General features: G+C 40.3%; 4 protein-coding genes across 11 annotated transcripts; 2 read left to right on the top strand and 2 right to left on the bottom strand.

Moving 5' to 3' along the window:
- The first annotated feature begins 1,392 nt into the window (after window positions 1–1,392).
- nyap2b (neuronal tyrosine-phosphorylated phosphoinositide-3-kinase adaptor 2b) lies at window positions 1,393–23,232 on the top strand. 2 transcript variants are annotated; one of them, XM_026150238.1, is made up of 8 exons: window positions 1,393–2,332; window positions 4,554–4,755; window positions 8,295–8,611; window positions 11,452–12,525; window positions 18,582–19,871; window positions 19,968–20,071; window positions 20,901–21,170; window positions 21,263–23,232. In XM_026150238.1, exons 2-8 carry the CDS (start codon window positions 4,577–4,579, stop codon window positions 21,296–21,298), a joined length of 3,270 nt encoding a protein of 1,089 aa, XP_026006023.1. In that variant the 5' UTR covers window positions 1,393–2,332; window positions 4,554–4,576; the 3' UTR covers window positions 21,299–23,232. The 2 variants fall into 2 exon arrangements, with proteins under 2 accessions (XP_026006023.1, XP_026006024.1); XM_026150239.1 differs by having other exon boundaries at window positions 4,545–4,755.
- A 137-nt stretch (window positions 23,233–23,369) lies between these two features.
- On the bottom strand, window positions 23,370–51,898 carry LOC113010003 (collagen alpha-4(IV) chain-like). 3 transcript variants are annotated; one of them, XM_026148757.1, is made up of 48 exons: window positions 51,737–51,898; window positions 51,460–51,546; window positions 50,892–50,934; window positions 46,249–46,320; window positions 45,740–45,874; window positions 45,487–45,531; window positions 41,793–41,909; window positions 41,363–41,428; window positions 41,206–41,241; window positions 40,977–41,039; window positions 40,847–40,882; window positions 40,700–40,741; window positions 38,183–38,266; window positions 37,926–37,970; window positions 37,771–37,842; window positions 37,634–37,678; window positions 37,501–37,554; window positions 37,117–37,180; window positions 36,002–36,100; window positions 35,591–35,743; window positions 35,398–35,406; window positions 35,206–35,295; window positions 34,844–34,995; window positions 34,685–34,757; window positions 34,407–34,513; window positions 34,083–34,266; window positions 33,922–33,993; window positions 33,587–33,694; window positions 33,215–33,433; window positions 32,894–33,058; window positions 32,001–32,168; window positions 31,653–31,796; window positions 30,619–30,729; window positions 30,305–30,483; window positions 29,024–29,087; window positions 28,721–28,795; window positions 28,454–28,561; window positions 27,895–28,002; window positions 27,551–27,622; window positions 27,202–27,330; window positions 26,893–27,000; window positions 26,461–26,616; window positions 26,260–26,367; window positions 25,995–26,132; window positions 24,792–24,908; window positions 24,419–24,607; window positions 23,985–24,268; window positions 23,370–23,895 (listed from the first exon to the last, which is right to left on the bottom strand). In XM_026148757.1, the coding sequence occupies exons 2-48, from the start codon at window positions 51,498–51,500 to the stop codon at window positions 23,635–23,637; spliced, it is 5,010 nt and encodes a 1,669-aa protein (XP_026004542.1). In that variant the 5' UTR covers window positions 51,501–51,546; window positions 51,737–51,898; the 3' UTR covers window positions 23,370–23,634. The 3 variants fall into 3 exon arrangements, with proteins under 3 accessions (XP_026004542.1, XP_026004543.1, XP_026004544.1); XM_026148758.1 differs by lacking the exon at window positions 51,737–51,898 and adding an exon at window positions 51,086–51,170 and having other exon boundaries at window positions 51,460–51,513; XM_026148759.1 differs by lacking the exons at window positions 51,460–51,546; window positions 51,737–51,898 and adding exons at window positions 51,086–51,170; window positions 51,281–51,298.
- A 78-nt stretch (window positions 51,899–51,976) lies between these two features.
- Window positions 51,977–76,591, top strand: LOC113010005 (collagen alpha-5(IV) chain-like). The gene is made up of 52 exons (XM_026148760.1): window positions 51,977–52,250; window positions 54,138–54,191; window positions 54,839–54,928; window positions 55,620–55,664; window positions 55,755–55,799; window positions 55,895–55,957; window positions 56,119–56,172; window positions 56,319–56,345; window positions 56,980–57,048; window positions 57,165–57,227; window positions 57,314–57,349; window positions 57,553–57,597; window positions 57,712–57,789; window positions 58,444–58,497; window positions 58,591–58,656; window positions 59,971–60,015; window positions 60,217–60,270; window positions 60,443–60,484; window positions 60,640–60,718; window positions 60,885–60,920; window positions 61,027–61,197; window positions 61,624–61,713; window positions 61,918–62,001; window positions 62,130–62,200; window positions 62,290–62,478; window positions 62,643–62,814; window positions 62,899–62,988; window positions 63,110–63,217; window positions 63,371–63,465; window positions 63,838–63,988; window positions 64,115–64,225; window positions 64,667–64,831; window positions 65,012–65,101; window positions 65,278–65,412; window positions 65,600–65,698; window positions 65,794–65,892; window positions 67,588–67,727; window positions 67,860–67,986; window positions 68,070–68,150; window positions 68,323–68,421; window positions 68,620–68,667; window positions 69,051–69,233; window positions 69,389–69,519; window positions 69,761–69,833; window positions 69,963–70,037; window positions 70,117–70,242; window positions 70,345–70,440; window positions 71,425–71,634; window positions 71,754–71,931; window positions 72,037–72,151; window positions 72,250–72,422; window positions 72,639–76,591. The coding sequence occupies exons 1-52, from the start codon at window positions 52,179–52,181 to the stop codon at window positions 72,739–72,741; spliced, it is 4,995 nt and encodes a 1,664-aa protein (XP_026004545.1). The 5' UTR covers window positions 51,977–52,178; the 3' UTR covers window positions 72,742–76,591.
- Window positions 76,592–85,789: 9,198 nt separating this feature from the next.
- Window positions 85,790–117,392, bottom strand: fgf12a (fibroblast growth factor 12a). Of its 5 annotated transcripts, none has more exons than XM_026148776.1 (6): window positions 109,867–110,589; window positions 101,671–101,718; window positions 98,690–98,800; window positions 94,407–94,510; window positions 87,093–87,291; window positions 85,790–86,136 (listed from the first exon to the last, which is right to left on the bottom strand). In XM_026148776.1, the coding sequence occupies exons 1-6, from the start codon at window positions 109,955–109,957 to the stop codon at window positions 86,021–86,023; spliced, it is 669 nt and encodes a 222-aa protein (XP_026004561.1). In that variant the 5' UTR covers window positions 109,958–110,589; the 3' UTR covers window positions 85,790–86,020. The 5 variants fall into 5 exon arrangements, with proteins under 5 accessions (XP_026004561.1, XP_026004559.1, XP_026004563.1 ...); XM_026148774.1 differs by lacking the exon at window positions 109,867–110,589 and adding an exon at window positions 103,149–104,323; XM_026148778.1 differs by lacking the exons at window positions 101,671–101,718; window positions 109,867–110,589 and adding an exon at window positions 117,121–117,392.
- Between the last annotated feature and the right edge of the window lie 4,504 nt (window positions 117,393–121,896).

Raw genomic sequence — 121,896 nt, 5'->3', positions numbered from 1 at the left:
ATAGGATCTAAATACTTCTTTTGAGAAGTACACAAAAACCATGCACTAAGGTCAGAGTGACCTTTTTGTATATGTGCATGTTTATGTGTGCGTATGCTGGATAGAGCGACTTGCTTTGTGCATGATCAGTCGACCACATCCCTCTCAATAGTCAGGAAAAAGGGGTGTCTACCTTTCGACAGCTGATTTTTATCTAAGCGAGGGCATAGCAGTTGTCTATTTGGGACATGCAGCATGATTTATCTAAAAGTGTGTTTTAAGTGAGTGCTTTTTGCCCTGATTTTCTTTTCCTGTATTAACTTAAAAACAAATGCCTAATTTGATAATCAAATGCAGGTCAGCACAGCACAGCGTGGTGGACTCACTAGTTCCATTGCTGGCCTTTTTTTAAGCCTTCCCTTCCTCCCTAACCTGACCATCACATGTTTGTGAAAAAATCATTTTGTTGCCTCCAACCCCCCTTTTTTTATACCCCCAACAAAATATAAAACACAACCTGGCCAAGCTTGTGGTGGTGGTGGGGTTAAGAGAAATGGAGGGAAGGTTTGACGAAAACAACAGATCTCTGCTCGCTAATCCTTTTGTGTCGATGGTGTTAATCCATCCAAGCAAACCCAGCCCCCCCCCCCCCCCCCCCCCCCCCACCATCAACCTACCCACCAACTCGAACAGCTCACCCTCCCTTAACCCCTGATTCATGCACCATAGACCAGGCTTTCTCACCACTGAAACAACTGACAGCGCTACTGAAACCAATACTTATCCCCCAGACAGTCAAGCGGGGGTGCACAACAGTCACAGTAGCAGCACCCCCCACCTCCACCCACCAACAAACATGCAACTCGGGCTCAACTCTGTCCTTGTTTTCATCCCGTTCATCTTTTGTGGCCACTGGGAACAAGTCTCTGCACTGCATTGCTTGTTTTGTTCTTCTATGCAAAACATATTTTAAATTTGCATCAGCAGGTCAATGTGTGTGCGCATTAGAAAGGGAAAAGTATTGTTGTTTTCTCTCTTTTTTTTTGTTTCTTGCCTGCGTGCATTTATTACTCTTTGTTTTGACTACTGTACATGTAATGAATGAACTTGAAAGCAACACAGCAACACCGCAAGTGGTTTTTTTTTTATGTGTGTGTGTGTATGTCCTGGTGTTGTTTACGAGCTGTGAGAGAGAGAGGGAGGGAGGAAGGGGGTAGCAGGGAGGGGAATCGCATCGGTTGCCAGGGGGAGAGGAGGTTGTGTCTAATGAGGTCACACCCTGGCAACCTGGTGACTCCTCCCACTCAGGCCCCCCCTCCATCCCTCCTCCCTTCTTTCCACTTGGCCCCCTTTGAATGTGCCCACCCACTCAACCCTCCACCCCCCGCCTTCGCCCCCTGACAGAGAGAGCTCTCCGTGGTGCTGAAAGCAGAAAAACACGATTCAGTTACAGCCCAGTTGCTAAGGGAAGGCAGGCGAGGCACACAGGACGAGAGCATAAAAATGACTAACTGCAAAAAGAGGCTGGGGTATGAGTGCTTTTGAAGATGAGTTGAAAAGCACACAAGAGAAAAAAAAGAAGAGGGACAGAGGATGACGCTCTAGTGGAAGGTGGCTACAGTAGGCAGTGGGCGTGTTCTTCTTGTTGTGATCTATAGTTGGGAAGCCCAGTGTCATCTGCTTAAGCACAGTGTGAGCGTGCAGACCTATCTGTCTAAGCGGGACGGAGGGAGCTGGCAGGGAATGCCTTACCTGGAAATGCACATCACTTTGCTCTACCTCGGTCTGAACCTTGAGGGCACTGTGGATAAGGATTCCTTTTACCCGGGCAGCACTTTGACATGTTAAAGCAGAAGGAAAGACATTCTGGAAATTAGAAAGACTTTGAGTGCCTGGTCTGTAACTGCAAGTGGGAGCTTCATGTCAGAGCGTGTGAGTGTGTTAGTGTGCATTTGCGAGATGTATGCGGGTGCGGTCAGCTGCTATGCTGCATCTTCCTTCCATCTTTAGCATGTGCAGATGTTTGAAGAAGTGAAGCTGACATCTGGCTTGAACTGTGGAAATATCTGGATTGGAGCGGACGCGTCTCCCTTTTTTGCCCAGGGAAGGGAGCACTGGGCCGGGTACCCAATGGCCCGGCTCCCTTCTGGCACCAGCCTTATCCTGGGTCACAGGCAGTCTTTCTAGCTGGCCAGTCAGTTGGACCATACAATGGATGGAAGTCTATGTGGCTTTAAGTGGAATAGTGCACTGGTGCTGCAGCATAGCTCAGAGTTCATTAGTGTACAGTGGACTTGTCAGGGGAAGACAGACCTCACATTGGTCCACAAACCAGTAAGGACACAACCCTATTGTAAGTATGCATCAGAACTTTTTTTTTATTCACAGCACTGACCTACAAACCCACAAAGCACTGACAAAAAATGCCTGCTTGTCTAATGCTACTGTGCACCCTTCTCAAGTGCCTATAAAAATAAATCAAGTGTAAAGACATGCCAAGTGTTGCATCAAGTAAACATTAGCTTTAACTTGGTCCTAGAATGATTGTGTGTGTCTGTGTGTGTGCGTGTGTGTATATGCATACGCAAGTACCCATGCATGTTGTCACCAGATTCTTGCCCTTGCAATCTTTCTTGACAGTGTGTCTCTAGAATATCCATGCTGGCCTTCTCCTGTGACATGGTTGCTTAGAAACAGAAATGGTGTGCCACTATCATTTAAAGCAAAGTGCACCTCTGTGTTCCAACTGTTGCACCCAATGTCAACTAGGGCAAATGGAGGTATAAGGGGCAAGACAGAAAAGAGAGAGAATGCATCATGTCACTGAGCAAGGCACTGAGCAAAACAAGCTTTGCTTAAAAAAAAGAGAATGAAAATGTTCACTGAACTGACAGGTTTTATGGAGATGAAAAATTAATAATAGCTTTTTGTATCATTGAGTTGAGGGAGGACAATCCAGTGAGAAAGGTTTGGTTGGTAAAAACACTGTGATAAACAAGTTGATTCCAGTGCAGAGTGCTGCTGCAGGCTTACAGGGATTAGGCAGGCAGGCTTAATTCAGCTCAAACACTGTTTGAACTGTGCCTTCCCATTGCCGTACCTCTAACTGGTGTGCTTCGTTTTCCCTCAGAAACTGTGATTTGAAAAAAAATTGGTATTTGTGCAGCTGTAGGTGTTACACTGTGCCTGTGCATTAGTGATAAAACCTGATTATCAGGAGAAAACATCTCTGCACCACTTGACACCAGGCATCCTTGCCCTAGTTTGAACTTTGCTCTTGAGATCCTGTGTTTTGGCTCTTATCAGTCCTCTCATCTTGCCTGTAAAAGCCTATGCAAAACAGTTTTGAGATGCATCATGGATGCTGAGGGATGGCCAGACAATGGCTAGCCTCTGAGTTGGCCATGCAATCTCCATTTGGCTGCCCTCCAAGACCCCCCTTGCTCCCCTTGCCTCTCTACACACACACACATGCACATGCAAACATATATCGAGATATCACAAGCTCCCTCCCCCTCCCCACGCGAGCTCACACTCAGTGCTTGTCTCACACGTAAACAAGCATGAGTCTTAGGTTGATCTGAAAACACTGACCTACATAAAAGCATGCTCTGTCTTCTCCTCTTCCACCACTGCCCTCTCGAAATTCACATTTGGCCGTTGCACATTGTATGTACTGCGTTACATGCGGTTGCACTTGTTTTCAGCCAAGTGAACATACATGCAGACTGAATCGCATCATTATCTGCTTCGTTCTGTGCCTCGACTTTAAGTGGCTGCAAACGATTGCTTTTATAAACTAATTACCGTCTAGGAGTGAATCACTGAGTAACTGCACAAGTGTCGACATTTCACAGAGAAGGCTTCTTCTCACTTTTTTCATTAAGAACATTAATGTTATCACCGACTCAAGAGGCAGGACTCGAGAAGAGAGTATTTGAGGATTTAAGAGACAAGATTGATGATATTTATAAATGTAACAGCATGCTTCATAGTTTTGTTTCATTTGTGCTGATCTGATTGCTTCCAGGAGTTTTATGCTTTCCGAGTCCAGGCTATATTATGACTGCAGAAGATGAAAGCCCTTTTTCAGTCTCATTCACACACTCGCTTGGTTAAAGCCAGTAATTTCAGCCAGAAAATGTGCAAACACAACTGAGAAAATTAGCAGCCGCTACTGTTCCACACTGAAGCAGAAGGTTATGAGTAATTGTTGCTAAATAGTGAGTCTTAGCTCTTTCCATGTGCACATGAGCTTTTGTATATGTTTGCATGTGCGTGTGTTTTTTTGTGTGTGCGTGTGTGCATCTGTGTGCAGAGTGAACGGTAGAAAAGGATGTTGCAAACCTCCAGGGAAAATACTCTTCTGGATCCAGACATGATGCAAGGCCCACCACCTACTCTACAGCAACATTCAGACATATTCAAAATCAACAGCAATGTCACATATACTCAACATGTGGCACTAACGTGTGGCCTGTGAAATCCAGCTTTTCTCATGACTGGCCCACTCTTGTATTTTGTGACCCTTCTCGAAGAATAATTATGACTGATATGTCTTATATGCCCCCCAGAATGCAGTGGAAATACTTGAAGAATGATGAGCTCCAAAGAGGAGGAAACTCTCAGCTTTTTCCAATATGTTGAAGAGAATGGCCTGAGAGCCTACAACGGCCTGGTAGCTCAGAACTTGGACCACGCCAGGAATGAGAGAAACAAGATATTCCTGAAGGAAAAAAACGAGAAGAAGAGAAAACAGGAGGAAGCCATAAGGAGGTAGGATGAAAAAAAGTGCTTGCAAATATGAAAACCTCAATAGTATGTTTTGAATACATTTAAAGCAGGGAATATGGGAAAAGAGAGGGGGGGGGGGGGGGTGACATGCAACAAATGGTCCAGCCAGCTGGATATTGAAACAGGGGACTTGATGCTCAAGGGCATTTGGACCCGTGTGGTATGAGCCCAAACCACTTTGCCTTTGGGTATCCCGTGCTTAAGGATGAGGAAATTGGGACAAGTAGCCAGAGGGTTTGTTAATTTGCTATGTTATGGAGTTTACAAGTGTGGATCAGTGCACTCTGTGATCTATGGAGGATAATTAATTTTTCACTTTTAGACTTATTTGGGACTTGTCCTTGTATGGAGGTCATCACTGCTCTATTTTTGAGATGGCAAGCTTTTACAATTAAGAAGGAATGAGGTGGGCCAGGACAGTAAAACACCCAGGAAGTTAGGAAGTGAGGGTGGGAATTAGGCTGATGATGTAAGTGTTTCGAAACACCTTTATTTAAAAACCATCTGGAAACATGGAAATGTGTGTGTCTGGGTGTGTGTGAGAGGAGGGTTCTAACCAGCTTTATGAACACTCGCATGTCTGACTGCACTGTTTTTTAGAGCAGTGCCACTGAGCATGGTGAAACTGTAACTTCACTAAATAAAAGGCACACGCTGTAAACATGTGCCTAGCGCGTGGAAAAATCCTGCTTGCTGGGTGTTAGAGAACCACTGGGTGTTAGATTATCAGGAGATGATACCAGGGTATTTGGAGGGATTTTGAAAGTTGTTGGTGACAACATGGACATTTGCAATCCACAAAAACAGAGAGCAGATCTTTACAATCATGGCATAAAAAGAAACTATATCCATCAGGCATCATACTGAGTAATATGATTTTTTATTAGGTCTTAGAATGATGTCTAATCTATTAATTTAATCTAAAGTTTGTCGTAATATAGGACGGAAAGAAGCATGAGTGTACACTGGGTACTTGTAATTTATGCTTTCCAGTGTTCTCAAACATTCTAAAAATAATTTTACTTGCTTTAAGTCTTTCTGGCTCAAAGTATTTTAGCAGCTGATGGCAATTTTAGCAGCTCATCAAATAATTAAGGTGCTTTTGGGGAGTTGAGCATTTATATCTGACCAGATGTGGCTTTTTAACCTATTTATCCAGGAACACTTTGATCCCTGTCATGCTTCTCTCAATGGTCCATGCATCTCCAAAGAGCTCTGTCTCTTTTTTTGGCTCCCAGTATGACTGGATATGCAAATGGCACGTCACTTGCATGATCAAAGCTCAACTTTACACTGCTGGCATTAGAAAAACAAAGTGGCATTTTTAGAGAAAATTCAGAAATCTTTCTTTGCCTCTATTTTTAACTTACCAGCAAGATCTCAATGTCCTCATTGTTATGCAGTCCTGTACTGTAACTTTGGTGAATGGGACAGGGTGACACCTGAGGAAAGTGTCATCTGCTGTTCACTTTCTTTTAGGTGTTGCCAAACCTAAAACATTAATTCACAGTCACTGGAGAAAGAGACAAAAAATAGTTGGATTTTTTATGAGACCTATAAGTAGGTCAATGAGACGACCCATTTTTTTACAGTAAGTGAAAGACTATGAGAGTGTAAGAATTTGTGTGTGCATCCTGCGTACTATGTGCGTGCATGGGCATGAACAACTGGAAAAGGGAATATATTATTATTTATATTATTATTATTTACGAGAAAGGGTTGGAAAGAGCAAACTGACAGTGTGATCGTGTAAAGGAAAAAAGAGCTTGTTAGAACAAGTGTGTTTTAGAGTTGGGGGGAAAATGGGGGGAAAAATGTTAAAGAGAGATTAAGTGTGAGCTCAGTTGCAGGAGTTGGGTTCTGCCTGGTAACAGCTGGAGCAGCCATAGGCCAATCAAATCAGCACGTTTGGTTTGAGTGAGGCGGGCCTTCCTGCCTAGCACACTCTCACTCTGGTTTTCTTTTATTGTATTTCATCAGAGGGAAAAAAGTTATCCACACAGTCACAGACATACAAATCCATTTAAATCTCTAAGAGTCTTCAAAACGACCCTTATCCAACGTTCATGCACACACACGCACACACACACAGATGCACACGCATTTACTTATGTTTGCATATGCATGCAAATTCCCAATGACTGCCCTGCCCTTTGTGCACACGTGCATGCAGACACAAACAGAAGTTTTTCCTTCCTTATTTCTCAGTATGTCATTTAGTAAGTGTTTGTTTTTTTGTTTTTGTTTTTGTTTGTTTTTTTGGGGGGGGGGGTTGTTTGTTTGTTTGTTTGTTTGTTTGGGGGGGTGCCTTGTTTTGCCATCCCATGGTGTCACAGTGAGACAACCAGAGCTGCTCAAAAACAAATCAACCCCAACTGCGCCTGCTGCACCTGTGGTCTGTCCTCTAGCCAATCACTGGGCAAATATCCTATAAATAACCCAGGCACCAGTACTCCAGTCACACCCAGCCACCCCCACACTACCAACCAATGTATATAAAAGTGCACGTCACAGCAGATGCATGCCCAAAACACCTGTGGCTGAATCTTGTTGATAAAGAATTTATAATTTCTTCACTGATGTTTTTTTTTCCATATATATATATATATTATAGTTATTTACATAAACTTGTGATTTTTAACTTCTGGGTTTGTTCATTCTGTGCCTCTACATGTTTCTGCAGGTCCCTTTTTTAAACTTATATCAGCAGTATACTATTAAAACAAACCCTGCTGCGGTTATCATGTGCTTATGGTGTGCACGTGTGCTTTATTATTGTTGTGCAGTGGCAGCTGGTTTTGTGTCTGGTTTCTATGGGTACCCTGTTGCTAGGCAAAGTTAAGCCCCTGACCAATGAACCCAACCCACTGAGCACCTTCTGTTCAGCAGCTGGCCAGAGAGGGAGTCATAGTCAGTAAAGTAACAGGCTGAGAGGTCACCCCCACATACATCCATACCAACATGCATGGTTGACAATGTCACAGATGCAAATGTGAGATTTTTCAAATAGATGAATCTCTGAAATGAAGTTTAGTTCTGCTGTCTCTTTAATATGATGCTAAAACACAGTCAGAGCTTGAACTCATTTACTCACCCATTTACACTCAAGCACACACTTCCCTTCACGCCATTATTGCACAACACTCAGACATCATTAACACTCCATTCAGCCCAATCATCCGTTTAAAGGGATTGATTGTGTGTGCTTGTGTGAGGGTTATCAGTCATATCCAGGGTTAAACTCAAATCAATGCTTTGCCCTGAAAGAAGCCATCCTGTCAATGGCACTAACACATCTGTTATTGTTAACTTAGTGCTCTTGTCATTTTGACCACCTGCACACAATGAAATGCACATACCTACGTGCGCATACGATCAAATGAAAGACGTTTTATTGTAATGTGTTGGATTGTGGAATGTCTGTATTTCTGTGTCTTTATCTTTTTTATTCTTTGCATTCCACATTTATTCATTCTGATCTCTTAACCCTTCTCTTTGTCCTTCCTCTTTCGCTGTTTCAGATCAGGTGAGGAGATAGCAACTGAGGGCAAGCACTTGCGTATGGGCTTAAATACCATGCCAGACCCCCAGGAACGCATGCCCGTGCCCCACCTGCACCCTATCGCCTGTGGGCAGGGCTTCTCAGTACGCTCCCAGTCCCTTCACTCGGTCGGTGGTGGGAACACTGGGGGTGGAGGAGAGGAGGAAGTGGGAAGTCCAACTTCTAGGAAGCAGCCCCCGCCTAAGCCCAGGAGAGACCCAGCCACCAAGCTGAGCATGTCGTCTGAGGCAGTGGACCATAGTCCCATGTCCACCTGCCGCGGGGAGCGATGTGACGGTGAGTGGTGGTGGCACTTCACACAAGACTGATGCACTATATATAGCTGAACTGCAGGGACCTCTTCAACATTGCTTCTCTCACAATGACATGAAATTTAACTATTCAGTGTATGCTTTTCACTGACCTACCATAGGTGTAAACTGATATAAGATGAAGGGTGTAAATACAATATGGGATTGAACTGTGATTAAAGTATTATATATCATATATATCCATATTTTGGCTATGCTAAACAACATTGCAAACATGACAGCCTGAAGCACATGTATAATAATAAATGAATATTTAAAGACATCTGTGCTGCAATATGTTCTGATGGTCATGGTTTTCCATTTCGTGAGGGCTGACCTACTCTAGCATGCATTTAATAACATACCGCAAAATGAACAGGCCATATAAACTGAGAATACCATTATAATACCAAAGAAAAATTAAGAAGTTTGGGATAGGTTGTAGCTTTGTTTGAGTTTTCATTCTCACAGTCCTTTTTTTCTCTTGTTATCAAATTAGCAAATGGTAGTTTGCATATTTCTGCTTCCCAACAGATAAATCAGGTTGCATGTGGTTACTACCATGTAGAGACAGAGATGGAAGTAGTCACTTATAATGCATGTGATTGTGTGTGTGTATGATAAGATCTTTGGAGCACGTTGAGATTATTTATCCTTGTGCATGTAATCATCAGGTGTTGCTCTATATACAAACTCCATCTCTTGCTCAGCATAGTAGGTTTCAGCTCAGCAGAGTAATAATAGTGCTGCTTATAGAAGGTTATTGCCACATTGTTAGTAATTTAAGCTGTTTCCGTGCATCAACTGCTTTGACAGTTCTAACCTTGCTTAAAACTCCTCTTCAAATATGCCTTGTGTCAATGTAAGACCAGTTTAGAGTAATTTAACTGAACATTATTATCCCAAGACAATTTTTCTTGCAACAAATGCAAGCTGCACAGTACTGTCTCAGGGGGGGGAAAAAATCACAATACATGCATTTTGCAAAGTTAAACTGATAGAGTTTTCAGGTTGCATTAATAACAAAAAGATTTAGAGTTTGCAGGGAGCATTGACTCCATTCCAGTTTGGAAGCTTTGCTGCCAACGTGATGTTTAGGGAGTCACCCTGCCTGGCTCAGATTGGTGGGGATCACTATGTGCGCACAGATCTTCCTGGGCACCACGGCAACCATCTCACAGAAACAAGACCCCCTGCAGCCCAGCCAATCCCAGCATTACTGAGCAGCTTGGGCCAATGAGGTTCCAGAGATGCTGAAAACTAAGGCTTCTGAGCCAATCAAATTGAGAGTGTGGGGGTGTCCCTGGCTGAGGGGAGGGTTGCGTGCTCTGTAGCTGGCGCTTTAGTGGTAAGGGGAGGAGCTTGTCAGAGTAGAATTCATTCAGGAGGAGCGATTGACCTAGATTCGTTTTCCCCAGGAGGAGCGGGAGGGGGGAGGGTGCTGCGGGTAAACACATCCGCTGCAAGGGGGAGGTGGGGTAGAGGGAGCAGTGGAGAGAGGAGAAGAGAAAGGAGAGCGATGTTTTGAAGGGGTGGATTCATCATCCATGCTGAAACAGATCTCAGCATTAACCATGGAAACCTGCTAGTGTAGTAATGTAATTTGCTGCTGTGGAAACGAGGAAGAGGAGCACCATTATGTGCCCATTACTGCCCGCACATATATACACATGCATGCCCACACAAAGACAGGAGAGGAGCATATGCAGGAATCTCAGTATCATAGTCCAAAGAAGCACATGCCAAAACACATTTGGGCTTAACCAAATCTTGTATTAGCACATTATTAGCAAGTGTTAATTAGGAGAGAACACCAGCCCAAAAGACCCAAGCATCCTCTGTTCAAATTAGTTTATATATATGATCGTGACTAAATGTATAGCATGCAAAAAGCAGAACAAAATTGGATGTTTTGTTTTAATTTGTAGTCTTTACTTTTGGTTCTCGCACTGGATAATAAACCTAACATTGAATTCATTTTTTTCTCAAATAATATTATAAACAAGAGACATTTTTATAAACGTGCAATACACTGTATCCAATTTTTTGCAAAAAAAAAAGGTAAAAAAAAAAATAGAAAAACAAAACAAAAACAACCTAAACTATGAACTGTACATATCAGTCCTAATTCCTCTCTCTTAAGGTGTCGGCATCTTTAGTGTGTGTTTGTGCGCCTGTATGCATGGAGTAAGGGTGGTGAGTCATACAGTTACTGGAACTAGGAGTGTGTCTCGGCCATCTGCCACATGAATTATTTAAGGTATAAAATTTGCAGTTTTAAAAATTTTAGACATACTCCAGCTCTTAACCACATTCATCTCCCACTACCTGCCAGTGTGAGGGACACATCTATCCAAACATCTCAGTATTTGACCTAGAAATAGACTCAGAGCAAGTTGGGAGCATAGAGCTATGGCTACTCTCTGTAAGCTACTGTAGTGGTACCGCAGTGTATTTTACAGTACTAGCTGTATAAATGCCTCTCCGCACCACATCTAAAGAGATTCGCATTGCAAAGCTACGTCACCACTATCAGAAAGAAGCTCAACAGTGTGTGTGACCCAGATAGTATACTCGCATGCTGCCATATATGTGACCTAGAAACATGTATATGCCTCAACTATTCCCACATATCTGACTCAAGATATTGCGCTGAGTAGCACATATAGACCTACAACTGACCCACATTAATAGTTAATGACAAATAGATTATAAAAACTTGAATTTCACCCAATTCAGTAATCTATTATATATGACTCAATAATTATTTGACTCATACCTCAACAAATTAGATCTTAGACTTTTTTTCTCTCTCCTTTTGAGCAGTTCAGGGATGCAGTGAGGACTGCAGGAGGGTGCCACCACCCAAACCCAAGAGGAACCCCAACACACAACTGAGTGTTTCCTTTGATGAGTCCTACATTAAGAGCCATGGAGGCAGTGGGGTTTGCCCCTCCAAACCCCTCCACCATGTCACTTCCCCTAACGAATGCAACCCATCACCTCCTCAAAGTGATGACAGCCCTACTGATGACTGTGAAGACGAACCTGTCTATATAGAGATGGGTGGGATTGATGTTGGAATGCGAGAACCCTTGAAGAGTGAGGATGAGGAGCCAGATGAGTCTGTGTACGAGGAGATGAAGTACCCAGCTCTGGATGACATGGAGTACCGCACCGACCCTGTAGGATGTCGTTCTGCGTGCCCTACCCCGGCACCCTATGAACCTGAGCCTCTCAGCCGCTGCTCCACACCTCGAAACATTCCACTGTGTGACATTCCTGCACCCTTCCCCAATTTACTCACTCATCGACCTCCACTGTTGGTGTTCCCACCAGCGCCTGCCCAGTGCTCGCCTAACTCAGATGAGTCTCCCCTCACCCCTTTAGATGTAGCCAAATTGCCCATGCTGGAGAACCAGTCATACAGCAAATCTCCCACCTCTTCCACCGAGCCACCCTCCTCCGCACACATCCGTAGGGAGCTCACAGCCACCCCAACTCTCACTGTCTCTGGACGCTCCTCTGCGCCTCCTCTGCCCTGTACCCTTTATAAATCCTCATCATCATCTTCCTATCAGCGTAGCCACTCTGCTTGTCCGTCGCCAGTCAGCATGGGTCGCTGTCTCACCCCTCTCAGCCTCATGCGTACACCTCCCTTTGATGCTCCGATGCCATTCCCTGGGGGTCTGCCCCGAAGTGCTTCTGCTACACCGCATGGAAAAGGCTCGCCACCTCAAGATGGTGTCGGACGACTTCATGGGTCTATGCAAAATGTATCAACAGGCCGCTCAAGGACACCCACCAGCCCTCTGGATGAACTAACCAACCTGTTTACGACAGGCAGGAATATGCTAAAGAAAAATTCCAGTGGAAGAAAATCCAAGGAGCCAGGAGAAAGTAAGTCTTGTGATTATGAAATGTAGTTACAAAAAGATACTAATTCAAAGTATTGCAAACTTTCTGGTTTCCATATGAGTGTAGATAGTTTGCAAACCAAGGGCGTAGATTTGGATTTGGCATTGGTGGGGACGGATGATTCAACCACCGAACTCTGCCCTGTTTCTTTTTTTTCCTTTTCGTCTTTGCTTCTTGATTAAAAAAAAGGAGAAATATACTTGCCTACATATGTTATTCTACATGCTTTTAAACCATTTAAAATTACAATTCATAGTTTTATATGTGAATTGTATAATGTTAAATTACTATTAAGCAAATGACTAAAGTATTTTAGGCTTTAGTTTACTTCAGCCATATTCCATATAAATCAGGTATCATACAAAAATAAAAATAGCTTCAAATACAGTCATGACAATAAAAGAATATGACTTTAAGGACTTAACAACATTACTTCAGTTATAGTACACCAACATCTCTTATACATTAGCACTAAGGGAACACTGAATGACCTGGTGGGTTTTGTCCATAAAACTACTCATTTCAGATTACCACAAAGTAAAAGATCTCTCAGCAAAATGATGCAACATTTTAGGCACTATTGCCCCGATCAAATCAGTGAGCTGGGATGTTTTATTCTAAACATGAACTACTGTTACAGCAACACACATGCACTACTGGTGCCCCACACAACAACTCAATGTACACTATGTGAAGCAGCCAAACACAGGCCTTCTGCTCTCGTTAATCTATAGCACCACATCATCAGTCAGTCACCTGTGACCTCGCCTCTTCACCTCTGTCCGAGCGACAACATGGCAGAGCTGCCTCTGTCACCTGATAAATAAAAGTGAGACATTCCAAATACATGCAGTCACACATGTGCTTCAAATACAGTAATGAACCATCAAGTCATGATCCAATTTCACCTTTGATCTTGTATCACCATTGCTCTGTGAGCTTTGTGTTGGTTCTTCTGTCACCTGACAAATAGGACATACATGACAATAAGAATAAAATGTGCAGCTGCTTCAGTGCTTCTGTCAATTTGTGCAGATCTTGACTCATCAGTGATGGTTGTAGGGTGAGTGCATTTTTAAAACAATTTGTGCAAACTGCACTACAAGGTGGAATATTTGCAAAATCATGACTATTCATGATATTTTGTCTCAAAAATTAACCCTATGAATATGTCAGTGCCATTAGGATGAAATTATTGTGTCACCAACATTTTAACGTTAGACATATAATTTTAACAGCCTCTGTAAACTAATATCCTGGCTTGCTCGAGGCTGCCGTTTTCTCTGACAGTTTCAATCAAAATTAGAAATGCTGCTCTGAGACTGAGAGAATGTGCTGCCTGTTGTGTAGTTAGTTTTGAAAACTCCCTGAAAAGCACAGCCAATCACATTGGCCATATTTGTCACATGAGGTAGGACTCCAGTAGAGAACGTAATTTAACTCTTTCTGCACCGCTGGGTGAATGAGACGTTGACAGATCGTTTTTTTTTCTTACTATCGGGTTTGTTTTTCTTTACTCAAAGAGATCAAATTATTGGTGGGGACAATTCAATAATCGCTGGATATTGGTGGGGACACGTCCCTTCCGTCCATGCCAAATCTACATCCTTGTTGCAAACACATGCCCATTAAACAGCTTTTCCGCCCTGTCTACTGTACACACATTTGTTTCATGAGAATGACAGATTTAGTTAGAAAGCAGCACTAGAAAGTAGGATAACAAACTGAAGAGCAGAGGTAACACAGAAGTGTGTCACTGGGCAGTGTGCACTGTGTTAGTGTAAAGAGATTTAGCGACAGTAAACCTGGCAGCAAACATAAATAAACACTTTTTAATTCCTTAATCAGTCCACATTTAGGGTTAACAAGTTTGATCCTGCAAAATCACGAGTTTGTGCATTTAATGCATCGCTTTCACAGCATGATGTTTGCAGGGCACTTTGCAGTTTGCGTTTGTTTAATCTAGACCTGCCAAGCCAAGTCTGATACAGATCGTATGATTTAATCTGAGAGGATTAAAGACTAAAGCGGGCCGTAGGTCTCTCAAACCAACCCATGGCATTAGGCCATCAGGCAGCATTACTTTTAAATATGTAAACATCAACATTTAAATACAGATATTATGGCACACTCAGGAAGACGGTGCCAAAATATGTGCGGTCGGGTAGGAAAACAAACCCCTTGCTGCACAAATTGATTTACGAAAGAAGAAAGATATAAAAGCAGGATCTATTTCTGAGTCTGGTGCCAACAGCATTATCAGTCAGTCACAAATTGGCCTTCTCATTCTCAAGCATATTGCAACCTTTATTTTTCTGCTTAGATTCATTTTGTAGAGGCGTGTCATACTTTACTGGAGTCAGTAACAAAGTCAGATGGAGTATGTAATCATATACAGTGAAGATGACATGCTGTTTAACCCTCAACTTCACATAACTCTCCTCATACCTGAGTTTCACAATCTGAAAGAATTTAACAACAATTTAACAGCTTAACAGTTTTCTTTAATGTAAATACCACTAAACACAGCATTTATGCGTACATCATAAATCATGAAAAAAAACAAAAAACTACAAAGAATCCACACATCCATCCTTACTCAGTGCTCTTAGCAACTACAACATAGCAACAGTGGAAGGAGGAGAAATCCCTGTTTCTTATTTGCAGATTCCCTCCCCGTGGGTAATGCAGCCAATCACAGCTCAGGGCACGTCAGACTACAATGCATGCGCCTGATAGAGATGTTATGCCTCTGAACTCTATTCTACACCTGATCACAGGATTTCAGATTCCCTTTTCTGTCCAATCATCACACACATATGTAAGCCAATCGGGCAGCAGGAGCAGCTGTGCAGATGGGGACGGTGGACGCTGAGAGAATTTATGATTTCTTGCCATTTTGACTGTAATGAGATATACATGTTCATGCATGTACCAAACTGGTATACATTTTTTGCTTTTTCCAGAGATTGTCATTATTAGCTGCTGAATAATGTGCTTTTAGTTAGAGACTGCATTTAGGTGCGAGGATTACTCTTTGATTTCTCATCAGTGAGATTTTTGGTTTAGTTGGTGCAAATGTCACATATGTTGTGTGTTGTGAACATGAAGGTTATGAAGGAATGGAGGATCATTTTGTTCTTTCCCTTTCTAAGGCAACAGGGGCAGCAACAGCTACCCTGACCCACTTACCAACTGGTTAATCACCACACTTGCTCTCTTTTACTCCCCCCCCCCCCCAATACACACATCAGCATAAAACTACACATATGACGCATGCAGGCATGACAGGGGATGCTTCCACAATGTATTGTAGGTTACAGCTTGTACGGAAACCATCCAGAGACAGGCTCAGGCCAGTGATGCATATGTATATCTATCTATCTATCTATCTATCTATCTATATATATATCTATATATATATAGATATATATATAGATATATATCTATATATAGATATATATATATAGATATATATATATATATATATATATCTATATCTATATATATATATATATATATATATATATATATAAAAAAACACCCAGCACGCCCCTGCGGGCGGTTTATCCTTCAAGCTCGGGTCCTCTACCAGAGGCCTGGGAGCTTGAGGGTCCTGCGCAGTATCTTAGCTGTTCCCAGGACTGCGCTCTTCTGGACAGAGATCTCCGATGTTATTCCCGGGATCTGCTGGAGCCACTCGCCTAGCTTGGGAGTCACCGCACCTAGTGCTCCGATTACCACGGGGACCACCGTTACCTTCACCCTCCACATCCTCTCGAGCTCTTCTCTGAGCCCTTGGTATTTCTCCAGCTTCTCGTGTTCCTTCTTCCTGATATTGCTGTCATTTGGAACCGCTACATCCATCACTACGGCCGTCTTCTTCTGTTTGTCTACCACCACTATGTCCGGTTGGTTAGCCACCACCATTTTGTCCGTCTGTATCTGGAAGTCCCACAGGATCTTAGCTCAGTCATTCTCCACCACCCTTGGGGGCATCTCCCATTTTGACCTCGGGACTTCCAGGTTATACTCGGCACAGATGTTCCTGTACACTATGCCGGCCACTTGGTTATGGCGTTCCATGTATGCCTTGCCTGCTAGCATCTTGCACCCTGCTGTTATGTGCTGGATTGTCTCTGGGGCATCTTTACACAGCCTGCACCTGGGGTCTTGCCTGGTGTGATAGACCCCAGCCTCTATGGATCTTGTGCTCAGAGCTTGTTCTTGTGCTGCCATGATTAGTGCCTCTGTGCTGTCTTTCAGTCCAGCTTTGTCCAGCCACTGGTAGGATTTCTGGATATCAGCCACCTCCTCTATCTGCCGGTGGTACATACCGTGCAGGGGCCTGTCCTTCTTATATATATATATATATATATATATATATATATATATATATAGATAGATAGATAGATAGATAGATAGATAGATAGATAGATAGATAGATAGATCAGAATCAGAATGGGGTTTATTGCCAAATGTTGAGCAGGTTTACAACATTAGGAAATTGCTGCGGTGCTTCAGTGCAAACATAGTGTCATAAATAGCACTTAAATAGACATGGAAAAAAATAAAAGTAGGGATAAGAATTAAAAGTGCTACGTGGGAAGATATGTGCATGAGATATACATGAGAATAAGAATTAAGAGTGCTACGTTCAGATAGATAGATAGATAGATAGATAGATAGATAGATAGATATCTCCATACGGTGGTGGGATAAAGTTTTTTAAATGTTTAAGATCATCAAAAAAAAAGATAAAATGAAGTTTCTAAATGAAGTTATTTATTTTTAAGAGGTCAAAAACCTACATGGCCCTGCTTGAAAAAGTGATTTTCCCCTAAACCTACAATCAAGTATTTGTGATAACTGGCAATGAGTCTTTTAAAGCGCTGCAGAGGAATTTTAGCCCACTCATTTTTCCAGAATTGTTATAATTCAGCCACACTGGAGGGTTTGGGAGCATGAACCACCTTTTTAGGGTCATGCCATAGCATCTCAATTGGATTCAGGTTTCAGGACTTTGACTAGGCCACTCCAAAGTTTTCATTTTGTTTTTCTTAAGCCATTCATAAGTGGACAGGCTATCTGCCAGATGTAATAAGATATACACCTTGCAAAAAGTTCAACTTTTGTTTTGTGGATCCACAGAGTATTTTCCCAAAAGACTTGGGGTTCATTAAGATGTTTTCTGGCAAAACTGAGAGCAGCCTTTATGTTCCTTTTGCTCAGCAGTTGCTTTTGTCATAGAACTCTGCCATGCAGGGCATTTTTACCCAGTCTCTTTCTTATGGTGGATTCATGAACACTGACCCTAAGTCAGTTACATTGTCTTTTATTTGTTCCTGAATTTCCTTGGACCGCAGCATGATGTCTGACTTTTGAGGATGTTTTGGTCTACTCCACTTTGTCAGGCAGGTTTTATGCAAGCGATTTCTTGATTGAGAACAGGCACAGTAGTAATCAGGCCTAGAGAAACTGGCTAGAGAAATTGAGCTCATCTTTCCAAAGATGTGATACACAACAGTTAATTTATCTTATAACAGGGAGGGGCAATCTTTTTTTTATCAAGCAGGGGCATGTAGGTTTGGATTTTTCTCCCCTAAATAATAAACATCTTCATTTAAAAACTTTGCTTGTGTTATCTTTGTCTAATATTTAAATTTGTTTGGTGATCTGAAACGTTTAAGTGTGACAAATGTTAAAATAATAGGAAATCAGGAAGGTGGCAAACAATTTTCACACCACTGTATATGTATATGGCATTCAATCATTTTGTTTCAACTCCAGAGGTTTACAACTCCTACCACAGCTTCTTAAATGGGTAGTAAGGGACACCTAGTGGATAATTGTTTGCATTGCAGTAACAAGTCGGATTCTGATGATAATCACAGTTTGTCCCACTGTTTAATTATTTATTTATTTATTTTGTGTGTTTTTTTTTATCCAGTTTATTTTGATAGGTACATCAAAAACTGAATGTCTATTGATTTGCCTAATTATGTGTTTTTTATTTTTACCCCCCCTTTCTTTGGCAGCTGAGTCCAAAAGTAAGTCTCACAGTGAGTCAAAGCGAGAAGGCAAGGAACGTCACAGTCACAGCAAGGAGTCCAAGCGTGAATCCAAGGAGCGTCACAGTAAAGAGTCTTCACATAGAAAAGACAGAGACAAAGACAGAGAAAAAGACAAAGAGAGAGGAAGCAGCAATGCAGAGCCTCTGCCCCACAGACGAAATAGTAAAGACCGTACTTGTAGCAATGTAGATGCACAGCTGGTTCGCAGGGATAGCAGGGACCAGGCCTGCAGCAATGCAGAGCCCATCCCTGTGAGGCGGGACTCCAAAGATAGGGGCAGCAGCTCCATAGAAACAATCCCTTTGATAAGAAAAGACTCCAAGGACAGAGGGATTAGCAATGGTGACCTATTACCAAGGAGAGACAGTAAAGATCGAAGTGGGGGACATGGAATGGAGTCTTTGCTGAGACAGGAGAGCAAAGACAGAGACAGACTGCTTGATCAGCCACCTGAGCTGTTGCCAAGGCAAGACAGCAAGGAAAGGGCAAGACATCCTGTAGACTACAGACATGAAAGCAGAGAGAGACTGGATCAGCCACCTGAACTCTTACCCCGACAGGATAGCAAAGAGCGAGCCAGAAATGGTGTGGACTCAAAGCACGAAAGCAGAGATAGGCCCCCTGAGCTTCTTTCCCGACAAGAGAGCAAAGACAGGGTTAGAACCGGACCAGAATACAGGCATGATAGCAAAGACCATCGTCCCGATTTGTTACCCCAACAGGAGAGCAAAGAGAGAGAAAGGAATGACACGGAGCACAAATATGAAGGTAGAATAGATCAGCCACCAGAGATCCTTCCCCGACAAGAAGCATCCAGAAGCAGCAACAGCAGGGACAGAGTTGGTTCCAACTCCGAATCCAGGTATGAGGGGAGAGATCGAAGCTGCCACAATAGTGGAGATCTTCCTCCTCCTCCTTTATCCAGGCAGGACAGCAAAGATCTGAGCAGAACTGGCCTTGAAGTGAGGCGGGACAGCAAAGACAGAAGTTTGAATGGCTCAGAGCATCATCATTTTGACATCAAGAGCACCAAGAGCCCTTCATCAATGGAATACAGGTGTGATAATAAGGAGCGAGGATACAGATCAGATGGCACCCCCCGACGAGATAACAGAGCAAATTACAACACAGACCAGTCAAAAGCACAAGAGAGGAATGGCAGCACAATATCAGGACAGCATTCATCAACAACAACACCCACTCATCACGGAAGGTCATCAGGTAGCCCTCCGATGACCATGGGAACAGGAAATGGTGAGTGTTAGGACCTAAATTTTAAGGCGGCATTAGACAATGCATATAACTATTCAAATGGCATACTACTAAATGTGATTTTTTATTCCTTTGTAGATCTGAAAGCAGCATCTAAGTATGCCCGCTCACCGTCTAAACCTGCTAATCCTTCCCCAGTGGGAACTCCACAAAGGAGGGCAACAGAGACACATCAAAGTCAGGTATGCATATCTGGTTTGTTCTTTCTTTTGTTTTGTTTTGTCTTGTCTGTCTCTTTACCTGAAGTGTCAGTTTCTTATAGGTCCTGAAAACTTATTTCTTAGTCTGGTATGGAACAGTTTGGACTGTTTAAAGATATTTTGTTCTAGTTGGTCAAACTGGTGTGGGGATTCGAAATCTAACTCTTTTATCTCAACAATTTAAATTAACTGACTATTCAATTGATTGACTAGTTAACTATTTAACAAAACACTAATTAATAACACTGATTAATTAGGCATTTTTCATTAGTAATGTGAAAAATCTTCAGTTTATTAAAACATAGTGGTTACAACTGAAGATTTATTTAAAAAAAAAAAAAAAAGTAAATTGTTTGCAAAGACAGTGAAGAGAAATCCACAGCAGGTTTCAGAACTTTCAGAGAGATCTACATTGTGTTTAACTCTTCATCTTCTGCCAGATATATCAATTGTATTTTTTTTAAACTGATTTATTAAGTCATAGTGTAGGGTGAAGTTCATGAGTAAGGGTGCTCCTAGCACAGCAATTTGGTGAACATGATTTTTGTCAAAATCATTTTTCTATTTTTTTTCTTTTATTACCTAAAGCCGGGAACACATAAATGGGTTTACCATTCTCTCCATTAAAAATGATCAGTACTGGTGAGACGCTGGGTTACACCAAATCAAATCAAAAACCACACCCATCCGCCCCTGAATTCATTTTTTGTGTTATATGATCACTTAGTCAATTGTGAATGACATCAAAAAGAAATTCTAGAAAGAGTTAATTTGTATTTATTTCACGTGGTATGTTAAATGTGTTGCTCAGATGCCCCAGATGCCATGGATATGTGGAGACACCACTATGCTAGAGCAAATCGAGAGGAAACGCACCCTATGCATGGAAATCCGTTCCAGACAGCATCCGCACTTGCAGAGATCTCTGGAGAGGCCTCCTCCTCCTCTGCCAGACAGGAATGAGGACAGGCACCAGGAACGAAGTCAGTGCAAGCAGGAAAATACATCTGTCCTTCCAAGCTGGGGAAAAAACGGCGGGACCAAGAAGATCCGTCCTCCTCCATACCCCACCCAGACAACGGTATTCTGGGATACCGCCATCTGACATTTACAAGGCATTTCGAACACATAACCCACAGTTAACCACTCCCTCTCCTCCCTAAAACATCACAGGCTTCAGGGCGGCCGCTGAGAGGACAAGAGGGATGATGCTCACTGATGTCAAAGGACAATGGTGGTTACCACAGCAATATTTCTGCTTGTTCAGGTTGTCATGTTTCTTATCATCACTGGTGATATTTGATATTTTTCTATTTCCTGTGACTGGACTCCTGTATTAGTAGAGTAGATATTTGATGATGAATAGATATTTTCTAAATGAGATGATGGGGATCAAAAGGAAACTTAAATTATGTATAGTAGATGTAGATGCAATCTAATATTTGTTTTTATGTTATTTTTGTTCAGGTTATTTTACATTTCAAAACATAATCTATCGATACTTGTACTGTAGTTGCATAATTTTCTTATGCCAAGCGCTTTTTTTTGTTTGTGCTTAAAAGCACTAAAATGAATGGACTATTTAATTCTGTCTATATATACTTTACATTTTCACTGTTGTATTGTAAGTTGAGGAGTTTACGTCGCCGTGCTTTAGATTCCAGGTCTGTCCATGCCTGGTCCAGGATGTTCTAGAATGTACAACAGCTGGTCCTAGAACAGAAACAGGATACTACTTGTGCTTCAGTTTGTATTTAACAGTGAGAAACTGTGTGGTCACTACGTCAAAGCCTTTTAAAGCTGTTTCGCAGGAAAGCCTGTTGGCATTTGTAGAGGACAGAGATAGTGTGTAATGTTTTTTGCTGTATTCTAAAATACACTATGAGGGTGGGGTGGGGAGGTAGCAAATTAGAACATACATTATAAACAGGATCATTTTCCAAGACCAGCCAAAGCCTGTAAAAGCGAGATATGGGTGTGGTTGCACTTTGGATGCTTGGTTATTTAAAATGGGATTAGTGGCAATAGCTGGCGAGTACCAGCATCTTTACATTGCCATGCACACTGCAAAGCACCGTGACAGTGTAAATACTTGACGCCAACGACCAGCCCGTACAATCAACACCTGAGCTTTTAGATTTCTTAATTTCACTGCAGATTATAATAGCCATATGCACTTGCTTAAGAAGTAACTTTCAAGTTTATGCTTATATATATTTTTTGAAATTGTAAGGAATAGTGAGTTGTGCCATGTAAGTTTTCATTTATTGGCTGAAAGGTAAAGCCTCAGGAGAATGGCTGGGTGTGTGACATACACTCATCTATATTTGGGTGTCTCTGACAATGTTTCCAATCCAATTCAATGGCTGGCAACCATTTTAGAGATCAAATTATTGAAGGACCTATCACATGACAACAGCTTTAAGCTGTCAAAAATGACGGGGAGGGGTTGCACAAGGGCCTGCAATTCTGTCAGGCTACAAAAAAATAAGTGAACTGCACTAACTCTCATCTTCCTTCACATTAAATCAGGCTGGTTGCATACACATTCATCTCCCCCTGCTCTCTCCCTCTACCTCAACCTCTTATTTGCATGAATTCAGTTGGTTCTCTTTTGCACATTAAAAGGCAATGTCAACATTGCCAAAATAGTATGGGTTTAACAACAGCCCCTAAAGTGCAAGTGCAGTAGCCCCTCTCTATGAGAATCAACGAATCAGAAACCTTTGTTGGTACCAGTATGCGTGTGAGGGAGAGAGCTGTGCGCGTGTGTGTGCGTGTGTGTGTGTGAGTGTGTGTACCTGGCTACACTGTATGCAAGTTGCTAGTTTAAAAAAATGATTGTCTTAAGACATTCACTTTGCCCTCATGATGTTGGTGGGTGAAGGTTGGAAATGTAACAATGATGATGATGTACAATCTTTTTGTGTGTATAAACGTGCACTGTGAAAAGGTAGAGAGAGCACCGCACCGTCAGTCCTCTGTCTTATTGCACTGAGTGTTCTCTTGTTTTGCGTAATAAATAAAAAAAAAAAAAAGGAATAAACATGTTTGAGGAATAAAGTACTGTATTCTGATTGTCACTTGGGTTCTGTTGAGAGAAATAAATAAATATGGACTTGAAACCTGCTATGGAAAATGTGCATCCTGTCAAAATGCTTCTTTTTCTTAAAATTGTATTTATTTATTTAGTTTTTTACATGACGTGTCAAATTAAAGTCTTATTTTAAAATGACAAAATGAAAAACAACTTAAACACAATAAAATAATAATAAACACAAGAAAAGGTCATTTCAGAGAGGATTACAGTGCTAGTCTGACAGATTATAGCACAATTATAGAACATAAGGAGCTTTTTTAGAACTATAAATGGTACCTAAGTGAAAATAATGTTAAATGTTGAGGTGTGCAAAACATTTATTTTAATACATTTTTATTATCAACGAACATAATCAAATTCATCTTTAACCCTGAGTGGTATGAGTAAGGTTTGGGTAATTGGGTAAAAAAAAAAAATCATAATCTTAGGTAAAATGCCACAATGCTTATCCTTCTCTGTGGCAGACATTACACTGGCTGGTCCTGTGTCGCTGTTGGTCGCTTGCTTTGATGGTGCCAGGACTTGCGGTTATGAACTGCTCTGCTGGGCTTACAGTAGTCAGCCAATAACTATAGAGATTGGCAAAGTAGTGACAGGAACCCCGTGCCCCTTGGCACTCAATGAAGGGATGAGTTCGGAAATCCTTAAGGCAGCTACCAGTAGAAGCCAGTGACTGGCCACCACCATTATTTCCTGATCCTGTGTGCTAAAGACAGCAAGCCAGCAGGTACACAGTGAGGGGAGTTAACAGAAGTTTTCCTTTGAAACACTTTAACATTTTTTTAATGTACTTACCAAGAGGAAAGAGTATCCCACCCACAAACTCCTCCATCCAGGTGGGCATGAAGGGAATGTATGATTCTGGCTGTGAAAAGTCACCACAGGTGAAATGGTCTCACACACCACACAACGGCTGATATGGGACACAATACCCTGGCCAAATAGCGGCATCATGGGTATGGGAGCAGTTGTGGAGAGCCAATAGGATTTGTCATTGCGACTAGAATAAGAACAGGCAGCTTGGTTACAATAGGAGAACGGCATGGTGGAGAAAACAGGGAGGCAGGAGCCAGGCTGGCCTGCAAGGAAAACAGATTGAAAAAAACAAAAATAGATGTTATAAAATATAGACAAGGAAGGGTTTTTAAATTTTTCTTCAAATTTCTATATACCAGGGATGAATACATTTCAAGAAATCAGCAAAATGACCATTTTATGCGGATGCTTACCCAGATCTTGTGTTTGAGCCTTTTCTTGTGCCTCCAGGTAAATGAGACTGTGTCCCACCCAAAGCTGAGTGGTATCTGCTGGGCACTGTGGGACCTCAACTGATTGACTATGTATAACTAACAGAAATCCAGCATTCAATATCCTCCTGTAGCTTGGCTGACCCTGGTCACCAGGAGGACCTGGGATACCTTGAAGTTGTTGTGGTTGAACAAAGAGCGCGTGTATTAGGTGAAGAAAGCATCAAAGTGAGGATCAAAAAAAAGCATATCAGAGCTATATTATTCATATTAGTACACCAGAGTGAATTTCCAAATTTTATCAGGAAATTTCCACACTAATTTAGTGAGCCATCTAGAAAATATGAATATTTACCTTGAGGTCCAGGAAATCCAGGCAAACCAACATCTCCTGGATCTCCAGCTGGACCATTACGACCAGGAGGACCTGTTATACCAGGAAGGCCCACAGACCCCACCGGACCCTTCTCCCCTGAAACATGCAGATAAAAGCAAATGAGTAAATACAGCCATGTATACAGGAGTATGGATTTTTTTTGTTTGGCTGTTAAGCCGCTTTACACTGACCTATAAAACATTAAAGCATAAAAATGCTTCAAACACATAGCAGACTTGTCAACACATAGCAGACAACTTAGAACCAAAGACCCAAATTTCAATTGTAATTTTAAAACACTATGTTACTAGCAACCTGTTACAAAATCATGCTATTTGTTACAATTTCATTATCTGAATCTATGAGAAATGCCAAAGATAACACAATTTAACTGGGGATATATTTTAACACCAACAAGCTGATTCCCAACGAACTTGTAGCCAAAAACTGTCATATCTCAACATGATGTGCAGTATGCCTTAAAAAAATTTGAGGTAAGTAGAAAAGTAGAGGACAAAGGAGGAACTGGCAGGGCTAAAAACACTACATCAGATGAAGAGTATTTGAAAGTAATGGTAAATGGACTGGTTCTTATACAGCGCTTTTCTAATCTATCCGAGCACTCAAAGCACTTTATACAACTCATATCCTTAAGAAATTAAAAAAATACAGTAAAGACCTGACAGAGGCCCTGAAACAGGCTCTCTCGTGGTTTGGGGCTGCATAAACGGAACTATGAACACAGAGAAGCACCATCAGAGTTTTACAATACCCTCTGAAAAGCATCTGTTGTATAGGCATACCTGCTTATAAAAACACATAATTGAACACTATCAGTCATGGACTGGACTCCTCAGAGCCTGGACCTCAATATAATCTTGACAGAGAACAAAAAAAAAGAACAAAATAAGACCTTTGACTGTCCTTTAAGAAGCCTGGAAAACTATTCCTGAAGATTTCAAGGAATTAGAAATTAGAAATCTAATTTGAAGAAATAAGAAGTTTACCTAAGACAAATCAAACTATGGTTTTTCCTCTTGGACTGTACTTTCACACCTATTTCATATTTCCTTGTAAAATATAAAGAAATAAAGAGTGGATGAAGACATGTACAATACTCAAGTTGGACAGACAGAAACGAAATATACACTTATAACTGTCCAAAGACTACATTAGGTTTACCTTTACGACCTGGAATACCAGGGGAACCCATGACACCTTGGAATCCTACACATCCCGGGCTACCAGGAGGACCTGGAGGTCCAGGGGGAGCAGTAGCTGTTAATATACTGACAGAGTCACCAAGAGCACCTTTGACACCTAGAAAAAAAAATTGATTAGTACATCTACTATAGGAACAATTACAACTTTAAAAAAAAATCAATTTATTTTGCTTTGAACTGTGAAGTCTTGTATATTTTAGTTTCTTGTCTACAGTACAACTTACCCTTATTTCCAGGGTGGCCAATTTCTCCGCTGGGGCCCTGGGGCCCAGGGGCACCTAGCTGACCTTTGGGTCCAGGTAGGCCCATTAGACCAACAGGACCTTGCTCACCTGTCAAAGTGTGGTAACATTTGGAGTATAATCAGTTGGATAGCTGCACTGTAAGTTACTGATGATGTCTATTGACCATTGTTTTGTTTGTACCTTTAGGTCCTCTAGGGCCTTGGTGGATAGAAAGTCCAGGTGGTCCTGGTAGGCCCCTTCTTCCTCGAACACCTGGTAAGCCGTGGGGGCCAGTTGGTCCTGGGTCTCCTTTGAACAAAAGGCTGGAGCCTGGTATCCCAGGTTCTCCAGGAGGACCTAAAAAAATTAAAAATTTGAAATATGTATAAATATATTTAGTGGCAAACATACACACAGTTACATAGGCACAAAGCACCATCCAATTCAAAAGGGTCATTTGTTGACAGTTACATTTACTTATTTCTCCTTTTGTGATAGTGATGATGTGTATTGAATAACCCTCTGCTTTGTTTGTTCATTGTATATTTTCCCTTTTACCCCAGGAGGGGGTTTAATAAGAATGAAATAAAGTAGAGAAAAGTAAATTAAATATGACCCAGCATACACACATACCTGGGGGTCCTGTAGGTCCTTCAAATCCTTGACCTCCAGCAGGTCCCTGCAAAGGTGTTTGGCAGATTATACCAGGGTAACCAGGTTCACCTGGGAGTCCTGGGAGGCCTAAAAGAAAAAACAATCTACCCTTAGCAACATAAAAAGTTACTTTCAGTTGCTCCCTTATTCAATAGGGGTCACCATAGTAGCATAGTCGCTCTGCATGTTTGATTTGACTGTTTTTGTGCCAGATGCTCTTCCTGGCACAACCTGACACAAAATTGTATCTAGTGCAGACAGAACTGTTACAAATAAAAGTCATGATACCTGGATTCCCTGGTGGGCCCCTTTGGCCTTTAGTCCCAGGAATAGTAGTTCCTGGAGGTCCTTGGTAGCCCCTGGCCCCTTTGACTCCTGGAAAACCATCTGGTCCTCGAGGGCCAGGGATATCTATGCCTGTATTATAAGTGAGTACATATAAAACATAGCATCACATTGTAATGTGCTCACATTTGATTGTGTATCAAGAAAAACAATTTAAAAATTAGCAACTACACATATTATTACTAATTGTAACAATAAATAATGTGCTATACGACTGGCACCCAACGGCGACAAAATTCCTACAGTCCTAAAAGACATAGAAAAGAAATAATATTATATAATGCTCTCTTACCACTTGCCCCCTTCATCCCTTTTGGACCTGTAAGCCCATACAGTCCATCTAGACCTGGTGGTCCAGGGGGCCCTAACATAACAAGCACAGTGTGATGATGTGTAAACTGTCTTGTTTGGTCCTATGATTGCAAAATCATGCTTCTTGTTTCAGTTTTTTTTCCATCTTGTATTCTATTATTACATATAATTAATTATTATATGATATATTATGCTATATGATCAAACAAATAAATGAAGAAAGCAAATCTGTTCATAATGTTCATAACCCTTTTAATGTTTTACTTCATTATTAAACAATATGAACACATCTAAACTCTTGGATTGAGACAATTATGTTTGTACCTGGGGGCCCATATCGGCCAGGGGGGCCTGGTAGTCCCACACTTCCTTCATCACCGGGAAAACCTGGAAGACCTGGATGGCCTTGTGGACCACGGGGTCCAGGGGAACCTGTACGTATACATAGGTATACACAAAAGAGCTCAAACAAGCATTCATATATAGGAAACAAATCAATGTTAATTGAGGGAATAAAATCAAGTGTTAAATTGCAGAAACTGATTATTATTGTAGATTAAATTAATGTTAAAGGAGCTAAATTTAAATCCAGATTAAATTATTTTAAATTAAATACACTCAAAGATTTTATACAACTGAATCCAGTTTCTGGCTGACACATTACATATTTACAATATTTTATGTGAGAACAAAATTGAAATGGTTACTTGCACAGAATTATTTCTTCCCTTTAATGATGGAGAAAAAAAAGCTAACGACAAGGGGAAATTTATTTTTCTCCTGAATCAAACTATGAATAAGGTAAACATTGGAAACATCAGTTTATTAATTGTGCTGCTGAAGTACATCCAGAAAGTTCTAAAATCAAACCTATAGGGATCACCTGGTCTTCCTTGTATTCCTCGTTCTCCTGGAATGCCTGATGGTCCTGGTCGTCCTGGGTTTCCTCTGGGTCCCAGATCACCTGGGTCTCCTGGTATCCCTCGAGGTGCTAAAGAAATTATCAGCTTTTTCTGGTTTTGTATGCAAACTTTATTTAGCCAATGAAACTACCATATATCTTGTAGGATAAGTTTTTTGTTTTGTTTTTTTAAGATTTGGTATAAATTGTTTTTTTGGCGGGGGGGCTTGAAAAATAACTTTAATTTACCACTGAAGCCATTCTCTCCTGGGATGCCTCTGGGTCCAGGTGGACCTGGTTGTCCATAAGATGGTCCTGGATCACCTGGAAGAGATTTGGATAACTGAATAAATACATAACAAAATGAGACTGTACTGAGAGACTGGGCTACATTCTTGACCATATTTGCAGTGACAATGTACTTAAATCTTTTTTTTTATTTTATTGCACTGATTCTGCGTTTTTTACCGAGGTTTCTACATAAAATTCCCACTGTTTGTAGCTAAATTAAATCAGCTATTTAGTATGTTTTAATAAAAAATGCATAATTACCCTTGGCACCAGGAAAGCCTTGTCTCCCTGGAATACCTGAATATCCCACAAGCCCTGGATCTCCCTATAACATACATCAATACAATCCAATAATTTAACACCAGCATTTGTAAGTCTGAATAATTCCACTTAAAAACGCACAATATTTAAATCCTTCAAGCTCGGGTCCTCTACCAGAGGCCTGGGAGCTTGAGGGTCCTTCGCAGTATCTTAGCCGTTCCTAGGACTGCGCTCTTCTGGACAGAGATCTCCGATGTTGTTCCTGAGATCTGCTGGAGCCACTCGCCATACTAAGCACAGATGTTTCTGTACACTATGCCGGCCACTTGATAATGGCGTTCCATGTATGCCCTGCCAGCTAGCATCTCGCACCTTGCTGTTATGTGCTGGATTGTCTCAGGGGCATCTTTACAAAGACTGCAACTGGGGTCTTGCCTGGTGTGATAGACCCCAGCCTCTTTGGATCTTGTGCTCAGAGCTTGTTCCTGTGCTGCCATGATTAGTGCCTCTATGCTGTCTTTCAGTCCAGCTTTGTCCAGCCAATGGTACAGGAGGTGGCTGACAGCTGCTCCATTCCGTAGTCAGTATGCGTAGCCAGTCATCTCACTGAGGGGGTCCAGGCCTATGCAGAACAGCAGTGGGGACAGAGCATCTCCTTGGTAGATCCCGCACTTGACGGTGACTTCTGCTATTGGCTTTGGCCTCTAGTGTTGTCCGCCACATCCCCATCGAGTTCCTGATGAAGGCTCTCTCTCTCTCACTATACATCAGTGCTATAATACTAGAATATAGTATTATATTATAATAATATACATTAGTGTAAGTATACACTAATATATTATATATTAGCGTATACTTACCTATTAGTAATTTTTTAAAGTTGTATTTCACAGGAGAGAGCCTGTGTTAAAAGATTGAAGAAAACTATTCAAATTCTCTTTAAATTTAAGCATACATTCTTTGTGTTTATTCTGCATTTACTTCATTATATTCATTATATTGCATAAATGTCTGTTACAAACTTGTAATTGCAACCAGGCTATTGATCAAGTAATTGCAATTAATCGCAATTAATTACAGAAAATTGTGAGATTGAGTTAATTTTTTGAATCTATTGGCAGCACTAATACATACATATATATATTTACACTGCTGTGATCAAAATATGCAGACAATAACTTCACAGTATTGGTGCAGGGTCTCTACCTTACTGTACAAAATGCCTAGAGGTCACTGCTATGATTTGACGCTACATAAATTAAATTGAATTGACTTGAGTACCCGATCTCCATCATTCCCAGGATATCCTCTGGGACCAATGAAACCTTTATTCCCAGGGTCTCCATGAGGTCCTGCTCTTCCTGACCTGCCTGGAACTCCAGGGATACCCTTAATTCCTGGTGGACCAGGCCATCCATCAGGTCCAGAGTCACCTGGCATTCCCCATGTGCCCTTTGGACCTATAAATTACATCACAAATTGCTAATTGTTTAGTTTTGCACCGTCTATCACTGTCCATCTATACAGTCTTTCTACCAAAGAAGAATAAAGCTGTTTTCTAAAGACTTATGCAGGTTAAATTAAAACTCCATTACCTTGAAGTCCAGGCGCGCCAGGTAGCCCCATCCTTCCTGGATGACCCAGTGGACCTTTCCTTATATTCACTGGACTTGTCACTCCTGGATCTCCAGGGTCTCCCCGTAAACCTGAATAGACAACAGAAATGAAATGCTTGCCATTTTCTTCCATAAAGTACACAAGAAGTGAGAGAAAATAACTTAAAGAAAAAGACTACATTTGGTACTTCCAAGTGTCTTTACCTTACAATAAAAAGGACCTTGAGGCAACTACTGTTGTGATTTGGCACTATATAGATAAAAGTGAATTAAATTATTTGATCATTGTTGTGAACAGGAGCCACAAGCACATCAGAGTAGATTAAACATACAAAAATAGGTATTTTGATATTAGCCATAACTCTCAACTCACAAACCTCTGACCATCACATTTGAATCTCAGAAAACAAAAAAACAGAAGAGAAATCAAGCTTCTCCAGACTAATAAAACAACAATAATAGTAAGTAAAAAAAGTTGAGCATAATTATTTGAACCCAACAGAGAAGACAGCTTCCCATTATTACACTCCACTCCATCTTAAAAGTTTGCCTAGTGCCTGATTTCTGTGTTTTCCTTTACATACAGTCAGATATTTCCACCATTTGTCAGAAATGGTACAATACAACCTGGTCAAGGCTCCAACAGGAAACTGTGCTATATTTAATATTTATTTCTAATGGCTGCATTTTTAAATTTACTAAACAGAAAAATTTCCTGCAAACCAAATTCCTTTAGAGGATCTTCACTCGTAAGAATACGTGTGTTTTGCTTGTCGTAGACTTGTCTAGAGTTTGAATAGTACAGGTACATAGTTCAATATATTTGATTGTTTCAACTAATAATAATAATAATAATAATATTCAGCTTTTTGATCAAATATTTAATAATAATAATAATAATAATAATAATAATAATAATAATAAATATTATTATAAATAAAGAACAAAAGGCTAAGATACCCACAAGTTTAGGTTGGGAAAATAAGAGAGACACGACACATTTACAGACTTACCTTTATTACCATCTGGTCCTGGATACCCTGGGGAACCTGGGCGGCCATTAAGGCCCCTTTCACCCTGTTTACCTCTCGGTCCAGGAGGTCCAGGGCGACCTGGAAAAACTCTGGCTCCAGCCCTGCCAGGATACCCCCTTTCACCTGTAGAAATTGAACAGAAAACCTTGCTTTAATCAGCACACTGAGGTTCACAGATTTAATTAAGCATGCTGCTTACCAGCTAGCTGTTGAATGTATAAGTGATGGGCTATTAAGTTAAACAAACTGGATTTTGGAAACTGAATGGAATTACTTGTTGAATTTTATAAAATGCTTATAAGGTTTTAAATAATACCATCAGCTGACCTTTCTGTCCTGGCCACCCATCGGTTCCAGGATCTCCTGGGAGGCCAGTGGAGCCTGTTGGTCCAGCTGGTCCTGGTAAACCAGGAGGACCCTGAACACCTTTTGATCCTTTCCATCCATGTCCAGGTGGACCAATATCGCCTCTCAGACCTATCTGCCCAGTGTTTCCTATTCAACGTCATAAAATTCAGTGACAAAATATATGGTTAGATGACATGGATAAATGAGCATGAATATACTCATATATTGACACAGAAGTTGATTGACTGTTCCTCCTTATGTATGGACATACTGGCCACCAGAGGTCAGTGTTGTTAGATTAGCAACTTATGAACATCTGAAAATTAAAAGATGAAACAAGTATTAAAATTAGTGTTACTCCATGTTTCTTTATATATTACAGTCCACAAACTGCAGCTATTTGTCTTTGACGTGTCGATATAAAATATATGATCAGTTTTATATCACACAGAGAATATATTTTGTATTTATATTTTTTGTTGTTATTGAAATTTATATCAATAAGGAAACTAGATAAATAATCATTATTAACATATGGAGCAGAAATGGGATTTGTACTTCATCCAACTTCTTTTCTGGTGAAACTAAACAGATGCGAAGCAATTTTGCATTGTCCTGTATTTTGCTTTACGTTTCTACTTTTACTAAATAAGTTTTTGCAAACTGTTTATATGCTAAAAACAAAACAAATATACTATTTATCGTGACAATAGTGTGGGATATTCATGTTGATATGAAAATTGAAGTACTCAGTGTAAACAAATGTAAAGTTTTAAATTGTACTTGTATTTGTAAAGCTGTGGAAGATAAGGTAGATATGAATAAAAAGACGTGACTATCCATGATTTGGGGTATAGCTGCAGTTTGCTCACCTGGTATTCCCCTCACTCCAGGATTTCCTGGAGGTCCTGAGGGTCCGGGTAGGCCGATGAGTTCGCACTGTGAGCACGGTGGGCCTATTGGTCCAGGGACTCCGGGGTCACCATCGACCCCTGGCTCTCCTTTATAGCCTGGTTGTCCAGGTTGGCCTTGTGGGCCTGTAATTGCAAAAGACCAACAGTCAACTAATCTAAATGTACAGAACTAATGCAAAGCACATTGTTTTTGTTCTGTTCTTTTGAATATTATTGTAATACAGGCCATGAATCCCATTTGTTAGAGATTTGTTTGAGTTCAGATTAAGTTAATCTTACCTGGTATTCCTGGGTTTCCAGGAATTCCACGGAGTCCTTTATAGCCTATACTCCCAGGAGGGCCAGGTATGCCAGTTGCACCTGGCCTGGTTGGGAGGACATCTCCTGGAGGCCCTTTCCTACCTGGTGGTCCAGGAAAACCAGGAAGGCCAGGAAGGCCTTCTAGACTAATTCCCCTGGAACCTGGTTCACCTGGTTCACCAATTAAACCTGGAGGTCCTTTTATAATTAAGAAAGATTTATAAGCATAAAAAAAAACTATTTTTTTTTATTATTTTTTTTAGAATTAATAGATTTAAGGAATAGTCCCTACTATATGAATAACTGATGGTCCACAAGCTTCAACAAATGCTCTGTTTTTACAGCCATTACCTGGTGGTCCAGTCCCCTGAACTCCACCATCATCTCCCTTCATGCCCTTAGTGCCTGGGTATCCTGGCTGTCCGGGAGGACCATTGCTCCCTGGCTGACCTGGAATCCCTATAAGAGGCCAAAAAAAATAAAACAAAACAAATCACTTGTAGTAGTAACTGTAGGGTCCATTCTGTGTAACTTTGAAAATAATGAAGTAACAAGCTTTATAAATAGAAAGCACTAAACAATTTATTAATGACATTTTTTTAAATCTAGATTTCTGATTAAATTTAGTGTTCCAGATGAAACATGTGAACATTTTTAAATAAATAATTAGCACCTGCAAGACTTACCTGGTGAACCTGGCTCACCCTTTGGACCAGGGGGACCAATCTCACCTTCAGGACAGCATCTCTGTGTTTCTCCTGTATTCAAATACAGCTTTTTGTGGTTTGTTTGTTTGTTTTTAAATCCCATGACACTTTTCTTAATGACAAATCGTGAGAAACCTGACCTGGAGGTCCTGGTCGTCCAGGAATTCCTGGTATGCCAGTAAGTCCCTGATTTCCTTTAGGTCCTTGTTCTCCCTTGGGGCCTTGTAAACCATCACCCGGGGGACCTGCTTGTCCAGGAAATCCTTTAGGTCCAGGAAGACCTGGGTAACCTTTAGGACCAGGTAATCCTGTATAACCATCGCCCTGAAAAAACACAACATGATCAAAAGTGTAGAAAAGAGTATCAAAGTGGATCATTTTTACATATGCAGTGTCTTTGAGCAGAGACCTTTAAAAGATTTGTCACATGATGCACAATACTGGACTTTAATATATAGACTCACTGGTGGCCCGGGTTCTCCCACAATGCCATCTCGTCCATCCTGTCCTGGCCCACCTGTTCCTCCATGAGGACCACCATATCCTGGGTCACCTATGTCACCCTTGGCACCTTCAAGTAACAAAAGCAACCAATAGAGATTTGGCTTTAAACACTCCAGAAAAACAAATACAGTCTGTATCTAATTTAAAGGTATAGTACTATTAAACAGTCTTTACCTAATCCAATGTGCAGTGGTTGCCATCGTAACTGAACCAATTTAAATTTTTGAGAGGCGCTCACCTTTTACACCTACTGCAAAAGCATCACCCTTTTCTCCTTTTTGTCCCTTTAAACCAGAAAATCCTTGAAAGCCCTGCAAGCACACATAATTGTGGGAATAACAAAAATAACACAAAAGACATTTATTTGCACATGCAGTTTTAGTCCCACTGTTCTTACTTGTGGTCCTTGAGAACCCTCATTTCCTTTCAGACCTGGGTCCCCTCTTGGTCCTTGATGTCCAGGTAATCCTGGCGGGCCTGGATAACCAGGTGGACCATGAGACCCTGGGCTCCCCCTGCCAGAGATACATTCACAAATCCCTGGACAACCTATAGAAGACAAAAATAACAACATTTGGTTGAATTTAAATTTAGTCCCCAGACCTGCTTATACAGACTCACACAGATGTTTATATTGAGAAATGAATCACTGACGCTCGTCTTCCACCACATGTTGCTTGTGAATTCAACATCAGTATTCACAAAGAAGAACAGAGTCTTGGCTTATATGATTAATGCAAACAAACAGCCACAGTTCACCTTTAATTCCCTTGAGCCCTTTGTTTCCAGTAGATCCACTGGGTCCAGGATCACCAGGGTCCCCAGGGTCACCGCGCTCACAGTAGTAGTCTTTGAGATTAGTTGAAAATAAGTTATTCATAAATTAAAAATTATATTAAATTTAAAAAATGTTTTAATATTTTAGATAAAATATAATTTAAAAAAAATTACCTCCACAGCCTAATCCAATCCAATAAGGCACGTACAGAGACATACAAACCAGAAGTTAAGTCATCATTAAAGTGATCACATATAAAAAGTGATGACAATCCAAGTAATAAAATAAATACATCAGTGAGATTAACTTCTGCACATATGAAAGTCTTGTCCTGTGTATTATATACGAAGAGCAGAGAGAGCATACCTGGGGGGCCTGGAGGGCCTGTGGCCCCTTTAGGTCCCGGGAGTCCTTTAGCTCCCTTGGGTACGGCAATGGAATAGTAATCATACTTTCCCGGCTCTCCTTTGTAGCCTTTAGGACCAGGGGGCCCTCGTGGACCAGGCAAACCCTGGCCCTCTATAAGGGTGTGAGATGAAAATGTAAAATTTAAAATGATGTAGGATCAGTTTTCTAACTGTGAAAACACAGACCATCAGTAGCAGAGAGAATCTTTGATTACTGACATAGTAATTTCCACAGCAACAGAGTATTTTAACAACTGTCAGGTTGCAAGAATTATCATAATTATTACGAGTGATATATACGGCACAAGTACTAAATCAAAATACACAAGGCTTCGCCATCAAAGAAAGGAAGCAAAGTCTGAAGTCTGACCTGATAACCCTGGTGGGCCAGAGGGCCCAGGAATGCCCATGGACCCAGTGTCCCCCTGGAGTCCAGGTTGTCCTGGAAATCCACGGTCACCTTTAGCACCTGAAACATAAAGTCATAAAGTAATTATTGTTTTACTATACATTAAGGTGAATCGGACTACAAACTAAGTTGCAATTTTGTACATCACCATGTTGGATTTTAAGTCCAGATGTGAGGAAAATGCAGATTTGCATTTAGACATGTTCAGGGGCTCAGAAGTAATTGGAGACATGCAGTTTCATGGCCAGGTGAGGCCTGTTTACTGATTACTTTGTGATCAAGGACGCAGAAAACAGACTTTGAGTTCATTCCAAGTCATTTCCTTTTCAGAAAGGCTCAAGTATTTAAAATATCATTAACTTGTCCAATTACCTTTGAGCATCTGAAGATGGAGAACTATATATATGAAAATGGTTAATGCTAATTTATTTGTCAAATCCCTTGAATAAAAGTACGAACTTTAATTCCATCTTAACCATCTGTTTTAAAGTCAGTGCCTCCGGTGTTGGATTTATGGACCTATTTGTATTTGAACCATAAATCTACAAGCAAAACAGTGACTTAAAGGTGTTTATTTAAAGTGATACTCTACATATATTGCTGTGTTATTTTATTATTTTAGTAAATATATAGTCACAGTGTAGTGTAGTTGTGACTGACATAATTCAAGCTGAAAACAAGCTGAAAGAAGCCCTTTCACAACCACCAGTATTCCCCCAGTGTGTAAGTGTAAATATCACACTGTACAGCTCCAGTGAACCACTTTATTTAAATCTGTATTTTGACAGTGATAAATAAAAGAATAGCAGAATAGCAGCTGTTGCAAACTATCAAAATATTGGTAACTGCCTGTGCTACCCCTCACCCTCCTAGCAGATGCACCTATGCTATCAACTAAAAAATTCCTACATCACTTTGTTGTTGAGTTATCACATTCGCAAAACTTGAGTGCTCCACCCAGCAGAGTGACAGAATTTTTTTTATTTATGAAACTAATATATTGTTACATTTTACATGTAAACAAAAACGGGAAAAAAAATGTAGTAATAAGAGTACAGATGGAGCTGTGGTCTCACCTCTCACATGACTTCCATTAAGAAGGACTGTATCACCAGGGAGACCTGGATCTCCTGGGTAACCCTGTGTAAGATGGAAAGAATGGTTAGGAAAAGAAATGGCACCGATGCGCATTTTTTCTACAGGTGAGAAGACGGACCAAGGAATTTCATTGGAGTTTTACAGTTAGCAACCCTTTCCACTAAGTAACCACCAGATGTCAGTAATTCATTTACAGTCCTTCTCTAAATGTATAGCAAATATGCTAACCACGTGTCTCCTGAAGAACCAACAACAGTGTCTATATCTATATCAAACCAAGCCTTTTAACTTTTTCTCCCAGTGGCATTCTGTTTTTCTTAAAATTGTAATACTGATTTCACTGATGTATAAACAAAAGTCACCTTTAGTCCAGTTCTTCCACTGATGCCTGGAAGTCCCCTCTGTCCTCGAGAACCCTGAAAATGTATTAATGTATTTAATATGAAAGAATGCCAAAGTATAGTAAGACATAATAACATCATATGTAAGCTGCACCTCAGGTCCTGCTAGTCCCTCCCTGCCAGGTAATCCTGGAGGACCCTACAGATGGAAAGAAGGAGCTGAAAACGTTTTTATGTATATTCACTTGTCTTTGTCTAAGTGTATTGTCCAGTGTCATTTAAATCATTTACCCGAAATCCGACAAATCCGAGGACTCCTTGCTCTCCCTTCAATTCATGAGGGTAGTAGTCACCACTACCACCCTGGATAGGAAAAAACAATAATTGAGTTATTTGTTTTTCCTCTGACACATGACTTCTAGGTACACAGGCATATCAAAACCCACCTTTAAGCCCTTTAGTCCACATGGGCCAGGAAAACCTTTGTCACCCTGGGAGAAAGACCAAAAAAAAAGATGAAATTATAAAACAAAAATCCAGATGGAAGAGTAGAGTTTGAACTGCAACTTGTAAATTAAAATAAAAAGCTGTATGGATGGGTAGACACGAAAGGATCAAAAACATGGATTAATATTGTTGCATCTGCATAAAAAATATGAAGAAGTTAAAAATCAAATGCTTTAAGAAAAAAAAAAGGCTTCACCTTGCCTCCTTTTGGTGAAAGAAATTGTGGAGGATATTCTACAACTTCTTCTGGTCCTGGTGGGCCAGGCGGGCCCTGTTCGCCCTGTAACATGACATTTTTGAGGCATTTGACTGTCCATATACATCAAAATATACAGCATCATGAAAAAGCATTTTCCCTTTTCCTGATTTCTTAGTTTTTCGCATCATTTATAAAAGGAGAATATATATTGCCAAATACTTGACCGTGCCAGCCTTGGCAGGAAGAAATACAACCAAGTGTTCACAATAACTGGTAATGAGTCTTTCACATCAATGTGGAGAAATTTTGGCCCATTCTCATTTGCCAAATTGATTTGATTCAGCAACATTGGAGGGTTTTTGAGCATGAATGGATTGTTCAAAGTCATACCAAAAGCCCTACATGTTGTGTTTTTTTATTGAACCATTCATAGTGGTGTTTTGCTGTATTTAATTGTCCTGTTGCATAACCTGACCATGCTTGACCTTTAGGGCACAAACTATGGCTGGACATTCTCCTTCAGGATTATCTGGTAGAATTCGTGGTTACATCAGTTACGGGAAGTAAACAAAGGTTCATAAGCAGCAAAGAAGACCCACACCATCACACCATCACCACCATTTTTGGCCATGTCTCAGCAAGTGAAGCCTGCAGGTCTTTAGATGCTGTTCTGCAGTTGTTTGTGATCTCCTGGATGAGTCATTGATTCACTCATGGAGTAATTGTGGTACCCTGTCCACTCCTGGGAAGGTTCACCACTGTACAGGTTAATCTCTGGCTCTCTTCCACAGCATGTCTTTTATCCTGCCTTCCTTCTCTCACCCCAACGGGTTGCAGCAGATGGTCGCCCCTCCCTGAGCCTGGTTTTGCCGGAGGTTTCTTCCCGTTAAAAGGGAGTTTGTACTTCCCACTGTTGCCAAAGTGCTTGCTCATAGAGGGTCATATGATTGCTGGGTTTGACTTTGTTTCTTAGTTGTTCTTGAATTTCTTGGGGGTTTTTTTTTTAGACCTTTTAGCCTACTTCACTTCATCAGGCAGGTTTAAGTAATTTCTTTATTCAGCAGGTCTGGCAGCAATCATGTCTGGGTGTGGCTAGCAGAGATGGGCAGTAACCCGTTAATCCGATTACTTTTTTCGAGTAAAGTAAGGGATTGCTATTGCAAAAAAGGCAATTAGATTACTGTTACTTTCCCATAAGCACACTGCATTACTAAAACCTTGATTTTTTTGGGGGGAGTGTCTCATGACAATGACGTAAGCGAGTGAGACATTCTGGCAACAGCTGTGTGCAGATCAACAATGGATAATGTAACGAGTGCAGCGGTTAAAGCCTGGAAGTACTGACCTTACTTTGAGTTTGATTCCGTAAAAAGTGACAAAAACATTAGCATTCGCTGTTCACTGCATGGGAAGAAAACTTCTTTTTACATCGAAAAAAAACCCTAAACATCTGAGCAAGCACCAAATATGCTGCCGCTGGAATGTGAAATTCACAGAGAAACTGCCGTATCCTTCCACTGACCGCTGCGGCACACCTGCACCAGGGCAAACCTCCGCCTGCCCCACTCCTGCTATACAGGTGAAAAGAGAGCAACCGGACCGCTGAGTCTTTGATTTTATTTATTTTCTGCTGTGTTTTACATGAAAGAGTGAGCGTAAACACAGAAAACTGTTTTATTTTATATGCTGGAATATGCAGAAAATAGGTTTAAATGTTAAACAAATTTCTTCCAGTCAGAGAATGTGGCATATAATTTAATGTTTGCTTGATGCATAAAGTTAAAAGATTAAAACTAATAAAACAAGTTTTAAAAAGAGACTTTTTCATTTGATTACATTTTATATGATGGATTATGCAGAAAAAGTAGAATTGGGCTGAAAGAGCTATTGCTTTATTACCTATTTAGGAGATAAATCATGTTTTTAAAAGTAACTAAGTTACTAATTACTTTTCAAAATAAGTAATCAGTAAAGGTGGTTAGCACTGTTGCCACACAGCAAGAAGGTCCTGAGTTCAATTCCACCAGCAGGCCAGGGTCTTTCTATGTGGAGTTTGCATGTTCTCCCATGTTTGCGTGGGTTCTCCCCGGGTACTCCGGCTTCCTCTCACAGTCCAAAAATATGCAGTTAGGGGGGATAGGTTAATTGGTCAATCTAAATTGCCCATAGGTGTGAATCTGTGAGTGAATGTGAGTGCGAATGGTTGTCTGTGTCTCTATGTGTTAGCCCTGCGACAGACTGGCGACCTGCCCAGGGTGTACCCCGCCTCTCGCCCTGTGACAGCTGGGATAGGCTCCAGCGCCCCCCGTGACCCTGGAAAGGATAAGCGGAAGCGAATGGATGGATAATCAGTAAAGTAATGGGATTACATTTTTCGGGAAATAATCAGTAATTAGTTACCGATTACTTTTTCCAAGTAACTTGACCAACACTGGTGGCTAGTGAAACCAAATTCACATTCCAAAAAACGTGGCTAATGATAGATAATTCATGATTACCAAAAAGGTTTCTTACCTCATCACCTGCGTCACCTGTCAGTGATCTTCCAGCATCACCCTGCCCAATAACCAAAAGTGTAGTAAGTGTTGGCTTTGCATATGTGTATCTCCGTATAATAGTTTTCAACAAGCACTGTCAAATACTGTGAAGCTTATGACTCACTGTTTGTCCTCTCACGCCTGCAGCTCCCTCTAAACCCTAAATGCACACAGATGCACAAGTGACACTCAGTGATATATGATACTGAAATAAAAGATGCATAAATATTTATCTATTTTTATGCATTTATTACCTGAGGGCCAGGAGGGCCAGGGGGACCACTGTAACCTTTAGGACCAATAAATCCGTGTCTTCCCTGTTTTAGGAAACCATGCAGTCATGTTAAAAATGCAGTGTTCGGGTAGCAGTTGGTATGAAGAGCACAATACGGAGAGAAAGTTTTAAGATATTTATTGCCTGCTTTAATTTTTGAAAGTGTTTCGCAGAGAATTGTTCAATTGTTCAAATTTAAAAAAACATACAGGAGGGCCAGGCTGTCCATCTCGCCCACGCTCACCCTGCAAATTAAAATAGAAAAGACAGAAAAAGAGGATAGCATTTTTACAGACAGGGTACATATATATTACAAATGATTCTGGAATGCACACAAAGAGGGGTGTTAACTGTAGGAGAACTTACAGGAACTCCCGGAAGTGCATCTAAATATGAAGCTTCTCCTTTATCTCCTTTAGGCCCAGGTAATCCCTGACAAAAACACAGTTAAAGCTCATGATATATTTAATATTGTTACAATGGTCACCATTTTTACAAAGGAAACTGCCACAAAGGGTCTTTTAGGCAGTTTAAAAAGAAGCAAGAAGAAAAGAAGAAGAAGCAGCAACAAGATTCTGCATATGTGTCATTGATAGATATTGTTCTGTTTAAGTATCATCCTACCACTTGTATTGTACTGAAAGGTAGTTGAGTGTAGAGATACCTAAAACATGTCCACTATGAGTAATGTAACTCTTTTTTTAAACCACTAATGAAATGTCTTCAAAGAGGATGGTGGAACATCTGAAGGTCTCACCATTGAATGAATAATTTAAAACATGAGTATTCTACTTACCGGTGAGCCATGGAGGCCATCCAAACCAGGCAAACCGGGGATTCCCGGCCTACCTTGTGTCCCGTTACAACCATCTAATCCTGGCAACCCAGGCTCACCACCTGCTCCGGGGTGACCCTGAGAAAAATAGCACAGTTGTGGTCACGTACAAACACAGAGTGTTGGAAATGACAGTTGTTGTCTTCCTTGTTAATTTAAAATGATATGTACATATCCTTTACAGCAGTGATATCTAAAGGCCACTATAACTATAATTATATAGTGGTGGATGACTAAGTAAACCAGCATACTGAAGATACAGCTTCAAGTTGTAGTGAAGAGAACCACACTGGCACCAGCAGTGTGTATTATATTTGTCCACTAGAGGGCATAACACATGAGCCTCCAATATTTTAACTGCAAGAATTGGGCAGTTACACAACTGCGGACACCATATTTTCACTGACAGACTGCCTGATATTGATTACTTCTTTGACACTGTAGAAAAATAAATGATCAGCACATAAGAGAAGTCCATCTATCCATTTTGTCAGCTGCCAATTCAATTCAGTGTCGAGGAGAGCTGGAGCCTATTCCAGCTGTTATCGGGAGAGAGGCCAGCTACATCAATCAATCAATCAATCAATCAATCAATCTTTATTTATAAAGCACTTTTCATACAGAAAAAATGTAGCACAAAGTGCTTTACATAGTTAAAAGCAGCCCACCCCACCCTCCAACTCACTCCCCACACTCTCAATACACATATATCCCCCCACCCCCACCCACACACACATACACACACGCGCACACTTAAAGAGTAAAAATTGGGCTGGGCTCGCATGAGCCAAGTGAGGAAACATTATAACAGAGAGCCGTCTGCACCGGGAGCCGGTCACAGACCGCAGCCTCCGGGCTGGGCACACAGCAGGAGGGAGGCCAAGGAGCCCCCCAACCAGGCTGAGAGGACCCCAGAGACCCAGCAGCCACGGTCAATAACAGCCCCGGTGCAGAGAGCGCCCTCCGAGGAAACACTGGAGATATGACGCAATACGATATATACAGGGTAAAATGATAAAATAAATAAGAACAGGATACAATATAAATATAAATATAAATAGAGTAAGAAGATTAAAAAATGAATAAGAATAAAATCAAAAAATATTCGGTAAATCCTAAATTAATAATAGAGTAACAGGATAGAATAAATAAGCATAAAAAATAAATAAACGCTAAGTAAAAGCTAAATTAAAAAGGTGGGTCTTGAGCCTGTTCTTAAAAACATGTACGTTCTCTGCGGCCCTGAGCTCCTCCAGCAGGCTGTTCCACAGACGAGGACCATACCACTGAAAAGCTGCCTCTCCGTGAGTATGTGTCCTGACTTTAGGGACAATTAAAAGGCCAGTACCAGAGGACCTCAGGGTCCGCGAGGGTTCATATGGTAAAAGCAGATCTGAGAGATAAGAAGGCCCAAGACCATTAAGACATTTAAAAACCAATAAAAGAACTTTAAAATCGATCCTGAAACACACGGGGAGCCAGTGCAGCGATTCTAAAACCGGTGTAATGTGGGCCCGCCCTCTGGTCTTCGTCAGCACACGAGCTGCCGAGTTTTGCAAGAGTTGTAAAGTTGAAATATTCTTCTTAGGAAGACCAGAGAGCAGGGCATTACAGTAATCAATGCGACTGGTAATAAAAGCATGCATCAGCATCTCCGTGTTGGCCCGAGAGAGAATAGGGCGGACTCTGGCTATATTTTTTAGATGATAAAATCCAATTTTGGTTACATGTTTAACATGTGGGATAAAACCAAGCTCAGAGTCAAAAATAACACCCAGGTTTTTCACTTGTAGCGAAGGACATAGTGAAAATGCCTCTAATTTAGACAAGAGTTTCTCTCTCTGAGCCTCAGGACCGACAATTAAAACTTCAGTCTTGTCCTGGTTAAGCTGTAAAAAGTTTTCTGCCATCCAAGATCTTATATCCAAGATACAGTTAAAAAGGGCATCCATTGGTCTGGTGTCATCAGGAGACACGGAGATGTACAGCTGCGTGTCATCAGCGTAACTGTGGAAGTTCACTCCATGCCTCCTGATGACACTGCCGAGAGGCAACATATACAAATTAAAAAGTACAGGGCCTAGAACCGACCCTTGAGGCACACCACATGTCATTTTATGGATCTTAGAGGAGCATGTATCCATACTCACCATAAAAGTTCTGTCAGAGAGATAGGAAGTGAACCAGTTGTGTACAGCACCAGAGAGGCCCACCATGTGTTTTAGTCTGTTTAAAAGAATAGCGTGGTCTACTGTATCAAAGGCTGCGCTTAGATCCAGTAGCACCAGGACTGAGAGCTTTTGGGCGTCCCAGTTACGTCTAAGATCATTTAAAACCTTTAGGAGAGCCGTCTCTGTGCTGTGGTTCACCCTAAATCCAGACTGGAATATCTCCAGGATCTGTCTATCATTGAGAAAATCAGTAATCTGAGTAAAAACAAGTTTTTCTAAGACTTTACTTAAAAATGGTAAGTTGGATACAGGTCTGTAGTTATTAAAATCATTACAATTCAAATTGCTCTTCTTCAGAAGGGGCCTCACCACCGCCGTTTTAAAGGCAGCAGGGAAGACACCCAACTGAAGAGAGCAATTCATCATGTATAAAAGCTCAGCCTCAAAAAATCCATAAAGTGTTTTAAAGAGTGAAGAAGGAATTGGATCTAAAAGACATGTGGTGGGTCTCACTGTGGAGAAAACCTTCTGAAAGTTCTCAGCATTAACCAGGACAAAGCTGTCCAGTGTCTCCTCAGGTACAATCGAGCCCTCAGATGTGTTTACAATCATATCGCGATTAGATAAAATATCAGATCTGATGGCGCTGATCTTTCCCCTGAAGTGGTCTGCAAACTGCTCACAGAGCGAGTCTGTGGGGGTTCTTTTGGAGCTTTTAAAATCAGGGTTAAATAAATGATCTATGGTGGAAAAGAGGACCTTGGGATTATTTTTGTTAATACTGATTATTTTGGCGAAGTATGAATTTCTTGACTTCCTTAATGTATTATTGTACATTTTAAGTTGTTCGGAAAATATTTGATGGTTGATATTATTTTTATTTTTCCTCCATCTCCTTTCTGCTGCCCTGCAATTTCTTTTGAGTTTTTTGACTTCTTCGTTTCTCCAGGGTGATGCATGTTTTACGTTAATCTTTTTGGTGGTGAGTGGAGCAACGGAGTCAAGGCTTTTCTTCAGTTTGCTGTTAAAATAACTAAAAATCAAATCGCAGGGTGCAGGTAAAATCACAGGGGGGCATTTGACTAAAACCCTGGTAAAATTTGCAGCCACTTCAGAGGTTAGATAGCGCCTCCTCACAGTTCGCACTGAGGTCTTCCGCTGAATAAAACCGGTGATGTTAAAAAACACACAGTAGTGGTCAGAGACAGCCAAGTCAACAACAGAGGACACGCTGGTGGACAGCCCATGGGTGATGACCAGGTCCAGAGTGTGTCCTCTGTATAGCTCACATTCACCCTTACAGCCAATTTAGAATCACAAGTTAACCTAACAAGCATTTCTTCTGTACCAAAAGAGGAAGCCAGGGTACCCTGAGGGTAAAAAGACACTTGCCTACTCACATGAAATTAGTTATTGCTGTCAGTATGAGATGTTTATTTTTTGACATTTGGAATTAAATCTATAAAAAACAGTAGTTTACTTACTGGTAAACCACTTCTACCAGGAAAACCAGGAGCACCAGTCTTTCCCTGTAATATAAAGACATTTATTGCAATAGCTATTCATTCATCCTTAGTCTCAAAAAATAAAGAGGAAATTCATCATTTAACATTTTTGGCATTATTTTGAACCCATATATATATATATATATATATATATATATATATATATATATATATATATATATATATATATATATATATATATATTCACACCAACATGGAAATGAACACTAACTTGACTTCCTTTAGGCCCCTCTGGGCCATGTGATCCAGCTGCTCCCTTCCTGCCTTTCTCTCCAGGAAGCCCTTCACGTCCCTGCAGTCCCATTAGTCCCCGTGGACCTTCCTGGCCTAGTCTACCAGGAGCGCCCTACAAAGCAAAAACACTGTTAAAATAACACTTTTTCCAGTGAAGATATTCATGGCTTGTATTTAGAATAACAACAATGCAGATCTCTGTGTGACTTAATTAAGTTTCACTCAACTGTTTTCTTTTTTGCCTGTTCTAGAGATATAATCATCATCATCATCATCATCATCATCATCATCATCATCATCATCATCATCATTATTATTATTATTATTATTATTAGAGAAACTAATGATTTGCTAAATCCACCCCAACAGTAAAGCATCCTGCATAACAGTCCTGACAGACTAATGAAGACAAAAACCCTTTCAGTTTAAAAACCAAGTTAAGTTTCTGTTCCATTTCATAACGTTGTGAAGAGAAACAGTCCATACCCGTGCACCTTTGGCAGGAAGACACCGACATACAGAGCAGTCTCTACCTTGACACGGGCCTTCAGTGTTTCCCTGAAAAAAGAAAAGTAAAACAAACAAAACACAGGTGCTCGTAAGCATTAGAAGAGAACAGGAGGCTGATTATATTTGCTGATTCTCAGTCTTGAGAAAAAATATAGTTTCCTATAGAGACTGAACAGTGCAGATTAGAAAGCTTTGCACATATCAGTGTTCTCACACTGATGGCTAAATAGACATGACCTTGATAAGAATTATTTTGTCTTGACATTCTACTGAAAACCTGTACTGAGTTCAAACATCAGTGTGTGTGTGTCTTCTGGGAGTGTTGCACCGCAGAAATATCTGTGTTGAAAACATTAGTAATGTTTTCTCTAAGGCCACTAAATATTTACACTGGTGAAAATTAGTGAGACCCTTCTGCACATCTGTTGATAAACCTGTCTGCTTTAGATCTAAACTTCATGGGATGCGCCCCAACTTTCAGAAAATGAAGTGCAACGGTCAGTTATACTTTTAATAGGACAGTGGGGTTCAGTGTAATAACCAAATGCACTTTGTGGGAATAGAAAACGCTGGAATTTTTCTATTGCTACAGAAAATATTTAAACAAGTAGTATAATAATAATAATAATAATAATAATAATAATACATTTTATTTGAGGGCGCCTTTCAGAAACCCAAGGTCACCTTACAAAAAACACAATTAATAAAAGGAACAATAGTCATAAAATACATAAAATAAGTCAAAATTACAAAACAGAGCGTGACAACAGATAAAATCAGCATTAAAGCGAATAAGCCAGTTTAAACAGATGTGTTTTGAGCTGTGTCTTAAATAAATATTACATGCATAATATTTAATGTATTTTGGATTTTGTCTAACTAACACAGGGTCAGAATTATATAGAGAGAGTCAATTACAGGGAGTGCAGAATTATTAGGCAAATGAGTATTTTGTCCACATCATCCTCTTCATGCATGTTGTCTTACTCCAAGCTGTAGGCTCGAAAGCCTACTACCAATTAAGCATATTAGGTGATGTGCATCTCTGTAATGAGAAGGGGTGTGGTCTAATGACATCAACACCCTATATCAGGTGTGCATAATTATTAGGCAACTTTCTTTCCTTTGGCAAAATGGGTCAAAAGAAGGACTTGACAGGCTCAGAAAAGTCAAAAACAGTGAGATATCTTGCAGAGGGATGCAGCAGTCTCAAAATTGCAAAGCTTCTGAAGCGTGATCATCGAACAATCAAGCGTTTCATTCAAAATAGTCAACAGGGTCGCAAGAAGCGTGTGGAAAAACCAAGGTGCAAAATAACTGCCCATGAACTGAGAGAAGTCAAGCGTGCAGCTGCCAAGATGCCTCTTGCCACCAGTTTGGCCATATTTCAGAGCTGCAACATCACTGGAGTGCCCAAAAGCACAAGGGGTGCAATACTCAGAGACATGGCCAAGGTAAGAAAGGCTGAAAGACGACCACCACTGAACAAGACACACAAGCTGAAACGTCAAGACTGGGCCAAGAAATATCTCAAGACTGGTTTTTCTAAGGTTTTATGGACTGATGAAATGAGAGTGAGTCTTGATGGGCCAGATGGATGGGCCCGTGGCTGGATTGGTAAAGGGCAGAGAGCTCCACTCCGACTCAGACGCCAGCAAGGTGGAGGTGGAGTACTGGTTTGGGCTGGTATCATCAAAGATGAGCTTGTGGGGCCTTTTCGGGTTGAGGATGGAGTCAAGCTCAACTCCCAGTCCTACTGCCAGTTTCTGGAAGACACCTTCTTCAAGCAGTGGTACAGGAAGAAATCTGCATCCTTCAAGAAAAACATGATTTTCATGCAGGACAATGCTCCATCACACGCGTCCAAGTACTCCACAGCGTGGCTGGCAAGAAAGGGTATAAAAGAAGAAAAACTAATGACATGGCCTCCTTGTTCACCTGATCTGATCCCCATTGAGAACCTGTGGTCCATCATCAAATGTGAGATTTACAAGGAGGGAAAACAGTACACCTCTCTGAACAGTGTCTGGGAGGCTGTGGTTGCTGCTGCACGCAGTGTTGATGGTGAACAGATCAAAACACTGACAGAATCCATGGATGGCAGGCTTTTGAGTGTCCTTGCAAAGAAAGGTGGCTATATTGGTCGCTGATTTGTTTTTGTTTTGTTTTTGAATGTCAGAAATGTATATTTGTGAATGTGGAGATGTTATATTGGTTTCACTGGTAAAAATAAATAATTGAAATGGGTATATATTTGTTTTCTTTGTTAAGTTGCCTAATAATTATGCACAGTAATAGTCACCTGCACACACAGATATCCCCCTAAAATAGCTAAAACTAAAAACAAACTAAAAACTACTTCCAAAAACATTCAGCTTTGATATTAATGACTTTTTTGGGTTCATTGAGAACATGGTTGTTGTTCAATAATAAAATTATTCCTCAAAAATACAACTTGCCTAATAATTCTGCACTCCCTGTATATACACATACCCCATTTAATATTTGGTATAAATGTCCTTTGGTGAGTTATACCTTGACATGACACTTTTCATAGCCATCAACAAGTTTCTACCATAATTCTGTCCAAATATTTCACCACGCTTCATGGAAGAATTGGTGGAGTCCATTTAAAATGGCTGGTTTCCTGGCACAGACTGAGCATTAAGGCTCCATCCAGCCTCTGAAGTGGAGGTGGTAACTGTCATTCTCACCGCGTTACACTTAGGTGTAAACTGCTCTAGTGCAAAAGGGACCCTCAGGTTCCCGTTGAGTGGATTCGAACCCCCGACCTTCTAATCATGGGGCAACCATGCTACCTACTGAGCTATCCCTGCCCCTGCCACCTCTAGCCAACAAACACCACCAAAGTTAAAGTTTTCCATCACCTGTCTACTCTTAGAATTTCTGTCCAGTAAAATTATGAACAGAATCGGTGACAAAGGGCAGCTTTGGCAGAGTCCAACACCCACCAGAAATAAGTCTAACATTGTCAGCAATCTGAACCATGCTCCTGTTGCAGTTGTACAGGGATTGAACGGTCTATAGCAACAAGCCAGACAGCTAATACTCCCGCAGCACCCCCCACAGTGGGCGCTACTCAAGGAGCATTGTCGAATACCTTCTCCAAGTCTTCAAAACACATGTAGACATGTGTAGAGTGGTTTGGCAAACACCTACGCACACTCGAATATCATCAAGAGGATAAAGAGCTGGTTCTAGAAGCTTTTTGTTAGCCTTTCGATATGTCTAGGATCATTTTCTTGTTGGACGACCTATTTGTGTTCAAATTCATTTCAAGTAGTAGTCCTCTTGTTTCATTGTTCCATCCACTTTGCGCAATGTGAAAGAAATCATTAAAATGACATCCATGTATGTCCATGATGAGTATATGTAAACTTCTGACCACAGCTATAACTGTTTGCTTGCCAATGGTGTCATATGTGAATAATGCTAAGTATTAAAACTCTGTGAATATTAAAGTTAAATTCTTTGTGCAAGAAAACACAAAGTGAGACATTTGAGAATATCAAATGTGAAAGTTATTATTAGTAATTTTTTAGTATTAAACACAAACTATTGGATAACAACATGGTCTTTTTACCACTCGCACACTTTTTTGGCAACAAAACCACCTGCCCTGTTCTGCTTGCTACAATAGTTGAGCCATGATTATTAATTAAAATAAAAGGCTTTGACTTTGGTCAGTGAGTTAAAAGTATAGGAAAGCCCAATGCTCAGCTTGGCTGCCTGGTTCAGAAAAATATTGTGATACTTGGAAGTTGATCAGTTTATTTGTTTATTTTAAATTTGTTTAAATATATATATATATATATATATATATATATATTTATCATTTGCATTTTCTCTATTTTATTATGATGTATTCTCTAAGTAGCTACTATAAACATACTGTGTATAGACAAAAAATAGGCAAAACAGGAACTCAACCAATACATTTGTCACGTCCAGTTTAGCATTTTGAAGTATTTGTGTGCAAAAGCCCATAGTATGCGGCTTAACATAAAGTACCAGGGATAAACAACATCAACAGATAAGGAGCTGAACAGTCTTCCAGGTGCAGTGAGATTCCCCTGGGAAATACTTAGCAAATCCTAACTTAAGAGTCTATCTGTTTGGTATGTTTGTTTGCATAGCGACATACAGATTGTGATAAGCAATAACATGTTGAGTTCACTGAACAGCAGAGTCGGGGCTATGCTTATGTTACACTGATAAACGGAACATAAAACTACAGTCCTGGCTGCTCTAACAGTAGCAGTAGCACCGGCTGCATTAAGGAAAATGTAATTCAAGTGTGTTTAGCAAATTACATGAAAGAATTCATTCAAACCTGAGCCACTGTAGTTGGACTAAGCTCTGCAATGGATGGGGATAGCTATCTAAAGCTAATGCTAATATATTTAAAGTAAAATTAACATGTTTAAAAATGTGGCAACAAAAATTAATGAAATGTGATTTTCTTAAATTAAAATTCATTACTATTCATTACTCAATGTATAATTTATTCGCAATATAGTACTAGAACTCGGAGTAGATATGCTATGTATAATAGTTATGTTAAGTATGAATATAAATGTCTATAAAATAATTCTTACTGCCTTGAGCTGCTGCACAAAGAAGATGAGGGAAAGCATCCACCTGTGAAAACAAGAGTGTTAAAAGGTTAGCGCTTTTCTTTTTGAGCACCTACTGGATGCTATTACACAACTGTAAATGACCAAGAGAGAGACCCTTGTATGGAGTTTGATCTATTAGTCTGATATGTTCTGAGCAAATCTTTCCCACTCACTGTTATCATTTTGGTGTCCACTTAGTATTTGAAAGTGAAAGTATGTGCCTCTGTGCCTGCCTCAGAGCAGATCTTCTTTTTACTTCTAGTATACAAGCATACAGATGTTTGCATATTTGAATAAACAGGCCAGAAGAATGCCTGTCTTCAGGTAAACACACTTACAGAGTTATTAATGTGAGTGTCATAGCTTACGTTCAGTCAAAGAGGTCTGAGTGGAATCTAAAGATAGCAAGGGTTAAGGACTATTTTTTTGATTCAGTCATAAAAATTTGCATTATTATCTGAATACTCTTACCAAAAAGCTAACATGTGCCTCATATTGAGTTCTGCAAAAATATTGTAGTTATTAAAAATATTGGAGTGAGACGTACCAAAGAGCAAACAAAGTCGCAGGAGTAACCGAGGATTTCATCTCTCAAGTCCACTTCACAGCTGCTTGCTGGCCTCAGTGCTGCCACCTGTGGATTAAAACAAAAGAATGAAACAGCAAAAACACCTGTTAGGCAAAGGGCACTTTGTATGAAAGTGAGAGATAAGGTAGAAGATACAGAACATGCAGTTATGACATTTAAAAAGTGGGAGCATGCAACTGATTAAGGATTTTTAAAAGACTAGTTCCACTATGCACAACAAGTATTTGCTACTCACCCAAATTCAGAGCCCAAAATGATTTTCATGAAGTTCATTTAGCTCTAGCCAAGTAGCTTAATCCCTAACTTGAGATTCCATCTTATCTCCTGTCCTCATGCCAGTAAAAAACCAAAGTGAGAAACGTCCGCTGCAGGGACCAGTGAGAGTGAGATGAGAAGAAGCGTTTTGACTGGGAATAAACACAACAGAAAATTCAGACCGCCTCTCTATTCAAGGTCAAGTTAAACAACTTCTCCGGGCTGTACTGTCTAAAGTCATAAAGTCAGATGGGGAAACCTTGATTGAGGACTGCCGTCACGTAACATCACCCAAAGCACTGCGGTAGATGAGTGAAATTTGAAAGCTGGTTACAGAGGAGAGCACTCAAGGAGACACCTATCCCCCCTGGAGTGCCTGTGGTTATTCCCAAACTACTGATGTAAATGCAGAAAGAAAAGCCATGGGAACTCCAACATTCATAACTCCAATAATCTTGTTGGCTGCAATGCTGGTGATGACTGATGGAAAAAAGGTAAGATCCTTCTTATTTCTCCTTATTAGTTTTATTGACTGTTTTAAATTAAGCTTTGCATGCACTGATAATCCATCACTGCACTGACTGTCTTTTTTTAAATATAAACACATGGGACATGGTCTCTTTTGTGGCTGACTCTGGATTAAAAAAAATTGTGTTGCTTTCCTTCATGTCACCCTGCATGGACTGGGCTTGTTGTTGAGCTGTACTGACTTATTAATCGACATTGCTCGAGAGAAAACCACATAACAACTCAATTCTGTATCTAAATACAGTGTTTTTCTTTTCCTCTAAAAAAATATAGGTTCAAGAATGACATTGAATATTTTTCTCAAAGCTGTAGATCAGTAACTTCTTAAATAGTAATGCCGTATAGGACTCTCTTTTTCTCTTTTTGGTAACTCTGTGAGGACCTTAATGACTGTTTACTGGAAAAAAGCATCCTGAAACCATTTTTTAAACATCTTCCAAAGAAATGTGATGCTTTTTTTTTCAGCTTGTTTGCTGATGCACTCCATTAGGTAATGTGTACAGCACTCTTCAGTGTGCTATGTTGGTGGGCCTTTTTATGGTAGGTCATGGAAAAGTTTGATGTTGTTTCATGTGCAAAAGAAAAAAAAAGCTGAAAAACTGAATTAATTATAGCTTAATGACCAATGTAATAAATTTCCAGTAATTAGGTATAACGGTTTTATCATTGTAGCTGTTCTTGCTAAGCTGCTTTTGTCTCAAGGGTGGCCTAATATTTAGACTACAAACAACACTGTGCAGATTACTCTTTTTCTATACTTTATTACCCCACTTTTTAAAGTCTGTTAGCTTCACTAAACCTTTTTCACTGCTGACAAGCAAATATGTGTGCAGCTTTCTAATTAAAGGCCACCGTGTTCAATAGAGACTCAGGAGGGTATTAACACAGCAGAGTGTCAAGTTTATATAGTGGATTGTCATTTATGCTTAGAAATATCTACTCATATCTGCTTAGAGTTTTATAATCAATGTCATGTTGGTAGAGGTTTGATCTTTAGTAGTCTGTGGAGACTCTGTGTGCCTCCCAGAGTGTTCTGGCATTCACACGGTCGTACCTTCTCTTATTGTTTTGTGGTAGGATAAACGTATCTATGTCTGTTTTAGTCTACGTGCCTTTTGTTTAGATGAACTGCTGGACTTCCAGACCAGCAGGTTTAGGGAAGTCACGCACACACACACATACTTACACAACGCACAGGCAAGGTACTCTTTGTGTGTATGTAGACGTCATATGTTAATGAACCTATGTAACCTCAATAAAAGAGCAGTGTTACGGGGGAGCGGACAAGAGCAACTGGGGTCAAGCGAAGGAACGGCGTTTGTCCACTTCTCTCCCCTGCGAGAAACATCAAGAACTTTGCCTACTCGTGTCTTGCTTTGCTGTGTAGTTAAATTGTCTTGAACGTTCCAGCGAATAGGTTTAAGCTACAAACCCATCACAGAGATGTTATTAAGGCAAATTGCTTTAAAAGTGGTAATCCTCCACAAATTTGCCCCAAGTACAAGGAATATCCCTCACTATACTAGCAAAAAAAAAGTATGATTAAAAACTGCCTTGAGGACCTGTAGCCTGCAAAATCAAAACAAAAATCAACAAAAAAGGAAAAAGATTTTACACCAAAGCTACGGTGAAAAAACTGAGAAATCACCTATTTATGCTTTTTTTTTTTAAATGCAGTATATGCAGGATTATGCAAAATGAAAATACTTTACAGTCAGTAGGACAACTGACTTTGAGGAAGCAGCATTACATTACAAATATTTGACAATTTGTCAAAAACACAATTGTTTTTATTCTATTTTGCTTTTTTTATTTTGTGCATTAGAAATTAAAAAATGTAAACTTTCTTCTAGTGTGTGTGCAACGGAAGATCAAGGTGCCGCTGTGATGGAGTGAAAGGCAGCAGGGTAAGTGTCTAATTCACTGTCTGTGTCAAAGACTCAGTTCATCCTCCTGCAGTTTACAGCTACTTATTTCTTCTTTTCACAAAACTTTCATTCTTTTTTTTTTCTCAAAGCAAGATTTGTACTTCCCGTGACTACGGTGTACACCCCACTAATTAAATAATTTTTCAAAGTAACAAATAATTTAATTATGAAACACATCTTAGAATATATGCAAATAGACACATTCGTCATAGAAATATAAAATTCTCTAGTCATTCATTACCCCCTAAATGTAATGATAAAGTAAATTGTTTTCATTTTTACTGTTATGTAGACTGTACAGTTTTATCAATAAACAAAAGAAAATGGATGTATGGCTAAATATATCCTTTACGAAGGATATGGATAAATATTTCAGTGTGTTTACACACTAGGTTTGTTGCAGTTATAAATATAGCAATTTCTCTCATTTTAACCACATACAGCTGATAAATGTACCAATACCAGTTATAGTTGGCAATATTTTCATAAGCATTCACAAAACAGCATCTATGTATTTACTTATAAAGTGACAATACCAATGAAGCTGCTGTTTGTTTACTGGTTGCCACCTTATGTCCTTTCTTTCTGTGTCCTATTACTTTTCATTCATACATTTACACACACAGGGAGACAAAGGATTTCCAGCAAATCCAGGTTCCCCTGGGCCACCAGGACGTCCTGGACCAGATGGTCCCACTGGCCTGATGGGACTAAAGGTAAAACTTAAACTCTCATTAAGTTTTCTCATATTAACACAGTTTGTAGTGTCAATCTAAATTAGATCTTATATTATTATATGTGATATATAATTCAAAATTTCTTATATGCCTACACATTTTTAATTGAACTTGTTAAATGAAAGGAAAAATCAACATGAAATGGTGTAGTATAACCTCGGGTAGGTTCCTCCGGGAAATTCAGTAAATAAATAACGAAGTAACCAAGGACACCACATGATTTAACAGCCTGAAGAAAGAAGAAATCATTTTCAGTGTGACTTCATCAGTTGCTCACATTGCTTTGAAGGAATTTTGGCCCACTCACCAACTAACATGTTGCTTTAGCTCACTGAGGTTTGCACATAGAAATGTTCTCTGAGCACTGTGCAGTGGGATTCGGGGGTAAATTCAGTTGGAGCACTGTGTTAATATGCACTTAAATGCTCCAGACCAGCAAACTGCAGAATCGCTGCTTTTTAGAGGTGCTTTTTGTTAATTTAATTTTTAAGTTTTAATTTAAGTTAATTTGATTTAGCAGCACTTGTGTACTTACCCTGATAAATACTATGGAGTCAGTAAGGGTGTGCTTGTACTTCATAGTCGAATGAAACTTTTCTTTTTTTACATGACTGTATGTGTTGCTATACCATGCCATAGGGATTAATTAAAAGTTTGCCTACTATGACAGGGAAACACTGGGCATGATGGACCAGCAGGACCAAAAGGCGATCCGGTAAAAAAAAAAAATGTCTGTTTGTCTTTCAGTCAGTAACACCTACATGTATGTTAAAAATGAAAGCTATTTTTGCTTCTGTCATTACAGGGACTCGAAGGCAAAGAGGGGTTTGCTGGGAGTCATGGCTTACCAGTGAGTTGTCTTGTTGTGTATACAAGTCTAATGTATGAATCACAGACATGCATATTCCTGCAGATCCTCATACATGGCTGTTGTGTTTTATATAGGGTGTCCCAGGCTTACAGGGGCCTCCGGGCCCACCGGGAGCCCCAGGCTGCAATGGAACAGATGTATGAAAATATTGCATATTAGCTGTGGACCTATAATGCTTTGAACTTTTTTCAGGGTTAGGATTGGGGCTTCTAATTTGAAAGAGCACATTTTTAAATGTATTATAGGTTAAAGAGTTTGTAATTTCACTGCATGTTCTCAACGCATTACTTTCCAAAAGGGGGAAGACGGACCTCCCAGTATACATGGGACCTCTGGTCTTGATGGACTGCCAGTAAGAACAAAACAAAACTTTTTTTTTATTCTGTGTTGCTACACTTCTCAGTGACTCTGGTATCATATTTCATTGCATCATCATTTAAAATTACCCAAATGAACAATTGATAAATAAATGTTTGAATATTTGTTTTTCATCCACAGGGTCCACCGGGTCAGCCTGGACCTAAGGTAATGATAAGCTGCTTCATGGCCTTGTGCTAAATTCTTTTTGTACCAGTGAAAGATGTGTCTGCAGAATTGCTCAGCAATGGCTGTCATTCAAGAAGCTTAGCTAGTTAAAGTTATCCTTACCAATGTAAATATTACAATTAGAAAGCTAATTGTTTGGGCAAGAACTACTGGGAACTGTTCATGTTTATTTGAATGCACAAGAATGCTAGAAAATGTGATTCTAGTGTTTAAAAGAACTGACCCTCTAAAAGCTTCAGAAAATACAATGTATGTATATGTGTACCCCTATATGTGTTCCTGTGTTGTGATATTCAACATTTACCAGTCTTCAAATCACATTTCCTTTGATGGTGGCTGAGCAAAAAGCATGCATCCATGCCATCAGGGGAAAAAGGGGGATTCTCAAAGCTCTGACACAAATTCTGAGTTGAGGGATTTCAGAGGAAGCACTGACTTTTAACCAGTTCGAAATATGTGCGGTTATGTCTGGGTTAGGGTACACAACACATTACCAAGGTTGATAAAAACCTTTTAAAAGTGACAGTCAAAGTCTACAGATGCCAGTTACTAACAAGATTTATTAACTGCAACTATAAAGTATTATTACATTTTTGAAGCGTCATTTTCATAGGGTGAATCTTGGATACAAGGCAGTTCACAACCAGGGCCCCGTGGACCACCTGGGAGGGATGGACAGCCGGTAACATTTTAGACTGCTCTCTTAATAAATAAATCCTGTCAGTCAGACACACATATATTTATTTTTGAACAGTTATGTTTATTTTATATTGAAAGCAAAGTTTCCTTGAATTTTAGGGAGATCCAGGTTTACCTGGATACAAAGGACAACCTGGTGAACCTGGACCAAGGGGATCTGTTGTAAGCAAAGCTTTTTCTGAGATTTTTGTGGATGACATGTTTTTGTGTGATGTTTAACCTTAAGTGTGTAAGTTCTTTATGAACAGGGCTTTCCTGGACGTCGAGGGCCTCCAGGACCAAAGGTAATGCTGTTAGAATTAAATTTGCGTATGTGTGTACAGGTTTGAAAGCTTGTATTGTGATAATGAGTCTGTCAAAAAAGTAAAACCACAGCTGCTGTGAGTCTTGAGTTATTCACACCCTAAAACTATTCACGTGAACTGCCTGATAAAAGCAAATATGAATAAAATTTTCTGGTTTATGAAAAACAAAACTTTTATTTTAGGGTCAGGAAGGTATTAGTGGTGCCCCAGGACCTCAAGGACCTAAGGTAGTTTCTTTTTCACTATTATTGTGGCAGCATTGTATCATAATTCATGCCGACAGTTGTGTATATTATGTCTTGTTTTTTTCAGTGAGGGTAATTTTAATTTTTATGTTGTAGGGGAGACAAGGCCCACCAGGTCCACCTGGACCAAAAGGTCGGATCACGGAGCTTGTCTCAGGGGGTCTCGTGTTAGAGGTACAGGAACAATTTCATGTAATACTCTTCGACAAAATCATCATTGCCTTTCTAGTTTTGGAACATGACCCAAGGATTTCTCACGTCACACTGTTCACTCTTCGGTGACTGGGCTGCATATTTTCCTACTTTTGCAGTGGCTGATTGAACAGTAACCTGCACTAACCTGCTAATTTCAATCGACAGAACAAAAAAAACAACATTTGTTTACTAATGGGAAGAGATGAAAGAAGGCAAAGAAAAAAAATTACTTAAAAATAATCTTGAAGGGCATATGTTTCCAATGTGTGAATAGTGACACTATGAGAAAAAATCACAGGCGCATTACCAGAACTGTTTTGCCCAAAGCATTTCAAAGCAACTGGGTAAGTAGTCAAAACATGCTGCCGTGTTTGGGACCAAAGAGATGAGATTTCCAATTCCTTTCTAAAATGATTAACTAGCAAACTTACAAAAAGGATGAGGCAAAATTAAAAGCAAATGAAGCATAGTAAATACAGATATAATATTTATAAATACAATTTAAAAATACAATTCTAAACATTTGGTCCCTGAACTGCTCTTTCCACATCCTGCCACTCTAATACAGAAATATTGTCATTGAAATTATCAGAACATAACTTCAGTTGTTTTTATTTTTTCATTCTTATTTAGGGGTTAAAAGGAAACAAGGGAGATATAGGAGAAAAGGGCTGCAAAGGTTCAACGGTAAGTACAGAATTAAAATTCAAGACGACTGAATACATTCACTAATTTTAAAGAAACTTTCTGATTCTTGTCCTTATTTTAATCTGTTTCCAGGGAGAACCTGGTTATGGACAATATAGTAAAGGCGCAAAAGGAGGCAGAGGATTACCAGGTCCAGAGGTAAGACACAGCATCCCATTACCACTCAGTTTTTCCATTTGACTGTGTACAAACATATGGCATTTGGTTAATCAATTTATTGTGCCTGATATTCCACAATTCTCACACATCCCCCTATTTTTTCATTCCTTCCCTTTGCACCAAAGGGTTACCCGCACCAGTATGAATAGCACGAAAAAGAGGATGAGCAGCAGAGGGCAGTGATGCAACATCAAACTCAATGCGATTTGCCATTTAAGACGAGAGAAAAGACTGTCATTGGTTATCTACATTATAGTAATCACTTCATCAAAATTATTTTTGCTAAGACAGCAGCAACCAACAACAAACATAATTATGTTGCATAGTTTTATTATTAGCCCATTGAAGCTCTCTGTTTAGGCCATCCCAGTTCAGGGACAACAGCAGCGTCTCTAAATCAAAGAAACTGATCATTCTACATATTTTTAGTGTGTCTTCAGACTGAGGGGGGCACAGCATTGCTTAAAAGGGTCCTCAAAAAGCTCCAACCCTGATATGGTCACATTCTCATTTCATATATATTAGAAGTCACTGCTTCAAAGACCAGATATGTGTCTTTGAATAAGAATTTTTAATTTGAATTCAATTTCTGTTTGAAATTTTTTTATTTTTATATATTTATTTGAAGGCCTATTTTACCTATTTTTATTTTAGAATAGACTAGCTCTTTATTATCATTGTACAATGAAATTATGGGTGCTCCACGGCAACTGTGCAGGGTGAAAAATATATAAATAGTAAAGACTTCAGGAATAAATAGCAAACAAAAGACAGTCGAGAGGAATATATACAAAACAAGAGAAAGGCACACATTGGAGGGCAAAGTGCTTGGAAGCAGTGCAAAAGGATTTGTTCTGAGTATAGAGTCCATATGTGAGTGGCCTGAGTGATGCGGGTTACTCAGGCCATGATTGGTGAGGTGGGTAGGAAGGGATGGGGTGTGGGGGGATAGTGTTTGTTAAAAGTCTGAAAGCCCTACAGAAAGAAGCTGTTAGTGAGTCTGGAGGTGTGGGACCTGATTAACCTGAGGCGCCAATCACAGGTCAGCAGGTCAAACAAGTTGTGGGCGGGGTGCAAGGGGTCGCCCTCCAGAGGTGGCAGAGGGCAAACGATTTTTTGAGGAACATGAAGATTTACATGAAGATCACAAACATTTGGCATTTTACAGTCTAAAAACTGTATTTTTGAGACCTAAGTAAAAAATCTATGAGAAGATAAATAAAAACATGTACTTCATCCTGAAAAACTCAACCTTATATGAATCTTCATGCTTATCCTTATTTGTCCTTACAGGGTAAGCCAGGCAAGGATGGTGATCCTGGACCACATGGATTTGTGGTACTGTTTTGTTATGCTTAAAAACAGTACGATCGATAGATAGATAGATAGATAGATAGATAGATAGATAGATAGATAGATAGATAGATAGATAGATAGATAGATAGATAGATAGATAGATAGATAGATAGATAGATAGATATTGAATATATATATTGAATACAACAATACAACTGTTGAATACAACATATTTCTGTTTAGGGAAGACCTGGCCCCAGAGGGGATCCAGGATATCCAGGAGTGCCAGGAGTGCCGGTCAGTTGTCCTTTCTTCTTACTAATTATTCAGATTCTTTAAATTCTTTAAAATGTGCATTTATACATTAAAGTACTAAATCAAATCAGTAAAGGTGGTATAGTACCAAAGAAAAATCTCTTGAAGGGCTAATAATATTTTGCATGACACTTTGTTTGTATCCTCTAAATAGGGTGAAAAGGGAAATAGGGGTCTGCCTGGCCCAAGTGGAGATGTGAGTTTATGACAGTTTTCTACTTTACAGTCCTTATATGGTCAGAAAAATGCTACATTAGTCTTTGTTATGGATACAGAATGAATTTCTGTGGATTTTATTTGAATCCATCACTTCCTGTTGTTCTAAAACGTCCAATACAATTTTGTTTACAGACATATGTGACTGAGCCAATCAAAGGATACAAGGGAGATCCTGGTCATCAGGGCCCACCTGGACTTCCTGGGCCTCGGGGTGCATAATACTCTATAGTATACAAACTAATGAAGAAGATATACAACAGAATAGCAAATCCTAAAGTCAAAGCCTGCACCAGTCATGAGCCGATGAAAAAAAACCTTGCTTTATTGTAGCTGACTTGCCCATACAATAATAACACATGTGGCTATTCTTTTCTCAGGTATTGTGGGCTTTCCTGGACCACGAGGACCTCCAGGTGTGAAGAAAGAATTTGAAAGAGAATAACATCCTTTGTACCTTCATCCACATGTTAAGCTTATTTTGTAAAGCTTGCTCATGGCCTCTCACTTTACCCTGCACAGGATTAGGTATTGATGTGCCTGGCCTACGTGGTCCCAATGGCCTTCCAGGCCTAAAAGGTGATTCTGGGGAGCCTGGGGCTGATTATATCGGACCTCCGGGTCCAGATGGAGAGCCTGGTGACCAAGGACCTCCTGGAGATCAGGGCCCACCTGGAATCCCTGAAGACAGAAGTATGCAAAAATGTTCTCCCCTAAATCCTCCAAATACTATAACTTCAAATGCTAACAATAAACCTACTGCAAGATGTCATGTCACAATCGGTTGGGGGTGAGTGGATGAAGACAGGACAAAGACATGCTGTGGAAGAGACAAAACAACAACTAATTAAATGTTCAATATCTATCATGCTTAACAAAACAAATAAATAAACAAATAACTTTGAAAGTTTAGCTTTTTATTTATAGAATTGTAGCATGTATGTTGTGGACCACTGATAGTCATTGAACAGAGTGGATATGGATTTTTAAACTCTTAGATATAGGCTAAATGACTATAGTGAAGGATATTAATGACATACTACTGCAATAATTATACAGATATTTAGAGGAAATGTTTTGAAAGTGTAATTAGGACACTAAGTTTGTTGTCGTTTGTAGCTAACAGAGTTACCAAGGGTCTGCCAGGAATTAAAGGAGTGAATGGATTGCCTGGACTCATGGGATACGATGGGGTGTTTGGAATGAAAGGTTGGATTGTTTTTAAAGCCTTCTTTTTTAATTTTTTAAACCATTGTAGTTAGTATTTATTATTTATTTCAAACTTGTTATGACTTATTTTTACTAGCAGACTACTGTGTTGTGTGCAGTTGTCATCAAGGCCTTTGAATCTCATATATAAAATAATATTGTGCAATAATTGAGATTTTAAAAAATGTTTGTTTCTTTGTACAGGACAAAAGGGGGATCCCTGTTATGAGTGTACTGGATCAGGATTCCCAGGACCTCCAGGTCCCCAGGGTGAAACTGGCCCGCCTGGTAACAAGCACTGCATAACAGATGAATTTTATTCTATCTGAGTTGGTGCATTCAAATGCACTTTTACTGGTAGTGATGGAAAGCAAATAAGATTTAAAACTAGAATGTGCACTATTTCTGCCGCTCAGGCTTCAATCAGCCTCGAGGTGATAAAGGTGATCCTGGTTTCCCAGGACCTAAAGGCTTACCAGGAAGACCTGTAAGAAAACATGTCTTGAAATTTTTGCTTTGTTGTAAGTTTGTTTTTCTTTACCTATGTAAACACTTAATATTAATTCTTTTCCAAAGGGTCCAATTGGTGAAGCAGGTTTTCCAGGTCGAAAAGGAGAGAAGGGAGAGTCGTATTCCTTTGGTGCTCCTGGGCCAAAGGGAGAAAAAGGGGACCAGGGACAGCTTGGGAGGCCTGGGGATCCGGGTTTACCTGGACTTCCAGGATTGCCAGGTCGCAAAGGCAATCCAGGGCTTCCAGGGGATCCGGTGAGAAATTGCTGACAAATCTGAGTTTTACATGACATTTTTTGCCTTCTGCAATTCCACATCTCAGGTGTCACATTTGATGCTTCAGAGGTTTTAACATGTACAGGAGCAAAACAAATTTTTTTTTTAGTCATAGCTAGAACAAGTATTCTGCCACTCTATAGTATTTCTTCTCTGGTGAAACGGGAGACCGTGGAGTCCAAGGCCCACCAGGCCCTTTAGGCAGACCAGGACCAGACGGCTACTCTGGGCCAGTGGGTTATGGACCTGCTGGGCCTCCAGGAATGAAAGGAGATAATGGGGTATCTGGCTTTCCAGGGCAGCCAGGAATTCCAGGTTATATTATATACTGATTAATGTAAAATTTAATAAAAACTTAAATATAGTAAAATACTAACATACATCTCTCCTTTATTGCAGGAGAAAAGGGGGAACCTGGAGTCATATACAGTAAAGGACTTCCTGGCCCACCTGGATTGAAGGGTTGGCCAGGTTCACCTGGAAGCCCAGGTAAGTACTGCATGTGGATATGCTGTATGGATGCATAACTCAATAGGTGGATGAATAATTGGATGGATGGAAAACAATGGCAGAAGAGAAACATATTTTATATCACCAAAACAAATGTCAGGTCATCCAGGGGCTCCAGGTCATCTAGGACCACCAGGTATACCAGGCCAGAAAGGAGAACGTGGCCCGTTGTCATTTCTTGGAATGCCAGGGAAACAAGGACAGAAAGGTAGGTTCTGTGAATTTATGCAGAAAACATTTGCATATTTGCAAACACATAAAATATTTCCTAGATATGAGATTACTTTGATTGTCTCAAAAGGAAATGAGGACTAGTCACATAGATGATTTATGTGTTTACTGATAAGTATGTATTTTTCAGGTGACAAGGGCCAACCAGGTGTCCCAGGCCCTCCAGGTAGAGGTTCCCCAGGTCAGCCAGGCCAAGAAGGCCCTCCTGGTCCTCCAGGACCAAAGGTTAGAAACAAAGTTGATACAACATACATCTTCATATAGCAAACACTCTATTGCACTTTACTGGTCTTTACAGGAAGGCATAAAAGCAAAAAATAAATAAATAAAAATTATTTTTTACATTATTGTCTAGGTATTTGATTTTAAAAACTGGCCAATCAAATGATTGCTTCCTTCATGTTATGTCAGTTCTTTGTGAAGGGAGATCAGGGAATGACAAAGAAATGAGAAAATGCAGCATTCTTTTTTTCATAATCAAAGGCTTGGAACATTACCAAACACTACCAAACATTATACCTTGCAATATAATTCTGGAAGCAGATTAAGTAGTGAATGCTAACATATACATTATGTCCTCTATTTTTCTAATAACAGGGTGATAGCAACCTTGGACACTCTGGGCCTCCAGGCTTCCCAGGGCTTCCAGGTGAAGATGGAGATCCCGGGCCTGCAGGTGATCCTGGGAATCCTGGCTTACCTGGATATCCAGGGCTAACTGGCAGTCCTGGTTTTCCAGGAGAAAAGGGTACTGATGACTAAACTGACTATTGACTAAAATCAAAACTGTACTCTTCATAAGCACATAATAAAGCACAAACTTGCAACAATATTGATCTGTTTGCTACATTGATTGTGTTATTGATTTGTGCAGGAGTAAAGGGTTCTGAAGGGCTTCCAGGGCTACCTGGTAGCAAAGAATCATGTAAAGGCTTGCCTGGGCCAAGTGGAGAACCAGGACCAAGTGGTTCTGAAGGACCTCAAGGTTAGTCTATGCTAGACTTGTGTGGTGTATTTGGTGTTAGCCCTGAAAGAACATTACAGACAGATAAAAAAACAGGTAAAAGCTTAGTAATACCAATCTGGATATAAAATTAGTGCAGTTATGGCGTTAACGTCATTTTAACGAGATTAACGCTGACAGCACTAATATTTTTATATATTAAATTTCCTTTGCTCCTCACCTTTATACACACACACACACACACACACACACACGCACACACACACACATATATAAAACAAAAAAAAAAAACACCCAGCACGCCCTGCGGGCGGTTTATCCTTCAAGCTCGGGTCCTCTACCAGAGGCCTGGGAGCTTGAGGGTCCTGCGCAGTATCTTAGCTGTATGTGTGTGTATATATATATATATATATATATATATATATATATATATATAATTTTTTTTTTCTTTTTTCTTTTTAGGACTTAATGGCTTTCCTGGTGAGAAGGGAAATCAAGGTTTGCCTGGGTTTGGTCTTCCTGGCCCTGCTGGTGAACCTGGGTTCCCTGGGCCATCAAGACCAGGTTCACAAGGACATCATGGACAAAAAGGAATCAAAGGACAAAATGGCCTACCTGGTCAACCAGGTACAGTATTCCTTATCTGATAGACCATTCATATTTAAATTCATCAATATGGAATAGTTAAAAAATCTGGGTTTTTCATGTATGTGAGTACTTAATGTGATGTTGAAAATACCAAAATTACTTTATGAGTTTTTACAATGTATTGATTTTTATCAAAATATTCAACTTCACTTTTGTTAGGACCCAGAGGAGACCCTGGACCAGATGGATTGCCATCAGGATATGGACCAGATGGGTTGCCTGGAATTGTAGGTCCACCTGGTCAAAGAGGTAAACACAAATGCAACACAAACACACGTGCGCGTGCACACAAACACAATGCATATAATATACACAAACATGTCAGATCTGAAACAGTATAATAGTTTTTGCCTCTGTGACAGTAATTTATGAAAAACTGATTTATATAAAACTGATGAAGTTAGAGCTACCTTGGCTATTTGCAGGTGACTCTGGCCCAGATGGGCCTAGAGGTCCTCCAGGCCCCCCAGGTATGAATGGAGACCAAGGTCCCAAAGGTGCCCCAGGAGCTCCATCACCACAAAATTATACTGCGAACTCAGGGGACCCTGGTCCACCAGGTACACTTTCCAGTAAAGTCTTGTTCAAAAAATGTCCTTTTACAGTCTTTAATGTTTCTGAGATTTTTTATTTATTAATTTATTTATTTTTTATTTATTTATTTTTACAAATGATCCACATTATATTAGGACAGGGCATTGAGTAGGACATGGTAATAATATTTTAACACTAACTGTATTGCACAAGGTAACCCTGGTCTGGCTGGTCCAAGTGGAGATCCTGGCAGGAATGGATCAAAAGGGTGGAGAGGAAAAGTGGGAGCACCAGGGGATCCTGGACCAAGAGGTCTGAAATAAGCTAAACATTCACAGTGACTAGTTATTATTTCCGTTTGTAAATCTGCCAAACTGTATTTATGCTGTGTGCCTGTATGTCCCCAGGCTCACCAGGTGATCCAGGGTTGGATGGATTATTAACATCACCAGGGTTTAAAGGACATCCCGGAGCTCCAGGAGATGCAGGGCTGAGGGGGCCTCCAGGTAAGTACTGCATTTTACTTCAAGCTGAAGTTAAATAAAGAAAAATTAAGAATATTTTGGTTATCATGCTCATGAATGCTCAGTGATCACTGTGCAGAATAATTTATTGTATTGTGTTTTCAGAACTCCATTGTATTGTTATTGTACGATTTCTACTACTGAAAAAAATAAAACCTTAAACTTAAAAATTTAACATGTACAAAACTTCATGTTTTAAAATCCTTTTAATAAAAAAAGATTAATAAATGACCTTTTCAGTGTGCAGTTTTTATGTAGTGAGAAAACTACAAGCATCTTCCAAGTTGCATGCCCGTTACAATAATAATAATAATGATAATAATATTGTTACATCTTTTTTGCACACACTCTTTTCTACTCTGTAATATCCTTGTCAATGTTCTTGATATTTATTTATAATCACCTCTTTTAACTCTTGATATTTATAATTGAGTGATTTGTATATACTAGTGCTATTTCTTAAATTTGTAAAATCTGTAACATATTTTATTGTTTAATTAGTCTGTTACTGTTACTGTCTTGGAGCAGCTGTAACCCACATAATTTCCGGCGAGAACAGCGGACTCCCGGCACATTGTTTTTTAAACCCCCCGCTACTCAGGTTAAACATGATATATAAGTCACTTAGGTAACTTAAAAAATTGTATTGTTTGGCTGTTTCAGTGTTTTATTTGTTCCTGAGTAAATCGGTTTGGCTGAGATTAAAGACATTAGATTAGATTAGATTAGATAAAACTTTTCCTCTGGGGTTTTCACCCAGCTGAATAAACGTCAAACAGAAAACTGATTAAACACAAGTGTGAGATGGTCGAGAATTTACTCCAGTGTACTGTTATATTTTAGATAGCAAGGAGCAGACGGCTGCGTTTATCAAACTCCACCGAGACAGCGGTGACGCAAATCTGAAGGCTAGACCGTCCCATTTCACAGCTGCTCACTTCCAGCCTTCTCAGTTTTCGAAGGACCCGGCCCACGTAGATCGCAAAGGCCAGGTCCTCCGAAAAATGCAGCCTAGGTTTTGAGATACAGCTTTTGAATTGGTACTTGTTCTCTGACTGATGACTTATCACGAGTCCACAAGAACCCGGGTATGCACAAGTACTCGTATTGAGACAGGCAACTGTTAGCATCTGGTCACAGCAGACATCACTTAGCAAATAAATTAACAATTATTTCTCAATAAAAACATGTAAGCTTAAAAAAAAAAACTTTTTTAATATTTTAACAAATTAAAAATGTTTTAACATATTTTAATAAAAAAACAAAACAAAAAATGTATAAGCTTTAATATGTACTAATAGTACATTAATAGTAATAGTAATTAATAGTAATTAAGAAGTACGGAAACACATCTGCGGATAATGAATACAGAAAATCCGTTCACATCTATACAGAACAATGCATTGTATTTTTACTGATTTTTTTTTTTTTTTTTTACAGTTTAGGGCCCCCTTCAGATTGTGAATCGAATGTTGACACTAACAATAAGAACTGAATCATTGTGCTTTAGAATATTACTGCATGCACCTTAAACTATTGTGAATTAGAACCTTGAGCTCTAAGAGACATCTCAATAATAGTATAACATTTGATTTGAATTATTTGTTAACGTCATTATTATAAATATGATGGTAGTATAGTTATTAGAAAGTGTTACTAGTGATTTAATTCTGCCAGGGCCAAAGGGAATAAAAGGAGATCGAGGAATACTGGGAAAACCAGGGCGAGATGGTGATCAGGGTAAAACTGGTTTCAAAGGAGCTACTGGGGAACCAAAGTACAATGGATATGGGCCACCTGGACCAGCAGGCCAAAAGGTAGAATTTAAATGTCACTGATGCAGTAGAGAAGATTCCAGTAAATAAATACAAATGTGTATATTATTTGAAACAAATGTGTTCATCAATAGGTTCTTTATCCCTCTTTCATTATTTCCTTCGTGTCCTCAGGGTGAACCGGGATTGACTAATACTAATTTGATGAAGGGTCAAAAAGGACAACCTGGAATTGCAGGAACAGAGGGTTTACCAGGAATTTTTGGACTCAAGGGAGACCCAGGACCTACTGGACTAAATGGTTTGTACAACTGATAAAATATTAGACAGCTTTAACACTCTACCTCTCTACCCAACTCTCTCTGTTCACTCCTTCTGTCTCAGGTCCCTCAGGGTCTCAAGGGCCAGAAGGGTCAGATGGCCCTCCAGGTAGCAAAGGGCAACGCGGACCTAATGGACCACAAGGCAAAGTCCTTTTAATTGCAACTATATGAAGAAACTTTTTTCACCACATATTTTTGAAGTGCAACCCATTGTCTCATTCCAGGATCAATTCGAAATGATCAAATAGTACTTTCGCTTTTTATTTATACTTTAAGTTTAATCGAGTGTACTTTTTAAAACGTGTTTGCCTCAGGTAATGTGGGTCTAACAGGAAATAGAGGACTTCCAGGTCCGAAAGGCAGCCAGGGCTTGGATGGGATTCCTGGCCCACCCGGGCAGAAAGGAGAGACTAGTAAGCCAAATACTGCATAAAAAATGTTTGTATGGTTCTTTGAGGTCATGTATAATCCTATGTAATTATGTATTTATGTATGTTTTTTTCTTTTGTCTAAAATTAAAAAGGCCTGTAGAATAGCTATCTCTTTCATAGCTAATGGTACCCCTGAATGGCACAGGCAAATTCATCTGTTCTTATATCGCTCTTCTGCAGTCTTGATAGAAGGGAGTCCTGGGAAGCGTGGTGACCCTGGTCAGCCAGGTGAGTCACATACCAGTCACATTACCCTCTAAAGGAGCTGGGGAGTGGGGGTTATGCAGGAGGGCGAGGGTCCAGTGTTTCGTTTTGGGATTTGTTTGGTTTTTTTCTTTTCTTTTCTTTCTTATTTTAGATAATCTTGGAAAAACACTGAATACATTCAACCACACCCAGAGACCTGATGTACTTACAGTATAATCCGCATGCTGGAAGTTAAATAATGAGCGATACATATAGCAACAAACAAAGCACTCATCAGTTGATGTATTTATATGTAATATCAAACAATAAAATATACTAAAGGCCTGTTCCATTACATTAAATTATGCATCACTACTAAAATAATTCCTTACTGATTTAGACTAATTGTTCTTTCCACTCTGTAGGTCCTCCTGGAAATCCTGGCCTCCCTGGGTTGTCTGTTACAGGGATTCATGGACTAACAGGAGACAAAGGAATTCCAGGTCCACAAGGCATCCTTGGCCCAAGAGGGTCACCTGGAAGAGAAGGCGCATGTCTTCCTGGGTATAGAGGAGACCCTGGCGAACCTGGATATCCTGGGAGGAAAGGTTAGAATCTACTCGATAAGTTGTAGGTCCAGATGATGATTTCAGTTTGTGTAATTTGGTCACTGTATGGAAGTTCTTGCATGCCTATTTCACTAGGCCACTCATCCTCAATTACTTTTATCTCCATAATCAGTGCCTTTCTAATCTCAATGTAGGCTACCCTGGCCCACCTGGTCCTCCAGGTACAGCAGTGCCTGGGTTAAAAGGAGACAGAGGGGACCCAGGTCTTCCAGGAAGCCAGGGTAATCTAGGGGAACCAGGAGATCCAGGCCCACAAGGACCACCTGTACGTTTTTACAGTAATTTACCTCTGACAAATGCCTAGAGAAAGTAGACATGAGTTTTTGATTAAAATGGAGAGTTCATAGCAAAAGATGTATTTTACAGTTGAGGTAATCTTTCATCAAGCCTTTCTGTAGCATTCTTCACACCGTACTAAAACTAATGTTTTGTATAGAATGGCAGGTCTTCAAACTCTAACTGCAATAATTAGAGTCTGATCTTTCTATTTCCATTTGCCCCCTCAGGGTGCAATAGGCAGACCTGGAGGCCCAGGGGTAAGAGGTGACCCAGGTCTTCCAGGATTCCCAGGACCTGCTGGTAATCTATGTTGAAGAGTAACAAAGTCTTCAGCAAGTTTCTCACAATACATTTGAAACGCACATCATCATCATGCTGGAATCCATGCAGCAATACAAAGAGATAATCCCATTAATTTTTTTTCTTTAGGTAAAATTGGAGAGCCTGGGTACATCCCTGGCCCTCCTGGTCAGCCAGGGGTCCAAGGTATTCCTGGACCACCAGGTGAGTCAATACTTGATAAGCTAAGCATTACATATATCTGGGGAATAGCTTTCTAATTGCTCCTTCTGTGTACCTAAAGGGCGTAAAGGTGAGGCAACATTTAGAAAAGTAATACATGAACCAGGAGCTCAAGGCTCTCCTGGTGCCCGTGGCACATGCGGACCTCCAGGAAGAACTGGTCCACCAGGACCTCCAGGCCCACCAGGTTAATACTTTTAGAGTTAATCCTTGTTGCATGTATTACCTTTCCCTGTGTAATATGTGATATTCGAATTATAAATTTTGCTATTGAACACTTCTTTTCCAGGCCAGCATGGTATCAAAGGAATGCAGGGTTTCAGCCCACCTGGTCTGCCTGGATTTACAGGCTACAAAGGAGATAAAGGAAGAGCAGGGCTGCCAGGTGTGTTTAAGACTACGTCCACACGTATACGGGTATTTCTGAAAACACAGCTTTTTCTATGCGTTTTGACCTTTCATCCACACATAAACAGTGTTTTGGATCACTATGGTGGAGATTTTTGAAAACTCCAGTTTTTGCGTATACATGTGGACAAGGAAAATTGAGATTTAGTCGTGCAACATCAAAGGTGTGCGCCTTTTTTGACGTCACGCTGTGCGCCATGTTATTGTTTACATGAGATGAATCTCTACAATGGCAGATATAGACAAAATACTGTTGCTGTTAATCTTACTATCTGCAGTTATTATCCGACCATTTAGAAAGACTGCTTTTATGCGCCATTCATCTTTATTTACTCTTTTCCTCCCAGGCTTCTAGACTTCTGATTGGCCAAGACTTCTATGCAGTTAGGATTATATTGCCACCTGTTGCTCTGGCACGTGCTTGACAGCATTTGACTTTGTTTTTTGCGTTTACATATGGATAGGATTTTTTTTTTAAACAAAAATGGAAAATCTCCATTTACAAAAATACGTGTGTACATGTGGCAAAATGTTTGGGTTAAAATGTGTTTTTGTGTATATTCCAATTACACATTAGAATATAAAAAAACACTTGAAAACGTCATTTTCCAAGTATTTCAGTAGAATGTGAAGTGTTAAATGTGTTCAAATGATTGGAATTGCCTTTCAAATAGCTGGACACATCACACCTGAAAAACAATAAAAGTTCAGGTATTGGCAGCGCTCCTGCTTCACAGTTGTGCATTACATTGTGTGAATAAGAAAAAAGAAAAAATAAGGAAAAAATAATAATGCCCTCTGAATGAAGTTATCTGCCAGTGCACATTAAAACAGGTCCTCAGTGCATTAGTGGCAGGTAGTAGTGACTATAGAACATCCCCCAACAGTTTCCAAAAATATCCTTGAACAAAACTGCCCACGTGATATTATTTCATTGCATATTATGTTCTTCAATCTGCAGGTCCCAATGGCAGACCTGGAACTCCAGGTCATAAGGGTCCTGCAGGTTTGCCCGGCAGAACCGGTCCAAGTTATGCTGACAGTTTCCTGATAGTCAGGCACAGTCAGAGCATCCACCCCCCTGAATGTCCTCATGGCACTAGCTTCATCTACAGTGGTTACTCTTTCCTCTTTATCAATGGATATAAAAGAGCTCATGGGCAGGACCTTGGTAAGAGCATGGAAAACACCACACCCAGAAGTTGTATGTGCATATATAAGATGCATCTTTGCATCATTAAAAAATAAATAAAATCTGCATATTTACCAGTGTTTTAAACTGTCTCTCAGGCACCACGGGGAGCTGTCTGCCTCGTTTCTCTACAATGCCTTTTCTGTTCTGTGACACTGAAAATGCCTGCCGCTATGCTTCTCGTAATGACTATTCATACTGGTTGTCCACTGAAACTCCCATGCCTATGAACATGGTTTCCATATCAGGAGAAATGCTGAAATCCTACATTAGCAGGTGGGATAAGATTGTGTATTTAGTGTGATTACCATTAACTAAAATTGCCACCTATATCTACCCTCTAACCTTGTGTGGAATAAAATAATATGGATACCTGTTTAGGTGCTCAGTGTGTGAAACCACCTCCAATGTCATAGCCATCCACAGTCAGAGGACTCTCATACCAGAATGTCCTAGAGGTTGGGAATCACTGTGGACTGGGTACTCTTTCATCATGGTAAAGAAATCAGTGTTTTGTTCATTTTTACTATTTTTAAAATTTGAATTCAGAGATCTTGTTTCTCTAAGTGATTCTGTTCTTACTGTCTGTTACAGCAAACAGGTGCTGGAGCAGAGGGATCCTCGCAGCCCCTGATTTCTCCTGGCTCATGTCTGGAAAATTTCCGCCAAGTGCCCTTTATAGAGTGTCATGGCAGGGGGACGTGTAACTACTATCCTGATTCCTATAGCTACTGGCTGGCCTCCCTCGACCCCAACAACATGTTCGGGTGAACTGTTCACTTCTCTGTTTAAGGAGACATAGTTCTGTAGTTTTCAGTTAAATATTCAAGGAATCGTTCATCTTTCATTACTCTTTTGTCCAATGCTGTTTAGAGGCTTCCCAACTCAGAACAGTGCTGTCTTGTGATTTGGCAACTTGTATCAAATTTAATTTGTTAAGTTATCTGTAATTATTATTGTCTCTGTATGTTGTTCTCCTACAGTAAACCCATACCTCAGACAGTGAAGGGACCTTTCCTAGAAAGCATCATCAGCCGCTGCCGAGTCTGCAGAAAACCAGGGCATCAAGGTGAAGGGTCAAGGTGAAGAGATAAATAGTCTGTTTCTCACTTCATTATGTTCATATTGGGCTTATAAGCAGAGGCTAAACTAAGATTTGTCTGGTGGAGGGCCCTATGATTTGTCAAAGAATTACTTTGCAGTAAGTTGTATAATCATTTGTATTTTTAATGCTCATAGTCTGTGATCACCCAAGCCTGAAATCTGAGGTTTACTGAGCTGTCATTGTTGTTTCCCAACCTGTAGATAATATAAATCTGGTATAATAGGTGAAGCATCCTCAGCTTCAATTAAATATACCCTTGATATAACTTATAAGTGACCCTGGACACCACAGCCTGCTGTGCACCAGCCTAACATAGTCCTTTAATGTCAACCGTACCACGGTACTGCAGATTAACCAGTTTAGTCTGCAGTACACTACAATAAACTGCCTAGGACTGTCATAGAACACACACATGTAAAAGAGTACATGACATGTTTAAATTAAATTGGTTTTTGCTACGTCCATTTCTGTGTGAAGTTATTACGTTAAGGCTTTTTTTGTCCTGGAAAATACACCAACTTTACATTCAGCTAGCAAACAGATTCAGATTTACACTGCAAAGAAACGGTTTGTTTGTTTTCCTGCTATTTGTTGAGCTGTTTGAAAAATTGACTCTGATTGGCTGTAATCTCCTGATTTAAAAAAAACACGTGACAAAGTGCCCAAACCAAAACTTAGCCGGCGGGACAAGGAAAAAACAATATGTTCAGGATGTTGTGGCTTGTTGAAAATGTGGTATTACTTACAGTTGTAAAAACATAGTAAAACCTGCTCAAGTCATTTGAATATGCAGTATTTTTAATGACAACAGATATTTTTTTCCCATAGAGATATACAAATGTTATATCTCTATATCACTTTCTTGTGTGCGTGTGTGTGTGTGAAATATTTCAGATCATTTCTGAAGATCCTGTCAGTAAATAAATAACTGCAAACAAACAAAGTCACAATAACCAGCTGTAGTATGTATGCTGTAAATCTGGAGTTTTCAATTTGTTTATTCATACACACAAATATGGAGTTATTTGAACAGTAACTCCTCAAAGCAATTCTTTGAATACCAACACGTTGAATGGTGCATGGAGAGATTAAGCATTATGACTCACATCCATTTATAAATATACTGTTGGGAGGCAGAAGAGAAATCAAACTGGTGTCTTCAGAAAAAGATATAAGTGAAATCAGACATTTAGATCTTGAACTGAAGTATCGAAGTATTGTCAAATATTTTTTGCTATTCTCAATATTTAAAATTGCAACTTGAATGAGCTAATATTAGGATAAAATACAAATGAAATAAGAAGTAGTTGACAGTTATAAGAGAGGCCTCGTGCAAAATCGTACTAAATGTGTTAATAACATCTTTCTTCTCTGAGCTATTCACTGAAAATTATCACTACAGCGATGTCCCCAAAGGAGCAGTCATTCAAGCTCACTCACGCATATCTATCACCATAATTAAAAGTTCCAAAATCTGGATACGAAACAGATCAGCGATTCCCCTAAATGCTACTGTATTCAAAATCCTGTGGTTTTTCTGGCACACATATATTCCAAGATATTGATTGCTGAGAGTCATAAATAAATATGGTGGTTGCATAAGAAACCCAGCCAGCACAAGTAAGAGACAAAGAAGAGCTGTGACCTTTTATGTAAAGCAAATATTTGATTAAAACAAAACAAAACAAATATGTTACATATTTGTGGATATTTTGGAACCAAATCTGAGCTTAAAGGTTTCAAAACATCTGAAACTCCTAATATATTATGCAGAACTCCTTGAATGCCACCTTGAATTATACAAATCTTCTGGTACAGACAGTTGTCAGTGAGGATAGAAACGCTTGTGCTGCTCTGTAGCCTTCTTAACAGGATTATTCTGCTTCTGACAGTGCACTTTCTAATTGTTTAGCCAGCTATATCAAGCTTTTACACCTCTATAATTGGGTTAGGATTGCGACTTGTTGAAAGGTTGATGCACTTCAAGGTTATCGCCCATTTTAGAAGGACACATCCTTGCACTTTTCTCTGCGCAACTCACATAGGCTAAAAAGACATCTGCCCATATTTTAAAAGGTTAGATCTTGATGGGAGAATAGTTACGCAAACGTATAACAGATTTAGGTTGCAAAGAGTATTCCAGTTTGGACTGTATACTTGCAAAGAAGATAGATGGGATAATCCTGTGAGTGATGACTTTACTTAGAAGACATCCTTACATTTTCTATCCACACAATACAGCTGTAAATTTGAATCATGTGCCAGTGCAAAATCATTATAACCCATGACAAACACATCTTCAGATGCAATACAGTTAAATAGAGCAGAAATCTCATTAAAGACAGCTTGAGCTTATAAGTGTCCAACAGTTGTTTTCTTCTGGTATGTTAAAAGTGCTAGTTTTTACCTCCATGAAATTAGATTGGATTAAAGATCATAGTTTTGTTTAAATTTAGATTTAATATTTTCTCTCCCTTAACCTAGGTGATCAACAATAGTTTGGACCATTTCAAAATGTTTCGTTCCACAGAAATCAAGTAAGAAACAGGCTATAACAGGCTTGATTTGTGAGTTTTCTTCTGGAAATCCTGGGTGTCCTGCTAATTACCATCTCAGTCAAGTGCAAGACATATTAAAACAGATGAATCAGGGCATGCTTAATGAGGCTAAGATCAGTTGTAATATTGTGTAACACTACTGTGGTATTTCATTATATATTTGCAGTCTATATACAGCTGAATGAATCTAGCACTGGCTTGTTAGTACCCTGCAAACATCAGTGACTTTTAAGTGAGACTATATGGGTGGCTACGTTTATTACTTCAGGCATTTCATGCAACAGTTTTACTTAAGTCATTCTGTCAAACAGCTAAATAAACCCTTTGAAATGGTATTGCTGTGACAAGCATTACTGAGTCACATTGCTGACATTTTGACTCTTCTCCTTCAAGCTGAAGTTATACTTATCACATAAATTTCAACTGTGGCCACAGTGGCTGGTGTACGAGAGTTACACAGTCTTCCTTGTGGTAGAATTAATTTCATTATTCGAGGTAACCTGTGCACACTGTAATGCAGTAAATGCCTCGGCTATTTTTGAGATGTGGACACTTCAGCCTCTCATTCGTGCTTTAGAAATGATTGACCTTGATCCTTTATACCTGTACTGTTTAATGTACCACAGACAGTCTGGCACTGAATATTTAATGATCAGTAAATGAGCAGTCGAGGTGTGAGTGCTGCTCCAAAGCCCTGTTTGTTCTGACTGTGGAAAGAGGCATCTAAATGAGCTCTGAAGACAACTGGAAAACTGGGCAAGCTTCCTCAATGATGCTGCACCACCGACCTGTAGACTTGTAGTGTTTTGATTGATTATGCATGTGCTATATGTCCTCTTTTCTGCAACATTGTTTCCACTCAAGCAGAAGAGGCTGTTCTTCTCATTGTTAGAGTCATTAAAATTCAGAATGTAATAAAGGTCAGCACCACATTTGATGTTTCCCAGTGATATTCATGGTAGTCCAGCAAAGCAATAAACCAGACACCCATTCATCTTCTATTTCCTACCACTTTAACACCATTGTCACCATTGACGTATACCAGTACTTTTCTCTTAAGTAGTGCATAATTTGAATGTGAAATTGCAACGACTTTGAATATCTCATCATTTACAGTGCATAATACCATCAAAATCTTCAGAGAATTTGGATAAATCACTGTGCATAAGGGACTAGAGTGAAAACAGTTTACTGTGTTATCCACAAATGCTGGTTAAAGCTCTCTGTGAACAAAACTCATTTAAAATGGACTGAGGCTCAATGAAAAACTGTTCTGTGGTCAAAAAAATTTACATTTCAAATTATTTTCTGAAAATATGAACACCGTGTCCCCCTGACTAAAGAGGAGAGGGTTCATCCAGCTTGTTTTCAGCTCTCAGTTTAAAAGCCTGCATCTGTGATGGGACAGAGGTGCACCAGTGACTAAGAAATTGGCAGCTTGCACATCTGGAATGGCACCATCAGTGCTGAAAGCTATATACAGGTTTATAGGAACATATGCTCCCACCCAGATAAGGTTGTTTTTTAGGGAATGCTTTGCATGTTTCACCAAGACAAGTTGAAACCGCATACTGCATCCATTACAACAGCATGGCTTCATAATAGAAGATTCGAGATGCGCATTGTCCTTCCTACAGTCCAGACATTTCACTAACTGAAAACATTTGGCACATGGTGAAATGAAATGTGTGACAAAGTATGTGACTGTTATGCAGCTATACAGCAGGGCAAACATGACCATGTCCCCACTTGTTAGCAAAATTTTACCAAAATTCAAAATCACCTAGTATATTTGCATGAAATGGTACATTTTTTCATGTTTTTTGATCTTCTACTGTCAATAAAAATGAAGATTAGTGAGGGATTCAGTTCTTATTTACGGTTTTACGCTTTTATAGAATTAGGGTTGTAAAGTGGAGCCTACTTGATGAGAATTACCTGAACTCATAAATCACAAACAGGTAAATACTGCATAGGGAACACAAAGAGAAAAGAGATAAAGAGAATCGATGCAGCGTTCTGAGAAGGAAGGCCTGATTGAGGAAACTTATCAAACAGGATAGAGGGGTAGACAGGGAATAGAGCTTAAGAAAGTGAGAAAGCAGAGGAAAAGAGGAAGCTAGAGTGCAAAGTGGATGAGCATAGGGATGAGAGAGAAAATTATTAAAATAACAGCGTTGAAGCATAACTGCAGTCAAAGCTTGGCTTGGTATCCTTTCTGTCCCCGGGCAATTGGGATTCAGCAGAACAGCTCTCCTCTGTAACAGGATCCACTGTCAGCACATTAACATGCTCATGCGGCAGAGCTCCTTCAGTAAAGTTTTTTTTTAAAGTAGTCAAGTAAGAGTATGCGAGAGAGCAAAAAAAAAAAAAAGATACGTGGGCAGCTGTGGGTGGGCAGCTGGGTGAGTGAATTTATAATGCGTGTAGGAGTATGTGTACAATGTGCATGAACTTTTATGTGTATTCTGCCTTTTATGAGCATGCCTGCCTGTGGTAATCCCTCTGGTCTTCATCCAGCATACTGAGAAGCCAAAAGCAGAGCATCCCAGAAACAGTGAGACGTGGAAAAGTAAAGTTAAAGTGACTTTAAATCTCTTTTTAATCATCTTGTTAAAGTGGACTGCCTAACAAGGTGCAGAAGTAGAGACCTGAAGAGTTGAATTCAGTCTTTTTAACCATCAGGGCTCCTTTCATTCAAATGTTCATATCAGACAATTGGATAAAACATACTGAGCTGGCTGGATCAAAGGAGCATCACTGAGCTTTAATTGAACACAGAGTAATTATTTTTAATGAGCAGAGCTGAACATCCCACTTCTGACTAGGAGTTTCCTGTCCCAGAGGCATAGGCACATATCAAAACAACAGGACAAAAGCAGGTACACACAGATGAAACAGCAATGCTTTCAGTTTGCAAAAGAAAAACAGTACAAAACTAGCCGAGTTCCTTATTTGATGCTTAGTTTTACGGCAATGTACAAAGTCCAAACAACAGTTGTGAGCAGAACCTAATTACACATCAAATGTAAATTGTGGAATTTTGAATAGTTTGAAATGTTGTGAAAACGTCTGAAGCTCCACCAATAAAACGATTTGTCTGCTATGATGCTGAAGATCATCTCGCTGTAACTGGTTGTCATTACATGTATGTCTACACGGTGGATCTCCGTTTTCTCATCGCCGTGATGACAGTGCAACCTGTGTTAAAAATCTGTCAAGTAAGGCTTTAAAGTGAGTGGAAAATGGTTAAGAGTTAGGGTAAGTGTGAGGGTAAGTCTTCTACTTCAGATCGCATTACAGTAGAGGTCCTCACCAGTGTTGGGGTCATTTTTCAAGAAAATGTATGTATTACACATTACTTATTACTTTTTTTTTTTTTAAGTAGTGCATTAATTAATTTGTTACACTACTTGATACACTACTTGCTACATTATTTTCACCTTACTCTATGAAATACTTATACAATCTTTCTTTTACTTTTTACTTATGAACACAAAAGCGAAGGTAAAATAAAAAAAGAAAAGACACTTTCAAATCAAATCAAATCAAATCACTTTTATTGTCACATCACATGTGCAGGCACACTGGCACAGCACATGCGAGTGAAATTCTTGTGTGCGAGCCCCACAAGCAACAGAGATGTGCAAACACAACAACACAAACGAGCAAAATACAAGAATGGCCAACCTGAAACTAATAAATATATGTACAATATATAATAGTGTATGCATTTCTGGATGTGTATACTAAATATTTTCCTACGTGTGTGTGTGTGTGTGTGTGTGTATACACATTTTTACAAATTAAATAGTAAAAAAAAAAAAAATAAATAATAATAATAATAATAATAATAATAAAATATATAAAATATACAGAGTTGAATATGTGCAAAACAAGTGGCATTTATATACAGTGTGGAGTGCATAATGTTGAAATGTCTATACTTTTGTTGCTTATTGAGTCTGGCTGCTGGGGTGGGGTCAGCATGCACTCAGCTTTAACCTCACTCTGGGTTTTGGCTAGTTTTGTGTTAGCATGCTCTCTGTGCAGATGCTTGCAAAGAGTCTTAGTTATCTTAGCAGTATAAAGCTGTTGCTTCTGTCCTGGATGCAGTTTCTACTTTATCATCTCACTCTTGTCCTTCTGTGAAATAAAAATAAAAGTAATGTCAAGTTTGCCACTTATCAAAAAAGCAGTATCACTGTTCCGCAGGGTAATGCCTTACTTTGTAAGGCTTTAATGCCTGTAACACTTTGTAATGCACTGACAGTTAGACCATAGTGTACAAATTTATGATTCACGACCACACGAATGTCAAAAAACATAATGACCAAGCTTCTGCTGCATTTGACCAAATAGAGTATATTTTTACAAACTAGAGAACCAGCTCTTGTCATCAGCTCTTGACAGCGCTATGTGTATGATTTTTTGTTTGTTTGTTTATTCTCAAATCTTTGTTAATTTTCTAAAAAACATTCTAGGCATCTTATTTGTCCTTTTTTTTAAAAATCCAGATATATGCAAGACTTTGAGTTTTTTTAGTTTTCTTTGAGTTTTTATTTTGTTATTGAAATGTGTTCATAATCTATAGATACCTTTAGGCACACCCTAGTCCTCATACATTATCCAGGTATCGTGTGTTCGTGCTTTTGTTTAGTTTTGGGGGTTTTTTTTCTTGTTTTGAGTTTGCTTTTGTTATTCATTTATCCTTTTAGTGTGTAGCAGCCATCCAATCTAGATAAATAGCCAAAACAAGCCGGAGTGCTGTTTTATCCTGCCCCGAAGCAACCATCTTGGATGCTTTCCAGAAGAAAGAGTGAGTCCTGCTAATGTCATCCCTTATTGCTACCCAAGTAAAAATAGATTTTTAGCATGAATCGGTAGCCCAGTTCTAATAACGTCTTATCAGCTGTCACCATTTCACAAAACTCCAGCCTGCTTGGTTGTCCTTTGGCTTTAGTTCTAGCAAACATGAGCGTGCTAATCTGACAAACACAATATATCAGCTAACTAGCATATTAGCATTGTTACTGCGCAAATGTTAGCATGCTAACATCAAGCGCTTTTTCACAGCTGTGTATAAAAGTTTCAACATTGCCCTGCACTGGTGTTTCACAGAGCTTTAGACAATTTTATGATCTTTTTTTATATCATTTATTTCACTGTGGAATGAGAGTGTTGGCTCTCCACTGCAGGTAATGTCTGTGCTTTTCTTCCACGGTTCTCCTTTCTTGTTGTTCCTCACTTGTCTGCTGTGGTATTACTTTTAGAGGTATTACTCCTGCTATTATGCCAGTATTTACTAACACATTCTTTTTTTTTTTATTTGATTTTATTGATTAGCATTCAAATTCAAATCTCAGTGAAAACAGTGAAAAAAAAACAACAAAAAAAAAAACAGTGAAAACAGAACAAAAATCTACCATAAAGAAAGAAAGCATGAGACAAGGCTAATCAAAAGGTATTGGCTGAAGCATTTGCTTATTACGCCAACCCTTTTCACAAAATATCTTTTTGTATGCAGCTCCTGTACACAGGGCTTGAAGAAAATAATAAAACAAAGCAAAAACCAAACAAACAAACAAACAAACAAACAAAAAAAACAAAGAAAAAAAAAACTTTCCACCTCAATGAATCTAGTAAGAAAAGCTCCCAAGTGAAACTTAACCTCACAGTTTTCTTTTACCCCTTTGGGCAGACACTAAAATATTGTGGCTAAAATGCTCCATGGCTATGTAATGTGCCTTTGAAAGCAAGGTTATATTGATTTAGGCATATTTCATGTGAGAAAATCACAATGTGAGGCTTAACCTCCAAAATAATATTTGGGGGTCGCTAGATTTATTTTTAAAAAGGGTCAAAACTGATATTAATACAATACTGAGTCACTTGTAATTTTTGTTTTGAAGCTGCAAAGTTCCTAGTCTGTTCTGTAGGATATGTGTGAAGGTGGCCTCGCCCACACAAGAAAGGAGATAGGGTGGGAGAACACATGGCAGAGGTCAGTTTTAACAGAGATGGGTAGAATGGCCTTCGAGCTGTTTACAGCTCTTGGCTGTCCTATGTGTATCCAAACAGATGACTCTGTTTAGACTGCTAACACCCACAGATGTCTAAGTAGCTGACCTTGACTTGTTTCTACTCTTTGTGAACATTGATTACAAAGGTACAGTATGTACTGCTATGAGGATGTCGTATCTCTTGCCATGAAATGTGTGACTATTGACGTTTCTCTCTATTATTGTAGGGTCTTTACGTTACAATATAAAGCTTATTTTTGGGGGAGGGGATAGCCAGGTCATTAGCAATAAAATTATATTTTGTTCCAAAACACTTATGACAACAAATTTGTTTCTCACACTATATGATTGTGAGAATGTCAGCCATTTATTCTGACTACGCCCTCCACCAGCTGGCTTTTTCTGTTGTTTTTGTTGTCAAACTTCAAACTTTGAAGATCCCCAGACTTTTTCTCTAGTGCCCCCATGAGGTATGGTCTTAACATGTAATTCTGTTTAGAGATCTACTCCCCATTTAGTCAAAATTATAACTTTAAAGTTGCATTTTTGGTACATTAATTGGTTGGTACTATTTAACACATACTAGCAGGAAAAAGGCAGCACGGTGGCACAGTGGTTAGCACTGGACCTGAGTTTGATTCCACCAGCAGTGTCTTTCTGTGTGGAATTTGCATGTTCTCCCTGTGTTTGCGTGGGTTCTCCCCAGGTACTCCGGCTTCCTCCCACAGTCCAAAGACATGCACTTTGTGGGGATAGGTTAATTGAAAACATTTAAAATCGAAATTGCCCATATGTGAATGTGAGTGCGAATGGTTGTCTGTCCCTGTGTGTTAGACTGGTGACCTGTCCAGGGTGTGCCCCGCCTCTTGCCCTATGACAGCTGGGATAGCTGCGATCCTGAAAAGGATAAGCGGAAGCAAATGGATGGATAGCAGGAAAAAGCCCTAAGCATCAGTACGTTGCCATTAGGAACCTAATATTTGCATCAGCATTAACTTTATGTACTACTGTACCTAAGCACAGCCTCACAGAGACTTTTTAAATTACTGCATTGGCTTTCTTTGAAATTAAGAAAACTCTGAAGTAAAGCTGCAACAGTGGTGCATTAAAAAATTACAACTAGAAGTCTATGAGATTTCATATTTGCAAAAGTGGATTTCTTAAATGCAAAAAACAGAATAATGCAGCATGTCTTTCCCTCAACTCCCTTCTCTCTTTTTGTTGCTTCTCATCTTTTTCCATGTCATTTTTGGTACATATTGTCCCTGAGGTTGCATGCCTGCACTCTTCTCAGCTGTGTACTGTAAGTGAAGGAAAAACCAAAATAGAAGAGAACAAAATACCCCCCCATACCCTGTAGTCTTGTGCTGCAGCCATCATGCAGGAGAGAATACAAGCCACGTCCTGAAAGTCAGGGGAGCCTTCATCCTCCTCCTCCTCATTCTCCTTGCAGACATGGAAGGTCTGTTTCCATGACAACGTGAGAATTAAGGGCGAAAGAGCGCCATCCCAAAATGACATATCGGATTTAGAGGCTAGGTAGAGCATAAATCACTTCTGTGAACGATAGAGGAAACTGATTTGAATTGAATGTGAATCCCATTAAATAAAAAATGACACATTGATCGATTCAGTTTTGTCTGCTTATTATCCTAATTATGTTCCTGTTACAAAGAGTGACATAAGTTTAAAAAAAAGATAATTCAGTCATGATCAACAACACATTCAATGAATCAGTCACTGTATAGCTGAGAGTTTTTGATAACGTAGTCTTTATTCTTAAACAATCACTAACTTCATTCTGTTTTTTATATAATCAATGCATATTTTTTGTCATCTCAGAATTCATAATGCATATATGAGCATGTTCCAATGCAGTGAATCATCTGCAAACATAAAAATATTAAAATAATAGTTATTATCTCATACAATCAAAGCCTTTATTAACCCCTTTCACACATCAAGAAACCCACAAAAAAGTGCTTTGCTTTACTGCTTTCTCACATTAGCTTTTTTTGACTCCATGTATTCATTCCTGTCTCAGATCCTTTCATTCATCTGTCAAGAGTTGACCTTCAGTACACTTAACTTCATGCATTGCTTTAAGTCCACACATGTGTCATATGCACCAGTATAAACCTCTGTATAAAGATACTTGTATGCTGGTCTTGCCTGCTGACTTTCAGTGTCATGTCTAATATACTGTATGTATCACTGTTATTCAGTAGGTACTGTGGAAGTTGAACTAATCTACTGTTAGCTCTTACAGGTAACTTGCATCAGCTGCGGACCCGGGTCCAAGATGGAAGACTTTCCTAGATCCATAATGATGCCTATGCCACTGTAGTTTGCTGCGTGCAGCTGAATGTGTGCTATTTACTGTACATATCACCAAATTAGCAACCGGTTTCTAACCAGATGTAGGAGAGATGTATGAGCTCTCGCTAAAATACTGATCAAACTATTGCATAAAACATTTTGGACATATGCTCCCAAAAATCTAAAGACATTCCTCTTGGATCCCGCCTCAAACTTAAACCAAACTTACATCAACTTCTACAGTCATGCGATGGTCATGCTTGATCTTAACCGTTTCCCCTTTTCAGCTTTCCTAACTTGGCTAGGCTTAGCTGTACGTCATCTTTAATAATAGTAAAAAAGAAATAACACTATTAACCCCAATCCAAACACCACATTGGTGCCAGTCTTTGTGCAACTAGTGCTGGACAGTGGACATCCAGCCTCTACGTCTGGCCCATTCACTGCACAACTGTAGGACTTCCTGAGTTAGACAAACTAATTGGGGTTTAGAAATAAGCTCAGCAGCGTACACAGCGTATGTGGTGTCCCAGTCAACTCAACTCGTTTATACAGCCCTGTCAATCTGTTGATTTATGAAAGAGAGAGACTTTCCTCCACAATGCAGCAAGTGGCTCATTTCATTGGTCACAAAACCAGTGGGAATAGAGATGGCGTGCGTTACCATTTCAGAAAATCCCACTGAGACAGTAAGACATCCTCCTCGAATCTGGCCAAATCCATATGAACTGGTTCCTCAATGAAACATTTAGCTTCCATTGTGATGGCAAAGTTTGAATGATTGTGACCTTACAATTTTTGAACAAATTTTCAACATGTTAGGTCAGTGATTTATTAAACAGTCAGGCACCCTGTCCACCAGTGTTGAAAAAGTCTCTGGTCATTTCACAAGAGAATAATAGAAATAGTAGAACTTTCTGGAAATTAGTCAACACAACCCTTCACGGCCGGGCTTGCCAAAAAAATTGCCACTTCTTTTCTTTCTGCGTAGAAAAACTGCAGAAGTCTTTAATCAAAGGTTATTTCATGTTTAGTCCATATAGTTCAAAAGCACGACTACTGTTACATAGTTATATTTTGAGTTGTTGTTATAGCTAACAGCAGAAAAAGGGGTCTGTGGTTCTCGAGGTGCAAATGCGAAGTGACCGTTTTTGGCCATGGCTCGTAGTGCTGATGTTGGTCATTGCCATCCTCTCAGCTTTTGGAGAGAATATTATTCTTTGTCATTTTTGACAAGTTTGGACATCTCTTTGTTTATAACCTAATGCTCATTTTTAAGTGATGAGATAATACAGAAACTGTATCAAAACAGGTTTTCACTCATTTCCAACTTTTAATGCCTCATACAACTTTCTTTGTCTTTTCTACTGACAAACACACCAACCGTGGAGATGTGTTGTCAGTGTTTTATTGTTTTTGTTTTTTTATTTAGAGACATACTAGACTGCACTCTGTTATATTGCTTGTATCGGTCCCGTCCTGCCACAGCAGGGCAACATATGGAAGTTTGTGTCCTATAGTCACATTAGTCTAACTTACAATACACACCTGAGTAAATTACATCCCACCCTAAGCACTCTGTTTCCATTGAAGTCCAGCAAAGAGAACTATCAATATATTTAGTCTTACCCTCACACCAGTGCAAGTGGTGTGACAGTGCATTCAAGATCAAACTGTGAGAGAAAAAAAACACATAAGGGTAATAAAAAAAAGTATTTTGTCTCAAAAACAAAAAGCTAGTAAATAAGATGATCGAGCAACAGATTAGTAATGACGATTATAATGAAGATGGTATAGTTATTATTGACAACAACACAATAAAGCATATGAGAATGCAATAGCATGTAGAAAAAAAATCAATGTATGAAAAGTGAACATGTATTAAAGCTTGTTTTTCACAGCATAAATCGAAAATGACAGATACTTGTATTTACGTGAAGGGAGACCACCATTTCTTTGTTTATCACAGCTTTTTTATACTTTTTTGCATAAAATGGTTGGTCAAGTCCTGATTGAAAATGACTTCTCCATATATATATATATATATATATATATATATATATATATATATATATATATATATATATATATATATATATATATATATATATATATATATATAAATATATAGTCTTTTTCATATTAATTCATCTAAAAGGTTTTCACAGGCAAGACATCAGTTTTTGTTTTCGTTGTCTTGGGTGTACAGTAATAGCTCCTCATTGTCATCATAAACCCCTCTGTTTGTCACGGGCCATGGTGGTGCATACATTGGGAGGGACGGGTGAAGTTTCCTTTGGCCCCTTCCCTTCATTCAGGATGAGGCCTCTCCCCCCTGCTGGAAGCCCCTCCCTCAGATGCTATGTGGAGTCCTGATTGACAGCTTTCCCTCCATTCATGGTGGGAGTCCCTGAGCTCTTCCTGGAGCGGTGCTTGTCCTCTATCTCATGCAGTGATGGCTCCCTGTACATACAAACTGTGGAAAAGATGGAAAGCCAAGGAAAGGGATGGAAACAAGAGGAGCGGAGAGGAGCGGAGAGGAGAGGAGAATGGGGACAGTAGAGAGTAGATTGAAGAGATGGATGTGCAGACAGAGACAAGGTCAGGTGTGAGGCTGGGACAATTATACCAGGCTGAGAGGGAGAAGACAGGGGAATTAGGCCATGTCTGCACTTTTTTATCACATTGCTTGACAAGTTATTACAACAATATCTATGTGATATTTTAACAAAGCTCCCACAAAAGATATGTAAACTACTGGGGCACTGAAAGTGAATCACTTGCCAAGTCCAAAGTCCTGCTTCACACTTGTGAGAAACTGTGCCTGAATGTGCAACAAAATTTTAAGGATTCCCCCTTTGCCCGTACACTGCTCTACTAAGCTTCATCGAAAATGAGATAGTTAATCTTGCTGACAAATAACAAAGCAAGAGCAAAATAAATGCTCAAAATGATAAATCCCTTTAGAAGCCAGGTTTGGAGAATGGGAATGCAATGCAAATGATTTCATTTTGCTCCCTCATAAAGCTTGAAGAATACCAAGGATTGTTTGAGCTAAAACAGCGGATGTCAATATATTTTACCTTTAGGTGTGTCAAAAGGATTTGCTAAGTTTAAAAAAAGAACATTGATTTTTTCATTTCCCATGATGCACCTATACTATGTTTCATCAGTTTCTCCCTCCTCCTTAATGCCAACGTATTAACAAACCGAACAGTTCCAGCTGGTAATGAAGGTCCTCCAAAGCCAGATAAGACATTATCTGGTTTCAAAGGCTAATTAGAGCTGGTGGATCGCTGCTTTAACCACCAGTGTTGCACGATAATACTAGTGTACGTGATGGGAAGTGCATGCATTACAAAAAAAAATGAAATCAAAAAGAAATAACATTAAAGCTGTACCAAAAATGTGCTTCTACAAGTTTTATGATACCTTCAATTGGCCTGGGAACAAAGTGCGATGAGGGCTTAGTCTTCTTGACCCGGTTGCCCTTCATTACTTGTCCCTCCTTGGTGAGACCAAGGAACCAGGCCCGACCTGACTCCTGCTGTCGGTACACAGTGGACGAGTAGATCACATAGTAGTTCTCAAAAACTGACTCCTTGAACTTACACTCTGGGGTGAACACCTCCTGCAAAAAGATTGAGTGCAGGAAGGTAAAAATGTTATAGATATTTGTCAATGCAAACAGAAAATACATTTTCACCCACATGAAAGCTGAAAGCAGCAAAATAAAAAAAGAACTCATGACCAGTATGTGAAAGTTGCCAAGGTCGGTAAACATCCAGTAACACACACACACACACACACACACACACACACACACACACACACACACACACACACACACACACACACACACACACACACACACACACACAGGAGGCTAATGAGAACGATAGTCTTATTAGAATAATGTGACAATGGAAGATTTCTATCTCTTGGTTTCATTATCAAAGTAAGTCAAGGAGAGAGGCAAGGGGACTCACAGTAATGACTGGAAAACTGGAAAGAACCAGATACTGGATACACTGCCATGCCTGCGTGCGATGCCAGATTATTGCCATGACAGTGCAAGACAGGAAACAATGCTCTTGACTCTGTAACCCATTCCAGATGTACAGTAAAGATGCACAGTCATTTGTCACCTTTGGCAATCGTGTTAGAAAGGCTGGAAAATGCACAAATTTGCTTTTTCTGCACAAAATCTTTACTTATCACCACACATGTGCTGATTAATGTGTGCTGACAAGGAGGCTGCCAACCCCTCAGTCCTTGTCCCTGTTCACAACAATGTCCTCTTCGAGACTAAATTAAAATCTAATGCCAGTCAATTTGAAGGGCAGGGAAGTCGTGTGTGTGCCAAAAAAAAAAAAATGCAGGCAGAACAGCTGGTTTGGTAGATGTTGGGCCATCTCAGATCTCAGCTAAGCCAGACTTTGTACTATGGGTGTGTTTTTGTGTCACTGCTATATTTCATTTATTAATGTCTCCTGCAAGGTTCTGTGCCCTTTTAAGGTTGTCTGTTTGAGTGACAGCCCAATTCTGCTCCCTGCTGGAGGTGACAGTGTGTGTGTAGTCCAGGTATTACTCATGTAGAGGGGACCTAAATCTGTTTATACCATCACGTTATAGGGACGTGTCTTCCTTGTGGGGACAAAAAGAAAGTCCCCATAACATAAATCAATGCATTTTATGGTTAGTGACATGCTTTAAGGTTAGGATAAGGGTAAGGCTTTGACAAACAGCAGTTATACTTATACTCTACGTCTTCGGGAGATTAATGCATGTGTAAATGTCCTTTATGAAGTAATTGATACAAATCAGGAATAATTTAAAGCTGTTTCTGACCACATGTTTAATGTAAGTTTTATAGCTGCTTTACTTTTTAGTTCTGTTTTGCTTTACCAGCTCCCGAGGAAAGCATCTGGCATCTTTACTGTGCAGTCCAAACTGTGTTTATCAGCTAGTTGTTAACGTCATCTGGGTATCTTTTCAGCAGGTGGTATGGATTTAAAGAGTGCTAAAAATCTGTGTAGAGCTTTGTTGGTTAGTCATTTTAAGCAGCACCTGTATATTACACACAGTCATTTGGCTGATTCTTCATGCAAAAAATAAATAAATAAATAAATAAAATCTGTAGCTTTAAATTAGTTTATGTCATATTCAGTACAGTTTAAAGAGTGTGTGTGTGTGTGGTCTCTTTTTGGATGGCACGCCGCAGTTGAGAGTAATGAGTCCCAGTGTGTATGACCTCAGTGCATTGCAGGCTGAGTAAGGGACTGAGGGAAAGTGGAGGTCACATGGTCGACAGTGTGGAAACGTCTCACTGGTCAGCAGGAGAGAGGACAAGCTCTGGCGGCAGAGTGTATCTGAATGCCTGCTGAAACGCTGTCAAACGGCAAAGATCTGGCTCGCTGTCAGGGCACTGGGGTCACGTTGTGCCTGTCTGGCTCTGTGTGTGTTTATGTGTGAATGTATGTGTTTGAGTGGGTGGGGGGCAGACAGTGATACATTACACAGCAGAAGGCTTCATCGCTACTTCATCTGTTTGGTGCTCAAATTAGGCCAAGAGCACACACACACACCCACATACATACGCACCCAAGTACTAACCTACCATTCACCATTAGCCACTTGCTTTGCTGACACATTATAAAATTCCCTCCACATTCTCCACGGCAACAATGCCCTGTGCTGTCCATGAAAAGCTGGAGCGGTTTAGAAAGCACCCTGGATGCAGTTTGGGAATGACTGGGGTGAAATGTAAGTGACTTTGAAGTCTCTAACAGAGAACCTTGTTCACGGATGACTGAGTAGAAATGCGAGGTGAAGAGATGGGGTCAGACTCTATTGTGATTAATGAGATTTTATTAATGGACATAAACCACAGAACCGCAGGGACAAAGAAAAAGCACAAAAATACACATCAACACACATTCTCAATGCCCCAAATATATGGACAACAAGTTTGCCCTGTCACTTCCTCTGCCAGGAGCTCATAATTAATTGAAGTTGTTACTGCACTGAAACAAGTTTTTTAAAAAGAGCTAACAGGCTCTGCAAGCTGATATTAAAGTAATTGAAAGGATGCTTATTTATATTCCATAGCAATCTCATGGACAAAACCAGAAGACTTGTTAGCAAAACTGGACATGTGCTTACATTGCACCTTTAGTTGGACCTCAGTTTGGACCTACGGATTGATAAAAAAAAAAAAAGCTTCACCTGAGACGCTGTGAATAAACACAGCAAAACTGCTAACTGAATGCAAATATTTTGGCTGTTTCTGCATTTTTTCACAACATTTTTTTTCTTTTTTTAATATAAAAGCTTATCATCTGTTTTGACAGAAACAAACATCAAACTGATTTTTGAAAGGACAATAACGCACCAATACCCTTTTGAGTTTGCAATTCCTGCTTTGCACAAGGTATAAATGTAGCACTACAGCATTGAATTACCACTCATTTCGCTATATTTTGCTTCCAAGGAGCCAGACTTCCTAGCAACTTTTTTAAAGCAGTCTTGAACAATGAATGTCATGTCCTTAAAAAATTGGGGGGAAATCCATGAAAGACCTGACACAGGAATTGAGATGCATCTGGCCTGTCAGTTGATCCATCTACTGTTTGTCAAAGTCTCATCAGAGGTGGTCTCGATGGAAAGGTGGCTGTCAAGAAGCTTCTCACAAAAAACAGTAACAAAAGGCTAAGGTATACCAAATCGGCATCAATATGCATGGAGAAGGTCAAAACACCAGTGATTGTCTACAGCCAATCTGTGATCTGTGGTTTTGGGTGGTGCTTGTTAAAATTGGTGGAATTATAAACACAGAAAAGAACTGTCAAATTTTGACCGACAATGCAACACCATCTGAAAAGAATCTGATTGGAAACTGCTTTAGTTTTAAACAATGATTCCAAACACACTGCCAATACAGTAAAAATGAATAGAAGGAGGCCCGGAAGCTGGACTTCAACATTCCTGAAGCAATGTGGGATCACCTTGACAGAGAATTGAGCAAAAGACAGCCAACAACCTTTGAAAAGTTTTTAAATGTGCGCTTGTGTGTTACCTCAAAATAACTAAATTGTGACCTTCTTATAGAAAATCATAGAAAAATAAAGAAATAAAAACCCCTCTATCGCTGAAGTCTTCAAAAACTCCACAGAGAACTTTAAAGACCAATGCTGCTATTTTCACATCATCCTTGATTTTTTAGACATGATAGTGTTACTCACATCATGTTTATCTAGATTTCGGGTTATCTTAACTTTAATACCAGCTGCAAAACCAGCAAAACAACCTCATACCCATCACCACCTCTGGTGGTTCTGCACCTCTGTCCAGATAAGTGTGAGGTAACGTGTGTGTTTGGGGCTTATGAAAGGTGTGAGTGCCAATGTATGGAATGTAAAATGAAACTCGAAGAATGAGAACAAGATGTAATGGATTGCCAAACTGGGTTGCCAAAAGAACTGAGCTGAATGCATCCTGAATCTAAATCAGCTGCTGGCTCCATCACAGGAGGGAGGCAACTCTCTGGCTCTGCTTTGAGGAGCAGCTGCCGACAGACATCTTTTGAATTTGGATAAAGATGTGGAGGATACGGCGAGGACCTCAATTTAAACATGGGCTTGAGACACTGGTGTATCTGAGAGATCTGGGCCCTGTGACAATCCCAGCGCTGCCATGGAACTCCCGGGGAGCTTATTATTATTCTTGGAGAGATTTAGGTCTGGGATCGTCTAGACGTTACTTAAACTGAAAACTCTCTTTCTCACTTTTTTCTAATTTTCCCTCCCTCCATGCTTATCTTTTTTCCCTCTGTCTGACTCTGGAGTCAGTCACTTTGAAGCAAGGTGTTATTTTTTGTCTTTTCTCAATTTTCTCCACAGATGATGTGTTTGATTGTCTGCAATTAAATCGCACCTACTTTTTTTTACCTTTGGGGGGAAGGGGGGGGAGGTGGCTGTACATGGCATTAGCATAGATTCAACACCATGAGCAGCTACATTGTTTGCACACACAGAAGCACCAGTTTAGCTCATAAAGTAATCAAGTAGAATGACAAACTACCAAACCTTCGTCAATTTTCTATTGAGCCATTTATCTAAAAACAAAACAGTGTGCGATTTACAATTTTTTTGCAACATAAATTAACATATTTAGATAGATAGATAGATAGATAGATACTGTAGACGGTAGCAGTGGTTACTGTTGTGCAGCAAAGTAGGTCATATTGAGTGTTATAAATAATGGAAGGGAACTCTTCATTGTAGATGTTCAGTCCCCACGCACTTTATCACTAAACACTCCACATAAGCACCATCACCCAGCTCACCCTCAGCTACATCAGCTTCCAATCCTCATCAGCAAGCTCTGCAAGCAAGAAAAACCAGGCAGCATATATGTAACGACTTAACTGATCAGCAGTGATAGTACTAAAAAAAATGATACCTGACACCCAGATAAAAGACTGACAGAAAAGGTCCTCAAGGGTGCAGTGCAATTTCTCAGAAGCATCTCAAACAACAACAGAAGAAAGGGTTGTCGCGTTCTCTCACTAACAAGACAGCGCAAAGAAGCAGGAAGGAAAAAAGTAAAAGGGAGGCAGTGTTAGAGAAGTAGGAGGATATCCCTCAGTAATTATCTCCCAAGGGGGGGGGGGGGCACGGGAGAGAGCTATGTATCTCTGCTCTCAGATGTAAGGAAGGCAAAACAAGACGACAAAACAAGCAGTGACAAACTTTATAGTTGGTGGAGTCAAAATAGTAAAATGGAAGGCTCATCTTAGAGAGGACAGGAGGACGGGAGCAAGAGTGAATAAGCGAGGATGGCTCGGAAAAACAATGAAGACCCAGACAAATAATAATAAAAGTAAATGTGACTAAGAATGAGGAATGAATGAAGGACTTACTTTATGGCCGTGGTTGCACCAAGAAAGCTCTCATAAATGCATGAATAAAGAACAGAAATGCTCCCCATAATGCCATTCCTGCAACGCTTTATTATTTATCCGCATACATAACCTGTACTGGTAAACAACAGAGGCTATATTTGCTTTTACGTAGTTTGCATGTTAATTTAATCTTTTTATGAGCCCCTCCAAGGCTTATAGGCTTATAGGCATTGGTAAGGAAATAACCAATGCTAATCGTCCATGCTTCACATCTGAGGAACCGGACCCCTTCCACATGGCTAGAAAATTCATTTAGTTTGTGGCTTTGATTAAAACGGTCCTTCGACTGCTACAGCAGAAACATCCTAACCTCTAATTAAAAATTACTCTAGCTGTTTTAGAAGGCTCAAAGAGTTGATTCTGCATCCGAAAAAAATGTGGATAAAATGATGATAAGTAAAGACAAATGTTTGTTACACCAAAAGCTGCCTCTTGACACTGAAGTACTAAATGGTTTGTAATTAATAATAATAAAGTACTCTGACACAAATGATGATTTTATAAAGAGCGGGTTTGTGTGGGGGTCATTCAGCATCCCCAACTTGAGTCAATTTGATAAATTAAAAGATTGCTGTCTGGGCAGGATTAAACTTTAATTAGACATAGATAGGTGGGAGGAGAATTATTATAAGCTTCACAGTAGGACTGAGAGATGTGCACTTGTTTATGAGCCTTTGGTTATGAATGAATCTGTCTACTGGGTGAGTCATAAAACCATGCGCATTTACTGTATGTCCTTCTCTGAACTTGTGAGTGCCTCATACATCTGTCTAGGCACTGAGTTGTGTTCAAGTTGTACTGAGTAAAAACTGCTTGTCATTCTGAAATAACGATGGTAAATTGAGCTAATTTTTCAGTTATTCAAGAGCACATTTAAAAAAAACAAACAACCAAAAAAAAGACATCGCGTCCACCATTCATCTTCTCAACTCAAACTTTTCCCCTTGTCACCCTAACAGTAAAGCGGCGCCCTTATCAATAAATGTAAGCTGCAAGTTAGCAGACACAGGCTTCACTGTGTCCTTCAAGTATTTTATGAGTATTTTAAGAGAGAAAAAGTTTGATGGGCAGTCTGTGAATTCCAGCTCTCGCCAGTCATTTATCATGGCTGTCTGGCAATCACACAGCAATCACCAAGTCCCTCAGCAGAGGTTTGGGAGTGATGCAGCCCTCCCATCAGCTTCTTTCTTCAGTAGCACTATCCTCTGCTAAGACTAGAGGTTATATAACCATCCCAACTGGGATATGTATTGCAGTTCTTTCTCGCTGTCTTACAAACACGCTCCCTCTGCAGCTCATTTTCCTAAGACATGCATGTCTTGATCTTCAATGCAGCAGCCACATCTTTTGGCTGGAGACCCCCCAACTCCCGGTGCATATATTCTACACATTTACGTTTGTAACGTTTACCCCAGAGTCTTTCTGTTAATATGTTAAGATTACGCTACACTTTTTTTCTCATACAAAACAAACTGAGAGCACTTCACTGAGCACTGAACTTAATATCAAATTAAATGCAAAGCATGTGAGGTGCAACAAAGGATGGGGAGGGGTTGGGAGAGATAAGTGCTGCACAGCAACACAAAGGCACATCTGAAGAGCTCTTAAATTTAGCAGAGATGAAAGGGATTGGCAGGGCTGAGTCTTTGCAGCAATGGGATATTAAAACAGACAACAAACAGAACAAAACACAACACGTGTTAATGAAGAAATACGCATGCTGGCACCGCTCAAACATGCGCGACATGGCGGCGTGACTGGAGCGAGGAGTCGCGTCTTACCGAGCTGTAGAGCATGCCCTCGCCATTCATGGCAATGTAAAAGCCACTCTTCACCCCCTGGATGGCCACCACTCTCAGACCCACGGGAATAAGATTAAACAGGGCTGCAGAGCAGACAGAGTGGAGGAGAAACAGTTACAAAGAGGCAGAGACGAAAGAGAGACATCAGACACAAAGGACAGAATAGGACAATTGAGTTTTCACTTAACTCTTGTAGACACAACACCCTCTGATCTCTGTTCTTTGGCTGTCTGTCAGCGGTAAAGTGAACAGTGCAGGACATAGACAAAGGGAACTCTGATGCACAGTGACGCATAACAGCAGGAATCCAAAACTTTTTTAATGACATCTAGCTGAGGTAACTGCACAAAGAATCACAAAGCATCCTGTGATTCTTTGTACATCTAGTTGAATTCAAGTCTCCTGGATGGCTTAGATTTTGCAAAATGAAAGCAACTATGTACTATTTATGCACACATATGTGACTCTGTTTGCAGCAGCTCCAATATGAGAAATTGTAACTGGCACTGCCAGTCAGAAAGGAATTGATAAGCTGCCATACCGGTAGAAATGAGGCTTACTATGAGTGCAGCTAGTATGTCCAGGCACAAATGTTCAGGTTTTAAGTCATCAGCGTTCATTTTGATCATATTCCACTGCAATCTGAAAACCTGCTTCTGACTCAGTGATTACTGAACGCTGATCCATACCTGAAAGTATGCAGCATAATCTTTAAAGCAGTGAGACGAGCGTCAATAAAACAGCGTAGACATAGATCTGTGATAGCAAACAACCGAAATTGTGTTTTGATTTAAGACCCCATCAATCACTAAACTGCTGCAGGCAAATGCTACTGAATCTCCTGAGCGGACTGAACCATCAAGGGCGTTGGTTTGGTGAGGGCGTGCTTTGCGTACTGTGAACTCCCCGTGATGTTGGAGTGATTGTTCTGCAAGTGTCAATGGGGACTACCAGAAAAGGCTGGCAGGGGGGAAAAAAGGCATCGGGCCAACACAGGTCTGTCCTCTGAACAGATTCTATTTCACTCAATAAATATCGACGTGCTGCCAATGGTTTAAACCTGACCTCGGGGCCAGTGGTGCGCGTGATACCTGCCGGCCGCTATGCAGGGACATATACCCTTGAGGCCAGACAGAATGGGTACTTCAGCCCCTTCCGTTTGATTTTCTAAGACTTCTCAGCTATTTTTCCATCTGTTCCCTGCTTCTTATTCCGTCATTTCTTTACCTCCTCTGTATGCTCCCTCACTCCTCTTTCCATTAGCCGCTGCTGCGTTTGTCTCGTCGATGTCTGGCAGTGTCTGTCAGAGGCACCATCAACAGTTCGGCCTTGCTTGAATAGTGGGAGGAAAAGAGACATAAAATATGGCCCACTACTACACTATTATGTTATAATTACGATCCACAATCCCCGCTCTCATTTGCCTGCCAAAAAATTTGAGAGCTGACAGAAGCTGTCATTCAGTTATCATCTAAATGCCAGCACCAGCATTTGATTGATTCCATAACTACCTGATGACTATTCTCACACTGATTCTTCCTCCTTAATCACCTCAATCCTATCTCTCACTGAAAAAAGAGAGGCGCTGGAAGAGTTAAGCGATTCTCCAGGGATCTGTTATCGTCAAAGGGCCAGACAAAATAGGTTCAAACAACTCAATAAAGGAAAATCCTCAAAATGCCAAGTCTTCCAGAAGAGCAGTAATCGACTACAAAAAATCCTGCAGCGGCTAGACTCAGGCAAGTGAATTTCATGTGAGGAATACTAGCACAGCAGGAAATAAACCCTGCAGGAAAAGTTTCAGAAAGAAACTTAGCCAAATTTCAAATGCCAAGGGCATATCTCCAAATCCAGAGAGAAATCCAGGTATACACTGTCACATTTGCAATTATATAGAGCTTATTTTTTTTTCCACACTCCAGCTGGAAACTGAAAGCACTTGAAATTAGCGTATGGGTCTTCAGGTAATAAGGAAGTCTATCCTTATTCCATCCATCAAACCCGGAGCATCAGAGATAGATGAAGCGTGACTGCCTGAAACCGCAGGTGTCTCATAACCAGCAGTATCTTTCTAGGGCTTCAGAGTGTGCAGATAATTACTGCAGGCGATCAACTGATGACAATCAAATTAATAACTGTTCAAATTTGAACATGGATGGTAATTAATGGAACGGTGTTCCTAAGCCCTCGCTGTTAGTTAAGCGTACATCTTCCAGCCAGTCATGCTTACCACTAAAGCAATTTTCCATACTTGTAACTGTATATTGAGCCTGAAGGCAGCAACTTTGTGACTCAGTCGAGCACTTTGCACAATTTGCCAAACCCATAATAAAATCGAGCTATTTAAAAATGAGAGAGGCATGATTAAAGAAGAAATTCCATTATTTTCTCATTTTTCATCATCATTTTCCTCCTTTTTGTCACTAAAACTGTTTCCTGTTCAGCGGTGTCCTTGTTTCACCGCTTCCCGTTTCCGCACTGAAATGAAGCAATTGATAAAAATGAAAATGGAAACCAAGTGCACTCTGGGTACAGGTCACTACTATTATTCAGGCGCCATCATGCTCCTCACTACCATCGGTTCCACTGAAGCACCCCCTGAAAATAAATTGCTGTATTCTATCAGCTAAAGCTGTGGATGAGGCGGGTCAGAGGATGTCGTAGTTGAAGGGTGGAGGATAATCTATTATTCTAATAATCCAGCTAAGAGATCAATGGCTCAGTGCAAGACCTGAATACAAAATCTCCTTTCTCTTTTTCTGACAGCGATTATTCTTCCCCTTTCTCTTCCTCTTACTGTCTCCATCTTCTCCTCTATTCTACACTTTGAATTCCTCTAGTGGCACCTCCTGCTCGCCTCTTCCCTCTGTGTGTCTTACTTTAGACAGTCTGTATGCTTGAGGCATCTAATATAGAGAATTATTCATTGGGTACAAACAGAGAAGGTGGTATTTTTAGTTTGCTGTGGCTGAATTATTCACTGCATTCTTCCATCCCTGGGCCAGGGGGACTGCTTAACTAGAGGATTACCTAAAGGTGGGGAAATCCTCACATGCAGCTAAACCCTAAACCAGCTAAAACCTTTAGACACAATGGAAACCTTCAAAAGAAACAACAAAAAAAACCAGCTGTTTGCTCAAGCTAAACACATGAAATGCATTATATGTGAATGTTTCTCACTTTCCTTCCCATCCCCCTTATGCAGTAATCCGTTTTGTCCTGAAGACCCTCACTTTATGCCCTAAGTGGTTCTCATTAAAGATCTATCTCCTCTTAAAATATACAGCAACAACAATGGAGGAGTGAAGCATTCATTTCAGCACATAACTGCCCTGGTCCAGCAGCTGTGGCTGCGGTTTTCTGTAAGTAAGGCAGGAGAAGAAGAAGAAAAGTCATGGTTGGTTTCCTGTATTGGCCTCACTCCAGACTGGGAGTGTCATCATTATAGCTTTGACAGTTGTTCCCCCCTGACATATGTGCTGTCTATTCCTTGATCCTTTATAGGAAACTCTTAACAAAAAGCTGCAAGTTTTAATATAAGAGACTCTCTACAGACACGGCTGATTTTGCACTCCTTTCTGTTCTTGTGGAGGTGGATGGGGTATACCCCAGAGACTATTTATTCACTGGTAGTTCACTATGGAAAGTCGATTGCAGTGAAATATTGCAGGGGAGGTTCTTGTGGCATGGAGTGAAGCTATGGGCCTACAACCACTTCTAGCAATGGCTTTTTCCAGGAAGGAAATTTTGATGTGATGGTCACACGTGCTTTGGAGCCGTATCAATCAAAACAATGTGACACTTTCAATCATGAAGTGTACACAGTAGAAATGGTTTACCTAGTAGGGACCTGGTGGGGATACCAGAATTGTTTTTACTATAGCAAATTAATTATAGTTACCAGATAAATATGATATTTAGAGACTACATCATTTTTGAGAAAACAGGCTTGGAGTACATAAAACATTTGAGCAGATTTTGGCACATTTATGTGCATATTATTACATAATCATATGCAGAAAAGAGAGCATTTGGCTCTGGGGTATTTCTTGCCTTTAAAATCTGTTTTTCAATCAAGATAATCCAATTTAGCGAGGGTGTCATAAATTAATTTTAGAGTGCTTTAGGTCACCCAAATAGCACGAGTTATATAAGAATTAAAAATGCTAAAGCGTATAAAGGCAGCAATCTATTATATAACCGACTCGTGGCCATTAAATGTTTTACGCTGGAAGCTGTGGCTTCCAAAATGCTCCACTCACTGTTGTCGCTGTTCTCGTCCTTGCTGCCGTCGATGGTTCCATCCGGCTGCATCTGCAGGTAGAAGCCCTGCTGGCTGAACAGTCGTGTCACGATGCCTTTCAGCTGTGGCTCTGGAACGTGCACACACACGTAACACGCACGCACACACACACACACACACACACCCGTCGGCCCCAGCCCCGTCCCCACCAAGAATATGTCAGAACAACAGTCTCATAATGGTGAGAAAAAAGCACAATTTAGCTGATACCTCCGCTTTCAGCTAACACTCAGAAAAAAAATCATCCAAAAGAAGTGTTTCACGATCATAAAATGTAGTGCATGATTAATTAAAAGCTGGCTGTGGAGGATGGAGCGTATCAGCAGAACAATTATAGACTTACTCTACTTAAAAACATTTACAGTTCATTTCTTTTGTCGTATTTAAAGTCTCTAAAAGGTTAACGATGGTTCACTGTTCACTTTATGACTTGTGTATCTATTCAATTGTGATAAGCCATTTTAAAGGAACTCTTATTATTCCTGTGGCACAATCCAGCTTCCACAATTGCCCACAAAAAGCACTACACATTTAACAATTTCAATAATATATATATTGCATCACTAATATCAATAACACTATAAAGGACAATTTGCTGTGAATCACCTGATGCAGCACATGAGCCCATAAAAGGTTAAGTAGCTGTTTGACAGGAAAACCTTTACAAGGACAACATGTTAACAGAAAACCAATAATAAGTAAACCACAGTGGTTTACCTTTCAACAGCCTTTTAAAATCACATTTAATGCACACTGACATGCCAGTACTTTCTTTGGTATGAAGCAACCATGCATTTTAGAAATAATATGACTGACATTTTTTATGAAATCAATCTTTTGAACAGGCATGTTTCTATGCTGCGCTCCAAATGATTTCCTTATTATTTATTTCCTGAAAGGAAACAGAAAGGAAGTTCTGGAGGAGGTTTCATTTTATTTAATTTTTTTTGTTTCCCAGTAAGATAACCCTGTTTCGACCTCCAACTTTGGAGGGTATGACTTCTGGCGCATGGCCAAAGTGCTGCTCAAAATGCTCCTCTCTTCAGGTGGAGCAGGTGGAAGCGAGGATTAGCTGAGGGCAAAAAAAAGCCTCTCAGCTTCAGGCAATGCTGAGTAAAAGCTGATGTGTGGAAAGCAGTTTTTATCTGAGAAAAAAAAACATGCTTCTCTTGTTTGATTTTGTGCAAAAGCAGGAAGTCCAAGTCAGATGACATCATTATATCCTGATGATTAAGAATAAAATAAAACTATTTTTAAAGCAGGTAAAATAAAAGATATGATCATGCAATGAGTATATATACATTCATGGTTTTCTTGAGGCTCATCGTGAGTAATACTACTCTACAGCGGCACAGTAATGCGCTGTTTTGTGTAAAGTCTGGGAAAAACAAATAGATACTAAAGATGACTAATCCTCAGTTCAGTCTGTCTCACAAAAGGAACAAATTATGCGTTTTGTCACAATTTAATTGGCACTTAGTTTCTCTTTGTGCACCTAAATAAACATTCATTTAATGAAATCCTTGCTTTGCAGGCACAAACATTCTGATAAATAGTGTATGTGACTGGAATAAAGAAGCTTGACTGTTCACCAAGGTCATACAAATTCTTGGAGGACGTGCAATTCATTTTAGTCCAACCAGGCCCAAAAAGTCCCAAATGAATTGGCAGAAGAAACGTTTTTTCAAGCTTGCTATCAGGACAGAAGGATGGTTTTTGATCAGACTTCAAAAAGCACTGACAGATGTTAAGGTACTTACTTGAAAGCTGATCACTGCAATAATTACTGTTGCATAAACTCTAGTTATGTTTATTTTTCAGAAGACAAAATGTAGAGGAGAGGGCTCGAAGAAGGACTCCCCAGCGAGTGTGAGTTCCTCTGTACATCATCCTAACTGTCACTTCCCCATCTCACCTACCTGTGGGTTAGCGGCATCAATTCCTGGGACAGGCCCTTCATCATCCATCATGGGAGGGTAATGTAGAGAATGTAGCATATGCTTGTGTGTGTGTAAGCACTTGGGAGTGGCCACATCAGTAAATCACATGTGATAAAGACACTTCCATGAATTAAGGCCTCAGCACAGGCCTGAGCAACTGCCAACGCCTCATCGCTTCAATCATCAATCATTTACAGAATCAGCATGTGTGTGTGTGTGTGTGTGTGTGTGTGTGTGTGTGTGTGTGTGTGTGTGTGTGTGTGTGTGTGTGTGTGTGTGTGTGTGTGTGTGTGTAGGCATGAACAGACTTCCAGATAAACTCCAGTGTTTCCAACGTGTGTTTGTGCGTCTTTCAGCTGCAACAAGCTTAAGGCCACCCTGTGAGTGCACGGGCCACTAGAACATCAACAGATTTACTTCATACCAATACAGAAGGACAAAAACATTTAGGTACGTTGACAAATGGCGTCATGACCATGAAATGGTGAATGATCACCTGCTCTATAACGCTTCACAGGGAGGAACACATCATATCCATATACACCAATATACACTACAATTAAAAGAAAAAAAAACCTCTAGAACATTTACACAGTAGTACAGACACAAGACGGGGAGCGAGGATAGAGACTGATCCGACACTGACTGACAAAGAGAATGGGGCAGAAACGAAATGAGAAGAGGCAGGGAGAGGAGACAGAGGAGCAACAGACGGCTGGCTATAGGAGAGTTTTAGCTAGAAACAGGTCAGAAATGAAGCTTTAAAAGTCCAAGAAAGCCACACAGGAAGGAGAGATGAAGGGGGGGAGAAGAAGAAAGTCAGCAAGGGAGAGGGTCGCCGGCTGTCAGACAGGTGTTGAAGCCCCAGGTCCCTCCCACCCTCCCTCCCTCTCTGTCCCTCCCCACCCCTCCCTGGCCGAGGGGGAAGTCGACATGGGCGCGAGATGGGGTGGAGACGAAAAGAAACACAGCACACACGGATGGAGGCTGAGCTACTGACCTAGCCTGCAGCCCTTATGGGACACCTGTGGAGGTTTCGAGGGTGCATCTTACGAGGTGGGGGGGGGGGGGTGGGGGAATAGAAGGAAAAACAACAGGCTTTTAAACAGGCAGAATTCATAAATTCTCCAGTGTATCGGTTGTTTATAAGCAAATATATGGCAACACATCAGTGGAAATATATGGATAATCAATTAGAGGACATACAGCATCCGTCTGCCTCCCTGTCTGTCTGTCTGCTTTGTGACTGGCCATGTGGAAGGAGTTACCTACCTGCCCGTTAGTGTTTGGAGGACTGACTGCTTTGGCTGAATGGTTATGTTTTTAATCAAGTAATTTGCTGCAGTTTTGACACTGAGGTTGGATTGTCTGTGGAAGCTGCAAGACTACAGGGTTTTAAAGCTGGCTGTCTGGCTGGCTGGGTGACTGTCTCCATTTTTCTCCCTTTCTGCCTTAAATATTGATGCCTGACTGCCCGTCTGTCTCACTCCTCATCTGTCTGTTGGGACACTGAATGGATCTTACTGTCGCTCATCACAAACCAGAACTATCTGGATAGTGAGGAGGGGGAGGTGACTTGCACTCTTGGCTTGTTATCTGTGCACCAGGACAGAAACATTTCGAATTGTTTAAAAAAAAGAGAGAGATAGAGAGAAGGTTACGTGAATTTACATGAATTGTAGTAGTACCTGAGTCTTTGTATATCAATACAGCCAGGGCAGCTCTTAATCACTAAAGCTATACCTCCCTTCACTGCAGTAAAGCTCCCTCTCTGCAATAAGCAATAAACATTTACCATTAAAACATTTAATCTGAAAAGAGCCTTGGTGCACTGCAGTGCAACTTATCTCCGCTCCTTACCCCCAACCTGCATTAATATTGAATTTGGGCCATTTTAAAGCAGGTTTCTTCTTTTTCTTCCATATAGCTATTCAAGTTGCAATTGTGTAATTGTGTAATTGGGGGGTCGGGCTGGGGATTATTATGTGTGGGGGGAAATAAAAAAAATCAGAGGCTTAGATTTATTGTAATGCTTTTGAGTCAAATCCCGCTCGAGCTTTGGCTGGGGAAGAATTTTTTGCTCAGGGGTTAATTTATTATTCTGATCAGAGCACTATCAGGATGCATAAACCGGTAACGTCACGGCATGTAGATCATCCACCGTGCATTCTGGCCGGTACCGCTCGGTATGTGGGGGAGGGTTGCGGTGGGATAGACAGACAACAAGAAGACCTCATGGAACAGGTGGATTCTTTTTTCTTTCTTTTTCGCACCGCGGAGAAAATCTACCTTCTCCTCCGGTTCAGATTGAAGCCCTTGACTGCAGTATAATGCCTCTGCTGCTTCAAAGAGGGGCGGGGTGGCGCGTGGTGGTGGTGGTGGGGGGAGGTTGGGGGAAACCGCTTCCATACACAGACGTAACACACATCAGTTTAAAGAAAAAAGCAACAAGAACAAAAAAAAATCTACGGCACTGACCTGGTCGCCGCCGAACGGGTCTTTTCTTGCCGCTGCAGAAACGGACTTTGCTGAAGACCCCCAAGAAATGCCTCTCGCAGAGAGAGCGGGGGTCTTTGCTGGGACTGGGGCGACGTTTCGAAGTCGAGACCCGGTCGCTGTTGGATTCCCTCGCCTGGCGTTTCTGCCGGATCAGGGAGCTGGCGATCGCGGCCATCTCCCCGAACCGAGTCTGAAAACGGAAAGTCTACTTCGGCAGATGTCGGATCTCACTGTAGGTAATTGGCGTGTGGCGGAAATAAAAATAAGAACGTTGATTCTGTCCTTAGGTCCACGAGTTTGTTGGGTTGTTTTTTTTTTTTTAACTAAATGTCATACTGATCACGAAAATCCTTCGAGTCCAGGGTATCATTGCGCTTCGGGCAGCATCCTCTTGTGGGGACACTAGAGTATATTTAGATATATATCTATAAATATGATCAGCTGCTGCGAGTTTTGCTTCGACACTCGGGCTTTTCAATCAACAGCAACCGATCTTATATAAAATATCTAAGGGTTAGGCCACAAGGACCCAGATATCAGACATGAAAACATGCAACAGTGTTTCTAAGTTGATGCTGCTGCGTGCCATAGACGAGAGCGCTTCAGGTATTCCAGGTGAACAGCGCCGCGGCTGACGAGCACGACATCGTTTTCCTCATCCGCACACCAGCCTACCCTCTGGGTTCCTGACGCCTTTCGATAAGCATTAAACCCAAACCCAGGGGCACTGCTCGTGCGTGGAGAAGACTACTAACTTTTTCTTTCCGTAATGATCTTTTTACTCCATGCTCAAAGAGAAGTCCGCTGCCGGTCCAGGATGCGGTGTAGGAGCCCGTGTATGTGAACCAGTCTCCGGTTCCGTCGATGGCACCGCTTAAATGCAGTCGGGGAAAAAATGGAATCGGCGAGCATGGGCTACTCTGCAAGGATGCTGCAGAGATGTAATTTAAGCCTGCAGGCAGTGATTCCCGTCTGAAAAGCAACAATTAGTTGAGGCGAACACACGCCGGAGTGCTTTTCATTGTAGCGCACAAATAATAAAGTGACCTAAGCATTATTTCCAGCGAGTCCCGAATGAATACTGTGTGTGTATGTGCGAGTGAATGGTGGCGGTCCACAGCTTCTCTCTCTCTCTCCCTGCCTCCCTCCCTCTCTCCCTCCCTCTCTCTCGATCTCCCTCTCTGTCTCTCTCACCCCTTGTCTCCCTCTCCAACTCTTTTAACGCAATCATACGTGATTGAGGTTAGTATTAGTAATTCCCAGGAGTTGCACGGGACAAATGAATGATCCCAATCTCGAAAATTTGCGAATATTGGAATTTGTATTGCAAAATGTAAACTTAAAAGGTGGGAGGGGCTGGGTGTTTTTTCTTCTTCTTCCCTTTGAGAAATGGATGCGCGTGCACGTGCGTCCTTTTGGATTATGTGCGCGTTCAAACTGGGGCGACTCATCTCACAACTGTCTCTTTTAATTACACTTCAAATCCGAAGTTGCAAAGCAGTTTGAAAATGCGAGAAGGCTGCATGAAACTGCAAACTGCATACAAAGTTGATTCTTAATCAGCTTTGGCTTATACTACACGGCATTCTTGCCCTCACAGCTTATAGGCCTATCACAGAGATAGGAGCACACATTTTATTTTGTAAAGAAAACAGTGGCCACGCAAAGAGCATGTTAAGTCTGGCTTAAAGGATCAACCGCAACAGGGTCCAACACGCAGAGTATGAGCAGGGAAACACACACATTCAGGCAAAACTCAAGATCCACACAGTGACACAACAGATGGATTCATGTGATGGAAGTGAAAGTACAGCCCCAATGAACACAAATGACAACAATCAACAAATAACACTGTGACACTAAAGCTTTGAACTGCCTTCAAACACATCTTGGCCCCTCAGTTCGTGTGAAAGCATCGTGAGAGCACCCTGTAGGCCTATTCTGTGTTTCCATCTGACTAGGAACAATTGCAAACCAATTGATTGCTTCTCTGCGGCTGTCTTCAGCACAATTAAGAGGACGAGGATCACTGTAGCAGTAAAGGTAAATCAATGTAAAACGCACCAGCCAGAATAACCTGCAGGCATGATGGACATCATGTTTATGTGCCTCTGGTTTCATTCCTTTTGTTGCATGGCTAAGGAGAACACAACACAGCACAGCACAGATGCATTCTGTGTTAGGAAAAACACACGTGTCTTTAGCAGCATCCCCGTGATGAAAGGGCATGAAACATTTAGAGGCTTTTTCTAGGACTTGGTTTGACATTCTCTCACCAAACTGAATCTGTAGAGACAGCAAGACGAGGAAAGAGGAGAGACCGAGCGAAAGACGGAGAGAGATTTTCTTTTGCCGGCTATTGTCTGTCCCTTTTATGTAAGATTTGGATAAAATGGATGAAGGAATGTGAATGTGAAGTGCTGATACCCGCGTCAGTCATTTGCATTTTTCTAAAGTATCTGCGAGAGAGAGAGAGAGAGAAAAGACTGATAGAGAGAGAAAGGGAGATGGAGGGCAGATAAAATCTTACATACTAAGATAGGCAAGGAAAGAAAGTTAGGAACCGAGGCTTGGATTCAATCAGATTCTAAATCAAAAACCTTTTGTATTCCTATTGAGTTGCCAGTGAGTGATAGATATTAATTTGACACTGCAGTATAAAAAAATAATAATAATAGTCTCAATACAACATTCATCACTTTGGATGTGATATACTGCGCGCTTCTAAGAAAGAAAAAACAGAGCTTGTGGTTCCGAGTACAAAGTGAGTTTTCTCAGAAATGGGAGGGAGCTCGTGCGCACCACAGACATGGACATACGTCTTTGTCGGGGAAAGATAAAGTATTCCCTAATGAGGATCTGTTTGGCTTCCTCCGTCTACCAGAGACAATTAATGTTCCCTTCACTCCAGAAACGATACATCCAAAATCAGTGAAACACTGCTGTTATGAAACACACTGCAGATAGTACAGAGTAATAATTTAAATTGACATTTCAAGTGATTTTGACTCTGAAGATTGGCTGTCATGGTTACAGAGACTGTGTGAGTTTGTTATTATTGTCAAATGTTCTTCTTTTTTTTTCTTGGTTAAATAATATGAACATTAAGGGCAAAAATGGAAGCAAGTATGCTGAGGATGCATTTGGAGCATTTATCTTTTAAAAAGATGTTTTATGTGAGACTTTCTCATTAAATGTACAAATTTAACTGTGATGAATCAATTCAGTGAACAGAAATAAACCACAGCCAGAGTCTCTGGCCTTGCCAGAGGTGCAGCTTGTTCAGAGAAACATTTTTTTGTATATCTGCTGCCCCCTTGTGGAGAATAAATGAACCACAACCACTTTGGAGAGAAACTACTTTCACTGTTTCCTATCTCTGAAGTTTGTCACTTCTCTGTGTCCTTGAGATACCTCACAGATCTGTTGACTCACAATAGCTAGAACTGGTTGTCATAGCGTAATGTCATGCCAGCTCCTCGAGAAGCGCAGAGTAGAAACGTGAGAGAATATGAGACATTCTGTGACTCAAAATGCTGCTTAAAAACTTCTACTACATAAACAACATGAATCAACATGAAAAGGAGATAAAAGCCCGAGTCGTACGGCTGAACAAAACAATCAGATTCTAATTTTAATCACATCTAGTGCAGCAAAATATGAGACAAAGTCTAGATTCCTGCATCTCGCTCCGATAAATCGAGTCATGTCTGTATGTGTGATGTGCGTTTGTCCGCGTGTGTGTGTGTTCACATTTCTAGTCAAATCATCATCCAGTTGACTGCAAACATGGTGTGTATATTGCTGGGGAGGAAAGGAAATGCAGCACTAAGTTTAAGAGGGTTTCCTGTTTCTAAGCTGTTGGTCAGCAGAGCCTGTTGCACATGGAGCTAGGCATTACAGTAAGATGATGGTGTTAAGCTAACACACAGAGTCAGGCAACCACTCACATTCACGCATATGTCCAATTTAGAACCTCCAGTTCATCAACAAGCATGTATTTGGACTGTTTAGGAGGCGAGAGAGAATCCATAAAGGCACATGGGCAACCATGCAAAGTCAACACAAAAAATCAAAGCAGTGGATTCAAACCTAGAATGTTTTTCATTGTATTTATTTAGTGTTTTTGATTGATTTGCAATTTTGTTGTGCAACACTGTGCCGAAGATTAAAATTCATCTTGAATCTTTTAATAAACTTTCCACTGACCGTGACGTCTGCCTTGGAAACTAATACACGAAGGAATCTCTGTATGTGTGTGTGTGTCAGCTCTTTAGCCAATCGTGTTCTTGTACGTCCTCTACCATTACTGCTGCATTCAGGAGGTCACAATCCTCTGTGACCTTAGCAGTTCAAGTTCAAATTATATATATACATCGGCATTTGCTATGAGTGTTAAACCTAATGTTACAAAACATTATATACTGACATTAGAAAAAGAACTTTAACCTAAACCTGATGTTATATTCATCAGTTACTGAAAACTGACCAAGTGGCAAATATAAAGTGCTGCTGGGTCTGTTAGCGTTGCTAGTATGACACCCACCACACAGTATCCTGTACCTGCCACACATTAACCACAATACTGGGGCTCTAGGTGCTCCTGACATCTGGCGTCCTTCTACTGTGCCGTGGAACCCTTACTGATATATTTTACCCACTGCTCCTATTTCAATATATCGGCTGCTGCGACATTATTATGGGACATTATAAACCGTTCATATTTAATGCAGTAGTTTGCAGTAGTTTACAACACCCGAGTGTGTTTGTTTTGTTCACACCATAGCCCTAAGCAGCACACTTCCAAGACTGGAGACAAAGAGGGAAAACTTTAACACCACAAAAGCCAGGTGCAAATCTGATACTACAAAGGAAAGCAGGTGCAAACATTTAAGCCTGCTCACACACACATAGTTCACCAGAAGTCCCTACGGGGTGAATTTTGCGCCTAAAAATGAAATGTTTAATACTTCACTTCCTGCTCCTTGTTGCTTCCATGATCTTATACTGTTCAGACTGTAGGAGAGAATGATGCAATGAGATTGCCATGCAAAATGCAGACTTTGGCAACTTTGTATAGAAAGTTAAATCAATTAAATGGCTTTGTTTCACTTTCTATGGACAATGTTTTTGAGTTATTCTGAAGTTATCAGAGAGAAAAATGGGGAAAAAATGCTGCCAGCATGGCAGCATCACTCAAAACTCATACTTCCCTTATATTTTAGCTGTAATTGGAAATGAAACTGTCTGAGCCATACCACCATAATAATATAAATACAGAAAATCAAACATTAACCTTCAAAATGATTGAAAAAGTCCAAGGTTTAAACAAACTATTTATCTGAAGCAATTTGATCTTATAACGATCCTTAACTCAATCCACACAGTCATGCTTCGCAGCACATGGGTGTCATTTCAACACCCATGTGCTGACTCATAAAGTTTTGATTGAGGTCAAAGGGTTCATCTAACAGTGAGCACAGATGCAGAATAAGGACTGATAGTGCTTCATATCCGAGTCCTACAGATCCCAGGGTGCATGCTGCTTTTGGTCCAACTACCTCAGAGGAATCAACTGTGCTTAATGGAGTTTCTAATTGTCTGCCCTGAATTTCCAAACTGCTCCAGCTGAGAGCCTACGTACTGCAAGTGACAAGAGGAGGTGTTGCATTTGTTTCCCAGTAACAAAAAAAAACTTCTGGTTTTCACTGGCAATACTGGGGAATTCTCCACGCCTATGGAGACAGTAGATCTGTGTTATGAATGAACAACAGCAGCATTGCAGTGAATTGCCTGAGACATGACTAGAGGACATGGCAGGGATCTTAGGCTTGTTGCCAAAGACTGATAAGTGGTGGCTGTGTGTGGGCTTGTGTGTGTGCTTATGCATGTCATTGCAGTTTTGTATCCTCAAGTGGTCTTTTTCATATATACAAATTCTAAGCTGCATAGGTTTCGTTAAAAAAAAAAAAAGCTGTATACATATCTATTAAAGTAGTTAAAGCTACAGTGGTACTTTTGGGGACTTTCAGAGGGGTCTTCGAATTTAATTTAATTAGGCCTAACCTCATACCAAAAAACATGTACCAGTGAAGCGCAGAGGGAGTTGAGTAGTTTTAAACTGAGTTTGTACTGTATCTAATTGTACAAAATGCAATCAACCAACCAACCAATCAATCAATGTGGCTTGGCATATACAAAAAAAAGAAAGAAAAAAAACTCTGACTGGAACAGGAGCCTTTCTGTTGTGGCGCTATCCGTGGTGCTGGTCGTTTGGGGCCCTGAAGGAGCGCTGCTTCTCCAGGCCCCTGAACTTTAATGACTTGATCCCTGCATTATCCATTTTTGGCCCGCTTCAGTTGCACCACTAGAAACAAATATAGCACGGGCTTGTACAGTATCAGGACCCCTCTCCTCTCCAGAGTAGTGCGACTTACAGCTGACTGCCAGCAGCTATCCGCGACGGCCGAAGACTGCACAGAAAACTCAGGACAGACGCGAGGAGCACAAGGAGAGCCTCCCTCCACTGCAGACTCGGAAGATGTTACTCACACACACTCTGGTGTTTAATAAAACCACTCATCCCCTCCTCCCCTTCTCTATAAATCCCCCCTTTCCTTTCCCTTTCCCCTTTTCTTTTATCACTCAAGAGAGAAAGCATGCAAAGCAAAGACAGCTATAATGCTATGTCTCTCACCGTTGGTGATTGTGGTCGACTTCGATCGTTGTCCACAGAAACACTGCAGCATATGCGCTCCTTTCTGAAGGAATGGCCTCAGAATCCTCATTGATTTGGGTTGATGGGAGCCTTCCTCAATCCAAACAATCGGACAACGCTATCACAACACAGCAGGGTCAGGCAGCATAGCGTAGCCAGCCAGCCTTTCTCTACTGGCTCTCACAGCAGCCCCTCAAAACGCCGGAAGGGCACAGTCTGCAGGACAAATTACGCTAAAACGAGGCATCTTGAGTGATTCCCCCCTCTCTCGCTCTCTCTAACCCTCTAACTCTCTCTGTCTTTCCTCTTCTTGTCCACCGACGGTCATTCGCGTTCACGGCACACTCCTCTTCCGCCACAGCAGGCAACGCAAGGACGTTACAATGTGCTCTTAATTGTACACCCCCCTCCTCCTCCTGCCTCCGCGTCTTTACCAGCAGCGGACGTAATAGCAGAAAAGAAGATGGGAAGGGGGAGAGAGAGAGTGAAGATTGAAAGAGAGAAAGAGAGAGAGAGCGCACGCCAAAGTTAAACTGCAGGGGTAAGTGGCAGGCCACGAGTGAGGTAATGCGGAGCTGACAGCTAAAAAGCGACAAAGGCTGCACGATCCGAAGCTTTGGCCGCACAGATGTTGGACTCCGAGAGCCAGTAGTTTTCCTCTTTCTTTTTTTTACCCCCTTCTACGTTTTCACAAATCACCGGGAAGAAGCGGACAACGTCAGCTGCAGGCCATCGCTTTGAAGTCAATGATGTTTTGCGATGCGTGAGAGTAGCAGAAAGTTTATGGCTCAGTCACTGCTTATGAAAGAGTGAGTAACGGTAAATGACTGGTTCGTATATAGCGCCTTTCTACTCTTCTGAGCACTCAAAGCGCATTCACACCCATTAGCACAAGCACATTTTTCTAAGTGCTTTCTAGCTAACATTCACACACATTTATACACCGTAGAGCAATTTGGGGTTAGTATCTTGCTAGGGACTAGGGGAAGCCGGGAATCAAACCACCAACCTTGCGATCAGTAGATGACCTGCCTGAGCTACAGCCACCCCAACAATGGCCACCGAAGTGTCCTTCCAAGTGCGGCAGCAGTGCGTTTGTTATTTCGCTAAATTCCATATATGGATTTGATATAGATCAGCATATACGCTTTAAGCTGATCATGACTTTGTGAAAAGTGTAAATCTTTCTCCTGAATGCAACAGGAACAGTGTGCAGAAACAACGAGAGCAAGAACAATAGAAGTAACCAGTTTGGTTTCGCTACAGCACTTTGCGTGGAAGATCTCGGAGTCCCACTGCGTCTTTTGTTAATGCGTGAAAGTGAAAAGTCAGCTGCTAAATCAGGGAAAGTCAATTCCAGGATGAGGATTTGTTGGAACATCACAGTGTGGCGTAAATGCGGTCCCGAACTGAATTAGGTACTTGCAATACTGGACAGTGGAGTTGTGACTCTATAAAAAGCCTTTGCATATATTTTATATCACACTATATCTCCAGATGACACTCACCGTGTGCACTTCAAGCTCTAATGACCTTAAAATGTGTTTTCAGTTATGACTCACTATCCAAACGAGAAGGTTCACGATCTCATTACGCATTTTGACCCATGATGACTAGAGCGCTATGTGCCATTTTCAACACCAGGTGGTGCCATAGCATAAACCATTAAAATTAAAGCGAGCATATCCAAGTAGAAGAGAGTTGCCTATAGATACTCAAATTGCTAAAACATTAACACTAGATTTGCACAAGACAAAACAAATTAAAGAGGATGCTGGGTTTTATTTTATTTTTCCAAGTCACCAGTCAGCCAAACAAACACTATGCCAATCTCTGCCGTCTCATTCAGCACACTGCTAAAAAGTACTTTACAGTATATACTGCAACATTTTACTATATTTCAAAACCTAATTCTTGTGCTCATGTGACATTGCACCACAAGGACAATGAGATATATGATTACAGCTACCATGGGAACATTCCCTCGCTATGTAAAATCTACACAATGAACATAACAGGACGTTATAGGTCAGCAAAATGCCTCAACAACAGCATCCACATGCAAATAAGGAAAGGTCAGAGAGGAATAAAGAGAGAATGGGTAGAGGGTGCAGGGAGCTGGCATCAGACCCAGAGTTACAGACTTGGTGATGGTGCTGTACTGTACACTCAGCTTTCACTATACTGTACCACTGCAGAGTCAATCGCTAGTTGCTAAAGAGCCAAAGAAGGTATGAGGGGAGGAATAGAGATGAAACGGGGGCTATAGCGCAGAGGGAACGTGAAGTGACAAAAACGCACTGTAGTTGAGGCAACACTTTAGCATCCAAACAAAATCTATTATTAATTATGCTAATTAAAAATGTAGTTTTAGTTTTAATGTGTTTGTCCCAGGGACAAAATTGTGGAACATTTTCATTTATTAGCATCAATTTTATTTAAAAATGGACAAAACAATCACAATGACAGTCACTTAATGATGGGAGGACTTAGTGTGCCTGATTATTACTCACAAAGTAAATAAGCACTGATCTATTCCATTTCGTTAATATGACACAAGAGTTATAGCACCATGCTTCTGACACGGCATGAGATTTGTATGATAAGCTCTAATAAATATCTCATAAATGCTATGGTTTTATGGAATTCTGATATGTTTATTTACAGTCAGTTCCCTGCTACGGCTATGCTTAGCTGGTTATCATTCCATTCATTTATTGGCATTAATGTAAATATGTTCAAAGTTTTTGATACTTCACACCCTGAAATTTGCTGTCAGTTTTGATGTTTGCTTTACTTGTTTAAATCACCTGATCATCAATCTGACAGCAGTAAAACTGTCATTATCATAAGACCTGTTGTTTACAGACCTTTCAGTTTAATTTTAAAGCTTCAAAAAGAGAAAATGTGTACATTGTTTACATTTCACTTGTTCCCAATCCAACCCAGGCACTGACTGGAGAGCTCAAAGATAGAGTCGAGCCTTACAAACTTAAAAAATCCACATAAACTGGATTGTCCTACAACACATGTTGAAGTGTTTGCTTTAGTAGGATTCTTATAAAACAACAGAGCTTGTTTCTCCTCGTTTCTCCCCTAAAAAGCCCAGGAGATGTGCAAAAAAAGTGTCCTGGTTGAAGAAGACATGGAGGCAAAAAAAAGTTAAATAATCAAACTGAAAGAGATGGCAAGCTGATGGCAAGGAAAGAAACAAACAGCACAGCACAGACACTGGTCACTAAACAAAAGCATAAGTTAAAAAGTGTAAACTACCAAAAAGTACAGCTGTGCAGAAGGGCAGTACCTATGGCAGGACAGGTGGTAGGACACACCCATGGAGGCAGACATCACAGCATGTCTAGCTGTGGCCATAACACTCCTTCCCTGAAACCACTGGATGAAGTCTTCCACCGAACCACTTAACAAATTTCTGCAGATATCACTGCAGTGGTGAAAATGAGCACAAGAATGCATCTGTGTGTGTTACTTCATAAGTTTTTGAGATATTTAGCATCTTAGTTGGGTTTAGCTTAGTAATAACCAAATCACATGGGCTTTACAGCTTTAGATCATCTTTATTTCTATTAAAAAATATGAATCCTTTAATAAAGACAGGGCCTAGCATTGAATGACCATTGATTATAACAGAACAAAGACATTAAAAAATAAATTAGTAAATACATTAACCAAAGGCTTAAACCCCTTTACATCTGAATATGAGCAAGAGGTGTCTATATTACATTTAAGTACAGAGTTTAGTGCAACAAATAAATCCCTGTTTAAAATTACTGCAAGGATGACTCAGTTGTTTATAAGTGTTTGCAGCAAAGCTGCCCACAGCGGGGCATGATGGATGATGGATGAGAAAAACATTTCAAAACATATGAAAAATCCACTTAGTTATTTAATACTTGGTGCACAAAGGTCATGTTAAGGCATCAAACACCTGGGTCTTCATTTGACAATTTTAAATGGTTGTCTTATCAGAATTAAGTTGTGACCAGTGATATTAAATATTTTAGCCTGTTTAGTAAAAATCACATTCTCTTTTGTACACATTCAACATTTTCACTAGCATTCCAACAATCTAGTTTTTACTTTAGTGCAATACAAAATATGCCATCAACTGTGAGTAGATATGTCAGCCATGCACAATTAGGCCACTAAGCATCCTCAGAAACAGAAAACTGTGGTGTGGCACTATGACACAGGACACACCACCTTGAGCTTATTGCATGTATCATTTTATAGGCCTATATAAACTGATAAAGTAGTTTGCAAGTCTGCTTGGTACAAAAGCACAGTTACAACTAGTACTACTACTAGAAGGCTAGCCTTATTAGCAGTGCTAACACTCATCTAAACGAAGAGAACAATCAAAAACCTTCCATCACAAATAGTGAAGTTCTTGACTTTCCTTAAAATTCATATGCCATAAATAAAGCTAATGTTGCCAGTTCTGTATTAACTGAAATTCAAATTTTACTTCCAGTGCATCATATGTGCTTTAGTTATTTGGAAATGTAATGGACGCTTCAAATCAAACTCGGTCTATCTGTATTTAATTTTCATTTTGAAGTAGAAATTAAGGCTTTTACTTGCTTTTAAAATATCATATAAATAGTCAGCAGTGATGCATAATATAGTGTAATATCGTACATCTTTGGCTGAGGGTAAATAATAATAGCATATATGTTGTTTTTGTAAGCTGCTTTGACAGCAACACAATAACTTTATTCTACCAGACAAAACTTTTGCAGAAACTACAGATGCCAATAAATCATTTCTGTGTGGAAATCTATTGCCATCTCTATAGTTAAATATTACAACAATATTTATTAATGGGCAGTTAAAATAACCTATACAAAGATAAACAGTCACAGATTTGAGAAGATATTTAAATGCACAAAACCCCAGAGTCACTGCTGATGGTTATTACTGTTTGCTGAAATTCTAGTATTCTGCAAAGCTTAAAGAAACAGTGCTTTTTAAATCAACACTGTTTCAAAACTGTTTATGGTTGCAACAAGTAATGCTGCCAAACACCTTTCTGCTGAATGACAAGTGTGCAAACTTGAGGTTAGCGGCTCAATTTGACCGTAGGACAACAACAACACACTTGTGGCAGATTGCACAGAGATAACTGAGATTTTTGTATTTATTCATTATTATTTCTTTATTTAATTACAGGCATGTGGGTGGCAATCACTCAAAGCCGCCTATTGTTTTCAGCTTTGCGTTGATTGTTTTGGTCACATCTACAGCAAATTAACACCCACCAAAGCATCCATGTAAACGCAATCATCAGCATAAAACAACATTTTTATACAAGCACCATACTTAAGTTGAGGAACCGTGAGCTGATGTTCTACTTTATATGAGATCACACTTCAGGGAATCAACCCATGCCATGCACAGAGAGAAACGACAATAGCATCCAACACATGTCAGCATAAAAAACTACAACCAAACAATGCAATCACTTAATTTAGTAATAAACCAGTGATGAGAGGTGATGCATCTGAAAACAGTGACAGTTCAAACTACACTTCCACAGATTTAGTACATATGCACAGGAAAAACTTCAATTGAGAGGTTGGTGGTGGTTGTAACTGCTTCGTTAGGTGATAAACACTAGAGATCCCAGAGTGGGTTGAAAAAGGTTTATACCAGAATCGGTCTAGCAAAGACTCTAGTTCGACCCACTGGACAGCTTTGGAAAATATGAGGGAGAATATAAATTTTTGTCTTTAAACATTAAATATAATAGATTTTACAGACATTCATAATACACCAGTGTAATCAAGTGCTAGATAAACCATTACATGAGAGAAACAAGCCTGTATTTCCTGTATCTACTACAAAAAATAAATATTTTTTACGGTGTGTCACCAGTAAAATAAAGAAATAAAATAGGACATTTTCTGCAAGTTAACAAATAACTTTCACTATCTTTCATTTATTTTAAAAATGTAAGCCCAAAGACTTGTGCTGACAGATTTCTTTCAATAATTACAGCAGCATATCTTTGCCAAGTAAAAGAACCTCACACTTCGTTTTCTTATATTGATTTTTACCGTTTTGGCCAACTTAAAAACAAAGTAGGCTGTTTGTGGCCCACGATGTAAGATTAGTTTAATATCCGTGCTCCAAATGATGTAAGTGGAATCTAAACTGTGCACTTGGCATGAAACCTGCTTTTCCCCACTACTTTTATAGGCTTTTTTGCTATGTTACCACACTTTGCTTTGGAACAACTCTGAGCGAAACAGGCCAATGTGACCCTGCCTGAAGGTTACCCTACTTAAACAAGGGCACTCTGTCCCTAATCCAAATATATTTTACACAGGGAACACCCCCCTTTGTGCTTTAACCCCCATGTGTCTTAAAAAAAACTAAAAAAAAAAAAAACCTCCACAACATAAAGACAATGAAGCACATCACTGTTTAGAGTGAAACGCCTTTAAGGACATCTAGCTTTTCAGGGAGCAGACTCAGCATCCAGCAGGTGTAAACTGCAGCCTCTCTACCCATTACTGGTAAAGTTGAAAAGCTTTGTCAACAACACGCATGCTAATCGTTCAGGGAACACTGCCGCCGCTGCACGGAGAACAGCAGAGCAGTCGTTTCACCGCAAAAAAAAAAGTGGAGAGGCAGCAGTTTTTGTCTAAATCAGCTGACAGCACTGACAGAGTAAAGACGCTATAGGAGAAGGGAGACCAAACCTTTTACCATGCGCAGCAGCCTGCTTGAAAACAACCAAAGCCTAATGTAATATTTACACTGGTTCTATAAATGTATATGTGCACTGCATATGTGATTTGCAGTCCTTATAATGTTAAATTATGACCAGTGCTGGGGAGTTTAGGGTGCACACTGGGGTTGCAGAGTGTATGCTTGGGGTGACAAAACTATAAGAGGCAGTAGACTGAGCGAGAGAGTCTGGATACAGCAGCAGTAGCAGCATCGCCCTGCAGCACTGAACCATGTGGTGAGGATGTGTGGTTGGTTATGGCGTGTGCAGGATATCTTGCGCATCCACTGGGTCAAATTCGTGCCCATATTCAAAAAGTGTATTTTTTTTCCTTTTTTTTAGAGTTTTTGTTTGGCTTTTTCTGACGTTGCGCAGTCCGTGCTTAAATAGTCAAATCCATTAAACACTGCGTCTGAACAACTACCCAAGCAAAATGTGCTAGTAAATTATTCATAAAGAAGCACGTGGAAGTTTCTTACCGGCGTTTTTGTCACCCATGTCCTCTTGTGGTGCCGAAGTTGGATACTGCCGATGCGGACTATGCGTTCGCCGCGTGCGCGCTCTCTTCTTCCGTCAGGACAGCTGAGAAGAGGGAGGCAAGTTGGTTGTTTCAAGTAAGCCTAATATTATTTTCAACTGTATTTTTTTTTCTTTTCCCCCCCAAATGAGATCCTTCTAGGACCCCTACTTGGCCGGAGACACACCGAGTGCAGAGCTCTCGAGTGAGCTCACACATTGGTGCTTCTGAGAGTTTCTGAGTAAGGTGGACTGGTGGCTCAGGTAAAGAGTGAGTGAGGGAGGGGGCGGGACTTTTCAGGAGGAGATGCAGAGTGTGCATTGTGCCTTGATGCAGAAATGATTTGGCATGCAGCAGAGAAATGGTTATAATGAATGAACTGTTTCATTGCGAGAGGATGAGTTCTGCCTTCTCGTCTGTTCATCTGTCCTCAACTCCAAAGCAATCGACATAGCAACCAGGCTTCCCCCCTTTTTTCTTTCTGTTTTTTACTGTTTTTAGGGAGATTGTTTTATATACATATCAATTTTTTATACCTTTCTGCAAAAGAAAAATGGAAATTATGCAGGAATATTTTCACTGCAGCTGAATATTTCAGGGTTTTGTTTCGGTTTTTATATATTTATTTATTGGGACCATTTGAGGGCAAATGTACCCCATAAATTCAATTCTCTTTCATATTTTGAACGGATCTCTGCAAAATTAAGAGCCCCTCCCTCCCACAGTTGCTGACCACGTAATGTACATGTTGTATTACTTGTTGCAAAGGTATATGATATTTTTGCTGAGAGACATTAATATTTAATGAATGAATCAGATCAATAACTGTGTCCTGAGCATTTGACGCTTTATTGTGCCTGTTATTTGATTATACTGCAGCAGAATTATGATAGATACACAGAACAGTGAACACAAAGGCTGTGCATTCAGAGTGAGCTGTTTCAGTGTAAACTAGTGTTGTGTAATGAAATCACGTCATCATGAACTGCCAGGACAGATATGTGCACAAAGGCACAGTCTGTGAGTAAGAGTACGCTGCTTTCACCTTTATTCAAGTGCCGCTCTTGTTCTGTGATGAGTGTTTTTTTCTATCCCTTGTGAAATAAAAAGGAAACACACACACAAACAGATTTGTTGTATTCCTATTAATCAGTAGGAGTACTGGAAGGTTGATGTTGTTGTGTTTTGTTGCTGTCCTCTGTTATTTTGTGCAAAACCAACATTAGCACTGAAATCCCAAGTCTTCAATTCACACAGCATGATTCTGTCTATCAACCGAACGAGAAGAATACCACAATCCTGCACTGAGTCTCAAAATGTATGCAGTGAAAAAAAACAGAAAACAACTAGTGTGGTATCATCTAACTGGTCCATTGATCAGTGTCTTGGAAAGGGCCCTGTCAGCACTCTGATGGGACGCTATGACAACAGCTAGAGTTTCCTATGATGGTATAAAAAGAATGAGCTGCTGGTATAAGATGTTTCTAGCCTTTGAGCTGTAATAGAAACCTGAAGGCCAAATGACGTTCCGCGTCATGCCTCCGCCTGTAGCTCCAAATCACAGTGCAAAGCCGGGAGGTTGAATGTCAGATTGGCTTTAATATTTTCTCCATGTGGTCACAGTTACAGTGGCACGAGAGGCCGTCATACGTGAATGAAAAGTTGCTCTGATTTCAGACGTTATGCTTCCTGTCACATGTGCCGGGGACTGGCTGCCCTGCTGCCGACACAGGTGAATCCTGGCGGGCGTCAGTTCACAGCAAATCAATGAGAGGACCTGAAAGAGAACACCTCTGCTGGGGGGGAAATGGACTGCATTGATCAGAAAGACACCTAAAGTCTTCTACAGATTCAGAGAGAGCTTTGTATGTGTGTTCATCTCTTTAATGAAAAACCAAATGAGCAACAGCTTTAAGTTTACTCTTTGACGCCTGAAATATTCATGCTTTTCACCCTCCTTTTTTGTCTACTCTCTTACCTCTCCCATCCGGTCTCTCTGCCTGTCTCCTATCCCTTCCTTCCTCTCCTTTCTTCATCTCTCCTCCCCTAACTCCTCTCTTGTGTATCTCTGTGTCCTCCCCTGCCCCAGACCTGCACCCATAGGATATCATCTAACTTGGCAGTGTGTCCTTGCCCCATACAGTGGCAAAGGCATGCTGCTGTCCCTGCCTTTGTACACAATATCTTTGTCCTGAAACACCTACACACCCTGTTCCCTCTGTATGACTATATAATTTTCTCGCAGAAGTCAGATTGTATTATAATGTACCCAGGAGATGCATTGTCTGCTTCACTTAAGATGAATCGCTTGTGTGCCCCATCAGTCCTACCTTTTAACTCTTTCTCTGGCTTTCTCTGTGCAGTATTGTGTAGAGCTATAACAGCCCAGCAAGTGCAGATATTGCATCGGAGGAGAGCTCTCCTCTGCAGACACTGCAGTGCAGCCTTCCCGCTGCAAAATTCTCCCTTCTTCACCTATTTCTGGAGTCAGTGGCTGGCCTGGGAGAAGTTTGTGGAACTTGTCCAGATGCCAATAGCATTACCTAATGTCATCAATATTGCTCAGTTACTGTCCACGTTTTACAGTGTTTCTTGTTTTCATGAAGGCAAACTTTTGTGTATTTATAATTTAATTGGAAGAAATTGGATTTTTTTGGAAAGGAAGCGGTAAGGAAGTCTTTCATTCAATGTTTTGCTCATGTGAAAGCCTAACATGTTAATAGCTGTAGCAATCATTAGGGAAATTCTTTAAGCAGGCTCTGAAAATGTTAAATAAAAAGACAAATTCATAGAGTCATTGTCCCCCATTCTCTTAATTAGTTCAATACACGATAGGATTTTGAAAGACTGTTAGGTCCATAATGTTTTGGACAGTGACACAGCTTTTTTAATTTTACCTGTCACCACAGTGCATTTTAATTCAGACAATCAAGTTGTGGTTAAGGTGCAGACTTTCAGCTTTAATTTAAGGGGTTTAACAGAAGTAATGTATTAATTATTGGGAAAATACATCCACTTTTATACACAGTCCAGTGTTTTCAGGGGCTCAAAAGCAACTGGATAAAGTAAGGTCATTTTAAATATAAGGATACATTTTAGTACTTGGATAAAAATCCTTTGCTGTCAGTGACTGCCTGAAGTCTAGAACCCATGGACATCAGCAAAGACTGCTTCCTCCCTCGAGATGTTCAGTTGCTGCTTGTTTGTGAGTCTTTTTGTCTTTAGTTGTTTTGGAGGAAGGAAGGTTCAGGGTTTAAGTAGTCATCATCATGAGCTCATCCGATTAGAATGAGAATAAGCAGTCATCAATCATTTGCAGGTTTTGTCGTTTTATTGAATAACGGGTAAAGGAAAGAAAGACACACATGGACTGCTATCTCTCAGCTGCCGCCCCATGTGGGAGTGAAGAAAGAGTGAGGGATAGGTGAGTGCAGTCCTTATATAACGAGTGACAGGTGAGTGCAATTAAGGCCAAGCCACACCCAATCAAAGGTGAGGAAAAGAAACAAGGTGCATCTGGTGAAGTGAATGTGCTGAAAGGTGAGCCTTTACAACAGCTGCCCCCATATTTCTACTGAGAAATATGTTCAAAGGATTAGAGATGCTCTTTTTCATAAAGCGGGGGCAGAGGAATCAGACATGCTACAGGTCTAATATAGGTTCAGGGGGTCGACCTAGAGGTCGACAATGCAGGCTAGACAGTTCAGGGGGCCGACCATGTAGCCAGCGGTGGCGGCAAAGCAGGTCCAAATGCCAACCGCGTGGGATGCAGCGGCAGGCCCAGACCTGTAGACCGTTGGGCAGTTTTGCAGGTGCTGGGGGCAATGTACGGGGCTTGGCAGAGGCAGGACCAGGTGATGCAGGAGCAGGCAGCGCCCTGACCACTGGCGGAATGGCAGCCACAGGCGGTGGAACTGGTGATAGTGGCACTGCCGGTGACGACATGGGTACTGCTGATGGTAGAGTATGAGGTGGCTGAATGAATTCAGAGCCATCAGCGGACACAAGGATGTGCTGGAGCGGTTCTCCTGAACCTGAACTGGAAGATGTGAACAAACATTGGGCATGCGTGGAACTGCTCTGGGGTTGGAAGTCTGTGATTGGACCTTGGAGTGTCCATCCTAAGCGGGTTTTGACTGCTGCAGGAGATCCAAATGGTCCATGTCTAACTGGTGCAATAGGCGTAATAAGGTGGGTATGATCAGAGCCTATGAGCAGTAGTGGAGCTGCTTTGTTAATAAAGGTTAATGGGATACCTTGAAGATGCTTGTATCTCCGTTGAAGAGAGGATACGGGGTAGGTGTGGTCTGAAAGTGCTAAGTGACTTGTAGCGAAGGCATTATTAATTGTGTAAGTTTTCGCTGGATGTGCGATGGGAGAAATCTGGAAACTTACACAAGAACCTTGAATAGTTTCAACTTCTTGATGGACAGTTCTGAGTGATAATTTTTCAGCTTCCCCAGTTAGGTGGAGATGCTTAGCTGCAGATGTCAGAAGCATGGTACGTTGGGAACCATCATCAAGTATTGCATATGTTTCTAGGGTTCTTTTGCCATTACGCAAGAGCACTTTTACAACCTTTAATAGTACACTAGGACAATTGCTAGGTCTATCAAAGTACAGTGTCCTCACTACAGGATTAGTTCCAGTTCTAGGTCTCTGATTCACCTCACATAGGATCTGTAGATGTCTTTTCATGCAGGTGGCACATGCTTTCCTCAGATCACACTTCGCAGCC

Source organism: Astatotilapia calliptera, chromosome 18 (assembly GCF_900246225.1).
Source record: "Astatotilapia calliptera chromosome 18, fAstCal1.2, whole genome shotgun sequence".
NCBI classification, from domain to species: domain Eukaryota; kingdom Metazoa; phylum Chordata; class Actinopteri; order Cichliformes; family Cichlidae; genus Astatotilapia; species Astatotilapia calliptera.
The sequence above is the reverse complement of the archived record's forward strand: the minus strand, read 5'-3'. Positions and strand labels throughout refer to the sequence as shown.

Bases quoted from the DNA above. Each gene is read 5' to 3' on its own strand.
- nyap2b (XM_026150238.1), top strand. From the start codon at position 4,577: ATGATGAGCTCCAAAGAGGAGGAAACTCTCAGCTTTTTCCAATATGTT. The intron at 12,526-18,581 runs GTAAGTCTTGTG...TTTCTTTGGCAG, and splicing joins ATCCAAGGAGCCAGGAGAAA to CTGAGTCCAAAAGTAAGTCT. The intron at 19,872-19,967 runs GTGAGTGTTAGG...ATTCCTTTGTAG, and splicing joins GACCATGGGAACAGGAAATG to ATCTGAAAGCAGCATCTAAG.
- LOC113010003 (XM_026148757.1), bottom strand. From the start codon at position 51,500: ATGAAATCCTCGGTTACTCCTGCGACTTTGTTTGCTCTTTG. The intron at 41,040-41,205 runs GTATGTTTTTTT...TTCCTAAAACAG, and splicing joins ATGGACAGCCTGGCCCTCCT to GGAAGACACGGATTTATTGG. The intron at 24,269-24,418 runs GTAAGCATCCGC...TTTTCCTTGCAG, and splicing joins GGCTCAAACACAAGATCTGG to GCCAGCCTGGCTCCTGCCTC.
- LOC113010005 (XM_026148760.1), top strand. From the start codon at position 52,179: ATGGGAACTCCAACATTCATAACTCCAATAATCTTGTTGGCTGCAATG. The intron at 62,479-62,642 runs GTGAGAAATTGC...GCCACTCTATAG, and splicing joins CAGGGCTTCCAGGGGATCCG to TATTTCTTCTCTGGTGAAAC. The intron at 72,423-72,638 runs GTGAACTGTTCA...GTTCTCCTACAG, and splicing joins GACCCCAACAACATGTTCGG to TAAACCCATACCTCAGACAG.
- fgf12a (XM_026148774.1), bottom strand. From the start codon at position 103,344: ATGGCCGCGATCGCCAGCTCCCTGATCCGGCAGAAACGCCAGGCGAGG. The intron at 94,511-98,689 runs GTGAGTGGAGCA...TCTGCTCTGCAG, and splicing joins GGACGAGAACAGCGACAACA to CCCTGTTTAATCTTATTCCC. The intron at 87,292-94,406 runs GTAAGACGCGAC...ATCTTTTTGCAG, and splicing joins AGGGCATGCTCTACAGCTCG to GAGGTGTTCACCCCAGAGTG.